Genomic DNA, 132,440 nt, shown 5'->3' with positions numbered 1-132,440 from the left:
TGGTTTCCTTATCTGAGGAAGGATGTCCTTGCCATGGAGGGAGTGCAACAAAAGGTTTACCAGACTGATTCCTGGGATGGCAAGACTGACTATGAAGAGAGATTGGGTCAACTAGGCCTATATTCACTAGAGTTTAGAAGAATGAGAAATGATCTCATCGAAACATAAAATTCTAACAGGACTAGACAGACTAGATGCAGGGAGTCCACAATCTCAGGATACAGGGTATGCCATTTAGAACAGAGATGAGGAGAAATGTCTTCACTCAGAGGGTGGTGAACCTGTGGAATTCTCTACCACAGAAGGCAGTGGAGGCCAAGTCATTAGATGTATTCAAGAAGGAGATAGATATATTTCTTAATGCTGAAGGGATCAAGGGATATGGGGAAAAAGCAGGAAGGGGCTACTGAGTTAGACAATCACCCATGATTATTTTGAATGGCGGAGCAGGCCTGAAGGGTCTACTCTTGCTCCTATTTTCTATGTTTAAGCCTTGGATGGTGGCAGGAGGATAAAGGATCAGTGACAGGTTGGGGTAGGGGCAAAGTGCTGGAGAGGAGAGAAATGAAAGGAGGCATGATTTGGTAACAAGGAGGAGACAGGAGAGAAGAGCCCAAGAGGGTAAAGAGAAATTCTCAAATATGGTCCCTGCTTTCATCATTTCATCCCAGCCCTTTTCCCCACTCCCAAGTAATTCAACCCACATTGACTGGCTTGTTGTGGAAAGGGATTGAGGGGGGGGGGGGGAAATAAGAGAATGGGAAAGAGTTACTACTGCAGTGGAATGCTCTGACAGACTACAATTAAAAAGGAGGGCCAAGGGGATGCTTGTGCTGTAGTCTGAGGGCAAGTCCCTTTGGAGATGTCCAGAATGCAGTGAGCTCATCTTTTTTGGAAAACAAAAAACTTTTGTTCAGTACATTTTACAGTCAGGTTGCATTTTTGGGCATGCTAAGAAATCAAGCAGGATTTGCACCTTCCCCATCACATCTCTAGGATTCCATTTGTACAGATGGAAGAGGTTGTGTTGTACACAAGCATAATCTTTCATTTTTGCTGGTCTTTAAAGAGTTGTTTTCAAGTCCCAGTTCTGGTTCCATGGATTTGGAAGAGATGGTGAACAATTTTGAAACACAACTTGGTGGCATTACTAGTTTTCTTCATACATTTAACCCATGTAATAAGTCAACAATTTTTCCTCTCTCCAGTTAGGATATACTGCAGGATGATGCAATGCCACATTTCAGAAAAATACAAGTAAAGGGATTATGCAGTGAGCATTTAGACTTAAAACTGTCCCTTCTGTGCAACAATTCCCAAGGGTTTATCCATCAGCTCACTGCAGGTATACTTTAAAACCAAGTTCACATCAAAGGAAACTCAATTCACAGCATAGTTCGAGTTTGTCTTGATAGAACTTGGGTTCCAACAACAGTTTCTCTCCCCTCCCCTTGGTGACTGTTATTGGTAGCTTGTGTATCCATAACTGTCCTACCCTCTAAGCTAAAAGGATGTATAAGAGAACATCTTTAAAAAAAAGGTTAAATACGAATTTATGACTTGCAAGCTAAACAAGAAACTAGTGTTTACATAGTACCTTTTGTAACCTCAGGACTTTCCAAAGCACTTTACAGCCAATGAAGTACTTTTGAAGTGTAGTTACTGTTGTAATGTTGGAAACACAGCAGCCAATTTGCATGCAGTGAGGTCCCACAAACAGCAATGAGATAAAATGACCAGATAATCTATTTTTAGGTGTTGGTTGAGGTTTAAAAGTTGGCTAGGACACCCAGTAGAACTCCCCTGCTTTTCTTTGCATAGTGCCATGAAATCTTTTATGTCCACCTGAGGGCAGATGGGGTTTTGGTTTAACAAAACATCTGAAAGATGGCACCTCCAACAGTATAGCACTTCCTCAATTTAGGCTGACAATCCAGTGCAGTTTTATGTGCTGAAGTCTCAGAGTGGGACTGCATAGAAGTTTACAACATGGAAACAGGCCCTTCAGCCCAACATGTCCATGTCGCCCAGTTTATACCACTAAGCTAGTCCCAATTGCCTGCACTTGGCCCATATCCCTCTATACCCATCTTACCCATGTAACTGTCCAAATGCTTTTTAAAAGACAAAATTGTACCCGCCTCTACTACTGCCTCTGGCAGCTCGTTCCAGACACTCACCACCCTTTGAGTGAAAAAATTGCCCCTCTGGACCCTTTTGTATCTCTCCCCTCTCACCTTAAATCTATGCCCCCTCGTTATAGACTCCCCTACCTTTGGGAAAAGATTTTGACTATCGACCTTATCTATACCCCTCATTATTTTATAGACGTCTATAAGATCACCCCTAAACCTCCTACTCTCCAAGGAAAAAAGTCTCAGTCTATCCACCCTCTCCCTATAAGTCAAACCATCAAGTCCCGGCAGCATCCTAGTGAATCTTTTCTGCACTCTTTCTAGTTTAATATCATCCTTTCTATAATAGGGTGACCAGAACTGTACACAGTATTCCAAGTGTGGCCTTACTAATGTCTTGTACAACTTCAAGACATCCCAACTCCTGTATTCAATGTTCTGACCAATGAAACCAAGCATGCTGAATGCCTTCTTCACCACCCTATCCACCTGTGACTCCACTTTCAAGGAGCTATGAACCTGTACTCCTAGATCTCTGTTCTATAACTCTCCCCAACGCCCTATCATTAACGGAGTAGGCCCTGGCCCGATTCGATCTCCCAAAATGCATCACCTCACATTTATCTAAATTAAACTCCATCTGCCATTCATCGGCCCACTGGCCCAATTTATCAAGATCCCGTTGCAATCCTAGATAACCTTCTTCACTGTCCACAATGCCACCAATCTTGGTGTCATCTGCAAACTTACTAACCATGCCTCCTAAATTCTCATCCAAATCATTAATATAAATAACAAATAACAGCAGACCCAGCACCGATCCCTGAGGCACACCGCTGGTCACAGGCCTCCAGTTTGAAACACAACCCTCTACAACCACCCTCTGTCTTCTGTCGTCAATCCAATTTTGTATCCAATTGGCTACCTCACCTTGGATCCCATGAGATTTAACCTTATGTAACAACCTACCATGCGGTACCTTGTGAAAGGCTTTGCTAAAGTCCATGTAGACCACGTCTACTGCACAGCCCTCATCTATCTTCTTCGTTACCCCTTCAAAAAACTCAAATTCGTGAGACATGATTTTCCTCTCAAAACCATGCTGACTGTTCCTAATCAGTCCCTGCCTCTCCAAATGCCTGTAGATCCTGTCTCTCAGAATACCCTCCAACAACTTTCCACTACAGATGTCAGGCTCACCAGTCTGTAGTTCCCAGGCTTTTCCCTGCCGCCCTTCTTAAACAAAGGCACAACATTTGCTACCCTCCAATCTTCAGGCACCTCACCTGTAGCGGTGGATGATTCAAATATCTCTGCTAGGGGACCCGCAATTTCCTCCCTAACCTCCCATAACGTCCTGGGATACATTTCATCAGGTCCCGGAGATTTATCTACCTTGATGCGCGTTAAGACTTCCAGCACCTCCCTCTCTGTAATATGTACACTCCTCAAGACATCACTATTTATTTCCCCAAGTTCCCTAACATCCATGCCTTTCTCAACCGTAAACACCGATGTGAAATATTCATTCAGGATCTCACCCATCTCTTGTGGTCCCGCACATAGATGACCTTGTTGATCCTCAAGAGGCCCTACTCTCTCCCTAGTTACTCTTTTGCCCTTTATGTATTTGTAGAAGCTCTTTGGATTCTCCTTTGCCTTATCTGCCAAAGCAATCTCATGTCCCCTTTTTGCCCTCCTGATTTCTCTCAACTCTGCTCCGGCAATCTCTATACTCTTCAAGGGATCCACTTGATCCCAGTTGCCTATGCATGTCATATGCCTCCTTCTTTTTGACTAGGGCCTCAATCTCCCGAGTCATCCAAGGTTCCCTACTTCTACCAGCCTTGCCCTTCACTTTATAAGGACGTGAACCCACAACCTTCTGCCTCAGAGGCAAGAGTACTATCACTGAGCCAAGGCTGACACCCAAAATTCAAGATCTGCAACTACTCCAACAGCATCCAAATTAGGTGCTCCATAACTTTTAGAATCCCACTACTTTTGAAGTGAAATATTCATACTGAAACCTTTATTTTCAAATTTGAAAGACAGTAAACTGTCTTGTCCATTGCCCACTTAGTTAATTCTGTGTTCAGTTACCAAGCATTAAAAACACCTTCAATATTTTTCAGAAGGATAACCTTATTGTACAGACAATACTCAACAACAGCACTAAATTTTTTTAAATTAAAAAGACCTTCATAAAGCACACAATGTGCCTCACTGGCAATGGTTATTTGACACTGCTTTTTTTTTGCAATAGCCGAACAGTCAATTAGTGGTGAAAATGCTTACCTATAATCACAATAATGGAAAGCAGAAGAGAACACATTTTAGGACAGTACTGCCACTTCATGTTTGCTTTATTCAAGTCTGGTTCAACCAAAGTAAGTCATTCTCAGTAGACCCTTGAAAAAAGAAAATTAGTTTATTCAAATACTCCTAGCTTTATAGAAGTTTTAGCTACATTAAAAATATTCCCATTTATCTACTGCCCAATGACAATTTGCAACAGTAAATCACAGCATTTGTTTTGTACTTTCCCACCAAGGTAGGGTTCTCCTTTCCCTAACCCTGAACCTGCATCTTTAATCTCCCCACACACTGAGTTCATCTTATCCATGAAACCCACCTTCTGATCAACCCTATTCCCCACTAAACTGCAGACCATCCAGTTTCCCTAACTGGTCCATCTACTAGCCAACATTGTAAACAGATCCCTCTCCCTTGCTAAAGGGCCATAATCACCTCCCTTAAACCCCCGTGTCCTTGCAAACTACCCTTGGCCTCCTCCTATTCCTCATCTAAATGCTGTCCCTTGGCAACATCTGAAGACATATCAGGTTTCCACATGCATGCTGACAACATCCTGATCTACCTCACCAACACTTTTCTCAATCTCTTCTCCCTGCCTTGTGTCGTCAGACTGCTTGTCTGAAATCCAATTTTGGATGGACTCCAATTTTCCCCCCCCAATTAATCAATGAAGACCAAAGCCATCGTCTTTACTGTCTTGCTCATGCAAACCCCTCCCCACCCAAAAACTTTGTTCCATCACCAATTCCATCCCTCTGCCTGGCCACTGTCTCAGGCTGTTCGCAATCTCAGTATCCAATTTTGACCAAGCCGAGCTTCCGACCCCCTATCTGCTCCATCAAAGACCGCCTACTTCCACCTCAGTGACATTATCCGTCTCCACCTCTGCCTATCGGCTGAAGTATTCATACATGCTGTTGTCACTTTTGAGACTTGACTATTCCAATGCTCTCCTGGCTGGCCTCCCATTCCTCCATAAACACGAGTTAGTCAAAAACTGGGCAGCCCTTATCAAAGTTCCATATTAGCCATCACATTGATTGTACCCAGTTGTTTGTCAGAGCAGTCAAGGGTAAATCCTAGTTGAGTTGGTCAATCAGAACCCCAACATACCAGTGGAGTGTGGGTATGCCAAAATAAGCATGGTTAGAAGCAGCATCCATGAGTTACTGGAAATGGCCTGCCTCATGCTTTAATCAGAGTTTGTAGTCCTATTGCTGATCAACCAGCTATTATAAAACTATCTTGGAAGAAGTGATCTCAGAATGGCCATTTGACTGTAGTACAACTGGTATAAAACAGCACCAAAAAACCCTAAGCCTTAAAATCCAAAAATGTAGGTGATCCACTGTCATATTATAGATTGATGTGGAGATGCCGGTGATGGACTGGGGTGGACAAATGTAAGGAATCTTACAACACCAGGTTATAGTCCAACAAATTTATTTTAAAATCACAAGCTTTCGGAGATTATCTCCTTCGTCAGATGAATGAATGAAAAGGTTCTCAAATCACATATCTTATACTATGTTGGGACAGCATCACACCAATCAAAAGGTGTCGTTGTTATTCAAACAGGCCAGTCACGGAGAACAGCACGTCCCAGTACACTCGATATACATTGTGTCTATTACACAGGCAGGCAGAAAGAAACTCAAAATGGCAGAGAGAGAGAGAGAGAGAGAGAGAGAGAGAGAGAGAGAGAGAGAGAGAGAGAGAGAGAGAGAGAGAGAGAGAGAGAGAGAGAGAGAGAGAGAGAGAGAGAGAGAGAGAGAATTTTAAAAAACATAAATTTTTTCCCCCTTTTTGCTGGTGGGGTTACGTGTAGCGTGACATGAACCCAAGATCCACACCCATGAGGACGGCCTCAACCGGGATCTTGGGTTCATGTCACGCTACACGTAACCCCACCAGCAAAAAGGGGGAAAAAATTTATATGTTTTTTAAAATTCTCTCTCTCTCTCTCTGCCATTTTGAGTTTCTTTCTGCCTGCCTGTGTAATAGACACAATGTATATCGAGTGTACTGGGACGTGCTGTTCTCCGTGACTGGCCTGTTTGAATAACAACGACACCTTTTGATTGGTGTGATGCTGTCCCAACATAGTATAAGATATGCGATTTGAGAACCTTTTCATTCATTCATCTGACGAAGGAGATAATCTCCGAAAGCTTGTGATTTTAAAATAAATTTGTTGGACTATAACCTGGTGTTGTAAGATTCCTTATATTATAGATTAGCAGAAAGAACAAATATCCAGTCATAGAATTTTAGCCCATCGTACTTGTATACACTAATCCCATTTCCCTAATGTTTATTCAATGCTCTTTCAAATTATGTTAGTCACAAATATGTTCTCCATTATGGAGTGTCCAGAACTGCACAATCTTGAAAAATGTGTTCTAGCCAATGTCAATTCAAGGTCACTTCCATCCAGAATCCCATGTGCTTTTTCTATCTGGACTCCAACCTTTAAAGATCTGTGGAGCTGCATTCCTTGGATCTCACTGTAGGTCAAAAGTCTATTTTCTAACATTTTTTAAAAAGTGTGGAGCTGGGAGCAGCAGCTCAAATGGATTGTGCACCATGTGGAACTCTAGTTCCCAACTTATTGGAAAACACCATTCCTACTTGCACTGGGTAAAATAGAAAACACTCCATTCTTCAGTACAGCATGGATGAGACACTACACTGTCCTGAAAGAGGGACTATGCTACCCCTCCCGATTTTCATGTCACCACCCAACTGCAGATGAGTGCCATTGTCCAGTCCTTAGAAAAACTTCCTCCTAATGGCTATCAAATAGCAACAAAAAAAATGGCTAAGAAAGGCTATGCAAACTTCCAGAGTGATAATTGAAACAATGACCCTCAGAACACTTTAGCACTGCATACTTAAGGATCACAGCAGAGGGTACAGAATACACATTTAATATGCAGTTGTACATCTGTATGCAATCCACACTGGAAGAAATGCCAAGTGAAACCCAAAAAACCTGGATGACCCTCCTAAACTATTGAGAAACTAGTGTATATGATAAATGTGATTCCAGTTTCAAAAAAGGTTAAATACCCTTTTACACCTGACCAGATTGCGTCATAAAGGATTATTGACTCCATCTGGGACCACCTCTAAACTAAAGTTGAAATTTGAGCACATTTGACCAACAGCTAAATATGCACTTCAGGAAGTTTAAGCAATGCAAACCTACAATTTGAAGGTTCAAATCTCTGGCTGGGGCAAAGGCCATTCAAGATAAATGGGCCTGGAAAAAAGCGCCCATTAACAATACGCCCTGTTTAATGCAAATCAGCCAGCAAGTTCTGGACAATGGTCACTACACTAGTGCTCTCAGCCCACAGTACCCTACTGACTTCATAAACTGAACTGCCCCAACACTATCCAATAGCCTTCAGATCAGAATTAACTATTTCCAGGGATCTGAGTGCATCTTACTTCATTAAAAAGTCTCCACAGTTCAGTTTCCCTGCTTCAATTTATGCAGTTAACTGTTAAAATCCTCAATTTAAATCAAATGTTTCAAATTTCAAATTGCAAGCTAGTCGGAAAAACCATCACAATAAAGAAACATCAACCAGGCTTATTGTCACCACGACTAATTTCTTTTTTCCTTGCTAGATGCCCATTTGCTTTCTGTGAAGTGCCTCAGGATGGTTTATCCACATTAAAAAGGCACAATGTAAACATTGTGGAAGGGACACAGCCCATAGCACAAGAAAACAACAAAATCAAAAATAGCAAAGAGGAAATTTATGCCTGACTGCAAGCTTCTGCATACACTCTAAGCCATATACAACACGGCATATGGTAGTGGCTTATGTTGGAGGTCTGGTCTAATAACGATGAGAACATAAGCACAAGTTCAAATTCCATCATGGCAGTTTGAAAATTTGAATTCAGTTTTAAAAACCTGGAATACAAAGCTGGTGTCAGGAAGAGTGACCATGAAGCAGTCAGAGTGTAAAAAACTGCCTGGTTCACTACTGTCCCTTAGGGAAAGGAACCTGCCATCTTTACCTAGTCTGGCCGATTGTGACTAGTCCCAAGCCAAGGTTGTTTGCTCTTAACTGCCCCCTGAAGTGGCCTAGTAAGCCCCTCAAGGGCAACAAATGCTTAGCCTAGTCAGCAATGCCATTTGTGGAACTATCTCCCAGCATCGCCTGGGACTGCATTTTTTAAAAATTTGGTCATGGGATGTGGGCGTCGCTGGCGAGGCCGGCATTTATTGCCCATCCCTAATTGCCCTCGAGAAGGTGGTGGTGAGCCGCCGCCTTGAACCACTGCAGTCAGTGTGGTGAAGGTTCTTCCACAGTGCTGTTAGGGAGGGAATTCCAGGATTTTGATCCAGCGACGATGAAGGAACAGCGATATATTTCCAAGTCGGGATGGTGTGAGACTTGGAGGGGGAACGTGCAGGTGGTGGTGTTCCCATTTTCCTGCTGTCCTTGTCCTTGTCCTTGTCCTTGTCCTTCTAGGTGGTAGAGGTCGCGGGCTTGGGAGGTGCTGTTGAAGAAGCCTTGGCGAGTTGCTGCAGTGCATCCTGTGGATGGTGCACACTGCAGCCACTGTGCGCCGGTGGTGAAGGGAGTGAATGTTTAGGGTGGTGGATGGGGTGCCAATCAAGCGGGCTGCTTTGTCCTGGATGATGTTGAGCTTCTTGAGTTTTGTTGGAGCTGCACTCATCCAGGCAAGGGCAGTGTATTCCATCACACTCCTGACTTGTGCCTTGAAGATGGTGGAAAGGCTTTGGGGAGTCAGGAGGTGAGTCACTCGCCACAGAATACCCAGCCTCTGACCTGCTCTTGTAGCCACAGTATTTACGTGGCTGGTCCGGTTAAGTTTCTGGTTAATGGTGGGGGAATTTGGTGCTGGTAATGCTGTTGAATGTCAAGGGGAGGTGGGGGTTAGACTTTCTCTTGTTGGAGATGGTCATTGCCTGGCATGAATGTTACTTGCCACTTATCAGCCCAAGCCTGGATGTTGTCCAGGTCTTGCTGCATACAGGCACGGACTGCTTCATTATCTGAGGGGTTGTGAATGGAACTGACAACTGTGCAATCATCAGCAAACATCCCCATTTCTGACCTTATGATGGAGGGAAGGTCATTGGTGAAGCAGCTGAAGATGGTTGAGCCTAGGAGGCTGCCCTGAGAACTCCTGCAGCAATGTCCTGGGGCTGAGATGTTTGGCCTCCAACAACCACTACCATCTTCCTTTGTGCTAGGTGTCTAGGTATGACTCCAGCCACTGGAGTGTTTTTCCCCATTGACTTTTTACTAGGGCTTCTTGGTACCACACTCAGTCAAATGCTGCCTTGATGTCAAGGGCATGTCACTCTCACTTCACTTCTGGAATTCAGCTCTTTTGTCCATGTTTGGACCAAGGCTGTAATGAAGTCTGGAGCAGAGTGGTCCTGGCAGAACACAAACTGAGCATCGGTGATTAAGTGCCTCTTGATCGAAGGTGTTCGCTGATTATTGAGAGTAGACTAATTGGCCGGATTGGATTTGTCCTGCTTTTTGTGCACGGGACATACCTGGGCAACTTTCCAGATTGTCAGGTAGATGCCAGTGTTGTAGCTGTACTGGAACAGTTTGGCTAGAGGCATGGCTAGTTCTGGAGCACAAGTCTTCAGTACTACAGCTGGGATGTTGTATCCAGTACATTCAGCCATTTCTTGATATATCAGGTGGAGTGAATCGAAATGGCTGAAGACTGGCTTCTGCGATGGTGGGGATATTGGGAGGAGGAGGCAGAGATGGATCATCTACTTCTGGCTGAAGATGATTGCAAAAGACAAGGCTGAAGCATTTGCACTCACGTGCTGGACTCCACCATCATTGATGGCAATGTTTGCAGAGCCTCCTCCTCCTGTTAGTTGTTTAATTGTCCACCACCATTCACGACTGGATGTGGCAGGACTACAGAGCTTTGATCTGATCCGTTGGCTGTGGAATCACTTAGCTCTGTCTAGAGTACGTTGCTTCTGCTGTTTAGCATGCATGCAGTCCTGAATTGTAGCTTCACCAGGTTGGCACCTCATTTTTAGGTACACCTGGTGCTGCTCCTGGCATGCTCTTCTACACTCATTGAACGAGAGTTGATCCCCTGGCTTGTTGGTAATGGTAGAGTGAGGAATGTGCCAGGCCATGAGGTTACAGATTGTGCTGGAATACAATTCTTCTGCTGCTGATGGCCCACAGCACCTCATGGATGCCCAGTTTTGAGCTACTAGATCTATTCTGAATCTATCCCATTTAGCACAGTGGTAGTGCCACACAACACTTTGGATGGTGTCCTCAGTGCGAAGACAGGACTTTGTCTCCACGAGGACTGTGCGGTGGTCACTCCACCAATACTGTCATGGACAGATGCATTTGCGACAGGTAGATTGGTGAGGATGAGGTCAAATAGGTTTTTCCCTCATGTTGGTTTGCTCACCACCTGCCGCAGGCCCAGTCTGTCAGCTATGTCCTTCAGGACTCGGCCAGTAGTGGTGCTACCGAGCCACTCAGTGATGGACACTGAAATCCCCCACCCAGAGTACATTCTGTGCCCTTACTCCCCTCAGTGCTTCCTCCCAAGTGGTGCTCAACATGGAGGAGGATTGATTCATCAGCTGAGGGAGGGCAGTAGGTGGTAATCATAGGAACAGGAGTAGGCCATTCAGCCCCTCGTGCCTGCTCCGCCATTTGATAAGATCATGGCTGATCTGTGATCTAACTCCATATACCTGCCTTTGGCCCATATCCCTTAATACCTTTGATTGCCAAAAAGCTATCTATCTCAGATTTAAAATTAGCAATTGAGCTAGTATCAATTGCCGCTGGCAGAAGAGAGTCCCAAACTTCTACAACCCTTTGTGTGTAGAAATGTTTTCTAATCTCGCTCCTGAAAGGTCTGGCTCTAATTTTTAGACTGTACCCCCTACTCTTAAAATCCCCAACCAGCGGAAATAGTTTCTCTCTATCCACCCTATCCGTTCCCCTTAATATCTTATAAACTTCAAATCAGATCACCCCTTAACCTTCGAAACTCCAGAGAATACAACCCCAATTTGTGTAATCTCTCCTCGTAATTTAACCCTTGAAGTCCAGGTATCATTCTAGTAAACCTACGCTGCACTCCCTCCAAGGCCAATATGTCCTTCCGAAGGTGCGGTGCCCAGAACTGCTCACAGTACTCCAGGTGCGGTCTATCAAGGGTTTTGTATAGCTGCAGCATAACTTCTGCCCCCTTGTACTCTAGTCCTCTAGATATAAAGGCCAGCATTCCATTAGCCTTATTATTTTCTGCACCTGTTCATGACACTTCAATGATCGATGTACCTGAACCCCTAGGTCCCTTTGGACATCCACAGTTTTTAAACTTTTTACCATTTAGAAAGTACCCTGTTCTATCCTTTTTTGATAGAAAGTAGATGACCTCACATTTGTTTACATTGAATTCCATTTGCCACAGTTTTGCCCATTCACCTAATCTATCAATATCGCTTTGTAAATTTATGTTTTCATCTACACTGCTTACAATGCCACCAATCTGTTATTGGCAAACTTAGATATGCGACTTTCTATGCCTTCATCTGAGTGGTTAATAAATAGGTGAATAATTGAGGCCCCAAGACAGATCCCTGCGGGACTCCACTAGTCACATCCTGCCAATGTGAGTACCTTCCCATTATCCCTACTCTATGTCGCCTTTCGCTCAGCCAACTTCCTAACCAAGTCCGTACTTTTCCCTCGATTCCATGGGCTTCTATCTTAGCTAACAGTCTCTTATGTGGGACTTTATCAAATGCCTTCTGGAAGTCCATATAAATAACATCCATTGACATTCCCCTGACCACTACTTTAGTCACCTCTTCAAAAAATTCAATCAGGTTTGTCAGGCACGACCTACCTTTCACAAATCCATGCTGGCTCTCTCTGATTAACTGAAAATTCTCGAAGTGTTCAGTCACCCTATCTTTAATTATAGACTCCAGCATTTTCTCCACAACAGATGTCAGGCTAACTGGTCTATAATTCCCTGGTTTCCCTCTCTCTCCTTTCTTAAAAAGCAGAGTGACATGTGCAATTTTCCAATCTAGAGGGACAGTTCCTGAATCTAGAGAACTTTGAAAGATTATAGTTCGGGCATCTGCAATGTGCTCACCTACTTCCTTTAAAACCCTGGGATGGAAACCATCTGGTCCTGGGGATTTGTCACTCTTTAGTGCTATTATTTTCTTCATTACTGTTGCTTTCCTTATGTTAATTTTATCGAGTCCCTGTCCCCATTCAATATTAGTTTTCTTAAGGTTTCCTTGCCCATGTTTGACCTGATGCCATGAGATTTCATGGAGTCCAGAGTCAATGTTGAGGACTCCCAGGGCCACTCCCTCCTGACTGTAGATCACTGTACCGCCACCTCTGGTCGGTCTGCCTGCCGGTGGGACAGGACATACCCAGGGATGGTGATGGAAGAGTCTGGGACGTTGGCTGAAAGGTATGATTCTGTGAGTATGGCTATGTCAGGCTGTTGCTTGACTAGTCTGTGGGACAGCTCTCCCAATTTTGACACAAGTCCCCAGATGTTCGTGAGGAGGACTTTGTAGGGTTGACTGGGCTTGGTTTATCTTGTCCGGTGCCTAGTGGTCCCTCCGGTTTTATTCTTATGATTTTTTGTAGTGAGATTGTACAACTGAGTGGCTTGCTAGGTCATTTCAGACGGCAACCACATTGCTGTGGGTCTGGAGTCACATAGGCCAGACCAGGTAAGGACGGCAGGTTTCCGTCCCTAAAGGAACCAGATGGCTTTTTAACGACAATCGAGTAGTTTCATGGCCACCATTACTGATACTAGTTTTTTTAATTAATTGAATTTAAATTCCCCAGCTGCCGTGGCAGGATTTGAACTCATGATTCGATTATTAGTCCAGTAGCATAACCACTTTGCTACCTTACCCTAACAAATGTAAAGGGCATGCAAATAGTCAAAGAGTTTTTCCATCTCCTGTTGAGCCAAGATGATTAGAACATGCACTGGGTCATGTGTCTGGATTGATGTTGGCATCACTGCTTTTACACGCTCAAAGCGAAACTGTTTTGCACAGGTGCATGGTCTGGGGCCTTGTGCACTATGTATGGAGTCTAAAAATCAAAGGAAGACTTAATTTTTCATATACACAAAGTTGCTGATATCAACTGTTCTGATTTGCAATTTATCAACCCATGAAGCAACAAGCAGCAGACCCCTAAAATCCAGAGGAAATTTGCTTCTATTCTTCTTAAACTTGCCGGCTCCTGAATTGAGTGCCAGAGTTTAGGGCTGTAGATCAGACTTTCAAGTCTAAAAGGACTGATCAGTTCCCTTACAGCTGAAATCTTTAAACCCTTGCAGCACCAGACAATTGTACAACCAAATAGTGCAAGTAACCAGGCGCTACCAATACACCTGTACATTATGTAGCCTCTGCCACATTTATTTTATTAAAAGGTCAGAGGCTATACTGCACTCATTACGATCGCACCTTATTGTGAGACAGCTGACTCTCGCACCTCATACAACCAGTTCTGCAATGGTGCAAAATCTGACAACACAAGTGCAGCCAAAAATCTATCAGGGCACTCAAATTTTAAAGGGCATTTTTAAGTTGATGAAAACCTATATTTTGAAAGTTGATGCCAGCTCCCAAGATGGAAAATAGCAGCCAAGATAAAGCTAAAGCAAGAGATCGAAGAGTTGGCTTTTAAACATTAAAGTTAGTAAAGATACGACCTAACAGTTACATAAATTAGGACAACTATAAAACCGGAACAGCAAGAGAATGGCGAAACAAGGCTCGTAGAATGAACATATCTTTCAAACTTTAAAATTGTTTGAAGTGCATTTTAGTTTAGTTTTTTTAAATTTAAAAGCTCCTAGCCATCACTGTACAGAACTTACAAACTGGTGCACCGAGGGAAGAGAAGAATGAAAGTCCATACTTTGGATATTGAAATAACCGCCGACAGTCTACAATCATTTCATCGATGCACGTAACTGAAGGGAAATCACCAATCGTTTTCCCACCACCAAAAGGTGCTAAAGTTTTTTTTAAAAAACCTACATCTAAACTGTAGCTCAGCTGAAATATTATAAACAAACTTTACCGCCCTCTGCAATTCCCTTATTGTATTTAGATTATTAAGGAACCATTGAAAACCAATTTACTTCATATAGTCAAGTCACAGCTTGAATTTGATAGACCATTTAACAGTATCGAGTTCTTTTTTGGCGGGAAGGGAACGAGGAGAGCGGTCGATTAGTCGAAAACACGGTTCTTTATCTTGCAAAAAGCAACCAGTCGCTATTAACCCCTTCTCAACTGGAGAAGTGGGACAAGGAATAAACTTTATAAATTTGCTTACCAATACATCAAGGAAAAATCACACCATGTACCACTAGCAGGTTCTACCCTACAGTTTCATAATAGAAAATAGTCAGATAAAGGATCCGCCTGTCCTGCCATTTATCCTTTGCTCCCATTGTTACAAAGACCAGTTGACTTGTTACACATCTGATTGGAAACTGGCCGTCATTGATCCCCATCAACGAGTCTCAGCTACTCTCAATTGATTGTTAATCGACTGATTCTGGCCAGGATCTGATCAGTTATTGCAGAGTGTGAGGTGCAGATTATCAATTGGGTTTGGCACTTGAAGAGGCTACAATTAAATTAGATGGTTTTTTTTGAACAAGGGATTCCGCCCCCAAGGGTCCGGCCCGGGACAGCTGGAGCTGCCTGGGTGAAGTTAGTGACTTTACCATCTGTGGAGGACTGAGCCTGGGCAGCTCCGGCTTTCGAGGGGAAGACATCTCCTCCCCTGCCCACCGGAAGGAAGAAGAGAGAAGAAGGTGCAACCCCGTCCCTCTTCGATCGACTTCAGCGGCAGCCCACCCCTGCCGACTCCATCCTTCCTTTTTAAGGAACATCCCTCCCTCCCTCTCTTGCGGGTTCCGCTCTTAAAAACAAGAATACACCCCAGGAAAGGAGCGCCTCTCCCAGCAGGACATTGTCATTTTGGGGAGAGGAGGCTTCATTAGGGTTTTGGTGGAGAAAACACTTTGTCATACCTGGAACACCTAAGACTTGGGGTGGGCATAGGTAAAAAGAGAATGGCGACAACATCTTCGCTGGCGCCGGGACCCAGCAGGACGTATGCGGGCGTTGCTGCTCCCGCTGCTCCCGCTGCTCGTGCCGCTCCTGCTGGCCCGGCACCGTTCCGCCTCTTGACGAGGAAGAATGGGGTCAAGGCCTACGCCCACCCCAACATGACCATTGAAGGCCATGGCCGAGGTTGTCAGCCCCTCGGCCATCGTCGCGGCCTCCAAGGTCTACGGGAAGGCTGTTGTCTTTCTGAGGTCCGAGCGGGCGGTGTCCCTGGCCCTGAGCAAGGGGCTCACGGTGGGCGGGACTTTCCTGCCGGTGGACCCGCTGGAGGCCGCCACGCAACGGGTCGTCATCTCCAACGTCCCGCCCTTCCTTCCAGATGAGCTCCTCCTCCCCCATCTGCGTCAACTGGGGGAGGTGAGGTCGGGGATAACGCCGCTGACGCTCGGCCTCAAGGACAACATGTCTACTCCTTCCGTCGCCAAGCTTTCATCACGCTGGCGCGGGAGGAGGTGACGGAGGGGGGCTTTAACGCCCTCCATGAGGGGACCGCCTATCGCGTCTTCTGGACGGCGGAGGGTGGGCGGTGCCATGCCTGCAAGGAGGTGGGGCACCTGAAGAAGAACTGCCCCGCCTCCCAGGCCGCCAAACCAGCTACGGCGGTCGAGGCTGGCGCCGCCACCGCTCCTCCCCCCAACCCCGCCTCCGCGTCGGGAGAGTCAACTGCGCGTTCGGACGTGGCTGTCGAGGCCTCCGCCGGGGGGGTTGGAGGGAACCCTCGGCCGAGGAAGGCGCGGAGGAAATCAAAGAACCAAGAGGCTGGCCCCCGAGACAAGTGTCATTCTAGCCAGCCCGAGGCCGTGGTTGTGACCGCGGCCCAACGACAACTCGCGGTCGCGACAGAGCCCGGGCTGGGAGTAAGTCAGGAGGGAGCGGAGGTGGGGGTCCCAGCAGACATGGAGACCCCCCTCCCTCCGCGACCCTCCGGAAAGAAAAAGAGGCGCCACTCCCTGGAAGCGGAGGGGATCCCCGCTAAGGGACGGCCCCCCGTGGATGGGGAGTTGGCGCCAGTCACGGATCCTGCGGCCCCACCCGTTACATCCAAACAGCGTCGGGGGTCATCTACCTCTCGGGGGGAGGAGATCGAGCCCGTGCCTCCCGGGGGGGATGGAGAGACCCTGCTGATAGGGGGGGTCGCGGATCTGGATCCGGAAACCAGTATCCCGCTCACCGGGTCGGGCGTCCTGGGTGCCGGGGTGGGTGAGGCCGTTGCGGCCGAATTCGTCTGCCCTCAGCTCGACCTCTCCCAGGACCTGCTCGACCTGGTGGATGGATTTAACAGGAACATCTCACCGGCCGGGCCGGGTCGGTCGGTGGCGGTGTGGGTGGGGAGACCCCCTTCTCCCAGTCTCTGTGCACGGTGCCGAGTGAGGTGGGGGAACTGGAGTTCACGTTCTCCCCGGTTTCCCCTTACATCCGGGTGTCAGTTTTTCACCGCCCGGAGGCTGGGGAGGGTCCCCGCCCGGTGCCGCCCTCTGACCCGGACCCCCCGGTAGAGCCCGGGGAGGACTCCTCTGCCGACGATCCTGGGGGTGGGATCGCGACAGAGGTGGGGCCGGCCGGCGCGGCCGTCCCGTTCTCCGCACCCTGTAGATTTGACAAGTTCTCGGTCCTGCGGGACGGGAAGTATGCGGTGTGCTTTCTGCAGGAAACCCACACCGTTCCGGGAGACGAGGCCCCGTGGATCCTGGAATGGGGAGGGGGGGTCTACTTCAGTCACCTCAGCGGCTTTTCGAGCGGGGTGGCCATCTTGTTGGCCCCGACTTTTCAGCCGGAGATCTTGGGGGTCAAGGAGCCGGTGCCGGGCCGCTTGCTCCACGTGCCGCTTCACCTGGTGAACGTTTACGCCCCCTGGTCCGGAGCCGAGCAAGTGATCTTCTTTGAGGAAGTGTCCACTTACCTGAACTCCGTCGACGCCGGCGAGTGCATTATCCTCGGGGGGGATTTTAACCGCACCCTCGAGGCGAGGGACCGCTCCGGTCTCGCGCATTGCCGAACGGCAACGGAGAAGTTGAGGGACCTGGTCGGGTCCTTCGACTTGGTGGACGTCTGGCGGAATCTCCATCCCGACTCCGGCCAGTTCACCTTTGTGAGGGCTGCAGGAGGGAGCACCAGAATCGACCGCCTGTACGTTTCGCGGGCGTACGCCTCCTGCGTCCCGTCGGCCTCCATCCGGCCATTGTCGTGCACGGACCACCACCTGGTGTGGATGGAGCTCGCTCTGCTCCGCGCCCGGTCTGGGTCCGCGTACTGGCACTTTAACAACCGGCTGCTGGAGGACGCGCGGTTCCGGGACTCGTTCCGTCTGTTCTGGAGCGACTGGAGAGGGAAGCGGGGAGGCTTCTCCTCCTTGAGGCTATGGTGGGACGTGGGCAAGGCTCACGTCTGCCTCTTCTGTCAAGAGTACGCGAGGGGGTCGACTAAGAGGCGGGAGTCCAAGGTCAAGCGGTTGGAGCAGGAGGTGCTTGGCCTGGAGTCCCGTCTCGGTCAGGCCGCCGAGGATCCGGCCCTGCGGCAGGTGTACGAGGAGAGGAAGGACGCTCTGAGGGACCTGCAACTGGTCGGGTCCCGAGGAGCGTACGTGAGGTCGCGGCTCCAGCTCCTGCGGGACCTGGACCGCGGCTCTCCATTCTTCTACTCGCTGGAAAAGCGGCGGGGGGCTCGTAAGCAGCTCCTTACGCTGCTGGCCGACGACGGGTCCCTCGTCTCGGACCCGGAGGGAGTCAGGGCCCGTGCTCGATCTTATTACGAGGCTCTGTTCTCTCCGGATCCGTCCAGCGAGGAGGCGCGCAGAGTTTTGTGGGAGGACCTGCCGAAGGTCGGCCCGGAGGACGCCGAGCGTCTGGACCCTCCGCTCAGTTTGGCGGAGCTGACCGGCGCCCTCCACCAGCTCTCTAGGGGCAAATCCCCGGGGCTGGACGGGCTGACCGTGGAGTTCCTCAGGGCCTTCTGGGACGTCCTGGGGGGCGACTACGTGCGGGTCCTGGGGGAATGTCTGGCGACCGGGGAGATGCCCCTTTCGTGGCGCAGGGCGGTCGTGGTCCTGCTGCCTAAGAAGGGGGATCGCCGCCACCTTAAAAACTGGCGCCCGGTCTCCCTCCTCAGCACGGATTATAAGGTCTTCGCCAGGGCGATGTCTGCTCGCCTCGGCACCGTGCTGGACCACATGATCCACCCCGACCAGTCCTACACGGTCCCGGGCCGGACAATCCATGATAACATCCACCTGGTCCGGGACCTGATCCACCATTCCCAGAGGGCTGGTCTGTCGGTCGCCTTCCTTTCCCTGGATCAGGAGAAGGCGTTCGACAGGGTGGATCACGAGTACCTATTCGGGACTCTGCGCGCTTTCGGGTTCGGGTCGCATTTCGTCGCCCGGATCCGACTTCTGTACGCCGCCGCGGAGTGTCTGAATAAGGTTAACGGATCCTTGACGGCGCCCCTTCGCTTCGGGAGAGGAGTGCGTCAGGGGTGCCCCATGTCCGGCCAATTATACGCCGTCTGCGTGGAGCCTTTCCTGCGCCTCTTGCGCAAGAGGTTGTCGGGACTGGCTCTGCGCGAGCCGGACGTGGAGGTCGTCCTTTCGGCTTACGCTGACGACGTGCTCCTCGTGGTCACCGATCCCCTTGACTTGCGGAGGATGCGCGAGTGCCAAGAGGTCTACTCTGCCGCGTCCTCCGCAAGAATCAACTGGGAGAAATGTTCCGGACTCCTGGTGGGTCAGTGGCGGGTGGATTCCATGCCGGAGGAGCTCAGGCCTTTCGCCGGGAGTACCACGCACCTCCGGTACCTGGGAGTCTACCTCGGCCCTGCCGAGGAAGCCTGGCCGGCGAACTGGGAAGAGCTGGAGGCCAAAGTCACCGCTCGCCTGGCGCGCTGGACAGGACTGCTCCGAGTGTTATCCTACAGGGGTCGAGTGCTGGTCATAAACCAGCTGGTGGCCGCCATGTTGTGGTACCAGTTGGTCACTTTGACCCCACCCCCCGAGTTTGTCGCCAAGATTCAGAGGAAGTTCGTCGACTTCTTCTGGGCCAAAGGGATACACTGGGTCGCTGCCGCGGTCCTGAGTCTCCCGCTTAGGGAGGGCGGTCAGGGGCTGGTGTGCGTCCGCACCCAGGTGGCAACTTTCAGCCTTCGGACGCTGCGGCGATACCTGTACGTTAAGCGTCCTCTTAGATGGCGTGCGCTGGCGACGTATTTTTTCCGCCAGCTGCACGGCCTGAACTACGACACGCAGCTCCTGTTCGTCTCGCTGTTGGGCGGCCGCACGTCTTTGCAGGAGCTGCCTGTGTTGCACCAGGATCTGCTCAGGGTCTGGAACACGGTCACCTCCGGTCGGAGCTCTCGCCCGTCGGGGGTAGCGGCCGTCCTGCAGGAGCCGCTGCTCGGGAATCCGTTCCTCCGCGATGTCGGCTTCGGCCGCTCGTGGCTGTCGGAGCGGAGGGCTGTGGCCGGTCAGGTGACCAGAATCAGGGACGTCCTGGATGGCGGAGGGTCGGGTTGGCTCGAGCCGTGGGCGCTCACCACTCGCATGTCCTCGTGGCGCGCCGGGGACGCGGCCGCCGCCATCCAGGCGTTGAAATTGGCGCTCGGCCCTGACTCCACTCGGGGTGGAGGCGGCTCAAGCGTGCGGAGCCATCCCGTCCGACCTGACCCCCGTTCGGACGGAGTTCCTCCTCGGCCCCAAACCCCGGAACCTCCCTCGGAGGGCCGCGCCTCACAACTTGAGTCGTCTCTCGGAAATTCCCTCCGTGCCGTTTCACGCCACGCGGAGGGATTTCCTGTACGGGCTGCTCCTGCACACCATCCACTTCCTCGCCCTCGTCTCTCGGCCGGACACGCCCTGGCGTGCCATCCTGCTGTCCGGCGGAGACGGGGGTCCCCAGTGGGAGGCTCTCTATTCAGGGGCCCTCCCGTGTTACTTTGGGGATCTGGGGTGGAGGGTGGCGCACGGAGCGGTCCCGTGCAATCGGCGTTTACGCCATTTTACGGACACCCAGGCCGCTTGCATTTTCTGCGGCCTGGAGGAGTCCGTTTTCCACTTGTACACTGGGTGTGCGAGACTGCAGCCCCTGTTCCATTAAATTAGATGTTCCTTTCCATCTTTTTTTTCTTTCAAACATATTTCAATGCCTTGACTTGCTGTTGGACCTGTTACAAACCGTCGTGTGAGATGACTTGATGTTTTGACTGACGGACCATTTCCAGGCTGGAGGTGGACTTTGCTTTTTCGAACTAACTTTACTTAATATAGTCCATATTAAGCAGTAGGAATCGTTTAAAAAACGCAGAACGTTCCACTTTGCTGCAGCACTGATTTTCCATGATTGTGTTGAAAAGGTGCGTCTAACAAATAACATTTAGAGGATGCTTTACATATTTACACTATTAGTCATCTTATCCCAGCTATAGAGGGCATAGCAAGCTAGGTAGCATTACATGAGAGGATTGATCTGATCATTTATGAATAGGGTAGGTGATTTGGCAAATCATCTGTACCTAGGGCATATGAAGCCGAAGGCTGAGAAAAGTTCATCCAGCCTCTTTAGTATCCACTTTTTAGGACTTCTGTTATAACTGATCATGATCATTTTGATTTCTGTTCTGTCCTACCACTTTGCCAATATCTCTCTACTCCTTGTCAAATGAGGAACTTGTTCATTTTCTTGATGAATGAATGTTTCAACAATCTGCATTTGCTACATGAGGTGTAGTCTATCATGTACATACAAAGATAGAACAATGTAAACAGTCACAGTGTGTAATCATGGATGCCAACTAGCAATTACTCCCAACACTTCAGTTCCCTTGCCCTCCAATTGCCCATTTATACTGACTGGTAGACTCACCAGCAATTGTACGTGAACAATAAGTGTAAAGTTGCATTTGTAATATTATCAATGTGTGTGGGTCTTTCCCCCAATGTCAGAGGAAGGTCCATACAGACCAGCAAAAGTGAAGGTTCATTGTTGATCTGCAACACAGAAAGACTGAGAGCTCAGCCCACCTGAGACCAGACCTAGTGCAGGAAACTGTGCACAAATGCTGCTAAAAGGAGTCAGTTAGCTTGTTGCTGGAGGGACCCAGTGATTGCTTGGTTATAGGCTTTGCACTGCTCCTGCCATTGGAGGCTACCCTGTAAAGTAAACAGGGTATCAGTGTGGAAAAGGTATTTGTGAAGTTTCATTTACCTCATGGTTTCCTTCAGTTATTATTATGTGTCCTGATTTTCATGTTCTAGTCCCTCCACCCTGTGTGTCTAGTCCTTTCACAGTTTTAGAAGCTTGGATTAAGTCATAGATAATCTCTGGTTTTACAATGAGAGCAAATTCTTATCCTGCTGTTCAGTGATTCAATATCTACACTCCATCTTTGTTTCCCTTCTTTGAGCCCTTTCCACTGTTGTGTCTTTCTAAGAAGCACAAGGAAACAGTTGAAAAAGGAGAGTGTCCAGAGCTTTAAAGTGTCAAAGCCTTGTGAGCTTTCAAAATTGCAAGTCTTTGACCTGAGATCACAAGTGGCCATTAAAGAAAAGACAAAGCATGATCCTTGCAATTGAAAATACCCAAGTTGGTAGTTTTGGTTCTTGAAAATAGTAAACATTCCACAGAAATATTATACGGTCATTAAGCACAGAAACTCAATGGCACTGCATTAGAAGCCAACATCTTTAATCCATATAATGGCAAACTTTGAAATTCGACATCCATGATTAGCTGCTATGACTGCATGTATTGTTCTGACTTTGTATATTTGTGATTTGTTCTGTGCCCTGTGGACAGGAAGTTATTATGAAGAAACTTTCAGCCTTGGCAGTCTCTCCTATAATGGTAGGGCATTGCCCATATTTGGAACAAAACAGGTGAACAAGATTAAGTTGAGTGTAGAGTGAGATAATTTAGATCTGCATTCACTGTCACAGAATGAGATTCATACAAACTAAATACTTTCTCAATAAAAATGGGTGAATTTTACTCAATATGAGCTTATGCCATGTTCAAAAGAGAGGCAGGGTTTGTGTTGTTTAGGAGAGGGAACATCACCCAGGGGTCTCACTCTTGACTGCTATCCTCTGACCCTTGCTGGAAAATGTGTGAGTGTGAACATTGCTTGTGGATAGGATTGGATTCAGTACTACATAAACAAAAAGCTGACTATAAGTCAGAGGGAGTCATGATCAAACTGTACAGTGCTCTTGAGTACTGAGTCCAGTTCTGGTCACCGAGAAACAAGGGAGATATATAATGTGGTTGGGGGCAATGCAGAGAAGAGGCAAAGGCTGATCCCCAGTGTCAGGGACCTAAGATATGAGGAAAGACTAGAGAGACTTGGGCTTTACAGCCTAGAAAAGGGGTCTGAGAGGTGATCTTATAGAGGTAAAAAAGATGGTAAATTGTATGGAAAAGGTAAATCCAGAATATTACTTAAATTGTGGGAGTAGGACAAGGGCAAAAAGGTTTAAACTAGTAAAGGTTGAGGATTGGATCGGGCCTTTCTATGATGTCCCTCATGGTCAAGTGCCAATACTCTTGCTCTAGACTCACACCTAAGGAATGTCAACTTGAGTGAGGTACTTGAGGGCACGTAACACCCGTATCCCTGAACGGGTCTGTGCCCCCGGGAGAGGAGAAGAAAAAATATAATGAAAAAGAAAATAGAGACTGACAGCAAAGATGTAAAGTACTGTAGTGAGAAAGAAACCTTGCAAAACAGGTGCAAAAGGATTAAAGGATGAAACTAATCGCCAGGGTTATTCCCATGCTAAGTACTCATTGGTGCTAAATGAATAGATCATTTGTGCCAAGTTTTATGTGAAATAGTTTGGGTGCACTTGTATATTAAAAGCAGAATTGTTGTGTTATCTGAGTTGCTTTAACACAAAAAGTTTTCATGACCTGAAGCTAACAAGAAATCTACGCACAAAGGACGGTAGAAGTTTGGAACTCTCTTCCGCAAACGGCAATTGATACTAGCTCAATTGCTAATTTTAAATCTGAGATAGATAGCTTTTTGGCAACCAAAGGTATTAAGGGATATGGGCCAAAGGCAGGTATATGGAGTTAGATCACAGATCAGCCATGATCTTATCGAATGGCGGAGCAGGCTCGAAGGGCTGAATGGCCTACTCCTGTTCCTATGTTCCTATTTATGCTTTGGGTTGAGTCTGCAGATCAACTGGATAACACAAATTGGGCACAACTGTTGATATTTTATTTTAATATATTTGGGCATATTATTGCATGACTAATTTAATAACCTGATAGACATGCTAAAGAGTTATTTCAGCTCAGGGAGCCACACTAAACACTTTTTTTCCACTAGTGTCATGGCAATGTTAATCCCACCTGGCTTTGCTGTCTTAATGAGTCATTCTCTCCCTTTGGTCTGCCTTGTTTGGGTAATGCATCCAATGGTATTCTGCCTCGTGTTAGAAGATAATACAGTAATTAATGTACGGGTTGTAAAAGTAAGTGGCCTCAGCTGCCAGACTATAGTTAGCGAAGGCATTAAGTCCAATTATTGCTCTTCATTTTAGAGATTCAAGTTTGAATCAAACCAAGAACTTCACCAATGGCTTTTACCACAATTAAATGAAGTCAAAAACCTAATGATATTGAAACAACAGAATGCCGATCAGTCTGATAGACACAGTCAGAAATTGTTGAAGGAAATGTTTTGATAAAAGTATAATGCATGTTGTGTTCCAATGCAAACCTATGGGGTAGATTTTCAACTTGCCCCAGGCGTAGAACTGCATCACCAATCAGCCAATCTTTATAGAAACCATCCCATTTTTATTTTCATTGATTTAAAAGAAAATCGGGCGGTTTCTCTAATGGGCGGCCAATCTGCTAGTTTTACACCATGTAAGTTGAACATTTAGCCCATTGAAGTGTTACAAGGTTTTGTTTGGAACTCTATTTTTGTTTTTTTGTAAACTATCACTGGCAAAAAGAATCAACTGAAGCTTTTCTCTTACACTGGAGTCCACTGAACTGGTTACAATTCCACTGAGTCGCAAGACATGAATCCACATTTCTCAAATTCAGTTAGATCTAGTCTTGTCTGTTAACTGTTGGTATAATGACCCTCATCTGTGAGAAAAAGTGTTTAGCATACACGGGATAGGGTAGACTGGTGCTTCAGAGTTAAACATTTAACTTCTAACCAGAGTTTGAATCCTGGAGCTGCTTGCCCTTTGCTCTATTGGATTACTTTTTCCATTTATCAGTTGAAGTATTTGGTGGGGAGGAAAAAAAATTGACAACGCCCGTCCTATCTGTAAATTGTAGTCAGTCACCGAATGACTTTGGGAATTGTCATTAAGAAGCATCTGGTTCGGACTGTTCTAGCCTTCCAGCTATAGGCACTAGTGAGTTGGAGAGCCTGCATAGAATGAAAACTAGAAGAACAATGAGAATCAAAAAAATACAATCTGAAGTAACATTTCTGTATTTCCTCTGTTCTTTTAACATTTGAAAGTAGATTTTAGCCAAAGTTGCACTATTTCCTCTTTCACTTCCTTTTAATATTTTAGGTTGAATGTCACCTGGATCTGGTATTTGGTGAACTGTTAGTTTAGAACGTTTTTGCTAATCTCATTGCTTATATTATTTTGTATTCTTTTGCACCTTCTGTGGGACTATGGAACATTACTGCAGACTCTTATTAGTACTGATGAAAAGAACTGAATTATTTCTTTATACAACTGCTGTAAACATATTGGCAGTATGACAGATTAGGATGCAGTTCTGCTCCACAAACTGAACTGAGAGTGAATCACTCCCAAATTCACTTTGGGTTTGGCTATTCCAAATTTGCTCTTTACTGGTCTTTAAAATGGTTTTTATGTTCTAATGCCATGATGTCATTGCGTTTCTTGTAACTGACTGCTGAAGTACAGTGAAACCCTTGTATTATTAAACCAAGATTGTTATATTGCCATTGTTCCAATTAGTTTGACAGTGAGTTAGTTTTAAAAAAAATCATACCACATTTTCATGTACATGTACAATGGGACATGTAAAGTGCATCTACAATTCTGAACCTTTGATCTGCAATGTGGAAGGTTGCATTTACATTGCGGTTCAGGATCTGTGCTCTGGGCGTGAAACTTCCAGCTGCTGAGGGTTTCACTTCCATAATGTAATCCACGGCTTGGGTACATCCCTGATTCACAATCAACTTTAGTGTAAGGGCAAACTGGACAGGCACTGCTTTGCTGTGATGCTAAAGTTGTTGTGTAGATGTCCCGTTAATGTTACTGCACCCCCTGGAAAGTAAAATATAGCACAACCCAACAAACACTTGTACCCCCATAAATTTGAACTGCACGTTTATTTACTTAGAGAAATTGTTCTTTGCCTTTGTAAAATTTATTGAAAAGAATTGGCATTTAATGCATCAAACGTTCCTGTAAATCCGTAATTAATTCTCTTAATTCACCTACACAGCAAGACCAAAGCTGCAATGTGGATATTTCCCACCTGCTTGGTACCACTCAGTGCCTCTTTGGGTGAGGTTGTAAGTAGCCTTTTGTTTTGAGATCAGGATATTGAGTGACCTCCTGTTTAATTGCTGGTTATTTAATACATTTATAGCATCCTTGTTTCATCTTAAAATGTGTAACTACCTCTTTCCTGTTATTCTGCACTCCCAGAAACAATCAGGATCCAAACTGTGGCTATTTTTGTACAATACCTAGAAATGAAACACCGAGGCAAATTATAGCATTGCACTGTACCCCATGTGAAATCTCCAATGCACCTCAGATCATGATCTGTATGACACTGGATCACACCATGCTGTGCATTTAGACGCTGCGCAATCAGGAGAGCTACATATAATTGGTTTTCAATTTGTATTTGAAATCTTTTAGGCAACAGAGCTAAATTATTTTATTCAACTGACTCAGTAATGACCTATTATTGTTGCTCTAATAATAAATTTATTAACCTAATCTCCACTTGAAAGATCTACTGTATGCCTGCCTGCCAAAAAGGAGACAATTAAAAGTTCATCCAGTCAACAATAGTTGATTATTATTTTGGCATGGGTTGTGTAAGTAACTCTATGGCTGTATTATAATATTTTTGATATATTAATGACCTGGACTTGGGTATGGGGGCATAATTTCAAAGTGTGTGGATGACACAAAGCTTGGAAATGTAGAAAACATTGAGGAGGATAGTAGCAGACTTCAGGAGAACATAAACAGACTGGCGAAATGAGCAGACACACGGCAGATGAAATTTAATGCAGAGAATTGTGAAGTGATGCATTTGGAAGGAAAAATGAGGAGAGGCAATATAAATTAAATGGTACAATTATAAAGGGGGTGCAGGAACAGAGAGACGTTGGGGTTCACATACACAAATCTTTGAAGGTGGCAGGACATGTTGATAAGGCTGTTAAAAAGGTATACGGATATTTAGCTTTATAAATAGACGCATAGATTACAAAAGCAAGGAAGTTATGCTAAACCTTTAATAAAATCACTGGTTAGGCCTCAGAGACTATTGTGTCCAATTCTGGGCACCACACTTTGGGAAGGATGTCAAGGTCTTAGAGAGAGTGCAGAAGAGATTTACCAGAATGGTACCAGGGATGAGGGACATCAGTTATGAGGAGAGACTGGAGAAGCTGGGATTGTTCTCTTTAGAGCAGAGAAGGTTAAGGGGAGATTTAATAGAGGTGTTCAAAATTATGAAGGGTTTTGATAGAGTAAATAGTGAGAAACTGTTTCCACTGGCAGGAGGGTCAGTAACCAAAGGACACAGATTTAAGATAATTGGCAAAAAAGCCAGAGGGGAGATGAGGAGACTTTTTTTACGCAGCGAGTTGTGATGATCTGGAATGCGTTGCCTCAAAGGGCGTTGGAAGCAGATTCAATAATAACTTTCAAAAGGGAATTGGATAAATACTCACCGCATCCACCCGATCAAGCCCCTTCACAACCTTATATGTTTCAATAAGATCGCCTCTCATTCTTCTGAACTCCAATGAGTAGAGTCCCAATCTACTCAACCTCTCCTCATATGTCCACCCCCTCATCCCCGGGATTAACCGAGTGAACCTTCTTTGTACTGCCTCGAGAGCAAGTATGTCTTTTCTTAAGTATGGAGACCAAAACTGTATGCAGTATTCCAGGTGCGGTCTCACCAATACCTTATATAACTGCAGCAATACCTCCCTGTTTTTATATTCTATCCCCCGAGCAATAAAAGCCAACATTCCGTTGGCCTTCTTGATCACCTGCTGCACCTGCATACTAACTCTTTGATTTTCTTGCACTGGGACCCCCAGATCCCTTTGCACTGCAGTACTTTCCAGTTTCTCACCATTAAGATAATAACTTGCTCTCTGATTTTTCCTGCCAAAGTGCATAACCTCACATTTTCCAATATTGTATTGCATCTGCCAAATCTCCGCCCACTCACCCAGCCTGTCTATATCCCCTTGTAGGTTTTTTATGTCCTCCTCACTCTCTACTTTCCCTCCCATCTTTGTATCATCTGCAAACTTTGATATGTTACACTCGGTCCCCTCCTCCAAATCGTTAATATAGATTGTAAAGAGTTGGGGACCCAGCACCGACCCCTGCGGAACACCACTGGCTACAGGTTGCCAGTCCGAGAATGAACCATTTATCCCAACTCTCTGCTTCCTGTTAGATAACCAATCCTCCACCCATGCCAGAATATTACCCCCAATCCAGTGATTCTTTATCTTGAGCAATAATCTTTTATGTGGCACCTTGTCGAATGCCTTCTGGAAGTCTAAATACACTACGTCCACTGATTCCCCTTTATCCACCCTGTACGTTATGTCCTCAAAGAACTCAAGCAAATTTGTCAGACATGACTTCCCCTTCATAAAGCCATGCTGACTTTGTCCTATTAAATTATGTTTATCCAAATGTTCCGCTACTGTCTCCTTAATAATAGACTCCAAAATTTTACCCACCACAGATGTTAGGCTAACTGGTCTATAATTTCCATCCTTCTGCCTGCTACACTTTTTAAATAAGGGTGTTACATTAGCAGTTTTCCAATCTGCCGGGACCTTTGCCGAGTCCAGAGAATTTTGGAAAATTATTACCAAAGCATCCACAATCCCTACTGCCACTTCCCTCAAGACCCTAGGATGTAAGCCATCAGGTCCAGGGGATTTATCCGCCTTGAGTCCCCTTAATTTACTGAGTACCAATTCCTTAGTGATTTTAATCGTATTTAGCTCCTCCCCCCTAGAGCCCCCTGTTTGTCCAGTGTTGGGATATTCTTAGTGTCCTCTACCGTAAAGACTGAAACAAAATATTTTTTCAGCATTTTTGCCATCTCCATGTTTCCCACCATTAATTTCCCAGACTCATCCTCTAAGGGACCTACGTTTGCCTTAGCCACCCTTTTTCTTTTTATATAGCTATAGAAACTATAGAACAAAGATGTGGAGATGCCGGTGATGGACTGGAGTTGACAATTGTAAACAATTTTACAACACCAAGTTATAGTCCAGCAATTTTATTTTAAATTCACAAGCTTTCGGAGGCTTCCTCCTTCCTCAGGTGAACGTTCACCTGAGGAAGGAGAAAGCCTCCGAAAGCTTGTGAATTTAAAATAAAATTGCTGGACTATAACTTGGAGAAGAACAAAAGCAACAGTGTCATGTGAACCTCATCACTTCCAATTTCTTCTCCATTCTGACTTGAAGACATGTCCCCATTCCTTCATTGTCGCTGGGTCAATATCCTGGAATTCCCTACTTGACACAATTGTGGAAGCACTATCATCTCGAGGACTGCAGCAGTTCAAGGAGAAGGCCCACCACAACCTTCTCAGGGCATTTAGGGATGGGCAATAAATACCGGCCTTGCCAGCGACGGTCATGTCCTGAGAACGAAAATAAACTCGGCCTTTGCTAATAGACTCCATCCTGCAGACTCCAATGCTCCTAAATCCACTCAGACAATTACCAATTTAGTTTTCTCTTCATAGAAGTCTTACCTGCATTCATCTGCCTCTGTCAAACAATTACAGGTTTTTTTTATTATTCGTTCATGGGATGTGGGCGTCGCTGGCGAGGCCGGCATTTATTGCCCATCCGTAATTGCCCTTGAGAAGGTGGTGGTGAGCCGCCTTCTTGAACCGCTGCAGTCCGTGTGGTGAAGGTTCTCCCACAGTGCTGTTAGGAAGGGAGTTCCAGGATTTTGAACCAGCGATGATGAAGGAACAGCGATATATTTCCAAGTCGGGATGGTGTGTGACTTGGAGGGGAACGTGCAGGTGGTGTTGTTCCCATGTGCCCGCTGCTCTTGTCCTTCTAGGTGGTAGAGGTCGCGGGTTTGGGAGGTGCTGTCGAAGAAGCCTTGGCGAGTTGCTGCAGTGCATCCTGTGGATGGTACACACTGCAGCCACGGTGCGCCGGTGGTGAAGGGAGTGAATGTTTAGGGTGGTGGATGGGGTGCCAATCAAGAAGGCTGCTTTGTCCTGGATGGTGTCGAGCTTCTTAAGTGTTGTTGGAGCTGCACTCATCCAGGCAAGTGGAGAGTATTCTATCACACTCCTGACTTGTGCCTTGTAGATGGTGGAAAGGCTTTGGGGAGTCAGGAGGTGAGTCACTCGCCGCAGAATACCCAGCCTCTGACCTGCTCTTATAGTCACAGTATTTGTATGGCTGGTCCAGTTAAGTTTCTGGTCAATGGTGACCCCCAGGATGTTGATGGTGGGGGATTCGGTGATTGTAATGCCGTTGAATGTCAAGGGGAGGTGGTTAGACTCTCTCTTGTTGGAGATGGTCATTGCCTGGCACTTGTCTGGCGCGAATGTTGCTTGCCATTTATCAGCCCAAGCCTGGATGTTGTCCAGGTCTTGCTGCATGCGGGCTCGGACTGCTTCATTATCTGAGGGGTTGCAAATGGAACTGAACACTGTGCAATCATCAGTGAACATCCCCATTTCTGACCTTATGGTGGAGGGAAGGTCATTGATGAAGCAGCTGAAGATGGTTGGGCCTAGGACACTGCCTTGAGGAACTCCTGCAGCAATGTCCTGGGGCTGAGATGATTGGCCTCCAACAACCACTACCATCTTCCTTTGTGCTAGGTATGACTCCAGCCACTGGAGAGTTTTCCCCCTGATTCCCATTGACTTCAATTTCACTAGGGCATCTTGGTGCCACACTTGGTCAAATGCTGCCTTGATGTCAAGGGCAGTCACTCTCACCTCACCTCTGGAATTCAGCTCTTTTGTCCATGTTTGGACCAAGGCTGTAATGAGGTCTGGAGCCGAGTGGTCCTGGCGGAACCCAAACTGAGCATCGGTGAGCAGGTTATTGGTGAGTAAGTGTCGCTTGATAGCACTGTCGACGACACCTTCCATCACTTTGCTGATGATTGAGAGTAGACTGATGGGGTGGTAATTGGCCAGATTGGATTTGTCCTGCTTTTTGTGGACAGGACACACCTGGGCGATTTTCCACATTGTCTGGTAGATGCCAGTGTTGTAGCTGTACTGGAACAGCTTGGCTCGAGGCGCAGCTAGTTCTGGAGCACAAGTCTTCAGCACTACAGCAGGGATGTTGTCGGGGCCCATAGCCTTTGCTGTATCCAGTGCAGTCAGCCGTTTCTTGATATCACGTGGAGTGAATCGAATTGGCTGAAGACTGGCTTCCGTGATGGTGGGGATATCGGGAGGAGGCCGAGATGGATTATCCACTCGGCACTTCTGGCTGAAAATGGTTGCAAACGCTTCAGCCTTGTCTTTTGCACTCACGTGCTGGACTCCGCCATCGTTGAGGATGGGGATGTTTACAGAGCCTCCTCCTCCCGTTAGTTGTTTAATTGTCCACCACCAATCATGACTGGATGTGGCAGGACTGCAGAGCTTTGATCTGATCCGTTGGTTGTGGAATCGCTTAGCTCTGCCTATAGCATGTTGCTTCCACTGTTTAGCATGCATGTCGTCCTGAGTTGTAGCTTCACCAGGTTGGCACCTCATTTTTAGTTGCTCCTGGCATGCTCTTCTACACTCCTCATTGAACCAGGGTTGATCCCCTGGCTTGGTGGTAATGGTAGAGTGAGGAATATGCCGGGCCATGAGGTTACAGGTTGTGCTGGAATACAATTCTGCTGCTGCTGATGGCCCACAGCACCTCATGGATGCCCAGTTTTGAGCTGCTGGATCTGTTCTGAATCTATCCCATTTAGCACGGTGATAGTGCCACACAACACGTTGGATGGTGTCCTCAGTGCGAAGACGGGACTTCATCTCCACGAGGACTGTGCGGTGGTCACTCCCACCAATACTGTTATGGACAGATGCATTTGCGACAGGTAGATTGGTGAGGACGAGGTCAAGTAAGTTTTTCCCTCGTGTTGGTTCGCTCACCATCTGCCGCAGGCCCAGTCTGTCGGCTATGTCCTTTTGGACTCGGCCAGCTCGGTCAGTAGTGGTGCTACCTAGCCACTCTTGGTGATGGACATTGACGTCCTCCACCCAGAGTACATTCTATTGCAGGCAATTGGGACTAGCTTAGTGGTATAAACTGGGCGACATGGACATGTTGGGCCGAAGGGCCTGTTTCCATGTTGTAACTTCTATGATTCTATGATTCTGTGCCCTTGCTACCCTCAGTGCTTCCTCCAAGTGGTGCTCAACATGGAGGAGGACTGATTCATCCCTGACAATGTGAAAGGTTCATTGAAAGGAGCAGCCTAATATGTTGGATGGGCTTTTCTTGCACATGCTTTCTTTTGTTGTTTGTAACATCATATTGCAACAGCCATCTGAAACTGTGATCCTGGTGAAGGTGTCTATTATTCCAAAATACTTGGGAACAGAGGTGATAATTGAAAAGTTCTGCTTTATTTGTTCTGCACAGTAGAATCATAATATACCTATCAACCCTGTGCTCGCTGACCAACATTGGCTCCCGGTCCAGCAGCGCCTAAATTTTAAAATTCTCACCCTTGTTTTCAAACCCCTCCAAGGTCTCGCACCTCCCTATCTCTGTAACCTCTTCCAGCCGTACAACCCTCCGAGATCTCTGCGTTTCTCCAATTCTGACCTCTTGCATAGCTCCAAAATCATCGCTCCACCATTGGTGGCCGTGCCTTCAGCTGCCTGGGCCTTAAGCTCTGGAATTCCCTCCCAATCCTCTCCGCCTCTCTACCTCTATCTCCTACTTTAAAACGCACCTTAAAACCTACCTCTTTGACCAAGCTCTTGGTCACCTGTCCTAATATCTCATTTGTGGCTCGGTATCAAATTTTGTTTGTTAACGCTCCTGTGAAGCACCTTGGATTGTTTTACTACATTAATGGCGCTATATAAATGCAAGTTTTTTGTTGTTGTATTAGATATCGCCAATTGTTCTTTTAAGGAACCAGTCCTTTCATGCGGTTGCTTTGACTTTTGACTGGCAGTACCCCTTTCACTATGCTCGGACCGTTTTACAGTAGTATTGCTTTGCCATCACATTGTGAAACTAAAAGAGACAAATATGTAATGTTATTTCACTTTGAATGTGTTAACGTTAAGCAGGAGGAGGAAGTGTTGTAAGATTATTTTGGCTTTATAGAATCATAAAATCCTAGAATGGTTACGGCACAGAAGGAGGCCATTTTGCTCTCTGCAAGAGCAATCCAGCTAGTCCCACTCCCCTGCTCTTTCCCTGTAGCCCTGCAAATTTCTCCTTCTTGAAAGCCACAATTGACTCTGCTTCCACCATCCTATCAGGCGGTGCATTACAGATCATAACAACTTGCTGCATAAAAAAGTCATGTCATCTTTGGTTCTTTTGCCAATCACCTTAAATCTGTGTCCTCTGGTTCGCGACCCTTCCACCAATGGAAACAGTTTTTCTTTGTATACTTTGTCTAGACCCTTCGTGATTTTGAACACCTCTATCAAATCTCCTCTCAACCTTCTCTGCTCTAAGGAGAACAACCCCAGCTTCTCCAGTCTATCCACGTAACCAAGGTCCCTTATCCCTGGAACCATTCTAGTAAATCTTTTCTGCACCCTCTCTAAGGCCTTCATATCCTTCCTAAAGTGCGGTGCCCAGAACTGGACATAATGTTCCAATTGTGGCCGAACCAGTGTTTTCTAAAGGTTCAATATAACATCCTCGCTTTTGTACTCTATGTCTCTATTTATAAAGCCCAGGATCCCATGTGCTTTTTTAACCGCTTTCTCAACCTGCCCTGCCACCTTCAACGACCTGTGTACATATTACCCCAGATCTCTCTGTTCCTGTACCCCCTTTAGAATTGTACCCTTTAGTTTATATTTCCTCTCTTCATTCTTCCTACCAAAATGTATCACCTCATACTTCTCAGCTTTAAATTTCATCTGCCACGTCTTCGCCCATTCCACCAGCCTGTCTATGTCCTCTTGAAGTCTATCACTATCCTCCTCACTGTTCACTACACTTCCAAGTTTTGTGTCATCTGCAGATTTTGAAATTGTGCCCTGTACACCCATGTCCAAGTCATTAATATATATCAAGAAAAGCAGTGGTCCCAGCACTGACCCCTGGGGAACACCACTGTACACCTCCCTCCAATATGAAAAACAGCCATTCATCACTACCCTCTGTTTCCCATTACTTAGCTGTGTTGCCACTGCCCCTGCTATTCCGTGGACTTCAATTTTATTGACAAGCCTATTATGTGGCACTTTATCAAATGCCTTTTGGAAGTCCAAATACACAACATCAACCATATTGTCCTCATCAATCTTTTCCGTTACCTCATCAAAAAACTCAATCAAGTTAGTCAAACACAATTTGCCTTTAACAAATCTGTGCTGGCTTTCCCTTATTAATCCACACTTGTTCAAGTGACTATTAATTTTAAGGATTATTGTTTCTAAAAGCTCCCCCACCACCAAGATTAAACTGACTGGCCTATGGTTGCTGGGTTTATCCTTACACCCTTTTTTGAACAAGGGTGGATAAAGGGGAACCAATGGATTTCCAAAAGGCATTCGATAAGGTGCCACATAAAAGATTACTGCACAAGATAAGAGCTCATGGTGTTGGGGGTAATATACTGGCATGGATAGAGGATTGGCTAATTAACAGAAAACAAAGAGTCAGGATAAAAGGGTCATTTTCAAAATGGCAATCTGTAACTAGTGGGGTACCGCAGGGCTCAGTGCTGGGGCCTCAACTATTTACAATATATATCATTGACTTGGATGAAGGAACAGAGTGTCTTGTGGCCAAATTTGCTGATGATACAAAGATAGGTGGAACAGCAAGTTGCAATGAGGACACAAAGTGTCTGCAAAGGGATATTGACAGGTTAAGTGAATGGGCAAAAATTTGGCAGATGGAATATAATGTGGGAAAATGTGAAGTCATCCACTTTGGGAGGAAAAATAAAAAAGCAAAATATTATTTGAATGGAGAAATACTACAAAATGCTGCGGTACAGGGGGATCTGGGTGTCCTCGTACATGAAACACAAAAAGTCAACGTACAGGTGCAGCAGGTAATTCGGATGGCAAACGGACTAGTGGCCTTTATTTCTAGGAGAATGGAGTATAAAAACAGGGAAGTCATGCTCCAATTGTACAGGGTGCTGCGTTCAGTTCTGGTGCCCTTATTTAAGAAAGGACATACTTGCATTGGAGGCAGTTCAGAGAAGGTTCACTAGGTTGATTCCGGGTATGGAAGGGTTGTCTTATGAAGAAAGATTGAACAGGTCGGGTCTATACTCATTGGAGTTTAGAAGAATGAGAGGAGATCTTATTGAAACACACAAGATTCTGAGGGGACTCGATAGGGTAGATGCTGAGAGGATGTTACCCCTTATGGGGGAATCTAAAACTAGGCAGCATAGTCTCAGAATAAGGGGTCGCCCGTTTAAGACGGAAATGAGGAGGAATTTCTTTTCCCAGAGGGTCGTGAATCTTTGGAATTCTTTATCCCAAAAAGCTGTGGAGGCCGAGTCATTGAATACATTCAAGGCTGAGTTAGACAAATTTTTGATCAGCGAGAGAGTCAAAGGATATGGGGAAAGGGCGGGAAAGTGGAGTTGAGGTAAAAATCAGATCAGCCATGATCTCATTGAATGGCGGAGCAGGCTCGAGGGGCCGAATGGCCTACTCCTGCTCCTATCTCTTATGGTCTTATGCCCATTGTGGGCAATGGAATGAAAACCAGGTGGGTTCTACAATGGGCGGGTGATCCAGCCCGGTAGATTACTGGCCAGGCAGTGAAGACGCAAATACACTCATGAATCTCTGATCTCAGCATAGACATTTGGGGAGGTGTGTCCCAATGGTGGGTGGAATTGGGTGGTTCTCTTCATTCAACCTCTCTCATAAAGCAGTACCTGGAACATTTCAGCCTTGATTTTGATTTCAATGGAGGGTCAGGTCTGCCGGGGTGAATAATTGACGTCCCACACGAAACCCATCCGGTTTCCGCCTTAAATCAGCTCCTTAATTTCATTTTGGTGTAGAGATGGTACTGAAGTCCTCAAAGGATTAAAGAGACCACATTAAGGAGTTCATTTCTCTGCAAATCAAAGTGTTACACATTAAGCAGGTTAATTCTGAAAAATCCCTGTTTTTTCAATGTTATCTGCTCACTTGAGAGGTATGGATTAGCAGGAACTTGCAAACCACAAGGCGCACACAAGTGTGAGCCTACACACTTGAGAGGCAGCAAGACATTCTACCATGAAAGGCAGGACAGCAGAACCCAATTCCCCGTCCTTACCTGAGATCCACACAGCCACATTCAGCTGGGGTCATTGAAAGCTTTCAAAAGTCGTTGATTTTACCTCTTTCTTAGTCCATTGAGATCAGCTGCAACACTGTTAGCTCAGCTCAAACCAGGTTAGAATCCATCCATTTCATTCCATTTCATTCTGATGCAAGTGATCAAAGCTAATTTTTTTATTTGCTTCTTATACAGCCCCCGTTAGTTCATGGATCAGATATTTGATTTTTTTTTTTGTTTGGTTTAATTTTTCGCAATAAGCAGTTCTGCATTTTATATTGATCAACATTTTAACCTATGCAACTTAAAACGGGCAAATCAATTTCCAACTATTTCCTTAATACCAAACGCAGGTGAGGATTGGAAGGTTCCTGTTCTGGTGAGCCAGTTCTTAGGTGCTACGTCTTATTCTATTCCTGTTGGTTGGTACTGTAGTGAAAATGAATTTAAATAAAGATAAAGGCAGAATCTGATTGTTGGAATGGCTTCCGACTGTTGTCTGAGAATAGCTAAGCTGCTCTTAAATATGTCAACCGTGGCTCAGTTGTAGCACTCTCATCCCTGAGTTAGAAAGTTCAAGTCCCACTCCAGAGATTTGAACATAAAATCTAGGCTGACACTCCAGTGAAGTACTGAGGGAGTGCTGCACTGTTGGAGGTGCCATCTTTCAGATGAGACATTAAACCGAGGCCCCGTCTGCCCTTTCAGGTGGACGTAAAAGATCCCATGGCACTATTCGAAGAAGAGCTGTGAGTTCTCCCTGTGTTCCTGGCCAAAATCACTAAAACAGATTATCTGGTCATTATCACATTGCTGTTTGTGGGACTTGCTGTGTGCAAATTGGCTGCCGTGCTTTTTACATTACAACAGGGACTACACTTTAAAAGTACTTCTTTGGCTGTAAAGTGCTTTGGGATGTCCTGAGGTCATGAAAGGCAAGATATAAATTCAAGTTATTTCTATTGCACTGTCATTGACCAGTAGAAACAGCTGATCTGCTGATTTGGGAAGTAAATAAAAATCACAGCCATGCTCTGGGCTTTCTCATCGCCAAGCCAGGCACTTGCGATCAGCCCTCACATCCAGCAGTGCGATTGTCTTCCTTTAGTCGGAGCTGCCTCAGCAACTACTGGGGTGTGCAGAGGCTGGGGAGGGGGAGTGGATTTCCTGGGCAGGAGATAAATGTCTGGGTGTAGCTCCTTAGAATGCCATCTGGACTTTCTGTTGGTAGCCAACATTGAAACTGAGCATTATCTGATGTGGTGTGGCAGGAGTCTGCTAATATCCACAGGGGCAGGGAGGACAATCCATATTGGCAAGGGCTCTTCAGTGGTAGAGGTGCAGCAATAACATTGAAGCCTAATAAAAGGGAGCAAAATGATCTGATCCAAAGAAACAAACAATAGTGTAATGTAAAGAAACCAAAAATGAACCAAAATCAAGGACTAGAGGAAAGATCAGCCATGATCTAATTGAATGGCAGAAGAGGCTCGAGGGGCTTTGTTTCTATTGACTATCACCCTTAAACTGACGGAAAGACAGTTTTTAAAACTACTTCCAGTACAGGAGTGTGCTTTGCTCCAGCATTTAAAGGCACACAGCGCTAACTTCAAGGACACAACTACAAACCTCCTACCCACCCCCCCTCCCCAAAGGAATGCACTCATGAGGTGTATGTCAGAGAGCAGTGCAACCCACAACCCACAACCCATGCCCATCAGAAAACATGAGGCAAGTGCAAAGCTGGTGCTGTAAGAATATTGAAAATAGGGAAAAATTGACATATTTTTCTTAAAGCTACTAACCCTCATGCTCTGCAGGCTGTGCTACCTATTTTGCTGAATTGTAAACTGTTAACCTTTGACTAGTGACTGACACTTGTCATCTTCCTTGCTAGTCAAGGCAGCTATGTGATAAAAGAGGAACAATAATCCAAAAAAGCGGAACAATAATCCAAAGATAGCAATAAGACCAGGACCATGGCTAGATAGCTAGACAATGCTACCTTAAAAAGAGTCTTGTCGTTAAATGAGTAACGTTAAAACAAGCTGACCGTCCAGGATTCTTTGAAAAACAACTTTGTTAATTTATAAGGGTCTTATAAGTGTTGTTCCATATATGGTGGGAGTTCCCTGCCCAGGAGCATAAAAACCCAATGTCTTTTGAGCTTAGGGCAGGGGTATCAGCGAAGTCACCCCAGCTGTCAAAAGAACACCGAGCTGTCTGAAGATGACCCCACTGTCAGAAGAGCACCCGAGTATCAGAAGACTGCCGGAAAATTGAAATGACAATGTCACCAACTTAATTACAACCTTTGTCCAGAGGTCAAACGGGGTAATATTGTTTTGATTTTTGTTGTCTAAATATTTGATACCTTTACATGTTTGATTTGACTATTAATAAATGAGACAATGATTACCAATTGGTGTCATCTCTGAATCTGTTACAATGCATAGAGTCCAAGCCTGATTTGCTGCTCCATCTGTGCCACCAGAGCACAGGAGCGTAATTTCAGCCCACTAGCAGTTATTGATCAGTGAGTTCTCAAAACCAATACAGCTTGGCTCTCAGATGAATGGTGAGTTTTGTCACCTTTTCAATACCAAATATAGCAGCAAAATCAATCTACTCCATGAGCCAGCTGAAGATGAAAGGAAAGTTAGAATGAAATTACAGGTGGCAGTTTAAATACACACATCTTAGAAGCAGGATATAACAAGAGAAATGCTGCACATGATTTGTCAGAGCTGCAAAACTGATCTGAAATACACTGAGGTATTGTTCCAAAAATGAGTGGACAGTTCTGAAGAAGGAATGCTTTTCAAAAGTGTAATGAAGTGACTCATTCAGCAAGGAAATTCAGAGTTTTATGATTTAAAACTACTGGTTTCCAGTGATATGTGAGCCATAAACCATTGAAGGATTCAAAGATTAGTACTCAGATTTCCATTGCAAAAAAAGAATTTCATTATAATAGAAGTTAATTTGGTCACAGGGTTAGATGAAATGTTCAAGAATTTGGCTTGGGTATTGGATTTAACTTCACAATTGAGATAATTTAGGCGGTTGAAAGACAGTTTAGAACGTTAAGTCGTCTCATTTGGTTCTTTGAAGTGAACATTTACATTTACAAAAAGGTCATCTGATCCACATGAAATTTTGGATGAATCCAGTCTCCGTTTTCTAAACGATGACTTACCAGAAAAAAAATGAGTTGCGGTAGAATTAGTCTACAACAGTCAAAGAAAACTCAAAATTTTGGAAAACTAAAATGAAAACAGGAAAAGCTGGAAACACACAAGTCAGTCAACAACTGTGGAGTGAACAGATGGATAGTCAATGTTTTGGACGGGTGCCCTTCTTCAGAACTAAAAAAGAGATGGACAAGCATGTTAATGAAGCGTTTTTCATCACTTGACAGGGGTTTATATGGTACAGAGTGTAGTGGTGATTCTACGAGACTAACATTCCAGAGATCATGAATTCAAATCTCAAGATGTGAAATTGAATTCAATGAATCTGGTAATCTGTGGCTGCGGAAAAACAAATGAGCACGGAAGCTGTTGGGTTGTTATAAAAACCCAACTGGTTCACTAATGTCCTTTGATTATGGAACAGTTCCTGCAGATTGGAGGGTGGCAAATGTAACCCCACTATTTAAAAAAGGATGTGGAGATGCCGGTGATGGACTGGGGTGGACAAATGTAAGGAATCTTACAACACCAGGTTATAGTCCAACAAATTTATTTTAAAATCACAAGCTTTCGGAGATTATCTCCTTCGTCAGATGAATGAATGAAAAGGTTCTCAAATCGCATATCTTATACTATGTTGGGACAGCATCACACCAATCAAAAGGTGTCGTTGTTATTCAAACAGGCCAGTCACGGAGAACAGCACGTCCCAGTACACTCGATATACATTGTGTCTATTACACAGGCAGGCAGAAAGAAACTCAAAATGGCAGAGAGAGAGAGAGAATTTTAAAAAACATATAAATTTTTTCCCCCTTTTTGCTGGTGGGGTTACGTGTAGCGTGACATGAACCCAAGATCCCGGTTGAGGCCGTCCTCATGGGTGCGGAACTTGCCTATCAATTTCTGCTCGACGATTTTGCGTTGTCGTGTGTCTCGAAGGCCGCCTTGGAGTACGCTTACCCGAAGATCGGTGGCTGAATGTCCTTGACTGCTAAAGTGTTCCCCGACTGGGAGGGAACCCTCCTGTTTGGCGATTGTTGCGCGGTGTCCGTTCATCCGTTGTCGCAGCGTCTGCATGGTCTCGCCAATGTACCATGCTCCGGGGCATCCTTTCCTGCAACGTATGAGGTAGACAACGTTGGCCGAGTCACAGGAGTATGAACCATGCACCTGGTGGGTGGTGTCCTCTCGTGTGATGGTGGTATCTGTGTCGATTTGACACGGATACCACCGTGTGGATATGCGATTTGAGAACCTTTTCATTCATTCATCTGACGAAGGAGATAATCTCCGAAAGCTTGTGATTTTAAAATAAATTTGTTGGACTATAACCTGGTGTTGTAAGATTCGTTTAAAAAAGGAGGGAGAGCAAAAACGGAACGACAAATCGGTTCGCCTAACTTCAGTAGTGGGGAAAATGCTGGAGTCTATTATAAAGGATGTGATAACAGGACACTTAAAAAAAAATAAACGGGATTAGACAAAGTCAACATGGATTTATGAAAGGGAAGTCGTGTTTCACAAACCTATTGGAGTTTTTTGAGGATGTAACTGGTAGAACAGATAGGGGAGAACCAGTGGATGTGGTGTATTTGGATTTTCAGAAGGCTTTTGATAAGGTCCCACAAGAGGTTAGTGTGCAAAATTAAAGCACATGGGATTGGGGGGAATATACTGGCATGGATTGAAAATTGGTTAACAGACAGGAAACAGAGAGTAGGAATAAACGGGTCTTTTTCGGGGTGGCAGGCAGGGACTAGTGGGGTACCACAGGGATTGGTGCTTGGGCCCCAGCTATTCACAATACAAATCAATGATTTGGATGAGGGAACCAAATGTAATATTTCCAAGTTTACTGACAACACAAAACTAGGTGGGATTGTGAGTTGTGAGGAGGATGCAAAGAGGCTCCAAGGCGATTTAGACAAGTTGGGTGAGTGGGCAAGAACATGGCAGATGCAGTATAACATGGATAAATGTGAACCTTATCCACTTTGGAAGGAAAAGCAGAAAGGCAGAGTATTATTTAAATAGTGATAGATTGGGAAATGTTAATGTACAAAGGGACCTGGGTGTCCTTGCACACCAGTCACTGAAAGCAAACATGCTCGACACCATCCAGGACAAAGCAGCCTGCTTGATTGGCACCCCATCCCTTCATTCACTCCCTTCACCACCGGCGCACAGTGGCTGCAGTGTGTACCATCCACAGGATGCACTACAGCAACTCACCAAGGCTTCTTCGACAGCACCTCCCAAACCCGCGACCTCTACCACCTAGAAGGACAAGGGCAGCAGGCACATGGAAACACCACCTGCACGTTCCCCTCCAAGTCACACACCATCCCGACTTGGAAATATATTGCCGTTCCTTCGTCGCTGGGTCAAAATCCTGGAACTCCCTTCCTAACAGCACTGTGGGAGAACCTTCACCACATGGACTGCAGCAGTTCAAGAAGGTGGCTCACCACCACCTTCTCAAGGGCAATTAGGGATGGGCAATAAATGCTGGCCTCGCCAGAGATGCCCACATCCCATGAACGAATAAAAAAAAAAGGTGGAGCAACCAGTTAGAAAGGCAAATGGTATGTTTGCCTTCACTGCAAGAGGATTTGAGTACAGGAGCAAGGATGCCTTACTGCAGTTATACAGGGCCTTGGTGAGACCACAGCTGGAGTATTGTGTGCAGTTTTGGTCTCCTTTCCTAAGAAAGGATATACTTGCCATAGAGGGAGTGTAGCGAAGGTTCACCAGACTGATTCCTGGGATAGCAGGACCGACGTATGAGGAGAGATTGGGTCAACTAGGCCTGTATTCACTCGCGTTCAGAAGAATGAGAGGGGATCTCGTTGAAACGTATAAAATTCTGACACTGCTAGACAGGCTGGATGCAGGGAGGATGTTTCCCCTGGCTGGGGTCACAGTCTCATAATACAGAGTAGGGAATTTAGGACTGAGATGAGGCAAAATTTCTTCACTCAGAGGGTGGTGAACCTATGGAATTCTCTACCACAGAAGGCTGTGGAGGCCAAGTCACTGAATATATTTAAGAAGGAGCCAGATAGATTTCTAGACACAAAAGGCATCAAGGGATATGGGGAGAGAGCGGGAATATGGTATTGAGATAGAGGATCAGCCATGATCATATTGAATGGCAGAGCAGGCTCGAAGGGCTGAATGGCCTACTCCTGCTCCTATTTTCTATGTTTCTATGAACCATTTGGGTTTAGCCTACATCTGTTTCACCGCTGAGAGGAGCCGAGCCGAGCGGAGGGAGCGTCCGATAAAAGGCGGGATTTCAGAGCGCTGAGAACAGCTGAGAGGAGCCGAGCCGAGCGGAGGGAGCGTCCGATAAAAGGCGGGATTTCAGAGCGCTGAGAGGAGCTGAGAGGAGCCGAGCCGAGCGGAGCTGCGACCGAGTTCGAAGTGACGTCAGGAATCAGATCGGGACGCGACACAGGGGAGGCACCTGATTGGTGAGTAGGTTCAGGTGAGTATTTCTACTTATCTACAGTAACTAAAGTAAAAAGAAAGGGAAGGTCTGCAGGTCTTATAGGAAGTAGCGTTTATTTTTTAGTGAATCAAGGTCCCTAGTGTAGTTAACATTCTCTAAATTAAGAACAATTTAAAGGAGTAAACTCCTTAAAGGGAGTGGTAAGTAGTTTTTCTTTCCTTTTTTTTCTCTTGACATTGTAGTTGTTGTTAAGCTAACTTAAGGGTTAAGTCATGGCAGGAGATCCCAGCGCCGTGTCATGTTCCTCTTGTGGGATGTGGGAATTCAGGGATCCTTCCTGTATCCCTGATTCCTTCACCTGCGGGAAGTGTGTCCAGCTGCAGCTATTGTTTGACCGCTTGACGGCTCTGGAGCTGCGGATGGACTCACTTTGGAGCATCCGCGATGCTGAGAAAGTCGTGGATAGCACGTTCAGTGAGTTGGTCACACCGCAGATAAAAATTACTGAGGGAGATAGTGAATGGGTGACCAACAGACAGAGGAAGAGTAGGAAGGCAGTGCAGGGGTCCCCTGCGGTCATCTCCCTCCAAAACAGGTATACCGTTTTGGATACTGTTGGGGGAGATGGCTCACCAGGGGAAGGTGGCAGTGGCCAGGTTCATGGCACCGTGGCTGGCTCTGCTGCACAGGAGGGCAGGAAAAAGAGTGGCAGAGCTATAGTGATAGGGGACTCGATTGTAAGGGGAATAGACAGGCGTTTCTGCGGACGCAACCGAGACTCCAGGATGGTATGTTGCCTCCCTGGTGCAAGGGTCAAGGATGTCTCGGAGCGGCTGCAGGACATTCTGGAGGGGGAGGGTGAACAGCCAGTTGTCGTGGTGCATATAGGCACCAACGATATAGGTAAAAAACAGGATGAGGTCCTACAAGCTGAATTTAGGGAGTTAGGAGTTAAACTAAAAAGTAGGACCTCAAGGGTAGTAATCTCAGGATTGCTACCAGTGCCACGGGCTAGTCAGAGTAGGAATGACAGGATAGCTAGGATGAATACGTGGCTTGAGAGATGGTGCAAGAGGGAGGGATTCAAATTCCTGGGCCATTGGAACCGGTTCTGGGGGAGGTGGGACCAGTACAAATTGGACGGTCTGCATCTGGGCAGGACTGGAACCAATGTCCTAGGGGGAGTGTTTGCTAGTGCTGTTGGGGAGGGTTTAAACTAATGTGGCAGGGGGATGGGAACTGATGCAGGAAGTCAGTGGGAAATAAAGTGGTGACAGAAACAAAAGGCAGTAAGGGAGAGTGTACAAAACATGACCGGACAGATGGTCTGAGAAAGCAGGGCAAAGACCAAGGGAAGTCTAGATTAAACTGCATTTATTTCAATGCAAGAAGTCTGATGGGCAAGGCAGATGAACTCAGGGCATGGATGGGTACATGGGACTGGGATGTTATAGCTATTACTGAAACATGGCTAAGGGAGGGGCAGGACTGGCAGCTCAATGTTCCAGGGTACAGATGCTATAGGAAAGATAGAGCAGGAGGTAAGAGAGGAGGGGGAGTTGCGTTCTTGATTAGGGAGAACATCACGGCAGTAGTGAGAGGGGATATATCCGAGGGTTCGCCCACTGAGTCTATATGAGTAGAACTGAAAAATAAGAAGGGAGAGATCACTTTGATAGGATTGTACTACAGACCCCCAAATAGTCAACGGGAAATTGAGGAGCAAATATGTAAGGAGATTACAGACAGCTGCAAGAAAAATAGGGTGGTAATAGTAGGGGACTTTAACTTTCCCAACATTGACTGGGACAGCCATAGCATTAGGGGCTTGGATGGAGAGAAATTTGTTGAGTGTATTCAGGAGGAATTTCTCATTCAGTATGTGGATGGCCCGACTAGAGAGGGGGCAAAACTTGACCTCCTCTTGGGAAATAAGGAAGGGCAGGTGACAGAAGTGTTAGTGAGGGATCACTTTGGGACCAGTGATCATAATTCCATTAGTTTTAAGATAGCTATGGAGAAGGATAGGTCTGGCCCAAAAGTTAAAATTCTAAATTGGGGAAAGGCCAATTTTGATGGTATTAGACAGGAACTTTCAGAAGTTGATTGGGAGAGTCTGTTGGCAGGCAAAGGGACGTCTGGTAAGTGGGAGGCTTTCAAAAGTGTGTTAACCAGGGTTCAGGGTAAGCACATTCCTTATAAAGTGAAGGGCAAGGCTGGTAGAAGTAGGGAACCTTGGATGACTCGGGAGATTGAGGCACTAGTCAAAAAGAAGAAGGAGGCATATGACATGCATAGGCAGCTGGGATCAAGTGGATCCCTTGAAGTGTATAGAGATTGCCGGAGTAGAGTTAAGAGAGAAATCAGGAGGGCGAAAAGGGGACATGAGATTGCTTTGGCAGATAAGGCAAAGGAGAATCCAAAGAGCTTCTACAAATACATAAAGGGCAAAAGAGTAACTAGGGAGAGAGTAGGGCCTCTTAAGGATCAACAAGGTCATCTATGTGCGGAACCACAAGAGATGGGTGAGATCCTGAATGAATATTTCACATCGGTATTTACGGTTGAGAAAGGCATGGATGTTAGGGAACTTGGGGAAATAAATAGTGATGTCTTGAGGAGTGTACATATTACAGAGAGGGAGGTGCTGGAAGTCTTAACGCGCATCAAGGTAGATAAATCTCCGGGACCTGATGAAATGTATCCCAGGACGTTATGGGAGGTTAGGGAGGAAATTGCGGGTCCCCAAGCAGAGATATTTGAATCATCAACAGCTACAGGTGAGGTGCCTGAAGATTGGAGGGTAGCAAATGTTGTGCCTTTGTTTAAGAAGGGCGGCAGGGAAAAGCCTGGGAACTACAGACCGGTGAGCCTGACATCTGTAGTGGGTAAGTTGTTAGAGGGTATTCTGAGGGACAGGATCTACAGGCATTTGGAGAGGCAGGGACTAATTAGGAACAGTCAGCATGGTTTTGTGAGAGGAAAATCATGTCTCACGAATTTGATTGAGTTTTTTGAAGGGGTAACCAAGAGGATAGATGAGGGCTGTGCAGTAGACGTGGTCTACATGGACTTCAGCAAAGCCTTTGACAAGGTACCGCATGGTAGGTTGTTACATAAGGTTAAATCTCACGGGATCCAAGGTGAGGTAGCCAATTGGATACAAAATTGGCTTGACGACAGAAGGTGGTTGTGGAGGGTTGTTTTTCAAACTGGATGCCTGTGTCCAGCGGTGTGCCTCAGGGATCGGTGCTGGGTCCGCTGTTATTTGTTATTTATATTAATGATTTGGATGAGAATTTAGGAGGCATGGTTAGTAAGTTTGCAGATGACACCAAGATTGGTGGCATTGTGGACAGTGAAGAAGGTTATCTAGGATTGCAACGGGATCTTGATAAATTGGGCCAGTGGGCCGATGAATGGCAGATGGAGTTTAATTTAATTTAGATAAATGTGAGGTGATGCATTTTGGGAGATCGAATCGGGCCAGGACCTACTCCGTTAATGGTAGGGCGTTGGGGAGAGTTATAGAACAAAGAGATCTAGGAGTACAGGTTCATAGCTCCTTGAAAGTGGAGTCACAGGTGGATAGGGTGGTGAAGGCGGCATTCGGCATGCTTGGTTTCATTGGTCAGAACATTGAATGCAGGAGTTGGGATGTCTTGTTGAAGTTGTACAGGGCATTGGTGAGGCCACACTTGGAATACTGTGTACAGTTCTGGTCACCCTATTATAGAAAGGATATTATTAAACTAGAAAGAGTGCAGAAAAGATTTACTCGGATGCTACCGGGACTTGATGGTTTGACTTTTAGGGAGAGGTTAGACAGACTGGGACTTTTTTCCCTGGAGAGTAGGAGGTTAAGGGGTGATCTTATAGACGTCTATAAAATAATGAGGGGCATAGATAAGGTGGATAGTCAAAATCTTTTCCCAAAGGTAGGGGAGTCTTTCACGAGGGGACATAGATTTAAGGTGAGAGGGGAGAGATACAAAAGGGTCCAGAGGGGCAATTTTTTCACTCAAAGGGTGGTGAGTGTCTGGAACGAGCTGCCAGAGGCAGTAGTAGAGGCGGGTACAATTTTGTCTTTTAAAAAGCATTTGGACAGTTACATGGGTAAGATGGGTATAGAGGGATATGGGCCAAGTGCAGGCAATTGGGACTAGCTTAGTGGTATAAACTGGGCGACATGGACATGTTGGGCCGAAGGGCCTGTTTCCATGTTGTAACTTCTATGATTCTATGTGACTTTTGACCACACTGCGTGGTTGACTCTTAATGTCTTCTGAGAGCAAGCCACTCAGTTGCAAAAACAATTGCTACCAAGAAGAAAGGCTGCCACCACCTCAGGGCAATGAGGGTAACAAATGTGGCCTTCCCAGTGTCACCCATATCCTGAGAACAGATTTTTAAAAAAATTGTTGGCATGCTTTGTGAATGGCTCGTCTTGTTGACAATTCATTTCAGCAGCCACCAAACAGAGAGCCATGTTTTTCAACAAATAAGAAAGATTAATTATCTGCCGTTCTTTCCACATAAAACTAAGTATACCATTGTAATATTGAACAATGTTAGGCCTCGAGAACCTAGACATTCAATGCAGTTTGAAGTACTATAGTTCTTGACCTCTGAAGCAAAAAGCTCAAGATAGCATGAAAACTGCTTCAAGCTGCCTTATGTGTAGCCTCAAGAGGTGGCCACTGTTTGAGTAGAATGAGTCTCAATGCTCTGTGATGGATCTTTCCCACCCACATCCCAATTTGCTGATCCTAGTGATGGATTTATTAGTTTATTTGTTGATTCTACAATTCTTAATATAGCATTTTTACGTGAATTTCAACACACTGCCACTCTGGGTCCGAACTCCCAAACGGTGACTTGGTGCTTCTGTTCCAGTGATCCTGGCCTACCGCTGTCTTCTCTTGTCCGATGACAGCAACCTCACCTATCTTCCTCGATAGGTTTACTGCCACCAGGAAATTCAGAGCTGCGGTGTTGAAACTACTATAGCGATTCAACGTGGCACCAGTCTTTATGCAGACAGCCACAGGCAAATGTGCAGCAGCCTCAGGGGTGTCAGCAGTTGACAGGACCCCCAGATGTATGCATCTGCGGCGGTCCTTTTGACGGAAGACCAGAAGAGCAAGATTATTGGGCACTGAAGGCAGGAATCCCTATAAGATGGTGGTTCAGGCTGTCGACAGGTGAGGCCCTGGGAGATGGCGAGGTTGGGGACAAGCTAGTAAGAGGTTGGTAAAGGCTCATTATACATAGTCCCAGCTCTTAGTCAGCAATTTCTTTAAGCAAAAATGTCACTGTGCGCCCAGCTAAATAAGCTCTTCTGTTTCTCATATCATAGAGGGTGTGTTGGAGGAAGTGGCCACCTACTCCAATCACTTGGGCACATCCAGATTCACAACTCCTGCCAGTTTTGTCATCAATACCATGATGACATTTTACTCGTGTAAGCACCAGCTCAGGCACACAGGAAGTAGTTAGCAAGTCAGAAGGGGTGTCAGTGGGTGAAGCACTAAGCACTTATGAGAATGAGGGCCATGGAACAGCATAAAGGATGAGTGCCATTCCTCAGCTGAGGAACCCAAGAACCCAAGTCTAATGGGTGCTGGCTTCAAAATCTATAATTAGTGAGCATCAATCTTGCAGAGACAGTGGAGAGGACTTTTACACACATGGTTGAGATGATGGACATGGGAGAAGACTACCTACATCTACAACACATTGCAGGAAGTTTCCAATGACCTGGAGATAGTGACAACCACTACACAAGACAGATAATTTGTTCATTTATTTCACTACCGTTCACAGGACCTTGCTATGTGTAAATTGGCTGCTGCATTGCCTACAAGTGACTACACTTTTTTTTAAAAAAAAGAAAAGCACTTCAGTGGCTGTAAAACACTTTGGGACATCTCGAGGCCATGAAATGCACTATATAAATGTAAGTTTTTTTCTTTGCTTTTCGTTCTCTCCTTACTATGCATCCTCTTGCTCACTGTGATTGCCTTGGCAACGGGCAGTAATCACCAGGCATTGTTCTGTAATTTTCAAAGACGAAGGATTCGAAAATGTCATTTCCACACCATTCACCTGAGGAAGGAGGAAGCCTCCGAAAGCTTGTGGAATTTAAAATAAATTTGTTGGACTATAACTTGGTGTTGTAAAATTGTTTACAATTGTCAACCCCAGTCCATCACCGGCATCTCCACATCATTGCGACTAAGGGCAGGGAAGTCCTTCCACCCCCTCTTCATTATTATTGCTTTCGGACACTCACTAGGCTATATTTTAGGGCTCCACTAGATTTATCTAAGCACCTAATTCAAGACTTGAGAATACCTATATAGTCTGCTCGATCATGTAGTAGCATGGGCCTCATCAGTTATGGCCCTGCAACAATGCACCTTCCTAGAGTCATAAGCCAAAACAATTCTCATCTCATTTGTTATTCAAGTACATTTCTTAAAAGAATAAAAGACAAAATTTCAAATTAATTTCAAATCTTTATACAAAAGTATACACACTTAAAAGGTGGTTTGTAACAACACTGGTTTTTAGACCTACCATTCTCACATTTAGGCACAGTATTTCAATAATGTCAATTACTCTCAAATATGAAAAATGTAACAATTTAACATCTTTAACTTACTAAGAAAGCTAACTAGTATTAAAAAAAGTACTTATAAAACACTAGTGTAACTACACTACTTAATGCAGTTGTGTTATCAATGCCCCAATTTATAATAGTCTGTACTGCAGTAACAATAGAGAACATATTTGGCCCAAGGATTTGTAAAATGAACACTAGAATGGATACAAAAAAAACTTTTTAAAAAGAAAATTCTTAACTGCATCTCAGTGGAGGGGCCATATTGAAAAGTAAGTACATTAAAAAACAAATTGCTGATGAGGTGGTCTTGCATTAATTGTGTTTGTGTAATTGCTGCCAATAAAAATTGGTTTAAACTTGATAAAAATATTAAAACTAAGGGAGCCTCCTATACTAACAGTCAGCAATTCTTTTTATTGATAAATATCTTAACCAACAGAGGCCACCAAGCAGCACAGTTTGTGTTTGAATACACTTTCACAGAGCTCTGCTAGCACCCTCCTCCCAACTCAAGAGAGATGTAAGTGGACAGGGTAAAGGCAGCATGGTTGACCAGAACAGCAAAGCTTAAGCAATTTATCACTGCCAACTCAAGGAAAGAGATTGATTTTAACTGTCTGTGTTGGCAGTGCAAACTATAGCTCCTACTAAGCTCCATGTTACTATTCAGTTAACACTCTCAGATTGTGAGAGGGGGGGGGGGGGAGGAGGAGTTAATAACTGTGCTGGTACTATTGAAAGTTTCAAAATAATTCTATGTCTAAATAATCCAATTTGCAGATCTGAACTTGAATGGCTGTGATACAATCAACCTAGTAAAAACATTTATACAATTGTGCACCACCTGCTGTTAATTATAAATCATACAGTCCTGAGTTAGCTCAGTGGTTGAGGTGTTACAATGACCTCAGCAGCCCTAGGCTGGGAAATAGAAAAAGTGAACCAGGGTTACAATTCCCAATTGCTACCCCGTGACTGCCACTGGACATCCAGCAACAATTGGACAGGACTCAGTTGTAATGCTCCCCACAGCCAAATATCCTACCAACACTCACTGTCTTGGTTCACACATGAAGAATGGCTACTTTGGCAAGGACTGGAGGCAGCTGGCACACAAACTGTGCCCCAAAGGAAAAGTTAGAGCCTTCACGAGAAAGAAAGAAAGAAAAAAATCTTGTGTTACTCAAATCACTAGAATAGATTTGAGTGGAGAAAATATTCAGTGCACAATACCATTCATACTTGGCTCAGGAATTCACTACAATGGGATGGGATTTGGTGCATTGCAATTCTCTCCTGGGATTAAATTATGTTTGGATCAAGTATACTATTATCTTCAGCTGACTAATAGTCAATGCCCCAATTTCCTACTGAAATCAAAATACAACATATTTTGTGGCCTTTTGAATTGAGACCTGCAGGTGGCTTTTTCCTGCAATATAAACTGAATAATGAAGATCTGCTGTACTTCTCCCACAGGTATACAAAATCTACAATTCTATCTTACTTTTGCAAGTCATGGACAAGTGTTTGAGATTACCATTACAGAAATTGAAACAAAGACTAATACATAATGCTTAAATTTAAGTCAGTCATCAATCCTTAGCCACCCTTTTTCATAATCCTGCAAGAGTTCAAGGTAGTATTGCCAGTCAGGTTCAGTGTCATATTTAACTTCATACACAGTCTCTAAAGGATTTTGGTGCTTTTCATGCACTCTGACCACTACACCTTTATACCAGGACTCAGTTTTATCATTTTCCTCATACAGGTGTCTTATACGTTTGCCCACTAAATTTGGGTACTCTTTTCTCTGACGTCTTCTGAGGGGTAGAGGTTTTGTTTTCTTTTGAGCCAGTCGTTGGGAAGTATGTATTAATAAAGGTTTTCTTGTAGTAATGATTGGTTTCAGTACTATATTTCTGCATGGTGCAGTTTGCACTGGTTTTTGAAATTTTAACCGCACAATCGAACCTCGAAGATGCAACACTTTAGATGTGCTTCTCGTCGGCCTCAATGCACCATTATTCTTCTTTCTCTTTATTGGTATGAGAGATTTTTTGATCTTTACAGTATGGGAAACTGATCCTTTATCATCCTCACTGACAGCCACTCGATTCAGTCTAACCACCAAAGTACTGCCATTCTTTTCAAAATGACCTTTCCTGAAAGCCTTTTCCTCCAAAAGTCCGTTTGTACTTTTTTGTAATTTTCTAGGACCTGGCTGGGAAACCTGGCCCGAATGCACTGTACTAGCATCTTGATCAGGTTCTGTGCAGGAAGCTTTCTCTGAATGGACAACTGATGATGGCTTTACTTTGTGTACAGATTGTGAACTGCCACTTGAATTAGTACGTAGAGGGTCAGAATTTAAAGATGAGGAAGTAGATTTTTTTTTCCTTCGTCTTTTTCTTAGCTTTACGTCAAGTTTGGCTACAGCGATACCATTGTTGGGTTTCTCCTCCGAGGAAGAAGTGTTTGCTACTGTTTTGTTTTTGTGTCTCTGCTGATTTTGATCATTCCTGTCAGCTGGATTCAGAGTGATAGTCACCTTCTTCATGTTTTCATCATTTTGCACACCTAAAAAGCAAATTGTATCCCATTAATAATGCAGACAATCAAATTGCCATTTATGAAAGAAAACAAAAACAAAAAAAAAGTGCTACAGGATTCAAAACACTTTGGTTAAAAGATACCTGCACTGGAGCATCTAGACCAACATGTGAAGGTAGATCTGCAAAAAATAAATTTATTTACAGTGATCTTTAACTATTAATGTAAGACTTATTTATATGTAATATATTCCCAACTAAGTTGGTTTGACAACATTGGTTTCTAGAACTAGCTGCTTGAAAAATATTTTCAATAGAGTTGCAAAACTGCTGGCCCACAACTAACATGATAGATTTATTTTTAAACAAGTTTTGAAGCTTTTATCTGGCAGTAATAAGATCCTTCTTTCTTCCTCTCCCACTTTTTTCTCTTTTGCAAGTTTCCCAGCATAACCTCTCTCAGGTTCAGGAGGGCAAATGGTCTTATCCACGGCAATATCAACCATGATCAAAACTGGCACACAATTAAAAGTCAGATTATCTCAGATTAAGACAGGAAATCTACCAAAAACAAAAATTCCGAGTTGAATTTAGATTTATTTGTGTAGTAAGATGAAAAAAATGTAATTAGTCGCAATGCACAGTGGTCCTCAATCTTGAAAAAAGGCTCTACATAGAGTCTTTTCCAAAGCTTGCATTATACACTCACTGGGGGGGGGGGGGGGGGGGGAAAGAGGTGTGTAAAGATTTCAAACACATCATGCTAACCCCAATCAAATGACACCTTCCCTTTCCACGGACATTTCTTCGTTTTGTGTTATTTCAGTTAAGGTCAGTGGCAACTTTTATCAGAAAAGTAACAGAAAGCTAGTCATTTAACTTCCCCACTGAGCAACTTGTGGGACAGGGAAAATATGCAAATTGTTTACTAGGATGCCAAAAACCTCAACCTGCCCAACATCTGACAAGACTGGATTATTGCATCTAATGCATTTTATTTTTAGATCAGCCCGAGTCTAAAAGTTCCTCTATCCGGAACAAGATTTGCAGAGGATAAGAGAGTTGGTATTTAAAGAACAATCCTTATTCTTTGAATTACACAAGGCAATAATCCTTTGATACTCATCCCTCTCAAAAAGTCCTCTCTTCCTGAAGTGCTGTACTTTAAGATTAGGAGCTATAGCTGGGGCTAACATGCCACAAGTTTACTTTCATACTGGGTCTAAAGTACATGTGATAATGATGAGCGAGTTGCTCCATTTGACCATTTTGCAGATATTCCCCTAAGGTTGCATATTTAAAAAGCTGATCACATAACTTCATTCTCATTTTGATTCCAATAGGAAAGTTTACACAGTGCCAAACCAATCACGAAAAATCATGACTCATTTTAGTCTAGAATGGAATCTATGCTCCAATTCAGATTTATGTGGAACAGGACAGAAAAGAATAGATTTTGAGGCAGTTACAGCGCCAATACCACGGGATCGACTTTAACTGTTCTCGCTGGCCGGGAAATGGGCAGAAATGGGTTGGCTGCCTGTTTTACCTTTCCACCAACATAAGTGGAGGGAAAAAAATATAAATATATATAAAATCGGGCGGTGGACCCACCACTGCCCATTTCCCGCCCGGTGGGAAGAGTTAAAATCGACCCTCACCTCCTCTAGAAAAATTAGACTGTTTAAATCAGAAGCATCAGACAGGGATAGCTGGTCTCAAAGCAATTACATTTACTGAACCTCAGTAAAAGCACAAGCTACCATTGAGACAGTCTTCCAAGTGAAGAGATTTAACTCACAAAGTCAATTGGCTTAAACAGATAAGAAACTCCTTCTCTGGAATCCATTGCAGAATTTTCAGACTGCAACACTGTGCTCTAATACATACATTTGCAAAGGGTAGAGGTGGAGGGAGAATGGAGTCACAAGTAACAAGAAACACCTTCCCCTGTGGGTTACAATAAATTCTCATTGCTGCACAATGACTCACTGGATGGTATGATATAGACTAGGAAGATCCTGGGTTCAATTCCTGGCCTGAACTCAATTTGCTGATCTCAGCTAGGGCAGCAGTAATGTAGGCCTCAGAACCTGCAGGCTTGTAGGACAGTCTAGCTAGGGTTTCTGCTCCTAGTTGTTACATGTATGGATAGTGGATAAGGGTGGAATCAGGGTTGACTATGATGCTCTCTTCCCCTTCCGCCAATAGCCCACCAATGCTCAACTGTCTAGGCCAACACATGAAGAGCCATTTGGATAAGATACTAGGCTACTATACACAGCCATGGAATTCTGTCCTCAGTCACAGTCTTCAAAAAGAGGGAAGAAAACTAGAGGTGAGAAAAAAAACAGCACAGGCTAAAAAAGTCAACTCCGATGAACGCAGAAATGGAGGTTGTCAATTACAGTTTTACATTGATCTAGGAACAATAAAACAGAGTTCACAATTGTGCTGTGCAAGGCTTAGAAATAGGAAGTTATGTCAAGCTAGGATGAGCGAAGGAGGAAGCAGAGGGTAAAGCAACTGACTAAATGGTCAGGCATTTAATTTCCACTATGAGCTGCGCTGGTTTCAGTGAACGCTGATGGTGAGGAGGGGATGGGGGAAGAGGAGAAAATAATTAAGCCTAATGAGTGACTACTGGAAGTTGAATGTAGCCCACACTGATAAATGAAGAGTCTTTGTGAACTATCTAACACATCTTGTATGAAGTAAATTGGGGCAGTATCAACCCAATCCTTATGGGCCCACATCACAAAATTATTCCAATACAGCATCAATTAGCAAACTGAACCCACAAGAATAGTTGGTGTCAAAAATAGAAATGCCATACTGGTGTGGTAGAAGTCATCATCTGGGGCTGGGATAGGCATATCAAGGGCACGGCAAATAGCTTTATAACGCAACTGACTGTGCGAAAACAGACCTGGGAGATCTTCATGCCGACACTGGGTTTCTGAAATAGGAAAATTTTGCATTACCGGAAACTAATACACTTGTCTTGAGCACGAAGTGTGTCCAAAATATGTAAAAGCCAGAAGGATTATGTATTTTAGTTCAAAATGTAAAGCTCAGAACTCTGGTTGAAGATATCAACTTTGCATTACACAAAGTTGACCAAGAATGTTATGCAATTAGTACAGTGGAAGTCTGTTGTAAACATTATTGCTTACAAGCAAATGTTGTGTACAACTAGACTTTCCATGATAATGCTCCACAAGTACATAATTAAACTTGTTAAAGAAGGTGATTTAAAAAAGTGAATCTCCTCTGGCATTGCCCACGGTACTTGGAGATAGTTGGGCATTGAAGCAAGAGAGATAGAATGGGAGGGGGTGGGGGTTAAAGAGTACGCTGGGAAATTAAAAACAGGGGACAATTGGGAGTTAAAACAGCTGGTGAGAATAAGAGAGAAAAAGTATAATTGGGGGTTAAACAGTAGGGCAGGAAATAAAAAAGTAAAGAAAGGAGGAGGCTCAAGGGGCTGTATGGCCTACTCCTGCTCCTATTTCTTATGTTACACTTATGTTAAATAAAAAGCCAGTTATAAAGAACGGTTTGGGAAATTTAAAAAAGGGGTACAGTTGAGGGTTAAAAGAGCAAGTTAGGAATTCAAAAAACACCCTAAAGGCACAACAAAGCAGTAGGAAAATATTCTGACTAGGTCTTGGATGGGTTAGGGCTGGGATGTAATGGCAAGGAGGAGGAAAAACACAAATAAAAGGGGCACAGGTGAGACAAACATGGCTGAATATATGGCACAACATAGGATTTGTAAGAAAGTATTAGAGTAGGGCTAGAAAATTTGACAGTGAGGCAGACACAGACCTAGGAGCAGGGATGAAAGTAATTTTACAGTGGGACCAGGATATTAGAGGGGGGCTAGGGTTGGACTGCATCTTGGACTGGCACTGGCATGAACTTGAAAGTGGTGATGTGACAGGGTGGCCAGAGTAAAAATCCCAGTTCAAGAAAAAGAAATTGGAAGGTGAAAGTTCAAGCACAGAAATATAAAAAAATCCTAATAAAAAGCTGTAGAAATGGTTCTCAAAATTATTTATAGGAAGTTGAAATACAGAAACTGCAATAGAATGGAGAAGATTGAGATTATGATCTGAGTAAAAGCTAAGCTGCTGGGAGACAGATAAAGGAGCTGCTACAATGTCACCTACTGAATGGAGACCAGAACCGTGACAGCCCATTGTTTACAGTAAATAAGGAATTCCTATTATAAATGTTGATATTCTAATGTTGACTTGAAGCGTTGTGAAAAATGGTGACAACAGGAGGTTTTCGGGAAAGGAAATACATGCTTATACAATATTTATAGCTGTAGTACGTTAATGTTACAAATAGCGGGTGTTTGGAAGAAATCTGTCCTGAAGTACAAGATATAAAAAATTTATACAAGGCGAAGACAACTTTTTTGCTCATAGCAATGACTTTCAACTAAGGAGTAGTTTTTAAGATTATAAACAGTACTTTGTGATAAAACCGTTTGATAATATTCAGATTAAAATATTCCAACATTAATTTCAAAAATACCATGTATTTTTTGTTAGTCTGATTGTTACTGTTTTCTGTTAGCCTAACTTAATTTGATAGGATTTTGCAAGTTAATCAAGTGAAAATTCCAAAGTGACTTTCAAGTTCATTTTTAAAAAAAACTCCATTTCCCCCCCTCAGGTTTTGGTCCTTTTCTCTTAAATGATGTGACTCCACAAGCACTAGCAGCCCTACAGAATATTACCCATGACCATTTCACATGTGAACCTAGACGCTGAATATCTACCAGCAAGCCCGATTCCGTTTTCGACAGACATGCACTTTCCAGCAGGAGTCACTAGATAGGAATCAGGAATTTTTCCCTTCTCAACTGCAGCACCCTAACTACTGCCCCAGATAGAGTTGATTGACTCAGCAGCGACTAGGAATTGAAGCTGCGCAGAGTTACACTGCGTGGTGCATTTACTCACTGGCTATTGGTACATCTCAAAATCTGAACTTATAACACAATGGTTAAGCCACTTCGAAGTTGTCACTTGCCTCATTTAGGCACAGCACGACATATTTATCATTGCACCTAGCCCAATGAATTATAAATGTGGTTCAGTTTATGGGTGAGTCAGTTTCATATTACTGGAAACACAGATTACCCATATTGCATGAATGTAAAACTTTATGATTATAGCAAAGTCTGTAACTTCTGACATGGGCACCAAGGGTGCTGTGAAGGCCGGGTTGCAGTGCTTCCTTCCAATTGGCTGTGGCCAGAGTCAATCCCCTCAGCCAACTGAATGTGCTTAGCCTCTCCCCCACCCACTGAAGTGAAAGAGTATGTGGCAGTAAAAGGCAGTTTGATCAATATGTCAGTGACTTTTCATAAGTATTACTATGATTTATATGACTGACATTTTACCTTGACTAACCTATGGTTTCCCCAAAGTTTATTATGCCAAAATTACAGGCCTCCTTACAGCGATTCATTGCCACTATGGAACACCAGTAAACTCCATCTCCATTAGTAATAAACTGACTATTTCATTAGTATCAAGTGGACTCTCAGGCACAAAACTTGTAAACAAAAGCAAGCGAGAAAATTAAAATGAAAATCAGTAAAAGGAAATTAAAAATAATTAAATGTAAAAAGGAGGCAGAACACATACTCCAAATGTTAGGTGCCAACGCCCACCATGATGCTTTAGCAAAATCCTAGTGACAACCCTGCAGGCAGGTCAGTGGAGTTTAGTTAAGATTGATCTTCAGAATTTCTAAAACATGTATTAAAAGTATAATATTTTGAAATGATGTAGCACTTTTTCTTGAAAAAAATAATTTTCTCTTTGGTAAATACATTAACCAACACAAAACCCAAAGTCTACCTTTCTTGTAGACAACTATTCACATTAACTTGATGGGACTCAACCATGGGAATTAGAAAGTTAGATAGCACTTAGTAAGTCTTGTGTTTACTGAGAGTTGGGATGATGTGATGGTGCCGATCAGGAATGGATGCAAGTTTGAGTTCTGACCTGCTTAGCTCCCATGAGCCATGTCGAGCAGGCAGGTGCTATGGCGTCTCCTAGCAAAAAAGGTGGGGGGGGGGCGTAGAGAACCTACTCTGTCCCCGTAACCCAGATAGAGTCATACGAGAGATCAACTAGCATCTTTCAGTGTCTTCTGCCCTCTTGGCAGCACAGGGTCAGTGAACAAAGTTGTAAATTAAATCACCAGGGGGGGGGTGTTCACCAACACTCAGTGGAGGAAGAGTCCGAAAAAGCTAATTAGGTCATCACATTCAAACCCACACTTTCTACTCAGTTAATTTTGAGACTCATCTTGAACTACGTCAGTTCTGAAAGACAGGACATTTTATGTAGGCAAAGTATTGAAATATCAAATTTGTCAACCAAATAATTGAACATACTTGCAAATAAAAACATAATCCATTCTTTCCCTCCCTTAAAAAAAATCAATGTTTGATATTGCCACTTTTTGCTTTACTCACACCAAAACCAATTCCCAGTCTTCTCAAATCAGAGAGGATTGGCTAAAGTAGAATCCATCAACAGCTAGACTATAATAACCTGCGATAATTTTAATACTGTCATTTCAAAAATAACCTGCACAGTAGGTGTAAAATCAGCATTTAAACTACTATATATGGGTTGTATATGTGGAAAACTTCTACATGATATTTTCCAGAAGGATGGTCAGTTCCAGTTTCCATACAGTTAACTGTTTGACGACTGTTCTGCACCAAAAGAAAACAGGATTAGCTTTATAAATATTAGTGTTTTGGGGTTTAATATACTTATTCTACAAGATCCAACGTTAGCATTTTAATAGAAAGAATAGGAAACTTGCATATTTTGAAAGTTGCAATGATATATTAGCATGCAAAGAGTTAACAGATTAATCCTTGTAATGAAGATAGCATGAGGGATAATTGAGATGTAAGTGTGTGAAGAGGCAGGCAAATATAAATAGTTGTGGTGTAGCTTGGGAAGTGACATTAAGATGCAGTGCATCTATGCATACTTGTGACAGAAGGTTATTTATGAAATTACAGTAAAAGAACTTGTGATACCAACATTTATGACCTTTATTTCAGCTAATGCCGTTTTTAAAATTTCAATTAAAAAGAAATGTAGCCAGCTTGATAACCATATAAAAAGGTCATACCCCAAGATTAGACTTGCCTGATAAACTGCACATACCCGAGACAAAGTGCAGAGAAAAATGCAGAAACACTTACCAAGACGAATTTTCACACAAGAATGCCACAGAACATTCAGCAAGTCTGTATAGATTTCAGGCAACTGCTTTAAGGAAAGCAGCTTGATTAGTCTGGAGGAACACCTCTGAAGCTTCAACTCACTCTGCAGTTTCTTCTCCTCTGAAAGGGTAGTTGGTCGCAGTTCTATTTTGTGCTGCTGAAAAACCTGATCAATCATTGCTCCCTTAAGGCTGGAAAACAATTTCTCCTTCACTAAACATATTGGAATAAAAATCGCACCAGCCCTTATTACATGGGGAAATGGGCATCTTGTAATAAAAAGATAGGTCTCCAGATGAGAAAGCAGTTTTTGCATCGTCGGTTGAACTTGTCCATAGCTGAGCCAAATCTCTTTTGATTTTGACATCTTTAATACCTCAAAATTTCTTGTACCATTCTTTGACTTTAGGGACGATCTCAATTTTGGATTTTCCTTGCCATCATTCTGCACTTCAATGTCCTGCAAACACACACGCAAAACTTCTTCAGAAGTTTCAGCCACAGACTGTGCAATCATGCCACACAGGGACTGATGAAGACGCACAAAATAAGCGTAAGTGCCACTCTCACTCGGCATTAATTCTACATTACCGGGCACACTGACTTTAGTTTCACAAAGAGGCTTTTTAGCTTCTGGAACAGGACTCAACGTTGATTTGGGGACATCAGGTAATGTTAGCTTCAGAGGTTTCTCGCACTGCATTAATTCTTCATTACTGGGCATACCGACTTTAGTTTCACAAAGCAGCTTCTTAGCGTCTAGAACAGGACTCAACGTTGATTTGGGGACATCAGGTAATGTTAGCTTCAGAGGTCTCAGAATGAATGTCGAAGGATCAACTGATCCAATCAAACTAAATTTATTAGTTTCATTAATGCCTTCAGATGGCTGAATTGGATTCATTTCACCAACTTTTAGAGGGGCAGGTCTCAATATTTTATATTTTTTATTAAGTTCTGTCCTATGGTAGTTACTCAGGTTGCTGGTTTCAGAGGCTGTAATAATTGTCTTTTCTCCATGCTTTCCAGATGGTCCTTTGCTTTCATGCTTCTCTGTACTGCTCACAGATTTTGTAGTATTTTCTTCCTTTTCATTTAATATTTCTTTAGTAGTTTTCAATTCTTCTCTGATCCCACATGAAACTGAAAGTGGTTGTTGAGTGACATCCACAAGTTGATTTTTATTCTTAATGCTGAGGTCTAAGGCCGTATCAACTTGCATTTTGTTCATCCCAAGCTTTTCATCAACATGGTTAACTGCACAGTTTGTATTACAATTACTACTTTGCTGATGTGCATCATTTCTAAGCCTACTGTGATTAGGAGAAAGACTAATGTCTCGATGCTGAATGTCTAAAGAGATCTTCTCACTTACAGTTTTGTTTAGCTCATTTTTTCCTGATGAACCTTTCTCGTTAGTGGATTCTATGCACACAGATGGGTTGTTTTTTTCCAATTCAGCATTCTTGGATTGCAACTCATTGATGGCCTTTGAAAGCCTAATAGAGCTATTATTTAAATCCAGGTCTATGACACCATATCTGCAATTCTTAGTTTTGTTTTCTGAAGAACATGAACAGATTAGAGATTCATCACAATCTGACTGACATTTCAGACATTTTGAAAAGAACAGACCTGTGGCTTCCAGGTAAGCTTTGTAAGGTGCCAAACTGAACACATTGTTTATGACTGGCATAGGGGGGGAAGCAGGGGGAGTTGCTCTCTTGTCTTCCTTAGAAGCAGGAGAGGAATTCATCTCAGATATTTTTCTGGTTGGACTAATACTGTAACTTTTTGGTGGGCTTTCCAGTCTACCTTCTACTGGTTTATTATTGATATTTTCACTTTCTTTACTGAATGTAGACCTACCATGATCACCGTTGGATGAAATATGAATGCTTGGCATATGTTCCTGCATATAGATGTCCTTTGGTCTTTGATCTGCAGGGGAGCCAACAGGTCTCTCAAATGTCCCCTTCAGGTGTTTTCCAGATAGTACAGGGTGAAAGGCACTGTGTTTACTTATCAACTGTTGCTGACCAACATATTCCTTATTATAAAGTGAGTTTAATGAATTGTAGCACCTTTCATCTGTTTGTGCATCAACAATAACACGTGGCCTGAACTGCAACATGTCCAGTGAAGGAAGCTTTATATTTGCTGGATCTTTGAGAGATGCAGACATATTTTTTCTGGAGGGACTCTGTGACTCAAACTCTGATGGTTGTACTACTGGCTGTAATGCAGGATGAATCAAAGGAACAGTCATAGAGACATTTTTCTGCAATGAAGGAGGGGGATGGGCAGGATACCCAAGAGATTCTGAAGGCTGTGGATAAGAATTTCCTGGACTAAGTTGATCTGCAAAAGTGGAACTGGATACTGGCATCAGCCCACCTGTGCCTGGAAATGGTGCTTTGTAGCTATGTGGATGCAACGATGAGTAAGTACCTGTATTTTGCTGGTTTGAAATAGTGTTTTGAGAGTGTAAAACTTTTGATTGAATTGGTATTGGAAACTTTGGAGGTGATAGCTTATCACAATATAAAGGTGGCTGCATTTGTTGCCCATCAGTTGTTGCAAATGGGTGCAAGGGAACTTTTTGGAAGTCCTGCAGGTTATGTATAGACGTGTTGATGTGACTTGGTAGGTTTCCATTAGAGTTATCATGCGAGAGTACAGAATTTCTGGGATCTTGTAGAACATTCCTATTGTACGTTCCATATCCTTGACACAGAGGTGAACGCACTCCAGGTAGTCTTCCAGTTTCTTTGGTGATTCTGCCCACAGAGCTAACCTGTATATGGCCAGATCCATGATGCAATGATTTATTTTTCAAAGGAGGAAGATTACCATATTGCTGATTATGTATCAGATGATCGTTACTGGCAATCAAACAACTTGAAGTAACAGGCGGTGGCATTCTCCATTCCGTTTCCTGGCCTCGTCTATGAAAATGATCCACTGGGTTTTCCAAAGAGCAACCAGTCCCTGAATAACAGACACTATTTCTATATACAGGTTGAGGAAATGCTATATTTACACAATTATGAACTGTAGATAATGTAGGTGCAATTAAATTATGTTTTCCAACTTGAGAAGAACAGAGTACCGCCGGGAGATTATGGCCATGTCTCAAGTTCTTCTGCCGTTCAACAAAAGTGACCCATTTTGACCGAACATTCATCAAATCTTTGACCAAATCAAGTTTATCCTTCTCATTTACAGTTGACTGAAATGCTGGGGACAGTGTTTCAGGTTCTGTCCGATACAAGTGGCTGCTGAGATGTGAAGCATCACTTGGTTGCGACTGGATGGTTGGATTACCCATATGCTGCAAATAAGGTCTTGGCTGGCTCCACACTCCTGGTAGGTCAGTTCCATCTCGATTTCTAAGATGATAGGCTAAATAAGATCCGGTGTACTTAAGGGGATTTTCATGTGTATAACTAGGTAAGGGGCTGGGTTTACAAAGCCCTGCCGATAATCCATTGTGTTCATTTTCCAGTCGAGGTATCTTGCTACAAATAAGCGAATCCATACAATCAAGATTTCTTTTATTGGCCATCATGATGCTTCCAGTCTTTTATCCGCTCCAGATGAAGGAAAAGAGCCTTAACAAGAAACAGAACAGAATATTAAAATGACATCTTCGTGAAGTTTTAAAAGTGACACTATCGTGGCTAAAACAACTATGCAATATACACTTTACATAATTAACAGCTAGATGTTTATGGAAAATGGCAGCCTGTGCAAATATAGAATTGTTTCAGCGCAATATAATTTTCAACATTCTGCCACAGCTTGAATGTATTTCAGCAGTGGAATACATCATAATAGCAAGAATGAAGAGTCAGACAATATAGGAAAATACAATTAAAAGAACCAATCCCCAATAATGACATTAGTTATGTATTGTTCTCTATTAATCTTTTCTCAACAACTACTTACTCAGGCCACCACTGTCCCTGCTCACTTATTTCAACCATGTTCGTTGCCATGACCTTCCTGTCATTTGGAATCAACAGGGAAAGGATGTAATGCAACAGATGACTCAATTCTATAACAGTTTTATTTGAATGAAAATGAACTGGAAAATAGTCCAGTGGAAGTTGACTTTTATCTAAAATTGTTAATTACAACACACATAAATGGGATTTGGTCATTCTGAGCATAGTTCATAAAGTTGTAAATCGTCAAAAGACTAGGCTCTCTTCTCTGGTCTCCTAACCTATTTTCTGTTTAGTTGTACTTTAATCTGCAAACGAGGAGACATATGTCCATTCTCTGCAGTTTGCTAAGTTTCATTTGAATTATCAGGATTGCAACAGACTAAGTTTTATTGTGGCAAGTGGTCAATTCTTAAGACAGTTTATTGAGTAAGGACTTGTTAATTTTTTTATTAAATGGTTTTCAAGTTAAGAGTGACAAGTTGCAAATAAAAATCCCAATTTGTGACATGAATATCCTCTAGTGAATAAACCTGCCTCACTTCCTAGTTTTCGATCTTCATGAAGATCAGTTACTTGAACCATTCATCACGAATCTCTCACTGTATTATAGCCAGCTCCTACTGGTCAGTCAAAAGCAGTAAAATTGGGTTATATAATGGTGCTGGTTTGACGATTAATCCATTGCAGTTCGAATCACACTATTTACTCGCCATGATCACATCAAGTACTGAAAACCGTAGAATTGAAAAGGAACTCATTCAAAATTGCAAATTGTTGTGAAATATTCAAAAGCAAGCATGCAGGATTATTGATACGTGCTTTCTAGCTAACTTCATGGGAGTCACTTACACCAATGCTACAATTAGCACATTTCTAACATAAATTTACATTCATGCTAGACAAGGCACCAACTTTTTAAAGTCAATGCCATTTCTTATCAAAGTTCTGAGCTCCAATATCATGTTTTGGAGCTTACTCATGGAAGAGGACAAGAAAGCAGCAAGTTAACAAATTATATTTCAACTATGGTACACACCACAGAGAACAGAAGTGCTTAGCTGATGCCTCATATGAGTGGATCTCAAAATCCCACTTAATGAAAAATCTCAAACTAGTTATAAAGTTATTAATTAGCATTATACAAAAACATCTATCCAACAGACAACTGACATTCCAATTAAGGTAATAGAGGATCCAAGTCTGAAAATTTAACTAACTAATATTTACATAACATGCCAAAGACCCAACTAGAGGCAGAACTTCAATATTCCAACTTTTTCTTCAAATTTGACTCCTTGAACCTAATATTGACTCATTATATTTGGATATTCAAATATAGGTGCACAACAATTATTACAGTGTAAGCACTTTGCAGTATGCTCAATCAAGATTGGATTCTGTGGATTATCGTTGTGAACTAACAAAAAAATTAGTGTTGTTTCATACAATTCATGTATTATAAAAAAGTCTTCTACAAGCTGGGTTATTGTCCGCAAGTCTTAAAAATTACAGCAGGAACCAAATATAAAAAATGGTTTGATATGGTCACAGAAACCCATAATCTCATTATCCAAGTCACCTGTTTTGATTACATGCAACTCCCGCGTACCTGTATGCTACAAGGTTCTATCAATTGAGGGGTTTAGCTAAAACTCAACTGATCTCTGTGCTTTGATATTACCTCAATCGAAAGATTGATTTCGAGTAGATTTGTAACTTCATGTGAATGCACACTTAAGGGTGAGTGTTTCTTGTAGTTATGCAACAATCAGTGGTGCTAAGATGAACTAGTATAATAAGAAAAAGTAAAATACAAATCAATTGAACTTATGACTTATATTACAACAGGTTGTTGTGAACTTAAGATTTTTTTCATGATAGTTATACATTTTCAAAAGTGCAGTTTTGTCAAACTACCACCAAGTGGCGCTTATATACCAAGAATTCTACTAAAGCTGATTACAATGCCCTTTCACAATAGAAGAAATTGCTGCCTGGATGATCACGTTGCTTGTTTTAAACTGTACCATCAAGAGAAAAATAATTATGGAATTTCAGAGCTTGCTCTCCTCAAGGAATTAACAAGATTTTTCAGGGAATTTTGGTTGACTCATTACAGTTGCTTGTTAGCAACCTTTACCATTGACTTTCAATTACTATGGTGTTTAATCACAAAAGAAAAATGTTCACTTAATATTAGCATACTACAATATTAATGCATTGGTATAGAGAAGTATCTTCCCCTACTCAATGCAGTATCAGCCAAGTTTCAAAATGAATAATATTCCTCACATAGAACAATGCTCCAGTATATGACATACAGCTTGAAACCATTATATTGAACGCGCAAGCTACTTTGTTCTTAAAAACTATTTTAAAAAATTTGAAGTTATTTCACTGGCATTTTTGTATCCCTGATTTTCCTGTGACAACCACTGCAAAACATGTCACCACACAAGAAACTTTAAATTATTAACCTGCTATTGCACCATATAAAAGGTTGTCACAACAGCACAAATAGTTAATATCTGTAACAAATACAATACATACTATTACAGGTCTTTACTGATGTGGTCCATCATTAATCCCAGAGATAAAATGCATGCACAAATAAACTGGCTCCTCAGAAACTTTAGGGAACCCAACCTACGTTCTGTACTGTAGCTGAAGCAGTAACAAATGGAAACTCTTAGGTGCTGTATGATGCCTATTTGGCAAAGGAAACACAGACTCGTGACAATCACTGCAGGATCAGCCAATAACCCGTTGCCAAGTACTCTCTTTGAAGAGCAGCTATCAGCAGAGATTGCAAATATTTTTATCCACTAGTCATTATTAATCCATCTACAGTGTTTCAATCATGTACCAACAAGCAGATTTAAAAATTAAGATAAGCAAATTTATATCTAGATTAATCACAAAATTTGCCTCGACTATAGCAGTTACGAACAATGAACTAGAACGTTATCACTTAAGCTTACGTTTTCTTTCTCTGCTCTTGTATTTATAGTTGAAGCTATAGCTTTTTCTCCAACAGTGTAAAAGTGAAATTACACTTCACTTTCAATACTTGCCAGCTGTAAAGCACTGACGCAAGGATTTTAAAATTAATCTTTTGACAATCAACAGAATACTGTTTTTTTTAAAAACAAAACAAACATTAGATGTTCCGCCTCCATTTTATATTTACCTTTTCAGGTTCTATAAAATGTGAAAACTACCGATTCAAATTTAAACGGCATTCCATTGTTGAAGTTCTTTGGAGAGAAAACAACTTAAAATGTAAAGGTGATGCCAATATTCATAAACAATCTGCTTCCATAGAAAAATAATGCACCACGTACATGGTTGAGTTAACACAATTTGTTTAATTTGGATGAAAACCCAAGGGGGAATGCCAAGCTTCCCCAATCTGGCACGGTGACTGTTTGATCTAAATCGTTGATTTAGTCCCAAACTAATGATCTGACAAAAGCAATAAAAGTACCAGACTGATTTACATAATTCCCTCTGCATCTTCCCAGTACTACCATTCAAACTATTATAGGTGCCTAGCCACAAAATCTGTTGGAGGGAAGGTGATAGCAACAAAGGGGGCACCAGTTAAAATATTTTCACAACTTCTTAGAGAACCCATTTTTTGGTGTTGTCACATTAATTTAATAATTCCTGACTACAAAAGTGATTTGTGGCTTTCAAAAGTGTGTGTAGGTCAGATGAAATAAATGTTATAAGTGACAACAAAAATGTTAAAGATTCCAAACTTGCAGAAGTGGCTTGAAATACAGTTCTTTAACTTCAGTGCCTTCTCTTAAAAAATGCAAAAACAAAATAGCTAGGGAAATTAATCGAGTAACTTGTACCCTTTTTTAAAATTCGTTCACGGGATGTGGGTGTCGCTGGCAAGGCCGGCATTTATTGCCCATCCCTAAGAGGGCAATTAAGAATCAACCACATTGCTGTGGGTCTGGAGTCACATATAGGCCAGACCGGGTAAGGACGGCAGGTTTCCTTCCCTAAAGGATATTAGTGAACCAGATGGGTTTTTACAACAATCCGGTAGTTTCATGGCTATCATTACTGATACTAGTATTTTAATTCCAGATTTTTATTTAATTAATTGATGAATCAATCCTCCTCCATGTTGAACACCACTTGGAGGAAGCACTTAGGGTAGCAAGGGCACAGAATGTACTCTGGGTGGGGGACTTCAATGCCCATCACCAAGAGTGGCGCGGTAGCACCACTACTGACCGAGCTGGCCGAGTCCTGAAGGACATAGCTGACAGACTGGGCCTACGGCAGGTGGTGAGCGAACCAACACGAGGGAAAAACTTACTTGACCTCGTCCTCACCAATCTACCTGTCGCAAATGCATCTGTCCATGACAGTATTGGTAGGAGTGACCACCGCACAGTCCTCGTGGAGATGAAGTCCCGTCTTTGCACTGAGGACACCATCCAAAGTGTTGTGTGGCACTACCACCGTGGTAAATGGGATAGATTCAGAACAGATCTAGTAGCTCAAAACTGGGCATCCATGAGGTGCTGTGGGCCATTAGCAGCAGAATTGTATTCCAGCACAATCTGTAACTTCATGGCCCGGCATATTCCTCACCCAACCATTACCAACAAGCCAGGGGATCAACCCTGGTTCAATGAAGAGTGTAGGAGAGCATACCAGGAGCAGCACCAGGCATACCTAAAAGTGAGGTGCCAACCTGGTGAAGCTACAACTCAGGACTATATGCATGCTAAACAGCGGAAGCAACATGTTATAAACAGAGCTAAGCGATTCCACAAACAACGGATCAGATCAAAGCTCTGCAGTACTGCCACATCCACTCGTGAATGGAGGCTCTGCAAACATCCCCATCCTCAATGATGGCGGAGTCCAGCACGTGAGTGCAAAAGACAAGGCTGAAGCATTTGCAGCCAGAAGTGCCGAGTGGACGATCCATCTCGGCCTCCTCCCGATTTCCCCACCATCAAAGAAGCCAGTCTTCAGCCAATTCGATTCACTCCACGTGATGTCAAGAAATGGCTGAGTGCACTGGATACAGCAAAGGCTGTGTGTCCCTACAACATCCCGGCTGCAGTGCTGAAGACTTGTGCTCCAGAACTAACCGTGCCTCCAGCCAAGCTATTCCAGTACAACAACAACACTGGCATCTACCAGACAATGTGGAAAATTGAACAGATATGTCCTGTCCACAAAAAGCAGGACAAATCCAATCCGGCCAGTTACCGCCCCATCAGCCTACTCTCGATCATCAGCAAAGTGATGGAAGGTATAGTCGACAGTGCTATCAAGCGGCACTTACTCACCAATAACCTGCTCACCAATGCTCAGTTTGGGTTCCGGCAGGGCCACTCGGCTCCAGACCTTATTACAGCCTTGGTCCAAACATGGACAGAGGTGAGAGTGACTGCTCTTGACATCAAGGCAGCATTTGACCAAGTGTGGTACCAAGGAGCCCTAATAAAATTGAAGTCAATGGGAACCAGGGGGAAAACTCTCCAGTGGCTGGAGTCATACCTAGCACAAAGGAAGATAGCAGTGGTTGTTGGAGGCCAATCATCTCAGCCCCAGGACATTGCTGCAGGAATTCCTCAGGGCAGTGTCCTAGGCCCAACCATCTTCAGCTGCTTCATCGATGACCTTCCCTCCATCATAAGGTCAGAATGGGGATGTTCGCTGATGATTGCACAGTGATCAGTTCCATTCGCAACCCCGCAAATAATGAAGCAGTCCGAGCCCGCATGCAGCAAGACCTGGACAACATCCACGCTTGCGCTGATAAGTGGCAAGTAACATTCATGCCAGACAAGTGCCAGTCAATGACCATCTCCAACAAGAGAGAGTCTAACCACCTCCCCTTGACATTCAACGCCATTACCATCACTGAATCCCCCATCAACATCCTGGGGGTCACCACTGACCAGAAACTTAACTGGACCAGCCATATAAATACTGTGGCTACAAGAGCAGGTCAGAGGCTGGGTATTCTGCAGCGAGTGACTCACCTCCTGATTCCCCAAAGCCTTTCCACCATCTACAAGGCACAAGTCAGGAGTGTGATGGAATACTCTCCACTTGCCTGGATGAGTGCAGCTCCAACAACACTCAAGAAGCTCGACACCATCCAGGACAAAGCTGCCCGCTTGATTGGCACCCCATCCACCACCCTAAACATTCACTCCTTTCACCACCGGCGCACTGTGGCTGCAGTGTGTACCATCCACAGGATACACTCCAGCAACTCACCAAGGCTTCTTCGACAGCACCTCCCAAACACGCGACCTCTACCACCTGGAAGGACAAGAGCAGCAGGTACAAGGGAACAACACCACCTGCACGTTCCCCTCCAAGTCACACCATCCCGACTTGGAAATATATCGCCGTTCCTTCATCGTCGCTGGGTCAAAATCCTGGAACTCCTTTCCTAACAGTAGTGGGAGAACCTTCACCACACGGACTGCAGCAGTTCAAGAAGGCGGCTCACCACCACCTTCTCAAGGGCAATTAGGGATGGGCAATAAATGCCGGCCTCGCCAGCGACGCCCACATCCCATGAACAAATAAAAAAAAATCTGGCCAGTTGCTTCTTATGGAACTTGAAGCCCGCTGACCTGTATCTACTAATGCTATAACACGGGCCCGGAAATGTAACAGCGAAGCTCCAATGTGTTCTGGAACAGATCTCTATGCTGTATGCATGTGTACTCCTTCAATCTCTCTCTCCAAATGCAGACTCTCAACAATAGGCAGGATGATGTTCAGTTCAATTCATAAACTGCTTTACTTCACGAGGCAAATCACAGAATACTTGGTAAAATCAATTTAACTTTTGTTTGCATGGTATTACAAAAATAACATGTTACATCGAGCATACCTTTCTATTCCTTTCTCACTCGTGTACTCATCTAGTAACGCAAAAGCACAAATTCTCCCTGACCAAGGCAGCGCTTCTCCCTTTGCAGTCTTCTGCTGCGGGCCTTTCTAGTGTCACCATCAAGACTTTTAAAAGCCCTTCTTCAAAAATTAGTACAAATCAAAAGAATGTCAACACCAAGACGGTAGATATCTTCCTGAATGGCCAGAAAATGCTAACATATTGCCCATTGTTTGGGATTTGTGCAAAACAACTGTCCATCCTGCATTTTAAATACTTCTTGTCTGCCCATGCCCCCATCACTCAGCATGGGATTATCATGCAAAGCTAACAACTTTTAGGCAGCTTTTGCTCAGAGTACACATTATATACCACTTGCGTTCAAGTCCTACTTGTAAAAAAAATGGCCAAAGAGTCCTGAACCACGACAGTCATTGTGCATCCTCCGAGGCAAACAATTCACAACCATATACCAGATACTAAGTGGGAATCCAGAACATAACCTCAAATTAATCAGTAGGACAAGGTGGTGCAAACTGAAATTGGTGAAAGATCAGGAAATGCTTCACAGAAACAGTAATCAGCATGGCTTTCTTGGATGGATGAAGTAGGATGTGCCAAATGTTCCTCCTCATCTGTATCCATCTTGCAATCTTGTGAATGTAAAGGCATGTGGCTTTCTTGATTTAGCATTTTAACTGCTATGTCAAAACAGCCCACTCTTCCTGTGGTATATTTCCAGTAAGCTGGCTTTAATCTTCTTTCCTCTCAATTGTTCGGCAATCTTTTCCTCACTTTTGTCTAACACTTGCAGTGGAATCTGGTTAGTTATGGACTTAAGTCAGTTGACCAAATGATCACTATAACCAGTGGATCAGTAGCAGTGACTACTGATATGCATTGTACTCACCAGTACTGCAAACAGCTAACTGATTGGATGAATAGCGTCTCTTTGCCGACACGCTGTTCAGATTTATTTTTCCAGTCCCATTTTCAGGCTAACACCAGAACGCTCAATGTTAATCTGCACTCACAATTTTAAACAGCTGAACAGAGATGATAGAACTGGGCTTGATTATGATTCCATCCATATTGAAAGCCCTGCAAACATTGGTCTAGACCACAAGTGCCCAGATTTTTGTCTTAGTGAGCCACTTAGCTGCACTTCATGGAACCTTGCAGGCTGTATATAAAACATGGCAAGACAGAACACAAAATTCTTGGAACACTAGTTCAAAACAAAACTTTTGATTGTTAGAAAATTGATGAAGAACTCTACATGAGCATTCTGTTTAACTTAATGCCGTACCTCAATAGAATTTCTCAGTAATATACATTAATTTGCTTTGTTTTGGGCAATAAGGTTTGCAATTGCATCTTGTCTTGCAGATCTCAATAGTTAATATACAGATTTACATTATCACACTGTCACTTACCAATTTTTTTGTGATAAAAGAAATTCTCTCTTAAACTATCCTGCTGCCTTCAAATCCTCAGTGTGCTCACCCTCATTCTACTTTCTCTCTTCCTGATGAGCTAGCCTCAATCCTCTCTCCATTCCAGATGTGCTGTCTTCTCCAACGTATTTTTCATGATACATCAACCGATATCCAATTTCCCCAATGTCCTGTTCCTGCTCTCCTTGATGTTGACTGTTTACATTTCTTGCTCCATTGGTTCCTCCTACTTGAAATTTGGGAGCCTGGTGGGTTACAAGGGGCTTCATAACACTGCTCACTTATTGGTGGCTTTAGTATTATTCACTAATGAAGGAGCATCCCAAAGAGGCCTTTCCAAACTAGCAGATCCACAAAATAAATTAAGAGATCTCATCTGCATTGAATGCAAAAAGAAAAAGCATCATTCGGTCTTTACAGGTTGGATAACAAAGGGTGGGGACCGAATGTGAACAGCTGACTGTAGTCGAGACACTTTTGGTCTGGACTTATATGAAGAACATTCATTTAGGAACATAGGAACAGAAGTAGGCCATTCAGCCCCTTGTGCCTGCTCCGCCATTTGAAAAGATCATGGCTGATCTGGGATCTAACTCCATATACCTTTAATACCTTTGGTTGCCAAAAAGCAATCTATCTCACATTTAAATTTAGCAATTGAGCTAGTATCAATTGCCATTTGCGGAAGAGTGTTCCAAACTTCTACAACCCTTTGTGTGTAGAAATATTTTCTAATCTCGCTCCTGAAAGGTCTGGCTCTAATTTTTAGACTGTGCCCCCTACTCCTAAAATCCCCAACCAGCGGAAATAGTTTCTCTCTATCCACCCTATCTGTTCCCCTTATTATCTTATAAACTTCAATCAGATCACCCCTTAACTTTCGAAACTCTAGAGAATACAACCCCAATTTGTGTAATCTCTCCTCCTAACTTAGCCTTTGAAGTCCGGGTATCATTCTAGTAAACCTACGCTGCACTCCCTCCAAGGCCAATATGTCCTTCTGAAGGTGCGGTGCCCAGAACTGCTCATAGTGCTCCAGGTGCGGTCTAACCAGGGTTTTGTATAGCTGCAGCATAACTTCTGCCCCCTTGTACTCTAGTCCTCTGGATATAAAGGCCAGCATTCTATTTGCCTTATTGATTATTTTCTGCACCTGTTCATGACACTTCAATGATCTATGTACCTGAACCCCTAAGTCCCTTTGGACATCCACTGTTTTTAACTTTTTACCATTTAGAAAGTACCCTGTTCTATCCTTTTTTGATCCAAAGTGGATGACCTCACATTTGTCTACATTGAATTCCATTTGCCACAGTTTTGCCCATTCACCTAATCTATCAATATTGCTTTGTAATTTTATGTTTTCATCTACACTGCTTACAATGCCACCAATCTTTGTGTCATCGGCAAACTTAGATATGAGACTTTCTATGCCTTCATCTAAGTCGTTAATAAATATTGTGAATAATTGAGGCCCCAAGACAGATCCCTGCGGGACTCCACTAGTCACATCCTGCCAATGTGAGTACCTTCCCATTATCCCTACTCTCTGTCGCCTTTCGCTCAGCCAACTTCCTAACCAAGTCCGTACTTTTCCCTCGATTCCATGGGCTTCTATCTTAGCTAACAGTCTCTTATGTGGGACTTTATCAAATGCCTTCTGGAAGTCCATATAAATAACATCCATTGACATTCCTCTGTCCACTACTTTAGTCACCTCTTCAAAAAATTCAATCAGGTTTGTCAGGCACGACCTACCTTTCACAAATTCATGCTGGCTCTCTCTGATTAACTGAAAATTCGAGGTGTTCAGTTACCCGATCCTTAATTATAGACTCCAGCATTTTCCCCACAACAGATGTTAGGCTAACTGGTCTATAATTCCCTGGTTTCCCTCTCTCTCCTTTCTTAAAAAGCAGAGTGACATGTGCAATTTTCCAATCTAGAGAACTTTGAAAGATTATAGTTAGGGCATCCGCAATGTGCTCACCTACTTCCTTTAAAACCCTGGGATGGAAACCATCTGGTCTTGGGGATTTGTCACTCTTTAGTGCTAATATTTTCTTCATTACTGTTGCTTTACTTATGTTAATTTTATCGAGTCCCTGTCCCCGATTCATTATAAGTTTTCTTGGGATTTCCGGCACTTTTTTTCGAGTGTAAATACTGACGCATTTTAAAAAAACAGAACAGAAGGGGAAAAAAACCAGGAAAAATAAACAGAATGACCTGTAAAATGGTTAAGTGAAAAACAGGAGATGGTGAAATGGCATAAGTGATGGAATCATGAGACAATAGGAGATATGAGAGAAATCATAATAAAAGACATGTGCGATATCATGTATTTTCTTTCCCTCTTTCTCCCCCCCCACAACCACACACTTTTTGGGTATTTTTGTAACATCTTCATGTTCAATTGTCTAACAGTGATTTGCCCAAGTGGATCCTTGTTCTCTACAATCCAGAAGCCGTACCTTTTCTGTTCTTGCCCTTGTAGGAAGTGCGTAACAGGCTAACAATTACCCCAACTGCAGTAATCTTTTCCCCAGATTTAATGTAGTTTCACAAGCTACCAAATTCTCTTTGGCAATTTGATTTCATACAGACCAGAGCTTGCAATCTAAAGCAACTAATAACTTTGAAATATTGCACAATATGAAGCACAATAGCTGGAGACTACTAAAGGTCTGATTTATGCATAACACAAAGGGGTTAATATTACCCACAGTAAGAAATTCTAGTTTAGTTGAAAAGCCTATCAATTTGAAAAACAAATTCTGCCCCATCTCCACTCCAGTTCAAAAATTAAAACTAAGAATTTCCAGATATGATCTGAGCAAAAGCTTTTAAAACAATATCTGTGCTGCTCTACGGTCCTGCTTTTAATCAGCTGTTAAAACCAATACATCTGGGAATGCTCAGACCGGCTTGTGAATAGAAATCCAAAACCTCCATCCTCCCCTCACCTAACCTGATATATACATGTATTAAAGAATGATTAGCCACTCCTATCCTCACATACATAAGTAGTTAAATCGCACATGCAGCATTTAGGTAGCAGCAAAGCATGATGGGATACTTGACCATTATGGTAGCAGTTCGTGACTCTCACTGTAAAAGCTGACAAACGCAGGTTTGTTGGATTTATGGACACCAGCTCGCTTATCTCCAGAACATTAAGGAATGTTTACCCAAGGCAGAGGCTGACATTGTTTATCCTAACCAGCTTACTTCAGATGATTAAGGGAGGAGCGGTGGGTATCTCCAAGGTCACCCCAGCACAAAAGGGAGGAAGGGATGAGCTGATCAGGACTTTGTGAAGACCCTCCGTGCAGTCTCAATGTCTGGGACTTATGTCTTTACTGATAAGGGTCCTCCTCAGGAATGTGAGATGTTTAATGTCATGAGACGACCCAAGGTAGCCCCTGACAAGCGAGTGGCAGACTATACCACCCAATGAAACCCACTGTAGTTACGTAAATATGTACCCCCACCTTTCACAGCAGGTGGGTGTTGCTTATTGAAAGGTATAAACACGCTTGTAGTGCTGATGTTCCTTTGAGAGTTAGGTGCGAGCTCGAGGAAGCTTACCACTCTCCCTTTGTGCACAAAGCTTTCTAATAAACTTTAACTTAGTCAGCAGTTCCGTCTCCGTCTGGTTTTGCTCCAAAAATTCGAGTCTAACACTGTAAATCAATTTTCATGCATAAATACAATGAAAAATAGCAGAAGCACTAACCAAAATACTTGCAGGATATCGAGAGATTTACACTTTGCACGCAACTCTTCACAATGGAACAAACCAGTTATTTTTGATCAAACAATCTGCTAAATAAATCAATGAACCAATCTGATCCAAGATAAAGTCACAATTCAAACTTGAAGGTAAAGTAGACCAATTCAGTCTTCCAATCCATGACCAATGCTTTAACTTGAATGATTATCAAGACGACAGAATGATACAGTCCAGAAGACGATTAAGACTTCCATCACATTCAACAAATATCCCAATTGTTCTCTGCAAAATCACAATGACAAAGTTAATGATCTCGCATGAAAACCATCCATTGTTTTAGTAATGTTGCTACACTTAATTGCCTGCAGCCATTGACAGTTGACCACATCATCCTCTTCCAACACCTCTCCTCCATTGTCCAGCTGAGTGAGACTGCCCTCGCCTAGTTCCACTCGCCTATCCAGTCATAGCTAAATAGCCCTCTTGCAATAGTTTCTCTTCCCACCCCCGCACTGTTACCTCTGGAGTCCCTCAAGGATCAATCCTTGGCCCCCTCCTATTTCTCATCTATATGCTGCCCCTCGGTGACATCTGAAGATGACGTCAGATTCCACATGTACGCTAATGACATCCAGCTCTTCCACCTTTCGGTCCCTCCACTGCCTCTGTTGTCAAACGTGCAGTCCTGGATGAACCACAATTTCTTCCAATTAAACACTGGGACGATCGAAGCAATCATCTTCAGGCTCTGCCACAAAATGCATTCCCTCACCATCGATTCCATCTCCCTCCCTGGCTACCGTCTCAGGCTGAACCAGACTGTTTGCAACCGTGGCATCCTATTTGACCCTGAGCTGAGCTTCTAACCCCATATCCTCTCCACCAGAGACCGCCTACTTTCACCTACATAACATCGCCTGTCGCCACCCCTGCCTTTTGCTGCTGAAACCCTCATCCATGCTTTTGTTACCTCCAGAATCGACTGTTCCAATGAAGCTCACGCAAGCTCGAGGAATACCACCTGTGAAGCACTTTATAACCTTCCGGTATAAATATCGAGTTTAACAATTTGAGATCTTAACCACCGCTCCGGTGCTCCCATTTTCTCAGACAGCAGATGCTGCTAATGGAGGATGGCTGCAGCAGAGCCACTGGGACTGGAGGGGTGGGCTGGAGATCCCCCTATTGGTGCATATTTCATCGGCGGTCCGCACCCCTGGGGTCTACCTACCTTTAGAATCATAGAATCGTTACAACACAGGAGGCCATTTGGCCCAGTGCCGGCTCTTAAGAGCAAATCAAGTTAGTCCCATTCCCCCGCTCTTTCCCCGTAGCCCTGCAAATTTTTTCTCTTCAAATATTTATACAATTCCTTTTTAAAAGCCACCATTCCTTTCTCCACCACATTCCAGGGCCAAGGGAGCCTTCTCCTCTGCCAGGTTTAACATGCTTCCCTTGCCTTGTGTTATTCTGCTGTAACCGTTTACACCTCTTCCAGACCCATCTTTTGTTTGCTCATTTGCCCCATTACCACCCTCTTCTGCCTTGCACCATCATCCCTTTTGTTATTTTAGGTCACATGCACTCCACCCCATCACAGACTTTTCCCTTTTCTTTCTTACTCCCCCCCCACCCACTCCCCTTTCCCTGGCTTTGTGCTTGCTTAAAAACTGTTAATCTCAAACATCTTTCAATTTTGATGAAAGGTCATCAATCTGAAACGTTTACATATGTGGAGAAAGAGAGTTAAGAATCTTACAACACCAGGTTATAGTCCAACAATTTACATTTGCCAACCCCAGTCCATCACCGGCATCTCCACATTATTTCTCCACATAGGCTGCTTGACCTGCTGAGCACCTTCCAGCATTTTGTTTTTATTTCAGATTTCCAGCATCCACAGTATTTAGCTTTTATTCCAATACTCTCCCTGCAGGCCTCCAATCATCCACCTCCATAAACTTCTCACCCAAAACTCTTGCCTGGATCTTAACTCGCACCATCTATTACCATGTCCAGTGCCCTACAACCCTCCAAGAGCTCTGTGTTCCTCCAACTCTGGCCTTTTATGCAACCTCACCCTTCGCCCCACCATTGGGGGACCATGCCTTCAGCTGCCTAGGCATTAAGCTCTAAAATTCCCTCCCTAAACCGCTTTCGCACCTTTAACATGCTCCTTAATACCATAAGAGATAGGAGCAGGAGTAGGCCATTCGGCCCCTCGAGCCTGCTCTGCCATTTAATGAGATCATGGCTGATCTGATTTTTACCTCAACTCCACTTTCCCGCCCTTTCCCCATATCCTTTGACTCCCTCGCTGATCAGAAATGTGTCTAACTCAGACTTGAATGTATTCAATGACTCAGCCTCCACAGCCTTTTGGGGTAAAGAATTCCAAAGATTCACGACCCTCTGGGAAAAGAAATTCCTCCTAATTTCCATCTTAAACAGGCGACCCCTTATTCGGAGACTATGCCCCCTAGTTTTAGATTCCCCCATGAGGGGTAACATCCTCTCAGCATCTACCCTATCAAGTCCCCTCAGAATCTTGTGTGTTTCAATAAGGTCTCCTCTCATTCTTCTAAACTCCAATGAGTATAGACCCAACTTGTTCAATCTTTCCTCATAAGACAACCCTTCCATACCTGGAATCAACCTAGTGAACCTTCTCTGAACGGCCTCCAATGCAAGTATGTCCTTCCTTAAATAAGGGCACCTGAACTGTACGCAGTACTCCAGGTGTGGTCTCACCAGCACCCTGTACAGTTGTAGCATGACTTCCCTGCTTTTATACTCCATCCCCCTAGCAATAAAGGCCACTATTCCGTTTGCCTTCCGAATTACCTGCTGCACCTGTATGTTGACTTTTTGTGTTTCATGTACGAGGACACCCAGATCCCTCTGTACTGCAGCATTTTGTAGTATTTCTCCATTCAAATAATATATTGCTTTTTTATTTTTTCACATTTTCCCACATTATATTCCATCTGCAAAATTTTTGCCCATTCACTTAACCTGTCAATATCCCTTTGCAGACACTTTGTGTCCTCATCGCGACTTGCTTTTCCACCTATCTTTGTATCATCAGCAAATTTGACCACAAGACACTCTGTTCCTTCATCCAAGTCATTGATATATATTGTAAATAGTTGAGGCCCCAGCACTGAGCCCTGCGGTACCCCACTAGTTACAGATTGCCATTTTGAAAATGACCCTTTTATCCTGACTCTTTGTTTTCTGTTAGTTAGCCAATCCTCTATCCATGCCAGTGTATTACCCCCACCACCATGAGCTCTCATCTTGTGCAGTAATCTTTTATGTGGCACCTTATCGAATGCCTTTTGGAAATCCAAATATACTGCATCCATTGGTTCCCCTTTATCCACCCTGCCCGTTACTTCCTCAAAGAACTCTAATAAATTTACAACACCAAGTTATAGTCCAACGATTTTTATTTGAAATCTACAAGCTTTCGGAGGTTTCCTCCTTCCTCAGGTAAATAGAGGAAGGAGGAAGCCTCCGAAAGCTTGTAGATTTCAAATAAAAATCGTTGGACTATAACTTGGTGTTGTAAAATTGTTTACAATTGTCAACCCCAGTCCATCACCGGCATCTCCACATCTAATAAATTTGTCAGACACGATTTCCCCTTCATAAAACCATGTTGACTCTCCTTGATTGTATTATGAGTCTCCAAATGTCCTGCTACTACTTCCTTAATAATGGATTCTAGCATTTTCCCAATGACAGATGTTAGGCTAACTGGTCGATAGTTACCTGCTTTCTGTCTCACTCCCTTCTTGAATAGGGGTCTTACGAGTGCGGTTTTCCAATCCGCTGGGACCTTTCCAGAATCTAGTGAATTCTGGAAGATTACAACCAATGCATCCACTATTTCTACCTCTTTGACCAAGCTTTGAGTCATCGGTCCTGTTATCTTTCTATATCTGTCAATTTTATGTCTGATTACACTCCTGTGAAGTGCTTTGGGATGTTTTACCACGTTAAAAGGAACTACATAAACAAGGTTTTTTTGTTGTTGCCTGAAAATCAAAGATTGGTCTTCTATCTGATGAATACAGTTCATTTCTAGTGGAGGAACTTAAAAACTTTTTTCAAAGCTATTCTTAAATAATGTAAATATAAAACAAGTACAGCATTTGCCTAAAACTCCTGTGAAGGTTTATGTACACATAATATAGATATTCTGTACATCAGTTTTCAATGCAATGTATATTTTTGAACTATGAAATGTTCCTAAGATTTCTGCTTCCTCCATTCCACCTGGTAGTCCGTGCTTTTTATGAAATCTTCCTGACATCGGTTCCAAATTTGCTTTTTACTAGTGTGAGCATGCATTCCCTTATCCAGGTATTTTTTGGCTCTATCACATTTCTTACACCTCTTAATTCATTGGGGTAAAACAAGAGCTGCCCGGGGAGATTTATTTTCCTTCCCTCTATTATGCATAGCCCGTCAGGCCCTCTCGTCAAACAGCGTAATGAACATTAGAAACACTGAAAAGCACAAGTTGAAACCTCCATTTAATGTTACACCACCAAAGTAGTTTCATATTTACAATCTATATTAAAACCTAGATGAAGGGACCAAGTGTAATGTATCCAAGTTTGCTGATGATACAAAGCTAGGTGGGAAAGTAAGCTGTGAGGACGACACATTGAGGCTGCAAAAGGCTACAGACAGGTTAAGTGAGTGGACAAGAAGGTGGCAGCTGGAGTATAATGTAGGGAAATGAGGTTTTTCACTTTTTAGGAGGAATAGAAAAAGACTTTTTTTTAAAATGGGGAGAAATTATTAAATGTTGGTTTTCAGAGATTTGGGTGCCCTCGTACAAAGAAACATAAAAAGTTAGCATGCAGTACAGCAAGCAATGTGGTTGATTCATGACTGCCCTCTGAAATGGCCTAGCAAGCCATTCAGGTGTACAATCCCGTTACAAAATGACATAAGAATAAAACCGGACGGACCACCCGACACCAGACATGACAAAGGCAAACCAAGTCGAGCTGAGCCTACAAAGTCCTCCTCACTAACATCGGGGAACTTGTGCCAAAATTGGGAGAGCTGTCCCACAGACTAGTCAAGCAACAGTCTGACACAGCCACACACTCAGTCATACCTTTCAGCCAACATCCCAGACTCCTCCATCACCATCCCTGGGTACGTCCTATCCCACCAGAAGGACAGATCCACCAGAGGTGGCGGCACACTGGTATACAGTCAGGAGGGAATGGCCCTGGGAATCCTCAACATTGACTCCGGACCCCATGAAGTCTCATGGCAACAAGTCAAACATGGGCAAGGAAACCTCCTGCTGATTACCACCTACTGCCCTCCCTCAGCTGATGAATCAATACTCCTCCATGTTGAGCACCACTTGGGAGGATGCACTGAGGGCAGTAAGGGCACAAAATGTACTCTGGATGGGGTAACTTCAATGTCCATCACCAAGAGTGGCGCGGTAGCACCACTACTGACTGAGCTGGCTGAGTCCTGAAGGACATAGCTGACAGACTGGGCCTACGGTAGGTGGTGAGCGAACCAACACGAGGGAAAAACTACTTGACCTCGTCCTCACCAATCTACTTGTTGCAGATGCATCTAGGACAGTATTGGTAGGAGTGACCACCGCACAGTCCTCGTGGAGATGAAGTCCCGTCTTCACACGTGTTGTGTGGCACTATCAACGTGCTAAATGGGATAGATTCAGAACAGATCTAGCAGCTCAAAACTGGGCATCCATGAGGCGCTGTGGGCCATCAGGAGCAGGAGAATTGTATTCCAGCACAATCTGTAACCTCATGGCCCAGCATATTTCTCACTCTACCATTACCAACGCGCTATGGGAACAACCCTGGTTCAATGAGGAGTGTAGAAGAGCATGCCAGGAGCAACACCAGGCATACCTAAAAATGAGGTGCCAACCTGGTGAAGCTACAACTCAGGACTATATGCATGCTGAACAGCGGAAGCAACGTGCTATAGACAGAGCTAAGCGATTCCACAACCAATGGATCAGATCAAAGCTCTGCAGTCCTGCCACATCCACTCGTGAATGGTGGTGGACAATTAAACAACTAACGGGAGGAGGCTCTGTAACCATCGAAATCCTCAATGATGGCGGAGTCCAGCACGTGAGTGCAAAAGACACGGCTGTAGTGTTTGCAACCATCTTCAGCCAGAAGTGCCGAATGGATGATCCATCTCGGCTTCCTCCCGATATCCCCACCATCAAAGAAGCCAGTCTTCAGCCAATTCGATTCACTCCACGTGATGTCAAGAAACGGCTGAGTGCACTGGATACAGCAAAGGCTGTGTGTCCCTACAACATCCCGGCTGCAGTGCTGAAGACTTGTGCTCCAGAACTAGCCGTGCCTCGAGCCAAACTGTTCCAGTACAGTTACAACACCGGCATCTGCCCGACAATGTGGAAAATTGCCCAGGTACGTCCTGTCCACGAAAAGCAGGACAAATCCAATCCGGCCAATTACCGCCCCATCAGCCTACTCTCAATCATCAGCAAAGTGATGGAAGGTGTCATCAACAGTGCTATCAAGCGGCACTTATTCACCAATAACCTGCTCACCGATGCTCAGTTTGGGTTCCACCAGGACCACTCTGCTCCAGACCTCATTACAGACTTGGTCCAAACATGGACAAAAGAGCTGAATTTCAGAGGTGAGGTGAGAGTGACTGCCCTTGACATCAAGGCAGCATTTGACCAAGTGTGGCACCAAGGAGCTCTAGTAAAATTGAAGTCAATGGGAATCAGGGGAAAACTCTCCAGTGGCTGGAGTCATATCTAAAACAAAGATGGTAGCGGTTGTTGGAGGCCAATCATCTCAGCCCCAGGACATTGCTGCAGGAGGTCCTCAGGGCAGTGTCCTAAGACCAACCATCTTCAGCTGCTTAATCCATGACTTCATGACCTTCCCTCCATCATAAGGTCAGAAATGGGGATGTTCGCTGATGATTGCACAGTGTCCACTTCCATTCGCAACCCCTCTGATAATGAAGCAGTCAGAGCCCGCATGCAGCAAGACCTGGACAACATCCAGGCTTGGGCTGATAAGTGGCAAGTAACATTCGCACCAGACAAGTGCCAGGCAATGACCATCTCCAACAATAGAGAGTCTAACCACCTCCCCTTGACATTCAGTGGCATTAACATCGCTGAATCCCCCATCAGCATCCTGGGGGTCACCATTGACCAGAAACTTAACTGGACCAGCCATATAAATACTGTGGCTACAAGAGCAGGTCAGAGGCTGGGTATTCTGCGGCGAGTGACTCACCTCCTGACTCCCCAAAGCCTTTCCACCATCTACAAGGCACAAGTCAGGCGTGTGATGGAATACTCTCCACTTGCCTGGATGAGTGCAGCTCCAGCAACACTCAAGAAGCTTGACACCATCCAGGACAAAGCAGCCCGCTTGACTGGCACCTCATCCACCACCCTTAACATTCACTCCCTTCACCATCGGCGCACTGTGTCTGCAGTGTGTACCATCCACAGGATGCACTGCAGCAACTCACCAAGGCTTCTTCGACAGCACCTCCCAAACCCGCGACCTCTACCACCTAGAAGGACAAGGGCAGCAGGCACATGGGATCAACACCACCTGCACATTCCCCTCCAAGTCACACACCATCCCGACTTGGAAATATATCGCCGTACCTTCATCGTCGCTGGGTCAAAATCCTGGAACTCCCTTCCTAACAGCACTGTGGGAGAACCTTCACCACACGGACTGCAGCGGTTCAAGAAGGTGGCTCACCACCAACTTCTCAAGGGCAATTAGGGATGGGCAATAAGTGCTGGCCTCGCCAGCGACACCCACATCCCATGAACAAATAAAAAGGCAGCATTGTCCAAGTGTGGCGTCAAGGAGCCCTAGTAAAATTGAAGTCAGTGGGAAAACTCTCCAGTGGCTGGAGTCATACCCAGCACAAAAGGAAGATGGTAGTGGTTGTTGGAGGCCAATCATCTCAGCCTCAAGGCATCGCTGCAGGAGTTCCTCAGGGCAGTGTCCGAGGCCTAACCATCTTCAGCTGCTTCATCAATGACCTTCCCTCCATCATAAGGTCAGAAATGGGGATGTTCGCTGATGATTGCACAGTGTTCAGTTCCATTTGCAACCACTCAGATAATGAAGCAGTCTGTGCCCGCATGCAGCAAGACCTGGACAACATCCAGGCTTGGGCTGTTAATTGGCAAGTAACATGCGTGCCAGACAATGGCCCTCTCCATCACGAGAGAGTCTAACCACCTCTCCTCGACATTCAATGGCATTACCATCGCTGAATCCCCCCCATCAACATCCTGGGGGTCACCATTGACCAGAAACTTAACTGGACCAGCCACATAAATACTGTGACTACAAGAGCAGGTCAGAGGCTGGGTATTCTGTAGCGAGTGACTCACCTTCTGACTCCCCAAAGCCTTTCCACCATCTCCAAGGCACAAGTCAGGAGTGTGATGGAATACTCTCCACTTGCCTGGATGAGTGCAGCTCCAACACAAGAAGCACGACACCATCCAGGAGAAAGCAGCCGGCTTGATTGGCACCCTTAAACATTCACTCCCTCCACTACCGGCACACCATGGCTGCAGTGCGTACCATTTGCAAGATGCACGGCAGCAACTCGCCAAGGCTTCTTCGACAGCACCTCCCAAACCTACGACCTCTACCACCTAGAAGGAGAAGGGCAGCAGGTGCATGCGAACACTACCATCTGCACGTTCCCGTCCAAGTCACACACCATCCTGACATGGAAATATATCGCCGTACCTTCATAGTCACTGGGTCAAAATCCTGGAACTCCCTATCTAACAGCACTATGAGAGTACCTTCACCACATGGACTGCAGTAGTTCAAGTGGTGAAGAACGGGATATGACGCTCGACTCATCAATCGACAGTTCCGACGGGCCACAGCGAAAAATCGCATAGACCTCCTCAGAAGACAAACATGGGACGCAACCAGAGTTGTCGTCCAGTACTTCCCCGGAGCGGAGAAACTACGCCATGTTCTCCGCAGCCTTCAACATGTCATCGATGACAACGAACACCTCACTAAGGCCATCCCCACACCTCCACTACTCGCCTTTAAACAGCCACCCAACCTCAAACAGACCATCGTTCGCAGCAAATTACCCAGCTTTCAGGAGAACAGCATCCAAGACACCACACAACCCTGCCACGGCAACCTCTGCAAGACATGCCAGATCATCGACACAGATACCACCATCACACGAGAGGACACCACCTACCAGGTACATGGTTCATACTCCTGTGACTCGGCCAACGTTGTCTACCTCATACGTTGCAGGAAAGGATGCCCTGGAGCATGGTACATCGGCAAGACCATGCAGACACTGCGACAACAGATGAACGGGCACCGCGCAACAATCGCCAGACAGGAGGGTTCCCTCCCGGTCGGGGAACACTTCAGCAGTCAAGGACATTCAGCCTCCGATCTTCGGGTAAGCGTTCTGCAAGGCGGCCTTCGAGACACACGACAACGCAAAATCGTCGAGCAGAAATTGATAGGCAAGTTGCGCACCCACGAGGACGGCCTCAACCGGGATCTTGGGTTCATGTCACAATACACGTAACCCCACCAGCGGAAAAAGACTTATCTGTTTTTAAGTCTCTGTCTCTGGACCTTTTGTATATTCAGCAGTCCTGTATGTAATGTGTCTCTGTCTGATTGCCTTGACAACGGGCAGTTGGAAAGATTATCTGTAATCACCAGGCATTGTTCTCTGACTATATATGCGGTAACCTTCAGGGAATCCCACACTCACCTGACGAAGGAGAAAGCCTCCAAAAGCTTGTGATTTTCAAATAAAACTGTTTGACTATAACCTGGTGTTGTAAGATTCCTTGCAGTAGTTCAAGGCAGCGGCTCACCACCACCTTCTCAAGGGCAATTAGGGATGGGCAATAAATGCTGGTCTTGCCAGCGACACCCACATCCCATGTTGGGAAGGCAAATGGCACCTTGGCCTTTATTGCAAGGGGGTTGGAGTACAAGAATAAGTGAGTCTTACTACAATTGTACATGGCTTTGGTGAGATCTCACCTGGAGTACTGCGTACAGTTTTGATCTCCTTATCTAAGGATATACTTGCCTTAGAGGCAGTGCAACGGAGGTTCACTAGATTGATTCCTGGGATGAGAGGGTTGTCCTATGAGGAGAGATTGAGTAGAATGGGCCTATACTCTCTAGAGTTTGGAAGAATGAGAGGTGATCTCATTGAAACATACAAGATTCAAAGGGGGCTTGACTGGGTAGATGCTGAGAGATTGTTTCCCCTGGCTGGCGAGTCTAGAACTAGGGGGTATAGTCACAGGATAAGGGGTTGGTCATTTAAGACTGAGATGAGTAGGAATTTCTTCACTCAGAGGATTGTGAATCTTTGGAATTCTGTACCCCAGAGAGCTGTGGATGCTGAGTTGTTGAGTAGGTTCAAGGGTGGGATAGATGGAATTTTGGACTCTAGGCAAATCTGGGGACTTGGGGATTGGGCAGGAAAGTAGAGTTGAGGTCGAAGATCAGCCATGATCTTATTAACTGGTGGAGCAGGCTCGAAGGGCCATACGGCCTACTCCTGCTCCTATTTCTTATGTTCATTCAGAAAACTGATGAAAAATGCACTGACTACATAAAAAGATTAGGAATTCAAATTTCGGTATTTTTGAATGTCTTTTCACTTTTTCATCTCAAAATAGGTAAAAAGTGTTCAGCTTATTAATCTATATGTATGTATTTTTATGGATACTATTAGCACTTTTTAGCCATTTACATTTAAGAGGTTTCATACAACCATAATTTTACACCAGTGAGATTTAAAACAACAGTGGGACTTTGCCAAAAATTCAACCTTAATCATCTTGAAATGCAGCATCAATACTCAACACCAACAACAGCCAATCTCCGGAAGCCATCCTACAACTCATCCGCTTCATCCTGGATCACAATGTCTTCACCTTCGATAACCAGTTCTTTACCCAAACACACGGAACAGCCATGGGGACCAAATTCGCACCCCAATACGCCAACATTTTCATGCACAAGTTCGAGCAGGACTTCTTCACTGCACAAGACCTCCAACCAACACTATACACCAGATACATCGACGACATTTTCTTTCTATGGACCCACGGCGAAGAATCACTGAAGAGACTACATGATAACATCAACAAGTTCCATCCCACCATCAAGCTCACCATGGACTACTCCTCAGAATCAGTTTCTTTCTTGGACACACGAATCTCCATCAAAGACGGGCACCTCAGCACCTCACTCTACCGCAAGCCCACGGACAACCTCACGATGCTCCACTTTTCCAGCTTCCACCCTAACCACGTCAAAGAGGCCATCCCCTATGGACAGGCCCTGCGAATACACAGGGTCTGCTCAGACGAGGAGGAACGGGATGGACACCTACAGACTCTGAAAGACGCCCTCGTAAGAACGGGATATGACGCTCGACTCATCGATCGACAGTTCCGACGGGCCACAGCAAAAAATCGCATAGACCTCCTCAGGAGACTAACACGGGACGCAACCAACAGAGTACCCTTTGTCGTCCAGTACTTCCCCGGAGCGGAGAAACTACGCCATGTTCTCCGCAGCCTTCAACATGTCATCAATGAGGACAAACACCTCGCTATGGCCATCCCCACACCTCCACTACTCGCCTTTAAACAGCCACCCAACCTCAAACAGACCATCGTTCGCAGCAAACTACCTAGCTTTCAAGAGAACAGCGTCCACGACGCCACACAACCCTGCCACGGTAACCTCTGCAAGACATGCCAGATCATCGACACAGATACCACCATCACACGAGAGGACACCACCCACCAGGTGCATGGTTCATACTCCTGTGACTCGGCCAACGTTGTCTACCTCATACGTTGCAGGAAAGGATGCCCCAGAGCACGGTACATTGGCGAGACCATGCAGACGCTGCGACAACGGATGAACGGACACCGCGCAACAATCGCCAAACAGGAGGGTTCCCTCCCAGTCGGGGAACACTTCAGCAGTCATGGACATTCATCCACCGACCTTCGGGTAAGCGTACTCCAAGGCGGCCTTCGAGACACACGACAACGCAAAATCGTCGAGCAGAAATTGATAGCCAAGTTCCGCACCCATGAGGACGGCCTCAACCGGGATCTTGGGTTCATGTCACGCTACACGTTACCCCACCATCGAACAAATGTTATCAGTTTTTATTATAATGGGTCATTTGCTGGCTCTCTCTGCCTTCCGGGATGTTTCTGCCCCTCTCTGTGTTTTTTTTCTCTGTTTTTTTTTCCCTGTTTGTTTTTTTGTTGAATGTGTATTCGGGGGTTCTGCAGGTGACACCTCTCTGTCTGAACACGGTGATTGCCTTGGCAACGGGCAGTTGCAGGGGCAGTCTGTAAACACCATGTATTGTTCTATATGTATAAATGCGTAGGCTTCAAGGAGCTCTTGAAACATTTGCCTGAGGAAGGAGAAAATCTCCGAAAGCTTGTGAATTTAAAATAAAATTGCTGGACTATAACTTGGTGTTGTAAAATTGTTTACAATTGTCAACCCCAGTCCATCACCGGCATCTCCACATCTTGAAATGAAATCTCTTTTTGCTGTGACTGGAATGTTGTGGACACTACAGTGTCCATTAGAGGGTGCCACATGCTCATCTGGTTGGTAAATTTTTTTTAAATAAGGAGAGCTCTACCATTACAAACTATCAGCCAGATAAGAATCAGATGAAAGCAATGAAAGGAGATCTATTCAGTAGAAACTCCAAGATCTATGATGCACCACAAGTGACAAATCATGAGCAAGGTACAATCTTACATCACACTATTTTCTCAATGCTGCATCTTAAAAAAATTACAGAAACAGAATTTCCCATTGCCAGCATGAATGCCATGGTTATGTACCACGATTTTCATTACAACCATTACTGTATTCAACTGAAACAAAAAATGCCAAGAACGATCAGCAGGTCAATCAGTATCTGTGGAGAGAACGGATTAATTTATCATTGCAGGTGTGGACCTGTTGTCAGAACTGCACTCATGGCAAAAAGAACCATAATAAGTGATGTTTAAAGATATAATTTAGAACACAGTCTTGGTACTATAATTAGTCCTTTTGCTGGCTTAACCAAAGACTGGACCCACATCTTGTAAAAATTCTGCTCCATTGTAACACAATAACATTTTAAAACAATTGCTGCAACTGGACATGCAAGTACAAAGTAGCTGTCATTAAGTATGGGAATAGAAAAATAGGTTGTCAAAAGTCCAAACAATTAGTTGCAATTAACCACTGAAATTATTTCCAGCACTGGATGGCCATCTAACACAAAATCTGTTTAGGTGCAAGCTTAGCTCAGTTGGTTACTTAAATCATAAGATTGTGGGTTCAGATTTGAGCACATATTCTAAGCTTGACACGGAGTGCTGTACTCTGTTAGCTTTCAGGTGGCAAGTTAAACCGAGGCCTCATATACCTCTTCAGGTGGATACAAAAGATCTGTGGTACTATTCAAACAGGTAGTTATCCTTATATCTTGCCCAACATTTCTCCCTCAACTACAGCATCAAAAACAAATTCATTGGTTATTCAAAATTGTTGGGTTTACATCTGAAGTGTTACCTTGTCTATTCTCTCCACAAATGCTGCTTGACCTGCTTAGTGTTTGCAGCATTTTCTATTTTTGTTTCAGATTTTCAGCATGTATAGTATTTTATTTTTAAACTAGATATCCTTTTGTTTTTTCTTATCTCTTCCCCCCCCCCAATTTTCCCTGGCTCTGTGGTTGCTTAAAATCTGTTCGTCTCTAGCATTTTCCAGTTCTGATGAAAGGTCATCAACCTGAAACGTTAACTGTTTCTTTCTCTACAGATGCTGCCTGACCTGCAACACAAACAGCTTTTCTGACGAGAGCACATTGATACCAAGACATTTAGTCAAAACCGCAAAATATACGCACAAGAGCAGTACGAATCAATTTTTCTTCCCTTCCTGTGGTTAAGCGCCTTCCTCTCGAAAACCCACGGTAGTGGAATGGAAGGTTGTAGATCTATGTAACATATCAAGACTATGAGCGCGTTTAACGACAACCTGCCTCCACAGATTTAAAATGTGCGTTATTTGCTAAACTACGCTCTACAAAGAGCGTTGCATTTCTGTTTTCTATGCAATTCTAGAAACGTTTATTAGGCAAAGTGACCACATGAGAATTTAGATGGTGCGAGCTGACTTACCGCGAAGAGTAGAGAGACCAGCAAAAGTTGAAGTGAAGCTGGCGGAGGAAGAACGATGATCAAAATAGTAAGAGTGGGTGCTCATTAAAAAAAACTCTTCTTGGGGGGAGGGGGGGGAGAAAGAGAAAGGGGGGTTTCACTTCCGATTATGGATCTTCACTGGAGAAAAATTACCCACAAATACTTTATCCGATTATTTTTTTTAAAACCAGCTATATCCCTTTCGTCAGAGTGATAATATTTCACATGATACTTTGTTAATACCAATGGTACAATTCGCGCTGCTTCACTGGCACGTTATTAGGTGCCGGTGGTGTAATGAAGCAGCGCGAACAGTAAGTGCTGGGTGGTTGGAGAGGTGCTCTTCCACCACATTGGGCTTCACAGCAGGCAGCCCGGTGCAAAGCCTGTGAATGTCACACAGATCGGGGGGAATCACCCTCTGTAAATGCCACCTTTAATTACGACTGTGAGTATTATTATGCGCTGCAAGAACATGATCTTAAAACGCACACTAAAATAGTGAAGGGCTTCTTTCAAGGAGACCCTACAACAAATATAGGCGAAGACCCAATGGGTTCCCACTCCTCGTACAGTTAAAAAAGGCAAATAAAAAGTTATAAAAAAAGTATAAAAAAGTTTGTGCAAAGTTGCAATCGGTCACTTTAATACCATAGCAACAGATTTACAGAGGGCTGGGAGCGGTGTGTAAAGCTATCAATGCCGGCGGATTAACTCCTTTCCCGCTGGGCTGCCGCCACTGGAGGCGAGGTGACCGGGCGCCGTTCGCACCGCCGCCCATCGTGTCGTGTGGCAGCCCCGTTACACCACTTACCTCACCGCTTCGCTCCTCGATATCCCTCCAAGCGCGATAAATCCATACCGGTCAATACAAACATTTTTTAAAAACAGACTGCGGTTGGCGGGCCCGTTCCGTCGGCCGGTGGCCCAGCCGGTCCGGTCCGGTCCGTCAGCCGGTGACCGGGGGCTTCGCACTCTCCTCACAACCGCCGCCCGCCCCAGGGAGAGGCGGTCACGTGCGCCGGTGACGTACCATCGGAAATGGCTTTTCTTCGTTAAAAGAAAGGGGGGGGAAAGAAAAGGAGGGGAGAAGGGGGGAGGGGCTAGGGGAGGGGGAGGGGCTAGGGGAGGGGCGAGGGGGAGGAGCTAGGGGAGGGGCGAGGGGGAGGAGCTGGGGGAGGGAGGTAGGAGGGGGCGGGGCCGTTGGGCGTTGCTCGTGCTGGCTGTCACGTGGGCGGCGGCGGCTCGAGTTAAAAAGGGCCAACGGTCGGCGGCGGCTCCTGATTCAAATATCGAACAGCTTAGTGAGGAGAGGAGAGAGGACCGGGGGCCGGGGGCCGGGGGCCGGGGGCCGGGGGCCGAGGGCCGGGGGCCGAGGACCGGGGACCGGACATGAAGCAAAATGAAAACACGCGGGTAAAGAGCTAGGCAGAGAAAACAATGTTCGCTGAAATGAGAGAGAAACAGAAAGGGAGATGGCTCCTGTCACCAGTAACAACAGGGCGGGCCGAGTGTTAATGAACAGAATTGCATGAAACGCTTGAACTCCCACCCAACTATGACGCTAATCTTTGGATCCAGAGAATGAATTAACTTGTCTTTACAACAGAATCACACACACTAAACGAGTTCGGAAGTGGTGAAACTGGTTGGAGGCTGACTCAACATCCAGCCATTTGTATCCTTCCCTTTCTCTTTCCCTCCGATCTCTCTCCCCCCCCCCCCCCCCCCCGTCCTCTCTCCTCCCCCCCCCCCGTCTCTCTCTTCCTCCCCCCCCCCCCGGTCTCTCTCTTCCCCCCCCCCCCCCCCGTCTCTCTCTTCCCCCCCACCCCCGGTCTCTCTCTCCCCCCCCCCCCCCCCCCCCCGTCTCTCTCTTCCCCCCCCCCCCCCCCCTCCTTCCCCCCCCCCCCCCCGTCTCTCCTCCCCTCCCCCCCCCCCCCCCCCGTCTCTCTCTTCCCCCCCCCCCCCCGTCTCTCTCTCTCCCCCCCCCCCCCCCCGTCTCTCTCTCTCCCCCCCCCCCCCCCGTCTCTCTCTCTCCCCCCCCCCCCCCGTCTCTCTCTCCCCCCCCCGCCCCCCCCGTCTCTCTCTCCCCCCCCCCCCCCCCGTCTCTCTCTCCCCCCCCCCCCCCGTCTCTCTCTCCCCCCCCCCCCCCCCGTCTCTCTCTCCCCCCCCCCCCCCCCGTCTCTCTCTCCCCCCCCCCCGTCTCTCTCTCCCCCCCCCCCCCGTCTCTCTCTCTCCCCCCCCCCCCCGTCTCTCTCTCTTCCCCCCCCCCCCCGTCTCTCCTCTTCCCCCCCCCCCCCCGTTCTCTCCTCTTTCCCCCCCCCCCCCCGTCTCTCTCTCTCCCCCCCCCCCCGTCTCTCTCTCTCCCCCCCCCCCCCCCCGTCTCTCTCTCTCCCCCCCCCCCCCCCGTCTCTCTCTCTCTCCCCCCCCCCCCCCCCCCGTCTCTCTCTCCCCCCCCCCCGTCTCTCTCTCCCCCCCCCCCGTCTCTCTCCCCCCCCCCCCCCGTCTCTCTCTCCCCCCCCCCCCCCCCGTCTCTCTCTCCCCCCCCCCCCCCGTCTCTCTCTCCCCCCCCCCCCCCCCCGTCTCTCTCTTCCCCCCCCCCCCGTCTCTCTTTCCCCCCCGTCTCTCTTCCCCCCCGTCTCTCTCTCCCCCCCCCGTCTCTCTCCTCCCCCCCCCCCCCGTCTCTCTCCTCCCCCCCCCCCCCGTCTCTCTCCTCCCCCCCCCCCCGTCTCTCTCCTCCCCCCCCCCCCGTCTCCTCTCCTCCCCCCCCCCCCCGTCTCTCTCTTCCCCCCCCCCCCCCGTCTCTCTCTTCCCCCCCCCCCCCGTCTCTCTCTCACCCCCCCCCCCCGTCTCTCTCTCCCCTCCACCCCCTCCCCCTCCTCTCTTCTTCCCCTCCACCCCCTCCCCCTCCTCTCTCTTCCCCCCCCCTCCCTCCACCCCGTCTCTCTTCCCCCCCCCCCCCCGTCTCTCTCTCTCCCCCCCCCCCCCGTCTCTCTCTCATCTCCCCCCCCCCCCCCGTCTCTCTCTCTCCCCCCCCCCCCCCCCCCCCGTCTCTCTCTCCCCCCCCGCCCCCCGTCTCTCTCTCCCCCCCCCCCCCCCCCGTCTCTCTCTCCCCCCCCCCCCCCGTCTCTCTCTCCCCCCCCCCCCCGTCTCTCTCTCCCCCCCCCCCCCCGTCTCTCTCTCTCTCTCCCCCCCCCCCCCCGTCTCTCTCTCTTCCCCCCCCCCCCGTCTCTCTCTTCCCCCCCCCCCCCGTCTCTCTCTTCCCCCCCCCCCCGTCTCTCTCTCATCCCCCCCCCCCCCGTCTCTCTCTCTCCCCCCCCCCCCCCGTCTCTCTCTCTCCCCCCCCCCCCCGTCTCTCTCTCTCTCCCCCCCCCCCCCCCGTCTCTCCTCTCTCTCCCCCCCCCCCCCCGTCTCTCTCTCCCCCCCCCCCCCGTCTCTCTCTCCCCCCCCCCGTCTCTCTCTCCCCCCCCCCCCCGTCTCTCTCTCCCCCCCCCCCCCCGCTCTCTCCTCTCCCCCCCCCCCCCGTCTCTCTCTCCCCCCCCCCCCCGTCTCTCTCTCCCCCCCCCCCCCCCCGTCTCTCTCTTCCCCCCCCCCCCCCCCCGTCTCTCTCTTCCCCCCCCCCCCGTCTCTCTTTCCCCCCCGTCTCTCTCTCCCCCCCCGTCTCTCTCCTCCCCCCCCCCCCCCGTCTCTCTCCTCCCCCCCCCCCCCCCGTCTCTCTCCTCCCCCCCCCCGTCTCTCTCTCCCCCCCCCCCCCCCGTCTCTCTCCTCCCCCCCCCCCCGTCTCTCTCCTCCCCCCCCCCCCGTCTCTCTCTTCCCCCCCCCCCCCGTCTCTCTCTTCCCCCCCCCCCCGTCTCTCTCTCCCCCCCCCCCCCGTCTCTCTCTCCCCTCCACCCCCTCCCCCTCCCCCTCCTCTCTCTTCCCCTCCACCCCCTCCCCCTCCTCTCTCTTCCCCCCCCTCCCTCCACCCCGTCTCTCTTCCCCCCCCCCCCCCAGTCTCTCTTCCCCCCCCCCCCGTCTCTCTTCCCCCCCCCCCCCCCCCACTCTCTCCCCTCTCCTCCTTGCTCTCATTAATTGCTAATTATCTTGTGTTTGTTTTGAATCTTGTCTCGAAGTAACAGCAACGGCATCCAATGAACATTGTTGGCACGTAAAATTTTTGGGGTTTTATAGTCCCATTTTCTCTTTCACAGCATTTCTTGCAGTGGAATTTGTCCCCTACGATGTAGCTTTTTCATACTGTGCCCTCGCAGACAATGTATGTGGGTATGTCCCTTGCAGATAGTGTGACTTATAAGATTAACAATCACCTATTTGTAGTCATGTGCTATGTTATCTATCTGGTAGAATATCAAACTTGGGGTCAAAATATTTACATAGTTAAAGTAACAAATGTATTTATTGACCAGCACACAGAATAAAATGAAACAGATTTGTCAGTTAATCAGGATACTATCTAACACAATCTGACCAGCAATGTCCTGTAAAAGTAATTAACCTTTTATTTGACTTCTTTTGACCATTTGGTTAAAGTTCCTATAAATATATTGAAACAACAGTTTTCCTTCTATACTGAACAAATATTTTGGATGTTTGGAATTGAATCCTGTACAGAATGTCAGTTGTGTGTAATGCAGAATGAATTGCAGTCGTATTTTCAGCGAACATCTCAAAAGATGTCAATCACTTTGAAAGTGGCTCATCAAATTAAGTTGGATAAGTTCAGTACTCAAATTATAATTAACAATGAGGTTAGGCGATCAGACAAAAAAGGACAAACTCAAATCCTGAAGCGGATTAGGCAATACTTGAATATATTAGTATATAAACAATTTAAAGACATGATATTAATCACCACCAATGACTGATTCAGTGTATTCAATAAGTATCTGTGCCATACAGACATCAAGGTCTATGAATTAGCTGATGTCAGCAGGGTTGCAGTTTGAGTGCTATAATTGACTTCATCGCCCTAGGGAGAGCAAAATCAACCAAAGTTCTGGCTCCTCCCTGTTATCTGGTGATATGCGTGTGTGTGTGGACAGAATCATACCCTAACCATAACCTGCCAAACTCACTATTAAGGCTCACATGAAGAATAAATACTTGGACAAGGTATTGGAGGGTGACCTGACACCTGTGGATCTGAACTCCAGCAGGGAGTCAATGCCTTCGGGAGAAAATTAGCAAGCAAAAAAAAGTAACATTTCAAGGATACTGTACAATGATACAACCTACATTGATATTGAAATAGAGATTTTATACAAGGGATTGCACAACTATTACTAACTTACAACTTCTAGACAAATGTTTTGTTATCATTGGCATTGTGACAAGAGGAATACAATGGTTAGCAAATCATTAAGACCATGACCAATGTTTTTGCATCAAATGCATAAACTAGCACTTCAAACCTGTGACCTTATTGAAACAATTCAAAGAATGCCTTTACTGCTTTCCCAGCTGGGCTGGTGCTGGCTGCCATTTTAGACATTCTGTATTGATATATACACTAACTCATTATTCCAAGTACAACCAAAATGTTGGTGAAGCTAAAGACAAATTCTGTTTCTTTTTATATGTTAAATTGTCTTTTGCCTTTGAGTCAAGGTTGTATGCCATTACATATAGGGATTCATTATATTGTGCTTCAAAAACAGGTCTATTTTTGGTATCCAATTTTCTGTGAAAAGCATGTAAACCTCCATCTGCTGCCTCTTTTTTTCTACCAGTTTCTGTAATAGGTAATTAAAGTGACATCATGGGTGTCTTTGAACAGACACAATAGGAAAAGTTTGACATTTTGCTAGTAGTCCTTGTAAAGTTCTTTGGAGCCATGCATTTTGCATATTTGAAATTAAATAGAGGTACATGTTATATTGAGTGTGTACAACATGGGAACAATTAGAAGCCTTAAAACAGACATGGGTGGAGTGTTTGTTTGATCTTCACTATAGCATCCAGAGTATAAGGAAATGAAGCAAACTCTTTTTCAGTTTTATAACCAGCTTGTTACTACAAATGGAGATCAGAATCTCATGGAAAGTTAACTTTGAATTTGGTGGAGTTGGTTTTTGCAGACACAAGCCATTGAAAGTGGAGTCACAGGTGGATAGGGTGGTGAAGAAGGCATTCAGCATGCTTGGTTTCATTGGTCAGAACATTGAATACAAGAGTTGGGATGTCTTGTTGAAGTTGTACAAGACATTAGTAAGGCCACACTTGGAATACTGTGTACAGTTCTGGTCACCCTATTATAGAAAGGATATTATTAAACTAGAATGAGTGCAGAAAAGATTTACTAGGATGCTACCGGGACTTGATGGTTTGACTTATAGGGAGAGGTTGGATAGACAGAGACTTTTTTCCCTGGAGAGTAGGAGGTTTAGGGGTGATCTTATAGAAGTCTATAAAATAATGAGGGGCATAGATAAGGTAGATAGGGGAGAGATACAAAAAGGTCCAGAGGGGCAATTTTTTCACTCAAAGGGTGGTGAGTGTCTGGAACGAGCTGCCAGAGGCAGTAGTAGAGGCGGGTACAATTTTGTCTTTTAAAAAGCACTTGGACAGTTACATGGGTAAGATGGGTATAGAGGGATATGGGCCAAGTGCAGGCAATTGGGACTAGCTTAGTGGTATAAACTGGGCGACATGGACATGTTGGGCCGAAGGGCCTGTTTCCATGTTGTAAACTTCTATGATTCTATAAGCATTACTGCTTTTCATTATTCATAAAAAGAAACTTCGCAAAAAAATACTGATTAAGAGAAGTCAAAAGGAAATTGTATGACCAAGGTTGGCAAACAAATAATTTTCAGTGAGACTCCTGGCCAAGGTGAAGCAAGTCTAATGTTTTCTTCACCTACACACCAAAATGTAGTCAGTATGTACTAAAATCAGTTCTTAGATGCGTTGGTGGGTGATTTGTGTAGTAAAATCCTTGATTTTCAAATATATATAATTTTTTTAAGTTATTAAAAATGCAATAGTTATAAAGCTAGCAGTAATTAGTAAATCATTTTTGAGAATTGGAAATATCAGACTGTGGGGGAAAAAATAAACCAGTGAATCTTTCTAAAAACAAAATCCATGACCACATTAACATTGCAGGTTTGCCACCAATGGCAACTTGATCATTTCAATGTTAAGATAAAGGTGTCCCTGCATGTACTGCCACCGTTGACAGCAACAAGATCAAACTTGGCATTAGAGGTTTTGCATCAATTGCACATGCGGAAGCTGACATCATCTGAAGAGATTACAGTACCTCCAAATGCAGCCGCACTGCAACGTGATGGCACATCTGCAGGTTGCCACCTTTTCTGATTTAGTGGGCTGAGTGCTCAATCTGACCATAAAAGCCAGTAAATTGGTTTGTCAATCACTGGCCGAGCCTTTGGAGAAGGTAAGGCAACCAGGATGAAGTTGGAAATTGTGACTCAGAGTGATGTGTGCACCTTTTTGGTGCTATAGAATCTGCCCGCAATGTAAAAATGGTGAATTCCACGGGACAGGAAATGAAGGAAGAGGCTTTCAACTTCTGTGTGAAGGATCCCCTGGAACTATTGACACATTCCTGGGAATCCCCTGAAAATATTAACATGCTCCTGGGGACCCCATGTCCCAACTTCTGAGAGATATCAGCTGCTTGAAGGAAAACAGTTATCACAGCAGAAATCATTTGTGTTTAGTACACAGCAACAGAAATAATATGTTAGTAAGTCATCAAATACAGAAATCTTATGACAGATGGACAGAAGCCCACTTTCTTCACTGACCACCTGGAATCCTATATAGATGTTGTCTATATAGACTTCAAGAAGGCATTTGATTAGGTTCCGATTATTAGCAAAAATGAGAGTGCATGGAATTGGAGGTAACTGTTGCAAAGTGATCCAAACTCTGCAAAATAAAGGCTCGACATCCAGGAGTCCGATCAACTTGTCAGATTTTATTGGCCAGCACATGAGTAATACAAGCCATAGAACCATAGAAAAGATACAGCACAGAAGGGGGCCATTCGGCCCATCGTATCTGCGCCGGCTCGAAGAACAATCAGGTGCCCACTCTAATCCCGCCTTCCAGCACCCAGTCTGTAGCCCTGCAGCTTACAGCGCTTTAGGTGCAGGTCCACATACTTCTTAAAAGAGTTGAGGGTCCTTGCCTCTACCACCAATTCAGGCAGCGAATTCCATATGTTGTGAAGGGAGTGGTTCCTTAATGTTGACAGGGAAGGGGAGGGGAAGACATGTTTGGTGGTGGGATCGTGCTGGAGGTGGCGGAAATGGCAGAGGATGATACGTTGAATGTGGAGACTGGTGGGGTGGAAGTTGAGGACAAGGGGTCCCTATCATGGTTCTGGGAGGGAAGGGAAGGGGTGAGGGCAGAAGTATGGGAATTGGAGGGACATGGTTGAGGGCCCTGTCAACTACAGTGATGGGGAATCCTCAGTTGAGGAAAAAGGAAGACATATGTAGATGATTGAGTTAAATAGGAAGACATATGTAGATGATTGAGTTAAATATCTGCTTTAGTCCAAAGGTGGAAACTACTGTATGTAAATTACTTAAGTATTAAACTGGATTGCTCTTGCATAGAGCTGGCACAGACTTGATGGGCCGTTTGGCCTCCTTCCGTATTGTAACCTTTCTATGATTCTTTGATTTAAATGTATGTTTTGTTTTAATCTCCCTCTGTCACCCTCAAATTGATTCCAGTAGATTGTTTTACACAAATGAATTTAAAACTACCAGCAAATGTTACCATATTATGGTTATTTAAATTACAGTACCTGTCAATCTAAAACAATATCTTCCCTTCCCCCAAAACATTTGGTTTTGCAACTGAGTACCTCCAGCCTGTGGTAAGAAGTACAAACTGCGTACAAATTCTAAGGTAATCTTATTTCACGATAAGGTTACTTTTGCAGATAACATAACATCTAACATAAAAGCCATTTACAACACCTTATCAACTACTTCAACATTGATCTTTTACACAATGCTTCAGACCTCACACTTTTCATAGGTGTTAAGAGACACAGTAAACTCCTCCCAGGCAGTATTTCTGTGAACAATGACATTTCAGTCTGCATACTGGTAGACAAAGACTCCCCTCCCCCCAATCCTCAAGGCTACTGGGTTTATGCACATGTGATGTGGGACATTCAGGAAATTTGCAGACTAATCTCTGCTGAGTTAACTAATTACAATAGAGGTTTCAGCATCACTTGGCTAGGATTGCTATTCTTCATATTGATCCAGTGACCCTTTTACGCCCTCCCCTCAAACTCACAAAGCTGTCAGAAGTGCACGTGTGCAGATGTGGGCTGAAGATTGTATCAGGCACACGTGGATGAATAGAATGCTGACACTTACCTCATTAGCTTATAAATAAAGAATGTACCCTTACTTGAGGATTGGTGTTATGAGCTGCTGCCTTTAGGAGAAATGTAAGGAATCTTACAACACCAGGTTATAGTCCAACAGTTTTATTTGAAAATCACAAACTTTCGGAGATTATCTCCTTCGTCAGGTGAGTGACGAAGGAGATAATCTCCGAAAGCTTGTGATTTTCAAATAAAACTGTTGGACTATAACCTGGTGTTGTAAGATTCCTTACATTTGTCCACCCCAGTCCATCACCGGCATCTCCACATCATGGCCTTTAGGAGAGGAAGAGCAAGGCAAGAAAATTGAAAGGGAAAACAGCATTTGGAGATCAAACTATTTATAATGAAATGAAAATATGTTGGAGACTTGTAGCACATATATTTAAGGAAAATATACTAGATTAATTGAAGTTAAATTAGTCTAAACTTGTATAGACATCCACTTATCCTATTAATCACCAAAATCACTTGCCTTCACCTCTAACATTCTCCATTTCTGTTCTTACCCTCCGTCCGTACTGGTTTCCTCAGCTCCACCCTTCACAAACTTGTCTAAATCTCCATCCTGCATCCTATCTCATATTCAGTCCTGCACCCTTATCAGCCCTGTACTCCCTGATCTTCACTGCCTCCCCCAAAGCATTGACTTCAAAATCTTCATCCCCATTTACAAATCCTTCTAATGACATAATCTCTCCCTTCCTTTGTAATCTTCAGCCCTACATAACATTTTGCACAGTGGGTCCGATTTGCACCTGGCCAAATTGGCATTAATGGGGCGGTAATGGCCTCAAATCGTGGCGGGTCAATTTGTTGCTTTGCTTATGTTGACGCTCCAATCGTCGCTATTTTTAAAGGGCCTTCCGTGGGCGATCATAAAGCCTGCTTGTTTTAGGTGGTAGGCCTCTTAATTATGCTACAAATTAGTTAGGATCCCGATTGCAATTTTTAAGGACACATTGGCAAAGCATTCGCTGCACATGCTTCACTTATGTGTCCTGGTTTTGAGCGGCCTAACCAACAGTACGCTCCAAAAAATGGCCCAGAAAATTTTCTGGGTTAAATTTGTGTGGAGCAAGGAGAAGCATTCACCTCCCAAGATCATTTCAGCAATTCAAAGTCATGATTCTATTGGGGGGAAAAAAACTACATGCCTACGGTCGAACTGTTTGTAATCAAAGGAGTTATAAATCAGACTCAAAAGCATAAAGAGAGCCACAATTTCTGTTATTTTCCTGATTGAGAATTTCTCTCCTACATGTCTGCTGGTCTTAGTTAGTGGTATTGTTGCCTATGAGTCAGAAGTTTAGGGGTTCCAACTCCTACTCTCAGGACTTGAGCACATGATCTAGGCTGGTACTTTAGTGCAGTACTAAGAGAGTGCTGCATTATCAGAGATCTTTTGAGTGAGGCGATAAACTGAGGCCCACTCTGCCTTCAGATGGGTGCGAAAGGTCCCATGACACTTCTTTTTGGAAGAAGAGCACAGAAGCAGATTAACTGGTTATTCATCTCGTTTGCTGTTTGTGGGAGCTTGCTGTGTGCAATTTGCCTGCCTACAAAACAATAATGATTACACTTCAAAGGCAGCTCATCAGTCATGAAATGCTTTGGGACATCCTGAAGACATGAAACTATAAAATATATAAATGCAATATAATATAAATGCAACTTTTCTCTTTCTTGCATTAAATCAAGGAAAGAATTCCTGCATTTTGTTCTAATTATGGTACAAAATATTGAAAAGCTCCCACCCAGCCTTATAAATATCAGTGTTGAAGATCTGTGTTCATCACAACAACAACTTGCATTTATATAATAACGGTTATATTATAACAGCATTGTATTCTGTGTCAATTAACATTAAAGCAACATAGAATTTCACCATCAATGTAATTCAATTTTCCTTAAAAAGTACCAGACAGTAGTGGGATGAAAGTTCCCTGTCTGGGCCAGCTGTAAGGGCTCTACGTGTAATAGAAGTTGTACAGGCAGCTCAGTTTCTCTTGGGCCAACAGCTAACTGCTCACAATTTGATACCCAGATACAATCAAATGCATCCCAGGATGCTTGTGCAGGGAAAAAAATGTCACACTAAATGCCGCCTCGGCTCAGTGGTAGCATTCTCGCCTCTGAATAAGAAGGTTGTGGGTTCAGAATGCAGTACTGATTGAGTGTTGCACTGTTGGAGGTGCTTTCTTTCAGAGGAGACATTAAACTGCCTGTTCAGGTGGACATAAAAGATCCCATGGTACTATTCAAAGTAAAGCAAAGGAGTTCTCATGGTGACCCGGCCAACATGTATCCCACAACCAGTATCACCTAAACAGATATACTGGTCATTTACCTCAATGCTGTGGGACTTTGCTGTGTGCAAATTAGCTGCCATGTTTGCCTGTATAACAATAGTGAATAAAATTCAAAAATTAATTAATTGGCCATGAAGTACTTTGAGATGTTTTGAGGATGTGAAATGTGCTATATGAATGCAAGTCTTTTCTTTAATCCAATTGTGTGTGGTTTTTTTCAAGCTGGTGTTCAGGGATCTCAACTGAGCTATGTAAGGATGTTTTTCTTTGTATCTGGCCAAGCTGCACCTAACTTGGAAACACTTGATGCTGACAATGGATACTCACAGTGGAAAAGTATCCCATACCCAGTACTGGGATTCCTCATCGTGATCAGCATAAAAATACAATGTTAAAACTGAAAATAATGTTTCTGAATTATGAAGACTGCAAGGAAGCATTGGCCTTCACTTGGTGTTGTATACACTATATATATATAAAAAATGTTTATTATTAATCATTGTATTATGCTAACTAAAATTAAGTTTATATGGACAAAGGTTAAATTCCCATGCCAATTAAAATCTATGTGCCTGCAAAAAAAAATGTGGGCTGCGATTGTACTGGCTCCAAAAATATTGTAACAAGGACATCGCTGATGGAAAGACAAAATGTTCAAAATTCTAATATATAGAGAGCGAATTGGCGCTTATATGAAGATGTCTATATGGCATGTGTGCAAAACCTTGTGCTGATATGGCAAATTACCAAAGAATAATGAAGGACACCATGTGAAGAGGAGTGCAGGCAGACAGACATCTGCACTCACAAAGCCTGTGATTAGCTCTTGCAAACAATGGTAAAAAGCAAAGGGACCTTGAGGATGGTTAAAACAAGATAAGGAAGAATAACAGACACTGAATGTCTCACATTATGGTCCAGGTACAGTAAGTAAGCCAGTCATAAGAACATAAGATATAGGAGCAGGAGCAGGAGTAGGCCATTCGGCCCCTCGAGCCTGCTCCGCCATTCAATGAGATCGTGGCTGATCTGATTCTGGCCTCACTCCACGGTCGAACTGTTTGTAATCAAAGGAGTTATAAAAGCCTGAAGAAAATGGGAGATATTTCTGTCATCGGACAAGAGAAACCAGAGGCAAGCCTAAAGATAACTGTCTCCAGGAGAAGAACTGCTGGTTTCTTATGACATAAGTATATGTGAGCATGAATCCATGTTTTGTAATGTAAGCAAACACAGGCAACGTTAGCTAGCAACTATTCACATAATTGAATAAATGTTGAAGATTAATCAAACTCAGTGACTCCATCTGTTCTTGGGCTCGAACTAATTGGGAATCAGATATTCACCAGCTTGACACTTCACGATTAAATATCTGGGCTGCATCAGGTGTCTTATGGATCAGATATCATTTGACCAAATAAATTACCTTTGGTGCACTGGGTGCTTGTGTGCAGCTGGCATAGGCTCCCTCTACACCAAAGGCATTATTATTATTTAACTTACCACAGTGATTTTCTTCAGTTATGTCACTGGCATTGAGAATTCACTTGTGGAGGCTCGCAGCTGTGAACATACATCCCGCCACTTAATAGCATTACGTGTTGCACCATCAGGACAAGCTTTAAAAGCTGAGAGTATGTCTTTCACAATTATTTAGATTTTTGCTAATGATCCTTTGTCCTGCAGAACATTTGCAATCTACTGCACAATTTCATATAAAGTTATGAACATATATTGAAATGTTTAATCAATTGCATAAAATTACCTTATTAAGCTCTACTCTCCTTCCCTTGCTTAGCAAAATTTAAGTAGAATGGAAAACTGACTTGCCAGATGTAGTAATTAGCACTGTCAGTTCCACACTCTGGCATTCTCATACTAATGCTGGATCTCTGCCTGTTTTTTACCCTGCCCAATTTTGCAATCAGACTTTTGCTAGCTCCAAGAAGCATCTACCAATTTTTGGATGGATGCATAATATTCTAATGAAATTCATGTGATTTTTATTTTCTATAATATCCTCCATAATGTTTATTCTGCTTCCTTTACCTGCTCGTACAACCTGTTGCTAGGTGCTGGACTCCAAAACAAAATCAATTTAAAAAGACAGATTGTCAGGCACTTGCTGAAACTTCTTTTTGTTTTGTTCTTATTGCCATTCAGATTTTTGATGAGCCTTCACAACAAAGCCACAAAAGAACTCAAATGTGTTGGGCTGTTTCAAGCTACCACTGGGGACATTTGTGAATATAAACTACTGTGAGCTGTGCACAAATGTGTGTAAAAAAAATCACAAGATGCATTGTTTCCTTGAGCCACACAGTTCATATCATTCCCTATGGACAACTGACCTCAATATGAGCTGGCAGTTTAGAGTGGCAAGATTCCTGAGGGTCCAGAGAGTTGCTGGTTGCACCGGTGTGGCCCTATGTGCTTCCTTGCACAATGCCATGATCTATATGAATAGGAAAGGATTCCATTCTCTGAATATTCAACTTATTTCCGATCTTTAGCACTATATTATGCAAGTCTACACCTGTTTCCAAGGCAGCTGTCACGATATGGTAGGGTGTAGGGGAGAGTTATAGAACAAAGAGATCTAGGAGTACAGGTTCATAGCTCCTTGAAAGTGGAGTCACAGGTGGATAGGGTGGTGAAGAAGGCATTCGGCATGCTTGGTTTCATTGGTCAGAACATTGAATACAGGAGTTGGGATGTCTTGTTGAAGTTGTACAAGACATTAGTAAGGCCACACTTGGAATACTGTGTACAGTTCTGGTCACCCTATTACAGAAAGGATATTATTAAACTAGAAAGAGTGCAGAAAAGATTTACTAGGATGCTGCCGGGACTTGATGGTTTGACTTATAGGGAGAGGGTGGATAGACTGGGACTTTTTTCCCTGGAGGTTAAAGGGTGATCTTATAGAAGTCTATAAAATAATGAGGGGCATAGATAAGGTAGATAGTCAAAATCTTTTCCCAAAGGTAGGGGAGTCTATAACGAGGGGTCATAGATTTAAGGTGAGAGGGGAGAGATACAAAAGGGTCCAGAGGGGCAATTTTTTCACTCAAAGGGTGGTGAGTGTCTGGAACGAGCTGCCAGAGGCAGTAGTAGAGGCGGGTACAATTTTGTCTTTTAAAAAGCATTTGGACAGTTACATGGGTAAGATGGGTATAGAGGGATATGGGCCAAGTGCAGGCAATTGGGACTAGCTTAGTGGTATAAACTGGGCGACATGGACATGTTGGGCCGAAGGGCCTGTTTCCATGTTGTAACTTCTATGATTCTATGATACTTTCTTTTTATGCCACCAATATTTGGGCCAGAAAGGCAAGTCTCAGAATTGTTCCTGGGTAATCAAGGCTATCCTCTAGAGCCATGGTTCGTAACACTGCTAAGTTATTCCAGGACTAAACTTGAAAACAGGCATAATGAGGTACATACAGTTCACAAAATAACCTAGCACACCAGTGACATGTTAAAGCAGCACTTCAGGTGCCTGCATGATCAGAGGCATTCTCAAATATAGCCCGGCTAAGGTTTCAAGGATAATGGTAGTGTACTGCATGCTGCACAACTTTCCTTGCAAAGGAGTATCATTATGGAAGTCCCAGAAGAGGAAACCACCTACGTACAACCAATTAGATGAGCACGAGTAATCTGAAGATGATGTTTCTGGCTCCTAGGGAAATTCATGAAGTTCTCATGCAGGAGACTGTTTCAAAACTTGGAAATAGGTCACTGCGTTAACAGTCCTGTCCATATCTTTCCATTCCTGCTTCACACATCCCTTTACCTACAGTGTCTTCCCTTTTCAATACAACTCATAACTCTGCCATTCATGCCACCTAATGAAACCTACTCCCAAGCCTTAGGAGAACAGTCCCTCAGTCTGCAGAAACAACAACTTTATTACGACCACGTTTTTTAATAATCAAATATTTTGTGCGTGTGCCTAGTGTTTTCTAAAACAGTGTTTCCCTTGGTGGAACTGATATAGTTGCTCTTAACCCAGCCTAATGTTTATTCTAGCACTTCTTCCAGATTTTTTGTTTCACCAGAAACTTGCCTACTTTCAAAATTTCAACTGTCATGATGCCTAGTCCTTTAAGATGCTGCAGGACTTTAAACCCTGCTAGCCTACAGTTTACCACAGCCAACAAGTGAGCTCCAATCAGAGATGGTTTCCTTGCCTGGAACTCGTCTGTCATATCATTAGTCTGATCCCAGAAATTTGCATGCTGGGAGTCGGTGATGTGATTTACTCATCGTCTGACTTCCGGTCAGGCTTACGTCCAATTAGAAAATGGCTCAACTTTTTTATATTATCTACTCAAGGCTAAATCTGTTTTGGGGAATTTCAGTAGGTTCTTTTACTACTTGAGAAAGAACTTTCCTAAATCTGGAATTTTGGGATGAATTCTTCAGGGTGACAAACCATCTATTTATAAGAGTAAATACTTCTGCAAATAAGGCAGAAAATTAAAATTAAAAAAAGATATATATTTTATTTAGAAGTAACACTTTTAGGACGCTTCAGATATTTTTTGTGAGCAACAATATTTGTGACACTATTCACATTACTAGCAACACGGCTGCAGAACAGCTGTGCAAACTTGAGATAAATAAATCTCAGGGGCCAGATAAGATGCATCTGAGAATCCTTAAGGAACTAAGGGAGGAAATTGCAGGAACTGGTACAAATTTTTCAGAAATCATTGAATACTAGAGAGGTGCCTGGGGACTGGAGAAAGGCAGATTTTATTCCTATTAATATTCAGCCATAATAATAGGGTAATCCTGCCACTTTATTAAATCATTGGTACAACCGTACTTAAAACAATGTGTACAGTTCTGGTCGCTGCAGTACAAAAATGATATTGCAGCTATTGAAAGGATACAGAAGAGGGCAACCAGAATGATTATGGGGATGGAGGGATTGGATTATAAGGAGTGATTATGTAAATTGGGCATGTTCTCACTGGAAAAGAAAAGGTTGAGAGGTGATATGATTGCTGTTTTTAGGATTCTAAAGGGACTGGATAATGTTGACCATGGCAATCTGTTTCATTTTGTCCAGAACAGTAGAACCAGAGGACACGTCTGCGCTTGAAGTGCGGTAAATTCAAAAGTAATCTGTGGAAACGTTATTTCAGTGAACGAGCGGTCAATCTATGGAACAGATTCCCGAGGGAGATGGTGGAAGCAGAAAGTGTTGATTCATTCAGAAAATAATATTTAGGGATACAGTATATGAGTAATTTGAGACATGACATGTGTTAAATGTTGCATGCTTGAAAGGAACAGATGATTTTGGACCTATAGTTCCCAAACATTCTACCACTGAGGGTTTTCTTCACCTCATGTCTGGGTCTGTTGTAGACTAATTGTTAGAGATTGATTGCCATGATTAGTCAAAAACTCCATTATCATTGTACCGTGTGACTAACAGGATGGTAAATGGCAAATGAGGTGGACCTTGGCCTTTTCTCAATTAGCAATTTCTATGTTCCTAACTAGGGGTAGTGGCTAGTCTAATGTAGAGCTTGACCAGCACAGACACAATAGGCTGAATAGCCTTTTTTATGCCGAAATTTCTGATTATTTAAAAAAAAATTTCAACAGCTTGCTCAAAAACAAATAAGCCGTTGAACCTGGGGAGTCTTGAGTTAACCATTATTTTCTCGATGTGGAGATGCCGGTGATGGACTGGAGTTGACAATTGTAAACAATTTTACAACACCAAGTTATAGTCCAACAATTTTATTTTAAAATCCACAAGCTTTCGGAGGCTTCCTCCTTCCTCAGGTGAATGTGGAAATGAAATCCTCAAACCTATCGCATTTATAAATCACAGAACAATGCCTGGTGATTACAGATAGTCTTTTCAACTGCCCGTTGCCAAGGCAACCAAAGTGTTCAGACAGATAGGTGTTACCTACAGGGCCACCGAATATACAAATGGCCAGAACTAAAAAAACAGATGATGTGGAGATGCCAATTTAAAAAAACAGAGCGAGAGAGGCAGAAACATAGAAACATCCAGAAGGAAAAGACAGCAATTGACCCGTTATATTAAAAACAGATAACATTTGTTCACTGGTGGGGTAACGTGTAGCGTGACATGAACCCAAGATCCCGGTTGAGGCCGTCCTCATGGGTGCGCAACTTGGCTATCAATTTCTGCTCGACGATTTTGCGTTGTCGAGTGTCTCGAAGGCCGCCTTGGAGTACGCTTACCCGAAGGTTGGTGGCTGAATGTCCTTGACTGCTGAAGTGTTCCCCGACTGGGAGGGAACCCTCCTGTCTGGCGATTGTTGCGCAGTGTCCGTTCATCTGTTGTCGCAGTGTTTGCATGGTCTTGCCAATGTACCATGCTCTGGGGCATCCTTTCCTGCAACGTATGAGGTATGCACCACACAACCCTGCCACGGTAACCTCTGCAAGACATGCCAGATCATCGACACAGATACCACCATCACACGAGAGGACACCACCCACCAGGTGCATGGTTCATACTCCTGTGACTCGGCCAACGTTGTCTACCTCATACGTTGCAGGAAAGGATGCCCCAGAGCATGGTACATTAGCGAGACCATGCAAACGCTGCGACAACGGATGAACGGACACCGCGCAACAATCGCCAGACAGGAGGGTTCCCTCCCAGTCGGGGAACACTTCAGCAGTCAAGGACATTCAGCCACCGACCTTCGGGTAAGCGTACTCCAAGGCGGCCTTCGAGACACTCGACAACGCAAAATCGTCGAGCAGAAATTGATAGCCAAGTTGCGCACCCATGAGGACGGCCTCAACCGGGATCTTGGGTTCATGTCACGCTACACGTTACCCCACCAGTGAACAAATGTTATCTGTTTTTAATATAACGGGTCAATTGCTGTCTTTTCCTTCCGGATGTTTCTATGTTTCTGCCTCTCTCGCTCTGTTTATTTTAATTGGCATCGCCACATCATCTGTTTTTTTAGTTCCGGCCGTTTGTATATTCGGTGGCCCTGTAGGTAACACCTATCTGTCTGAACACTTTGGTTGCCTTGGCAACGGGCAGTTGAAAAGACTATCTGTAATCACCAGGCATTGTTCTGTGATTTATAAATGCGATAGGTTTGAGGATTTCATTTCCACATTCACCTGAGGAAGGAGGAAGCCTCCGAAAGCTTGTGGATTTTAAAATAAAATTGTTGGACTATAACTTGGTGTTGTAAAATTGTTTACATTATTTTCTCAGCAAGATATGGAATGGATCTATTTCAATTCCCTGTGCTTGATTGTGCTGCCTTGTGTTATAACATTGAAATTGTAAAACTACATTTTTATAGAAATATGTAAAAATGTCACAGGGACAATTGTTAATTGTCAATTTTACTGAATGCACTGTCTGAAAATGTACAATAGATGAGAACTGCCCAGAACTTTGACTAGGCTCGAACTCAGGCCAATTCACAGGCCTAGTAAATAAATAAGCAAACAGTTAGGAAAAGAACAGTAGTACTGTAGATCATGGAAATCTTAATTTTATTAAAATCCCAGTGAGGAATTAATAGTTGACTTGTATTTCCTTTCTTTAAGAACCGTCAAGTGAAGCTCCATCAAGAGTATAGTAGAAAAAGGCACTGTACAGTATGGTATGAAGATGTACAAGGTTTTTCTAGTTTGCCATTTTGTTGTTCAGAAGAGTGACCTCCGTGTGCTGCTCTTTCCCATTTTTTTTAGACTTTTAATGTTAAACACTGGCCATTGGAAGACTGATGCCAAACCATTGTGCAGCACTCTTCTGTGTTTATTATGTCCTTTCCCTCCCTTCTCGTGTAAATCCATTGGAGGCCAATTTAAGAAAGTGGCTGCCCAGTTTTCTGTGCATGTGGAACATCCACATCTCACAGTAACAAATTACATTGAAATGCATTATCATACCATTTACCTAACCTGGTGATAGCTGCATTTTAGCCCCACGCTCCCGATCTCCGGCCGCCTGGAGTGGGGAAGGGGTAAGTCGGAAGATCTTTTCATGGGCCTGCTCCTAGGTCTTGCCAAAACGTCAATTTGTAGGTCCAAGATGGGGCGGGTTGCTCTGGCTGCCGGCCTTTCTTCCGTGGCGTGGCCTTGGAGAGGGAGCATGCGGTGTCCACTGGTACACTTGAGGCCTTCCACAACCGATGGGCACTGCAGGGTATGGAATGTATTGTAGATGCCAATGACAATAGTATAATTTCTTTATAGTGTTCTTTTGCTTATCAAGCATATTATTTAATTGGATTTTTTTGTTTATTTATTATATTAATGGTGCATTTGCCATATTGATTTTATGTTTCCGTTTGGTAACACTGTGGCAACTTAGTGTCACCCCGACAAGTCAATCAAAAAAGGTCTAACCTGGTTATAACTAATGTAAGGAATCTTACAATACCAGGTTATAGTCCAACAGTTTTATTTGAAAATCACAAGCTTTCGGAGCTTACCTCCTCCGTGAACCCTTCACTCACTCACCTGACGAAGGAGATAATCTCCGAAAGCTTGTGATTTTCAAATAAAACTGTTGGACTATAACCTGCTGTTGTAAGATTCCTTACATTTGTCCACCCCAGTCCATCACTGGCATCTCTACATCCTGGTTATAACTAGGCAAGGTAATACAGTGACTATTTCCTTTTGTTGGTAACAGCTGATTACACAAGATTTAAATGTTAGTTATTAGAAACTGCTGATTGATTGAGTTAAGGCAAGTGTTGATTTTTAGGAACTACTAATTATACAAGGTTTATTGTTGATTATCAGTGGACTCTTGTCATTCGCTGTAATTAGAAGAATAGACCTGGTGGCGACATCACAAGACTGTATGGACAGCTGATTAAGCAGAACTATTAAAGGTATAAAATGTTTTTCTGTTTTGTGTATGGACTTGTGAAACCACTAATCAGACAAATAGAACAGAACAGCCACAAATTGAAGGAAACCACAAATGAAAACAACCATCATACAAAAGGAACATGCAGGCAGGAAGAAAAGAATTGTGGCCCAGCCAAAGGAAGAAGGAAAGAAGAGTAACAACAAAATCACCAACCTGTTATTGTAATAATAAGTCCAGTATAATACTCTGTAAGATGAATGGATGTTGATTAATCTATGATTGTGCTATGTACATTTACTGTGTTTTTGCTTCCTCTGTTCTCGGGGCCCTGCATGCTCAGTCTTAACACAGTAACAGGTCTATCCTAGGCTGATTACAAGACTTTTTATAACACTTTGAACAATTTCTGCCCTTATAGTTGCTTCAGTCAAGTCCTAGTGTCTGTTTAGTTTTCACCGATCCTTCAGGTATTGCCACGTTTAAAAGGAAAACCATTGTTGTGCACCAGGAAATTCAATTAATACAAATGAATGCAAGCAAAGTAAAAATGGGTAGAGATTTAAAACAATTACGTTCTACAGTTTTTGGCAGGGTAACATAATTGGATAAGGACACTCAGATCATTTAGGAGCACTTTTAAGCCATTATAAAACAGATGATTTATACTTCAATGGTTGCGAAATTCCTCAGAGCTGCACCCGCTTCACCAGAGTTACTTCGCCACAAGTATGGTGGAAGTGTAGGACACATTACATCGGTGTATTCCATGCACCTCATAACTGTTTGCAAGCAACTCTGCTTTAGTTGTCATAAAGACTTCTGACCATACGGATGGCCCACTGACCATACTTCGCTGATGATTGCACAGTGTTCAGTTTCATTCGCAACCCCGCAAATAATGAAGCAGTCCGAGCCCGCAAGCAGCAAGACCTGGGCAACATCCAGGCTTGGGCTCATAAGTGGCAAGTAACATTTGCGCCAGACAAGTGCCAGGCAATGACCATCTCCAACAATAGAGAGTCTAACCACCTCCCCTTGACATTCAACGGCATTACCATCACTGAATCCCCCACCATCAACATCCTGGGGGTCACCATTGACCAGAAACTTAACTGGACCAGCCATATACTGTGGCTACAAGAGCAGGTCAGAGGCTGGGTATTCTGCGGTGAGTGACTCACCTCCTGACTCCCCAAAGCCTTTCCACCATCTACAAGGCACAAGTCAGGAGTGTGATAGAATAGTCTCCACTTGCCTGGATGAGTGCAGCTCCAACAACACTCAAGAAGCTCGACACCATCCAGGACAAAGCAGCCCGCTTGATTGGCACCCCATCCACCACCCTAAACATTCACTCCCTTCACCACCGGTGCACAGTGGCTGCAGTGTGTACCATCCACAGGATGCACTGCAGCAACTCGCCAAGGCTTCTTCAACAGCACCTCCCAAACCCACAACCTCTACCATCTAGAAGGACAAGGACAGCAGGCACATGGGAACAACACCACCTGCACATTCCCCTCCAAGCCACACACCATCCCGACTTGGAAATATATCGCCGTTCCTTCATCGTCGCTGGGTCAAAATCCTGGAACTCCCTTCCTAACAGCACTGTGGGAGAACCGTCACCACACGGACTGCAGTGGTTCAAGAAGGCGGCTCACCACCACCTTCTCAAGGGCAATTAGGGATGGGCAATAAATGCCGGCCTCGCCAGTGACACCCACATCCCATGAATGAATTAAAAAAGTGACGACATGTGAATACTACTTTACTCAATTTTCTTTGCAGTTTTGGGATCTTTTGATCATTTTTTCATAGAAAGGATTTCGAAGAACAGTTTTTTTTATATGTTGTGCTTTAAAGCATTGTGTATTCGTGCCAATTTAAAAAAGAATAAATGAGTGTCTGAGATAGTAGGTAGTTAACATGCTAATGATGTAGCTCTGATGTTGTTTCCTCATAGACTGTAAATTATAAGAGCAATATGTTATCATGTCTTGGTAATCAATAAACACCTCAACCATGATCAGGTGGGTCATTCCTTTCGGGCTGTGAATAGCGAGAGATAAAACACTCAAGAGACATGTAGTCAAGCAGATAGTTTGGAATTGGAATGTTGTGAAGTTTTCTGGCAGTAAAAGGCTGAGAGAAGGTTGGTGTGCAGGAGAATATAGTCACAAATTATCTTGTTTGTCAAGTAAGATGACCCACTGATTTGGGGAAATGTGATATGTTCTGTATTTTCATAGAATCATAGAATCATACAGCACAGAAAGAGGCCATTCGGCCCATCATGCCTGTGCCGGATCTTTGAAAGAGCTATCTATCCAATTAGTCCCACTCCCCTGCTCTTTCCCCATAGCGCTGCAAATTTTTCCTTTCCAAGTATTTATCCAATTCCCTTTTGAAAGTCACTATTGAATCTGCTTCCACCGCCCTTTCAGGTAGTGCATTCCATTTTGCATTATTATGCAAAGATAAGTTGTACTGATTGAATTAAGTGAGTCCATTCATAACTGCCATCCCTAACCTTACTGTGAAATAAAGCATCTTATTGATTCATATCAAGCCTCATCTCACCAAATATATGCCTGGTCCATCTTCGGAACAATTGAAGAAGTGCATGTGCAAAAGACACAAATATCCAGTTCTGATCACTAAAGAGTAGTATTGTTACATCCCCAGGTTGCGCTATTGTGCAAGCAGATATAGGGCAGTGTGAGTCAACTCACAGAAAAGCAAGACATGCAGATCACTTATGGGAATAGCTGACTCCACCAGAACTGAAAAGGTATCAACAGCCGACCAAGATTTGTAACAGTGTTGTTGTTAAATCGTCAAACCGCTGATTTTATTTGACATAAATAAATGTCAAACTGACAAAACCACAAATACATAGAATTATACGGAACGTACAGCACAGAAACAGGCCATTGGGCCTCCGTGCCAGTGTTTATGCTCCACATGAGCTTCCTCCTACCCCTCTCCATCTAACCCTATCAGCATAACCTTCTGTTCCTTTCTCCCTCAAGTATTTATCTAGATTCCCCTTAAATGTATCTATTCTATTCGCCTCAACGACTCTTTGTGGTAGTGAGTTCCACATTCTCACCACTTTCTGCGTAACCTTCTGGTTATATTTATGGCCTCTAGTTTCGATCTCTCCCACAGGTGGAACCATCTTCTCTACTTCTACACTACCAAACCCTTTCATGATCTTAAAGACCTCTATCAGGTCACCCCCTCAGTCTTCCCTTTTCTGGAGAAAAGAGCCCCAGCCTGTTCAATCTTTCCTGATAGGTGTAACCTACTGACTTGATTTAAATAGATCTTATTCACAGGCATATTAAAGAAGTCAAATACTGAATGGGCGAATACTATTGTTCATATGTTTGAAAGTTACCAGGAAATGTGACTGTTTACCCAATTCCTTTTTACAATCCTAGTCAAAAAGGGTCTTTACTCTCTTGTACTCCAAAAACAAGGCCTCGCATGTTAGTACTGGTTTAAATAATGTAGCTGCTGCTAAAGTGTTGGTTACAAAGAGACAGGCAATCCAAATGACTTATTTTGGGAGACTAGGGAATTTCCTGCTGTGAAATGTTCCTCACTAATATTGGATTGGCTCAAACCTGGTACAGGACGGGCTTGCCGCAGGAAATGCCCTTTAAGCATAAATTATTCAGCCTGAAGACTAGAGATGTCGTAATATCATGGGTTTTAAAAAGTACCACAGAATATTGAAAATCATAGGGAGTGAAATTGGTGTACAGCAGAAGTTCGAAATGGACTCATCGTGAATCGATAGCCCGTTTAACACTGCGCCCCATTGTTCTCCATTTCATGCGACTGGTGTATTCCCTAACCCTAACCCTAACCCTAATCCTAACCCTAACCCTAACCCAATTCAACCCCTGTACAGTTCAATTAATCCTGCTATTTTTCAGAAAAATTTAATTTTTTTGATGTAACAGGTACTTTTTCATTTATTGCCATATCTGTGACTACCAATGTTTGCAAATGCCATGATATGGAAAATAAAATCATTTTATATATGATAGATTGTTATACTGTAATGCCTTTGCTGTTCCCATTAAGCAGAAACCAAAAAGCAATAGCATATCTCAGTTTGTAGGGCAATGGAGTAGCAATGGAACTTTTGAGTACTTGTTATTCAGTTTCAGTGGTCATCAAGCTGGCCATCCTCTTTTGCATAGGTAAAAGAGCTTTATGAAGTTATAATAGGGTTTTGCATACAGCTAACACAATGTGTAATAACTACTTCTATTTTAGCTTGTGTACATGGTTCATATAAAACACATTGAGCCACTTGCATGTTGGCCCACAAGGATCTTGATGGCTCAGAAATAAAATTCCAAAGGTGCCCCTTGACTTGGCATCTTAATGGGGAGTGGGGGGACTTCCTATATTCTATCCACCTTTACATGTAGCAGAAATACTGTTTCTTTTTGTAAGATATTACAGAAAACTAAGGGCATGTACCAGGAGCATCATGTTTGTGTATAGTCTTTCCTCTTTGGCTCCCCTGAATGATCATGAATATTTATATGTGCCCATTACAGGCATCCAGGTGCACAAAATTCAAACAGGACAAGCCCAATGAATGAGAAATAAAACGCACTGGATTTTGTAAGCCAGATTGCCAGGGCTTATGCCCTTAGTTTTGACACCCTCCTGTACTGAGTTGGTTCTAGGTGACTACTTCATAGATTAAAATTATATCCTTCCCCTGGATCGCCTCCCCTCCCTTTTCGTATCTGCATTGGCTGGGGTCCGCCATGGTGTTGCCAGATTTCCCTCCCCTTCTGATTGACAAACTGGTCCAAAAACGTAAGCAGTTTGCCGATGGAATGCAAATGAGGCCTGACCATGAAAATAGTTCCGGCCTCTGGCCGCTTCCATCAGGTGGGCGGCATGCTCGCTCCACCCACCTCCTACCCGATGGAAGCGGTCACTTAAAAATTGACCCCATTGAATGTGTGGAAGACCAGTAGAGCCAACTGAAAACTGAGCATGCTGAGGGAAAAACTGTACTCCTGGCTTTAAGTTAAAAAGTAATGCAAATGTCAAAAGTGTTAACATATTATTGGATCTCTTGTGGTGTTCACAGTAAGTTAGAGGATGAGCTATTTTATAATGACAGGAGCAGTAGACCATGTGGTACACAATCCATTATTATATAACAATGTTGCCCGATACGTTAGCCACCAGCCAGATGTGACTAATTGGGAATCCAGATGTGTCTAATTGTGTTCAAGCCCCACTCCAAGACTTAAGCATATAATTTAGGCTGGCATTTCAGTGCAGTATCAAAGGAGTTCTGTACTTTTAAGAGAAGCCACTTTTCAGATGAGATGTTAAACCAGGGACCTGTCCGCATGCCCAGATGCTGTAAATCTGGTTCTGACCAAAGGTCATCTGCCTGAAACGTTAACCCTGCCTTCCTTTGTCCACAGATGCTGCCTGACTTGCTGACTGTTTCCAGGATGTAAAGGATCCGTCGGAGTTTGCTATGTGCAAATTGTTCTGAATACATTGACTGAATTGCTTTTAAGCATCCTCAGATCGTGAAGGATACTGCACAAATGCAAGTTTGTTCTTTTTTGCCATGTATCAATGCGGTATTATGTTGCAATTGAAGCACAAAAGGGTATATGTACACTTTGTCCTACACATGCAATAAACGCTCTTTGGTCATTGTAGGCTAAATATATGTCTGAGTCATAAGGTGTCTGAATTGGCTTTTGGACCACCAGAAAGATGGATATAACTCTCCATTGCCCGCAATTTGAACTCAAGGTGATCCATTTTTCATACAGCTAGAGTGATCAGAACTGTGACATGATATAATCATTGTACGCCAAAATAGACAGTTCAAATAACTTTCAGGGCCACTTTGGGCCTCCCTCTGCCCCAGCTATAGGTTCAGGTTTCAGTTTACGAATGTGCCCCAAGGTATTATTGTAATCAACAATTACCTGATTTGCAGCCCTCTTTTCCTATTGTATAGCCTACTTTTGTTGTCCCCATTGTGCTCCCATTAATCCACAAATGATGGCAGCCAATCAACCACTTCTAATGGTTTCTTTTGTATTTACCATTGTGCTTTGTGTTCACTCGATCTTTTTGTTGCCCTCCATTGCTGGAGTTCAGTGGTAGGCCCTTCCACTTCACACCTAATGTCCCATAGGTGTCTTCTCTTGGATAATGCAAGCTTTTTGCAGCACCCTGGTGTTGTATTAATGACTGAGAAGTCATTCCCCTGGCAGACAAACCACCTGTAGGCTCATGCAGAACTCCAAGGGCTAAGGAAGGATGATCAGGAAGTATAGGCAAGATGCATGTGTATAGAATGTCAAGTATCAGGTGTGTTACATTTCAGAGTTTGTAAACTTTTCTTTAATTTATTTCCCCTTCTCCTGATGCTGATGGGGTAGATTTCACAAGTAACTAAGATCACCTAACTCAGCACACACCAGAGTCAAATTTCGAGCCTTCGAGTATTTATGGCTCGGCCCCTTCAGAACTTTTGTTGACATTACCATTCTTCATATGCAAGCCAGTTTGATTAGTTTATCAATTATCTCCCCCCTTTCTATCTTAAATGTCTTTATATCTTTTTTGATCTCTTCTTCTAATGTCATGCCCACCTTATTAGCCTCCCTAGTAAATACTGAGGCAAAGTAACTTCAACTTTTCTGCCATTTCACTATCATTACCTGTGAGTTTATCTTGTGCATCCCTTAGTGACCCTATCCCTTCCCTGATGTTTCTTTTGTTATTTATGTGTCATTAGAATACTTTGCTATTTCTTTTTATAGTCCTTGATAATTTAATTTCATAGTTCCTCTTTGATTTCCTAATTGTTTCCTTGGCTTCTTTCTTAACCTCTTCATATTCCCCTTTGATATCCTTTCCTTTATTGTCTACGTGACGAACCGGATTCTTTCCCCTCAGTCTGGTTCAGTAATAACTGAAGTCGAATACATTTTAAAGTTCATCACAACTTTAATAGCAGGGTTCTTAGTCTGCAGCATTGATTTGGACTCCTGATAGAGTCCCTCTATGCTGGCAGAGCAAGAACAACAACATACAGAAATCCACACGTTTTTATACAGATGAATAGGGTTGGAACATACTTAACGAGGGTCAACACCAATCATAAGCCGGGCATAGGTTGCCATGCGAGGTTACATTATTTCCGACCAATCATAAATCGTCCATGTGCTGATCATGCTGCTGTTAGACATCAAAGGGGATAACTTCCTCATCTTCCAACTTGGAATGTTCTTCCCTGTTCCTTCTGTTCCTTATCTCCCAACCTGGAATGTCTTTCAACTTTGGCTAAGCTCGTTCCCTATATTGATCTGCCATAAACATGGAGACATTCAGACCAGTCCTTGACTCACATCAAAGACCTATCATTGATAAGACAATGCAGGCCTGCTGACTAAGCAAACATATGGCCCAGCAGGAGGGCCAGGCCACTTGTATCAATCTCAGTTACTAACTAATTAACCCTTTCCAACCATTTTGCATTCTGCTTCTTTGCCACGTAGGCATCTTAATATTTTACGAAAACTGACCACGTAGGGATTCTCATACGTACTTAGTGTCTGCCTTTTTCTTTCATTTCAATTTTACCTTTATCTCTTTATTCATCCATGGTGTTTGATTATTGGTTAATTTGTTCTTGTTTTTTAGAGGAATGTATTTCTCCTGAACTTTATTGATTACCGGTTTAAATATTTTCCACTGCAATTCTATCTCTTTGTCTGTTATTTTTTCCCCCAGTTTATCTTCCCTAGTTCCATTCTCATCCTCTCACAATTAGCTTTTTTCCAATCTATTATTTTGGTCTTTGTCTTACTTGCGTTTTTCTCAATCATTATTTTAAACCATATTATGTTATGATCGATATTGCCTAGATGTTTTCCTACTAGATCCTTACTTCTCTTATCTGCTCTGGTTCATTAACCATTACTAGATCCAACAGTGATTTCTCTCTTATTGGGATATTTATTACACATAATCAAACATACCTGTAAGACTAAGAGAGACAATCCTTGTATTGCTCTTCTAACATATTTCAATGTTAAAATATTCAAACAGGCAGTTCTGATTGCACTGTGATTTGAGTCGCGTGACTTGGTAACAGTCATAAATGTAGATTTGTTAACAAACCTGAAACAACAGCAAGTGAAGTGAAAGCTGAAACATTGCCAATTGACGTAGACAGCTTCCTGAAATAGTCGCATCTTTCAACTATTCTGCACTTTTATGTAAATATGAGAATACAGACGTGAAGCTGTGCTCATCCTTCTTTCAATATTGTTGCATCTCTGTATTTCCTTCATTTTGCTTTTTCAAACTTGCACATCTGTACATGATGACCACAACATATATGGCGTCTTTAACGTAAATAAGCATCCTAAGGTGCTTCAGAGATGTAAAAGGAAAAAAGGATGCTGAACCAAAGACGGGGATTAGGAAGGATGACCACAAGCTTGGTCAAAAGGATCCTCATCCTCATCAAAAGGATGAGTTTAAAGGAGAATCTTAAAGAAAGAGATGAGCAGGAGAGGCAGAGACTGCTTTAGAAGCTCTGATGATGCACAGGGCTTTATAGAACACGTGACCACAACCATTCATACCCATTGTACATCTGCAAATGAATTTGTGAATTAACAAAGTTAGAAGCTTCCAGTTGTGTTTGTGTAATTTTCATATCACAAGTGAACCCAACTGCATAACCGATAAATGACAGGCAGGAGACTGCTTATATTTGGTCAGTTTTATAAGTGCTAAAATTCATATACCACCTCACGTTCTGCTTTCATACATTTTCCTCCAGTGTTGTTGATCCAAATGCTCTTCCATGGTAAATGCCTTCCTCATCCAAACTGCAAACTTCATTCAGAAGTCAAGTCAGACATCTTTAATGTCTACGGCTTGTCTGATCGTTTTTTTCAGGTCATCTCTGAAGGGTAAGAGAGGGATCCTTGACAAAGCACTCTTGAATTGGCAACTACCATTGTCTCTACCATGAGGTGAGAAGAGGGAGGGTTGGCATATAGGGATGACATCAGCCAAGGATGGGGTGGCCACGTATTGGCGCAATGGCCTTTCTCGTCCTTGACGCAGACATATTGTTAGCGTTGTTGCATCACTATGCAAGAACCTCCTGAATGGTAGTTATTTTGTTATGTGCTGATTGCTGCCCTCTTCCCTCCTCCTGGCAATTGTTGTTTTTATTTTTTTTTGTCATCAGTTGTTAGTGTTCTTCCCCCATGAACTGGCTTGAAATGTATTTTTTTAATCATTTAAACAGTGTTTTTTTTCTGTTTTCTCATCAATTTTCTCTCCGTTCCTGATGGCTTTGCTGGGGCCTCACCAAGTGGAAACATAGGCAGCGAGCTCAACAGCTATTTAATCATGGGGGGACATTACAGCTGAAGTTGATCCTGTTCTCATCCAACAACCACAGACAAAGATTTCGAGCAATCGTCACTAAACAGCAATCAGAAGCAGTAAGCCTGGCTAATTTTCCCTGTCCTAACCAAGGGGCACCGAAGCCATTTATGGCAACTCCACTGTTGCCTGGGTTGAGATCAACTAACTTAGCATTGACAAGGGATTGAACAGTTAATAGTCCTAGCTTATATGACTCAGCTACTCTTTGGATAAACATTGAGATATTGGGGGAGCTGCGGAGATGTTTTTTCAGTAGTGGTGCTCAGCCTCTAGGTGTCACTATTGTACTTATGCACAAAGTGAGGCTAGTGCCATCTGGCTGTGGTAATAGTGAACGACGACCTTGGCTGTCTTTTTTTTCTGGGCTGCTTCACTTTTACCCTCTGATTGTTCCATTGCTTTTAATGCGTTTATATATAAAACGCTGCAAATTATTTTCTTACACATCTTGGTCAGAATACAATAAAATTAGTGTTTTTCTATAACTATAGGAACAAATATAAACTTACCACTGCTATTAGATGTTGTTTTCTGCTAGTTCTTGCTTGACTCAGAGTCTGAGGAGGAAGAAAATCACTTAGTAGCGACAATTGTCTTTTAAGCAATATTTCCTCTTTTGAGTCTTGTCATGTTCAGCATTTACAAACATTTCACTTCACCAACAGCATTCAAACTCATTGCATAATCAGCATTTTTTAAATCACAGATCTAAAAAGGGGCTTCTTTCTGGGCAATCAGGAAAACAATGAAAAGGTGCCTTATTCTCTTTGGGGATGATCCCACACGTCATCTAAAAGTTTAAAAATATCCATATGTTGCTTGTTTGCTTGATTTGTAGGCAAAAACATTTCTTGCAAGGATTAAGGTTACAACTTTAGAAAATGTAGAAAATAAGTTTCCACCTGAGTAATGGACACAGTGAGGTGTCAGTGGGGTGTTTAGCCCCCGTGGAATTGTATCCCAGCAAAGCCTTCAGAAGAGGAGAGAAAATTGGTGAAATCTTCTGGCAGCAGTGACATGGCTTTAATTGCCCTTTATGTTTTTATCCTAAATTCACCACAATCTTTATTAGGAAAGTAAGTTAGAATAATATCATGCATGTAACAGGTTGGGATCCAAATGGCCAAGACTGCTTCCTGAAATAGAATATTTCTCTCAGAAGAGTTATTCATATTTAAATCCCCATGGGTTTCCTAACTCCCAGAATTGTGATCCCAAAATTACTTCCGAATACATAATGTGTGTGCAATCTCATTATAATATATGCATTTCACTGTGCACAGACATTTTAGTATATGCGCATCAGGGCGACATTATCCAAGTTTCTGAAAAAATGAAGGTAATTATGCCATGAGGTACATAGAAGTTCTTTGTTTACAATCAGGAGATATGATTGTCAGCTAAATAGAACTTAAGGGGTAACTGCTTCATACTGTTCACTTGCGGAATAGATTGCTACCAAGCATAGTGAATATAGGCTTGGTTCAGCATGCAAAAAGGAAATGGACTGATTCTTGATTCAGCAGGGAGTAGAGGAATGTTGACTTGGCATTTGTTAATAGTTTACAGAGGTCCCGAACAGAAGCCCTGAACAATAGCATGTGCTAAACAAATTGAACAGTCTCTTGATCATACTACCATATTTCAAGTTCTAATATAATTTTTTTATGCACATGAGAGTGATCTTGATTTATGAAAGTCCTTATTCAGCTCTACACTGCCCTTTTAATCGCAGTCTGTAACAATTTTACAGCTATTTTTAAAGGTATTTTAGCAGGTTAAAACAGTTGAAGGTCATTTTCTAGCAAATTTGGGATTTGCAGGAAAACAATTGAAAAATAACATGTTAGAGGGATGATGTAATTAACTTGCACCCCAACAGTGCTAGACTGGCAGGAATAGAGTGCCAATGTTTTTTTTACTCAAGTCTGTCATATTGTTTTGCAAGTTCTTCTGTGAAAAGCACTCAAAGCAACATTAATAGTCCCAAATGCACTTTGAAGAAAAGAAAGGGGAGGAATGATCAATATAAGTACATTAGAGAATGTACTTACCTTTCCAAAGCCAATCCTGCAAACAAGTTAAATGGTTGATTTTTGTCAGGCAATGATCCACTTCTACTGGCACATTCCTTCAGCCAAAGCAATAAGAATGATCTGTAGCAGGACGGCTCTTTCACCCTGCTGAGGCAAAGTGCAGCTTTAGGGTCCGTAGGAAACAGCACCTAGCACAGCAGACAAGGGAGCTGCAAAAGGAGTCAAAGCCAGTTGTGATCACACATAAAGCTTGAAGGCAAAAGTCAAGCACCTCTCAAAGCAAAAACATACGTATGAACTGACTGAAAATAAGCAAAGCCAGTGCCAGTCCCTTATGGTAGGAAACAAGAAATAAGTTCCTTTTTAATGCACATAGGCTGCTTTTGTTGTGAGTTCAAAATGAGCCCCATCTGACAAACTGATATTGTTTCGGGTTATAACTGTTCATTCAAATGCAGTCAGCAGCTCTTACTTTCCTTGCAAATCCGACTTAACTTCTGACTTCTCAGTGCATTTTATACTTATGTACATATCTGAAATGATGAAATAGCAGGTGATGTCACAAGTCTGGGCTGTCAGCCAAATTATACAAAACAGAGCTAACCATGCAAGAATTACAGACATGTGGGCATACAAGGACTCTACGGCAAGATAAAATATCCTCTGGCATGTCTAAGAATTGTTCCATGGTAGTTAAAAAATTCTACTTTAAAAGGGGTGGTGGGCTTCGATCCACCAGAAATTAGGTTAATTAACTTGAACTACAACAAAGTAATTATCCAGTGTTGCAGTGTGAAAAAAACCATTGATCAGAAGCAATACAAATGAGCTGTAGTTTACCAAAAGCAGAATCTCAACTTAAAACCTCACTACGGATTTTATTACCTTTCTATACGAACATACGAATTAAGAGCAGGAGTAGGCCATTCGGCCCCTCGAGCCTGCTCTGCCATTTGATAAGATCATGGCTGATCTGATTGTGACCTCAGCCCTACTTTCCCGTCTACCTACTATAACCTTTGACTCCCTTGTTAATCAGGAATCTCTCTAACTCAGCCTTAAAAATATTCAATGACCCTGCCTCCACCGCTCTCTGGGGAAGGAGGTTCCACAGACTCACGACCCTCTGAGAAAAAATTTCTCCTCATCTCCGTCTTAAATGGCAGACCCCTTATTTTTAAACTGTGGCCCCTAGTTCCAGTCTCTCCCACAAGGGGAAACATCCTCTCAGCATCTACCCCTTCTAGTCCCCTCAGGATCTTATATGTTTCAATAAGATACCTCTCGTTCTTCTAAACTCCAGTGTATACAGGCCCAACTTGTCCAACCTTTCCTCATAAGGCAACCCCCTCATCCCAGGAATCAGTAGAGTGAACCTTCTCTGATCTGCCTCCAAAGCAATTATGTCCTTTCTTAAATAAGGAGACCAAAACTGCACACAGTATTCTCGATGTGGTCTCACCAATGCTCTGTACAACTGTAGTAAAACATCTCTACTTTTATATTCCATTCCCCTTGCAATAAATGACAACATTCCATTTGCCTTCCTAATCACTTGCTGTACCTGCAGACTAACTCTTTGTGATTCATGTACTAGGACACCCAGATTCCTCTGTACCTCAGAGTTCTGCAATCTCTCTCCATTTAAATAATATACTGCTTTTCTATTCCTCCTGCCAAAGTGGGCAAGTTCACATTAGCATTATTTTAAAATGTGGCTGTTAGCAATTTTATTTTTTGAGCCTTTTTTTTAAAAAAGCTATATTGCAGCAACTAAGTTTGGTAGTACATACAACCTCATCGCTCCTCACTGTAATGAACAAGAACTGACATGCGGGGCATCGCGTGTACCAGCAGAACTTAACGTTGCCACCTTCAGCACTGCCAATGGCAAAGTTATTGAGATAATAATGAGCAAGTTATGCTGTATCTATCAGCCATATAGTACCTCTAGAATTCAGGGTTTTAACATTCTTACTAAAACACTAGATTGTTCACTAATGAAGATATAGTAGAGCAAAAAAACAGACATAAATTTGCAAATGGATGCTCTGTTTACCAGAATTTATTTTTAATTTTATCATTGTCTTCCTATTTCCTCCTCCTCGCTTCTCCTAAAGGCACTGGCTGTTACTGGGGTACAGTTCCAAGAGCATTGGCTGTCCTCCAAGTGTATGTGCGAGCCCAATCATGGCCTCAGCTGGTATCCACACGGATAAACTTTTCAGCAGGAGTGGCTGGATAACAATGAGGGATGGGACATGGGGGCAAAGTGTAGCATTCCTACAGCCTCTGGCTGGTATATAACTCAGCACAAACCAGCATCTCAAGCTCAGTTACATAATAGGCAGTGGACTTAGCAACTAAGCAACCATAGTCACCGCCTTCAAGTGTCAATGTCATGAGTCGGGTTAGATAATAATGTGTATGATCCTGTCTCGATTGTGCCTGCCGTGCGCTGTTGTTTCGTCAGTCTGGCATATTTGCTCCACTCCTTATATCACCCGGGAATTGGTTTTCTTGGTCTTCCTTTTGATTTTTGGCCTTTTGTTTCTCCCAAGCCTTCACAATGGCTTGGCGTTAATTGTATCAGCTGCGGCTCAGTTGGTAGCTTTCTTGCCTCTGAGTCAGATAGTTGTGGGTTCAAGTCCTACTCCAGAGGCTTGAGCATATAATCTAGGCTGACACTCCAGGGGAATACTGTGGGGGTGGACAGTGTGCCTGACAAAGCTGGTGATGTTGCTCGTGCTCCAATGGAGTGATGAATGCAGCAATGGACCCCCGCCACCCATCCTGACGATGTGAGTGTGAGGGGGTCCGCAAAGTAGGTAAATGTGTGGGAGGTGCCATCTTTTGGATGAGACGTTAAACCAAGGCTCTGTCTGCCCTCTCAGGTGCTCATAAAAGATTGCTTGGTACTATTTGAAGAAGAGCATGGGAGTTAGCCTCTGCTGTCCTGGCCAAAGTGTATCCCTTAACCAACATCAGTAAAACAGATTATCTGGTCATTATCACATTGCTGCTTTTGGGATCTTGTTTTGCGCAAATTGGCTGCTCCGTTTCCTACATTACAACAGTGATTACACTTCAAAAGTACTTCATTGGCTGTAGAGCACTTTGGGATGTCCTGAGGTCATGAAAGGCACGATAGAAATCAAAGGCAAAATACTGCAGATGTTGGAAATACTCAGCAGGTCAGACAGCATCTGTGCAGAAAGAAACAGAGTTAACGTTTCAGGTTGATGACCCTTAATCAGAGCTTCTGACTTTCTGACAAAAGGTCATCGATCTGAAACATTGGGCCAGCGGGGGGTCGACTGGGCGCGTGGGTAACCCGCCCAGTGAAACCGATGAGTTCCCCAAGCGATCGTAAGTAAATTGAAGCCACTTACCTTGGCATCCGGGTTTCATGCTGGAAAGCTGCGCGGCGGGCGGTCTGCGCACCCACATCATCGGCTGTCGGCTGGAGGAGCACCTATTTAAAGGGGCAGTCCTCCACTGACTGATGCAGCAGAATGGAGCCAAAATTACAGCATGGAGCAGCCCAGGGGAAAGGCTTAATGATGCCTCACTCCAGGTCTTACTGGATGGGGTGAGGAGGAAGAGGAGGAGGAGGAGGAGGGAGATCTTCCACCCGGTGGACGGGAGGAAGTGGCCTGCCTCTGCCACCACGAAGGCCTGGCTCGAGGTGGCAGAGGAGGTCACCTGCACCACCAACATATCGCCCACCTGCATACAGTGCAGGAGGCGCTCCAATGACCTAAGTAGGTCAGCCAAAGTGAGTACACTTACTCATTCCCCTACATTCCGTCTGCCACATCACCGCCCCCACCCCACATCTCCTTCTGCACTGCCAACACTTCTCAATCACATCACTCCTCACACCCACTGAACCTTGATCCTCATCTTACCTGCACTTCCTCATCTCCCCAGTACCCATCCCACCACTACCACTCAACCCAATCCTCATACAATCTCATGGCTCTGTCTCATACTCACCCTCTCATGCATCTCTTTCACGGTCAGTCTCACCCCACCTGCCACTACCTGTGCTGTAGCCACAGGGCATGCATCACATACGTGTAGTAGGAAGCGTAAGGCAAACGTGTCGTGAGCATGAAGGGGATGCACAAGGGTGTTTGAGGGTTTGTCATGGTTTTTACTTATATTTGATTTCTGATCAACTCACATTACATATTATATTGTCACCACTACTGCCACGTCTTGGCCATTCTTGACTGGCTTGTGCAATAGGCTCTTTCATGAGGTTCTCCATGACCACCCTTGATGCCACCCATTGGGTCACCCTACAGTGGGTGTATGTGTAATTCCACGACTACTTTGTGCAGGTACCTGTTGCGCAGCACTGTGTTGTGGAGCTCCACGTGGCGGAGGTGGACGGCGTACCTGGCGAGGCTGGTGATGTTGCTCATCCTCCAATGGAGTGATGAATGCAGCAATGGACCCTCCCCCGCCCCCTCCATCTTGACGGTGTGAGTGTGAGGGGGTCCACAAAGTAGGTCAATGTGTTTGGACAGCAGAGTTTAGGGTATGATGTAATAATTTGGAGTGTGGAGACAATGGTGTGGCAGGCAAAACTTTGTCTGTGGTGACAGAGTGCCCTGTGGCAACGAATGAGGTTTTCCCCCCAACTGTCAAGGAATCCTCTGCATCTCCCAATGGCTGCTGACTGAAACACGTCTGCAACAACAGGGAGTGTTTTCCCTCAGCATGGGAAACACGTTGAGGAGAGCCCAAAATCACATCCCTGCTAAAATCTCTTCCCAATGAGGTGTGTCAATGACCTCAAGTACCTCCCTAACGATCTAAACTATCATCCTGCCGGCTTTGATTGCCGGTGGGAGTCCCGCAGGTGGGGGCTGCGCATGCACCGATTCACGTCATTGGGGAATCCGGACGTGGGCGGGTTGGAGCCGGGCTCCAGACCCGCTCCGGGATTCCCCAATTTTAGGAGCCCCCCCGCCACGAACGCACCAGCTCGGCCATCCTAAAATTGACCCCATTAACTCTGTTTCTTTCTCCACAGATGCTGCCTGACTTGCTGAGTATTTCCAGCATTTCCTGGCTATATAAATCAAGTTTTTCTTTTCTTTATGACAGCTCTCAGCAGGTCATGAATTCATGTGGAAGAAGCTACGCCTATCAAATGAGCTGGTCCGTTAGGGGATGAAGGCCTTTTCTGTTCATGGCTGGTAATTTCTCAGAGCTGCTCCTGCTCTGCTGCCGGAACTTTGCCAGAAGTTTAGTGGAAACCCCACTTGCGTGAGTGACCGGGTCTCCGCTGTGCTTCCGGTGAAGTTATAGCAGTAAAGCGGAAGCAACTCTGAGGAAATTCTTGGCCCATATAAATATAGGGGTTTACATTGAGGCATGCATTATCATATGGGTGCAATCAATAGTCCTGCTAACCCTGGGGAATCGAGCAATTCTGAAAAACTTGATAGCCCTGTCAGTCATATGTGTGTGAGCATTGTCAAATTATATAAATTCAGCTGTCCTTGAAAAGAGGATATTGGTGTCCTATCCTATAGAGGAGTGTATGGCAAATTGGAGGCATCTGACAAAAGTCCCCTCTCGCTCCTTGGAATGAGCCCATGGCATAAAAGTTGAGAGCCGTGGTCACTTTCTGTGCCACAGAGCTGTAGGTGTTGTGGACCTAGTTTGCAGATCTGGCTGTGGCAACGAACAAAGCTCCTCTAAAACTTCATGACCTAGTAAAATTGAAGTCAATGGCAATCAGGGGGAAAACTCTCCAGTGGCTGGAGTCATACCTAGCACAAAGGAAGATGGCAGTGGTTGTTGGAGGCCAATCATCTCAGCCCCAGGACATTGCTGCAGGAGTTCCTCAGGGCAGTGTCCTAAGCCCAACCATCTTCAGCTGCTTCATCAATGACCTTCCCTCCATCATAAGGTCAGAAATGGGGATGTTCGCTGATGATTGCACAGTTGTCAGTTCCATTCGCAACCCCTCAGATAATGAAGCAGTCCGAGCCCGCATGCAGCAAGACCTGGACAACATCCAGGCTTGGGCTGATAAGTAGCAAGTAACATTTGCGCCAGACAAGTGCCAGGCAATGACCATCTCCAACAAGAGAGAGTCTAACCACCTCCCCTTGACATTCAATGGCATTACCATCGCCGAATCCCCCACCATCATCATCCTGGGGGTCACCATTGACCAGAAACTTAACTGGACTGGCCACATAAATACTGTGGCTACAAGAGCAGGTCAGAGGCTGGGTATTCTGCGGCGAGTGACTCACCTCCTGACTCCCCAAAGCCTTTCCACCATCTACAAGGCACAAGTCAGGAGTGTGATGGAATACTCTCCACTTGCCTGGATGAGTGCAGCTCCAACAACACTCAAGAAGCTCGACACCATCCAGGACAAAGCAGCCCGCTTGATTGGCACCCCATTCACCACCCTAAACATTCACTCCCTTCACCACTGGCGCACAGTGGCTGCAGTGTGTACCATCCACAGGATGCACTACAGCAACTCGCCAAGGCTTCTTCGACAGCACCTCCCAAACCCGCGACCTCTACCACCTAGAAGGACAAGAGCAGCAGGCACATGGGAACAACACCACCTGCACGTTCCCCTCCAAGTCACACACCATCCCGACTTGGAAATATTTCGCTGTTCCTTCATCGTCACTGGGTCAAAATCCTGGAACTCCCTTCCTAACAGCACTGTGGGAGAACCTTCACCACACGGGCTGCAGTGGTTCAAGAAGGCGGCTCACCACCACCTTCTCAAGGGCAATTAGGGATGGGCAATAAATGCCGGCCTCGCCAGCGACGCCCACATCCCATGAACAAATAAAAAAAAGCAAAGCCTCCTGAGGCAGAGGTCCTGGGAAAGGCCTTGGACAATGTGCCTGGGTCTATACATCCTGTTGAATGGATGGTGCTGGATTGGCCTGGCAGTCTGATTAACCTGGATTCCATTGCAACCTCCTGCTGCTACTCTTCCTTCAGAATGTAAATCATGTAAAGTGAGATTCCCATTGGAAAGCCCATTATGCAGCCATCAGATTCTAGCTTGAAATGGAATGCTTACAAGGGTAATGCAGAATGTAAGGGAAGGCTTTCTGTGTGTGAGAGTGGAAAATATTTTGCAATATCTGCAGTGAGTTTCCAAGCTATGGCCAAAAGTCTCCAGGAGCAATCTCAGTTGAGCAATGTCCATTCAACAAGATATTTCAGCCTTGCTGAATGGGTCCTGGCAAACTGCAGCTTTTAAACAATGGCGCATATTCTCAAGGGCAGATGGAAGTCATGGAATTTAGGAGATGTGACATCACCCCAATCTAACTCTGTCACTGGTGAGAGGGTATAGTTTCAGCGTGATAAGTTTATAGCTACTTTCAATTATAATTGTGGACATGGGAATTTATAATGGGAAAAGTTGACAGGAAGTGCATGCAGACGGGCAATTTTAACATAACCTACCCGTTGGGAAACTGACGAGATCGGGTGCAATGCTGGTTTGATACCCTGCCTGATTATACTCTCTATAATGTCCCAAGGCACTTCACAGGAATGATTATCAAACAAAATTTAACACCAAGCCACATGTTGAGGACAGATGACCAAAAACTTGGTCAAAGAGGAAGGTTTTAAGGAGTGTCTTAAAGGAGGAAAGAGAGGTAGAGAGGCGGAGAGGGCTAGGGAGGGATTTCCAGAGCTTAGCGCATAAGCACAGCCGCCAATAGTGGAGTGATTAAAACTGGGGATGTGCAAGTGGCAAGAATTGGAGGAGCGCAGAGATCCCTGAGGGTTGTAGGGCTGGAGGTTACAGAGATGGGGAGGGGCGAGGGCCACGGAGGGATTTGAAAACAAGGATGAGAATTTTAAAATCAAGGTATTCCCGGTCTGGGAACCAATGTAGGTCAGCGAGCACAGGGGGCGATGAGTGAACGGGACTGGGTGTGAGTTAGGAGACGGGCAGCGAGCACAGGGGGCGCTGAGTGAACGGGACTGGGTGTGAGGTAGGAGACGGGCAGCGAGCACAGGGGGCGATGGGTGAATGGGACTGGGTGTGAGTTAGGAGACGGGCAGCGAGCACAGGGGGCAATGAGTGAACGGGACTGGGTGTGAGTTAGGAGACGGGCAGCGAGCACAGGGGGCAATGAGTGAACGGGACTGGGTGTGAGTTAGAAGACGGGCAGCGAGCACAGGGGGCGATGAGTGAATGGGACTGGGTGTGAGTTAGGAGGCGGGCAGCGAGCACAGGGGGCGATGAGTGAATGGGACTGGGTGTGAGTTAGGAGGCGGGCAGCGAGCACAGGGGGCGATGAGTGAACGGGACTGGGTGTGAGTTAGGAGACGGGCAGCGAGCACAGGGGGCGATGGGTGAATGGGACTGGGTGTGAGTTAGGAGACGGGCAGCGAGCACAGGGGGCGATGAGTGAACGGGACTGGGTGTGAGTTAGGAGACGGGCAGCGAGCACAGGGGGCGCTGAGTGAACGGGACTGGGTGTGAGTTAGGAGACGGGCAGCGAGCACAGGGGGCGATGGGTGAATGGGACTGGGTGTGAGGTAGGAGACGGGCAGCGAGCACAGGGGGCAATGAGTGAACGGGACTGGGTGTGAGTTAGGAGACGGGCAGCGAGCACAGGGGGCAATGAGTGAACGGGACTGGGTGTGAGTTAGAAGACGGGCAGCGAGCACAGGGGGCGATGAGTGAATGGGACTGGGTGTGAGTTAGGAGGCGGGCAGCGAGCACAGGGGGCGATGAGTGAACGGGACTGGGTGTGAGTTAGGAGACGGGCAGCGAGCACAGGGGGCGATGAGTGAACGGGACTGGGTGTGAGTTAGGAGACGGGCAGCGAGCACAGGGGGCGATGAGTGAACGGGACTGGGTGTGAGGTAGGAGACGGGCAGCGAGCACAGGGGGCGATGGGTGAACGGGACTGGGTGTGAGGTAGGAGACGGGCAGCAGAGTTTTGGATGAGCTGAAGTTTATAGGGGCAGAGTAATATTGGGCAGGTGTAAAACCAGCGTTCCTCCCAATCCCATGGGTTTCCCGCCTGCTGATTTAGGTTAAAATTATCAGATGCTTAATATATTAGAGATGAATTTTAAATGTTGACAAAGTCACATCTCTTTGTTTACACTCAGCATTCAAAAATGATAGTCGATATAAACAAGTAGCAATTTCTGGAAGGACTATAGCATTTAATGGAGACTCTGAATAAATGTCCTAAACCTAAAATGTTTGATCAAAAGTTCTGCTGAAGTACACCGAGTATTGTTGCAGAGGCATTTGGCAAATAAGAAAAGATTAAATTCAAATTTTACATATTTCTCAGCTTTTGCTCTAATAACAGATGGACAATAATGGTTAAAAAGCTCTCCCCAAATTAAATGCAAAGACTTATTTACCTATTTATGTAAGTGTTGCATATGAGGGAACAAAGTTTGTTTATCTATCAGAGGAGTACTATTTATTTATTTATTTTGCAGGAACATCGAAAAACACTTCACTGACTCTGGAATGGCTTTTTACAAACTTCTTTCCAAATTTGTCAGTGGAGAGTCCCCCTCCCCTCCGCTCCCGCTCCCCTCCCCCTCCCCCCTCCCCTCCGCTCCCCTCCCCCTCCCCTCCTTCCACCTCCCCCTCCCCCTTCCCCCTCCCCCTCCCCCCTTCCCCCTCCCCCTCCCCCGTCCTCCCCCCTCCCCCGCAGCGCTGTCCCTCCAGTTGTTCGCCATGAGAGATCTGCTGATGGTAGAAAACCGAGCAGAGGCAAGTTCTAAATGTCCATCTTTTCCCCCCCGAGTGTTGTGTTGTGATTTAGAGGCAGTGACGCTGCCCATTAATTACTCTGTAATAGTTTTACAGCCGATCCAACACATACCTTTTGTGTTGAGATCTTTGTGCTCTTGGCACATGATTATAACAGGTCGTCCCTCGAGCATCAACAGATTACCACTCGTGATAAAGTTTGGATAAAGTTTTCTACCAATCAGCAGATCTCTCATGGCGAACAACTGGAGGGACAGCGCTGCGGGGGAGGGGGGAGCGGGGGGGAGGGGGAGGGGGAGGGGGAGAGGGAGGGGGGAGGGGGGAGGGGGAGGGGAGGAGCGGAGGGGGAGGGGGAGAGGGGAGCGGAGGGGAGGGGGAGGGGGAGGGGGGGGAGGGGAGGGGGAGGGAGCGGGGGGAGGGGGGGAGGGGGGAGCGGAGCGGAGCGGGAGGGGGGAGGGGGGAGGGGAGGGGAGGGGAGCGGAGGGGGAGGGGGAGGGGAGCGGAGGGGAGGGGGAGGGGGAGGGGGAGGGGGAGGGAGGGGGAGGGGGAGGGGGAGGGAGCGGGGGGAGGGGGGGAGGGGAGCGGAGCGGAGCGGAGGGGGGAGGGGGAGGGGAGCGGAGAGGGGAGGGGGAACTCTCCACTGACAAATTTGGAAAGAAGTTTGTAAAAAGCCATTCCAGAGTCAGTGA

The 132,440-nt window shown here is 44.4% G+C and overlaps 1 protein-coding gene across 12 annotated transcripts; it reads right to left on the bottom strand.

Annotated features, from left to right (window-relative positions):
- Positions 1 to 49,554: 49,554 nt before the first annotated feature.
- c38h15orf39 (chromosome 38 C15orf39 homolog) lies at positions 49,555 to 122,489 on the bottom strand. Of its 12 annotated transcripts, XM_067973655.1 has the most exons (7): positions 121,998 to 122,489; positions 120,453 to 120,500; positions 109,519 to 109,760; positions 59,495 to 63,129; positions 55,070 to 55,192; positions 52,378 to 52,415; positions 52,145 to 52,261 (listed from the first exon to the last, which is right to left on the bottom strand). In XM_067973655.1, exons 4-7 carry the CDS (start codon positions 63,084 to 63,086, stop codon positions 52,238 to 52,240), a joined length of 3,777 nt encoding a protein of 1,258 aa, XP_067829756.1. In that variant the 5' UTR covers positions 63,087 to 63,129; positions 109,519 to 109,760; positions 120,453 to 120,500; positions 121,998 to 122,489; the 3' UTR covers positions 52,145 to 52,237. The 12 variants fall into 12 exon arrangements, 10 of the variants coding, with proteins under 10 accessions (XP_067829750.1, XP_067829751.1, XP_067829749.1 ...); XM_067973649.1 differs by lacking the exons at positions 52,378 to 52,415; positions 55,070 to 55,192 and adding an exon at positions 119,312 to 119,449 and having other exon boundaries at positions 49,555 to 52,261; XM_067973650.1 differs by lacking the exons at positions 52,378 to 52,415; positions 55,070 to 55,192 and adding an exon at positions 118,512 to 118,653 and having other exon boundaries at positions 49,555 to 52,261.
- Positions 122,490 to 132,440: the final 9,951 nt, after the last annotated feature.

Source organism: Heptranchias perlo, chromosome 38, assembly GCF_035084215.1.
Source record: "Heptranchias perlo isolate sHepPer1 chromosome 38, sHepPer1.hap1, whole genome shotgun sequence".
NCBI classification, from domain to species: domain Eukaryota; kingdom Metazoa; phylum Chordata; class Chondrichthyes; order Hexanchiformes; family Hexanchidae; genus Heptranchias; species Heptranchias perlo.
Note: the sequence above shows the minus strand (reverse complement) of the source record. Positions and strands in the feature narration are given on the sequence as shown.

Bases quoted from the DNA above. Each gene is read 5' to 3' on its own strand.
- c38h15orf39 (XM_067973649.1), bottom strand. From the start codon at position 63,086: ATGATGGCCAATAAAAGAAATCTTGATTGTATGGATTCGCTTATTTGT. The intron at 52,262-59,494 runs GTAAGTGTTTCT...TTTGCTTTTTAG, and splicing joins TTGTGTGAAAATTCGTCTTG to GTGTGCAAAATGATGAAAAC.